General features: G+C 38.7%; 3 protein-coding genes and 1 long non-coding RNA gene across 4 annotated transcripts; 2 read left to right on the forward strand and 2 right to left on the reverse strand.

The window, feature by feature from the left end:
* Nucleotides 1–41,012: 41,012 nt before the first annotated feature.
* Nucleotides 41,013–73,530, forward strand: HK1 (histidine kinase 1). Its single transcript, XM_077390481.1, has 13 exons — nt 41,013–41,394; nt 48,568–48,810; nt 48,897–49,649; nt 49,786–50,033; nt 52,852–53,011; nt 57,759–57,885; nt 59,771–59,860; nt 61,119–61,310; nt 61,422–61,491; nt 61,711–61,753; nt 62,794–62,934; nt 65,557–66,930; nt 73,028–73,530. The coding sequence occupies exons 1-13, from the start codon at nt 41,143–41,145 to the stop codon at nt 73,241–73,243; spliced, it is 3,909 nt and encodes a 1,302-aa protein (XP_077246596.1). The 5' UTR covers nt 41,013–41,142; the 3' UTR covers nt 73,244–73,530.
* LOC143886492 (Peptidase M28 family protein) lies at nt 73,346–78,300 on the reverse strand. Its single transcript, XM_077390482.1, has 13 exons — nt 77,862–78,300; nt 76,256–76,992; nt 76,099–76,166; nt 75,904–75,985; nt 75,733–75,825; nt 75,085–75,237; nt 74,932–75,006; nt 74,736–74,823; nt 74,566–74,649; nt 74,309–74,397; nt 74,099–74,227; nt 73,869–74,015; nt 73,346–73,761 (listed from the first exon to the last, which is right to left on the reverse strand). The coding sequence occupies exons 1-13, from the start codon at nt 78,064–78,066 to the stop codon at nt 73,579–73,581; spliced, it is 2,133 nt and encodes a 710-aa protein (XP_077246597.1). The 5' UTR covers nt 78,067–78,300; the 3' UTR covers nt 73,346–73,578.
* Nucleotides 78,301–98,972: 20,672 nt separating this feature from the next.
* LOC143886493 (uncharacterized) lies at nt 98,973–104,560 on the reverse strand. The gene is made up of 2 exons (XR_013253830.1): nt 104,052–104,560; nt 98,973–100,867 (listed from the first exon to the last, which is right to left on the reverse strand). It is a non-coding gene; the product is annotated as an uncharacterized LOC143886493 (long non-coding RNA).
* Nucleotides 104,561–120,539: 15,979 nt separating this feature from the next.
* PAD2 (proteasome alpha subunit D2) lies at nt 120,540–140,165 on the forward strand. Its single transcript, XM_077390483.1, has 3 exons — nt 120,540–120,857; nt 138,046–138,460; nt 139,807–140,165. The coding sequence occupies exons 1-3, from the start codon at nt 120,685–120,687 to the stop codon at nt 139,966–139,968; spliced, it is 750 nt and encodes a 249-aa protein (XP_077246598.1). The 5' UTR covers nt 120,540–120,684; the 3' UTR covers nt 139,969–140,165.
* Nucleotides 140,166–144,179: the final 4,014 nt, after the last annotated feature.

Raw genomic sequence — 144,179 nt, forward strand, 5'->3', positions numbered from 1 at the left:
AGGAAGCTTTGGAAGAGGAGCGAAGAGCCCGTCGCTAGCGTTGGGAGGAGGTTAAAGCTGTGAAGATTGAGAGACTGGAAAAATTGATGGCTATCCCAGTAGATGAAACCCAAGAGTCAAGGGATTCCCTAGACTGGGAAGTCAGTATGGAGGTTTGGCCCCGGATGGGGTTGGAGGTGGAAGATCAAGAAGAGGGTTCAAAGTTGCTAGAGCCTTTGGAGTCGGAAGAAAGTAAAGTTATTCCTTCTGAGGAAATGGATGAGGTGTGGGCAATAGGGGATGTCTTTGAGATCGGTTTCGATGATGATCTTGAAGCCACTAAGAATCTGTTTCGGTCTATGGCAATCAAATATCTGAAAGAACGAAGGGAGATTTGTTTGGTGATGGATGGTGAAGAGAAGGGGGCCGAGGGTAGTAACCCTAAATGAAAGGCCTTCAGGCCCCGGAAAAAAAAAATAGAGGAGAGAAGAAGAGGAAGGAAAAAGAAAAAGAACAGACACAGAGAAGAAGGAAAAAGAATAATAGAAATAAGAAAGAAGAATAGAAATAAGAAAGAAGAAAAATGAAGAACGGATAATAGTAGGAAATAGATGTTTTTGGGATTGTTTTATTGAAAGTGTCCTCTTTGGTAGAAGTTGATTCCCTTAGACTTGAGAATCCTCAGTGTCTCTCACTTAGGGCCGACTCCTTCCTCGGTCAAATGCCTGATGGTGGTAGTGTTGTTCTCATTTAATCTGGTGCCTCTCGTTTGAGTTTCAAGATTTGGGTTGTAGGTTGTTAGATGGTAAACTCTTTTAATGATTATCCAAGATAGCTATCGTTAAAGTAGCATTGTGAATTGCCTGTCGTTATCCAGAAGTGCTCAATCTTCAATAGCCATGACTTGAGAGATTCGTTCTTTCGCTTAGGCTTTTCTGTCTATATACTCTAGCTTTGCTATACCTTCTAGAGTTCTAGAGTTTCAGAGTGCAAGTTTGGTATTTTCAGGAGAAGTAGTTTATCTATAGTTTCAGAGGTACTTGTTAGGTGAACCAAAATTATGTGCAGTTTCAGAAGGGTACAGATGAAAGCTTTGAAAGAATGCCATGGAAATTGTAAAGAAGGCATGCTACTGAATAGTGAAAGGAATAGTTTAGGCTTTACTTCATCCTTTTTGGTTAATTTTGAATTAGTCGTGGGTATGCCCGTGCCAATATATCTTAATATTTTGTATTGCAGGCTGGGACTCCTGGTCCCGAATGCCATCTGAGTATTAATGAAATATGTCAATTTAAAAAAAAAATGATATCGGGGCAGAGAATCAAAGGGGGGGAATGCTGGACTCTGTTTCTCGTCCTAAGGAGGTATTATGATTCGACGTCCAGGCCCATAGTTGTAGTGTGAGTGGTATCTGATGTGAGCTACCGTACACTGTAGATGGAGGATTGAGGGTGGATCACCTTGTAGATAGAGATAAAACAAAACAAGGACCATAGTTAGCAAAACCTGATTCAGCAAAAAAACAGGACGGCAAAAATTTGAGTTTAAGACGGCACTGGTTCAAAAAAATTGTAGTTAAAAAAAACGGAAACACAAGAAAATTAGTTTAGAATTTTGTCATTTACAAAATATGGTGGGCGTAAAACTATAAAGTTGGCCAAAAAAACGCATTTTAAACATGTTTATTTCTCCAAGATTTAGAGGAAAATAATGTGGTTATGACTATTTAGAGGGATATGGTTATCAGTTGAAGTTCCCTCTGAGTAAAACTTGAACTGCGGTGGTTCAAGGTATTGTTTTTCTTTTCAAATCAAACAATGTCAAAAAAAGAAATTATAAAAAGTAAAAAAAAATCTCCAAACTTTTTCAAACAATTCCTGCAAATTCAAATGAGGCGCAACTCGGGTCAGATTGAGCTTTTACTGAAAAAATGAATTGGAGTCAACCCGAACCCGACCCTTTATAATGGTAGAAGCTCAATCCGAATTCCTAAAAATCGACCCGAGTTGCACCCCAATCCAAACAGGCCCAAAAGGAAAAGACATACCCTTTAAATCTCAACCGTCGGCTTGATCTGAAGTATTTTATGTTCTACAGTAAGTTAACTATAGAAAAGAGCATTTAAACGTGATAACTCTGGCATGGAATCCTTTCAAATTAGTTTGGTCATGCAGGGCCCGCCATCACCTTTACAAATTGGAGGAAGGTAATCCAGTATGTTGATCAGGTGAGCCCCCATGAATCTCCTCTTTTGGTACAATTCTTAATATGATCTTGATCCAAAGGCATCCTTTAACACAGAAGGGTTTATCCCTATTTTTTTTGAATGATGGCAATTGCATTAAAAACAGACCGAGAAGGTCAAAGATAGGGGTGCAACTTGGGTCGGGTTCAACCCGAATTTGGGTTGGGTTGGGTTAAGCTTTTTTGCAAATCGGGTTGGAAAAAATCAACCCGAATTGGAAATCGGATTGGGTCGGGTTGGGGTCAGGCAACCCGACCCGACCCGAAACCCGAATTTGGGTTCCATCTGAAGAAGTTCTGTATGTGTTTTTCTTTTTCAACATTGAAATAGTCTAATAAAGAGAAATAAAAGTGGGTGGAAATATCATCTCCCGAATTTTGCATGCATCTAAAATTGTAAAAGTTTCCTAAATTTATATGCAATAGTTTGGAAATTAATTAACTATGAGGCTTCATTTTAACTGTTTTATCTTTCAAAAAAAAAACATTGAAATAGTCTCCACAGTCCACAATGGACGGTTTGGATAATCCTATGGTGCGGGCCATACCGTACTTTAATAATGCGAGGAGTGTGATCATCAAAATATAGTAGTGTGGATAACATTTCCCTTTGTTAATTGTTAGTCCCTGTTTGATTTGGAATTTGAGAACCGATTCGGAGTCAAAAACTGATTATTGGTGACTCACTATTGGTTCTCAAAATCCAAAACAATCCGGCTTGAGTTGAGGTTGTCAACTATTGGTACCATATCAAATCGGATCAACCCGACCCAACCCGAATTGGAAATCGGGTTGGGTTGGAAAAATGGGTTCCTCGGGTTGGCCTCAACCCAACCCGAGTTGCACCCCTAGTCAAAGAAGAGTACAATGGAAAAAATAACAGGATTACATCACAAACAAGAAAGAAGCTAATAGTCACCGGAGGGAATTAAAATAAAAACTCAATCACAAGCCTCCCAACACCCTCTCTAGCTAATCTATCAGCAAAACTATTAGCCGATCTTCTGGCATGATTGAAGGTCAAAGAGGATCCACCAATCCAGTCCTGGATTTCATCAAAGAAGCTAGCAAAGAACCAGGGCGGTACAAGTGACCCTCTCAACCACCGAATTACATTTAAAGAACCGCCCTCAATGATGGTTCTATCAAGCATGGCTACATTAAGGTGTATAATTCCCTGGTGCACAGCTCTAACCTCCACCTCATTTGCATCCGCGGTCCAAATGGACCCCAAAAAAGCCCACAAAAAAATTCCTCTAGAATTTCTCAACACCCCACCGATGCCAGCGGGGCCCAGATTCCCCATACTAGACCCATCGAAATTCATTTTGAGCATTCCATCAGAGATATCCAATCTTGGACTACTTTAGGCCTTCTTTCCATACTGAAGCATACCTCCCTCCTTTCTTCCCAAGCAATTACAACAACAATAATTTTTATATATAGGAAGTGGGGAGATTTAGCCACTCCCTCAAAAATTCTAGCATTCCTTTCTTTCCATATGATCCACAAAGTAGTATGTAAATATAATTCCCAAAGGACCTTACCTTTCTTTTTCCAAGGCGCTCCTGGCCAACCCTCAATAAGATCAGGGAGAGAGGAACACTAAACCTGAATAGGATATGGCCCCACACTGCCCTTACCACTTTGCAGTGGATAAACATGTGATCAATAGTTTCACGTGCCTCAATGTAGAGAGTGCAATGGTCAATCAGCTACATCCCTCTAACCTGAAGGTAATCAATCGTCTGAATTCTACCTCTGCAAGCCGCCAAACTGAAAATGAATACTCAGGCCGAGCCTATATATTCCACACTTTTGCTTCTGTTGAGGGATTAGATGACAGCACAATATGGTTGTAGAAGGATTTGACGGAGAAAACCCTAGTAGTGTCCCAGATTCATATTCTTTAACCTAGAATAGTCTCCCAAAGATTCCAAATCCCTCTCAAAGAAGGGTTTATCCTTATGCGGGATCTCTATTTAGAATGAGCTTGTTCCATATACGCTCCACTTGGTCATAAGTAGGATTGTAGAGATGGACTCAAACGGTCCGATGGATGCAAAGGATCCGAAGGTTGATGTACAAGATTTGGACACAACAGTTGAATCCGGTCATGTTCTTAAAAAGAAAAAGGGGGAAAGGAGAGCACGGATTCTCAAAAGAAAATGATATTCACACTTATTTGCTTTAGGATATGTTTGCTTGAACAATTTCTAGGGTTTATTAGGTGTTTGCTTATTTTTGGGGTGCCATTTGGGTGCATGTTTTGATTCAAACTACAAGGAGCCTACTTGCCTTGTGTGCTCATGTGTAATGACTTTTGTTCCCTAACAAATAACTTGAAAAAAACTTCTTTTTCTTAGAGTCTTGGAATTTAGCATTCTTCTTACTTTTGTTCCCACACATGCTGACTACTTAAGTTCTAATTCACCAATATACAAGGCTAACAAAGCCTTAGTAAAGGTCGGGGCATCAATTGATTCACTTTTGACCAAATCGACCTATGCCTTGGTCAGTATCCATTCATATCCATTATAGGTCGGATTCTTTTAGAAGTGCTTTTCTGATCTTATGTCTAGGTTACGATCTATTTTGAATCGGACTGTCCTCGATCCTACTTATATTTTACATAGTTAGGGCATAAAGTTGAGGAAAGGGAGAGGAAAAAAACTCAAGAAAAAGGAGAATAGTTATTGAAACGAAACGTGAGAAAAAAAGAAATGTATGAAGTTTTGAGTAGGGTCTTTAAATGTGACAAAAATACCCATCACGAATGGATATCAACCAACAAAAATATGAAGGATATATTTTCATACTTTGGCACCCTTCATTCTGATCTAGGACGCTCCATCCAATTTCTGGCTATGTCTAGGTCACTGTCCAAAAGAATGTCGGATCTTCGATTATGGATCCAATAGACACGGTCGGATCCAATTCATGAGCACGAATCTTGTCCATTAAGGATCCATGGGACTGTCTGGGTCCATTAACACCCCTAAGTAAAGCTGTTCTTCTCTTTAGTTAAAATCTTCCAATTGGCTGTTATAGGTTCTTTCTGTTAAAGATATAAGATCTCTTAGAATATTTCTCTCTCTCCAATGATATTCTTATCAATCTTTAATTCATTGATCAATGTATACTTTTTAATCTTTCCTATATGATCTATCTTATTTTATCTTTCTAACTTTACCTTATTCGATATGATAAGATCTTGTAATCTCAACAAAGCTACTTTACAATTAGGATCTCTCTCTATTAATGAAAGCTCCCTTAGGGACTCTACGAGTCACATGTTTTTAGGTAAATATTTAGGTAAATTTACCTAAATTTTAAAATAACCCCTTAGTGGCAATTTCATCAAATGCGGGTACTTTTTTTTCAGAAGTGATCTCAGAGTTCCCTGTTGTACAAATAAAAACATCAAAAGTCTCGCTCAAATGAGTGGCATTCTTTTCCTCCTTTCATTGCGCATGCATTTACAAACCAAAAAAAAAAATGCTTAATTACTATTTGGATTGCAGGAATTTGTTGGAAAAGTTTGGAAAGCACAATGGTTTTAGGAGCCGTTTGTATACACAGATTTTAGAATCTTAGATTTCCTCCAAATCGTAGTTGGGAGACCAGAGAAGAAGAAGACCGGCTGTCGTTTTCTGTTTTCTCACCCTTCTCTCAAAAAGAGCAGGAGATCATCCCAAGTTTTCAGGTTTTAGAAATCTCAGGATGTGGAAGATATTTCTAAAACCTGGATTTCTCACTTAAAATCCAAGAAACAATGACAGGACAGCATGTGGTAGCTAGATCATGAACACTCTTTGTGGACCCCGATCCGAGAGAGGCGGCGGTGGGGGACGTGCCCCCACGCGCTAACACAGTCTCTATGGATCATCCACGTGAATGGAGAGCTCTACCAAGGAACTCTCGAAAGAAGTGCCCCTCACAGCATGAGTGGCGATACAAAGGTGAGATACCTCTCGATTCGGGGACTAGCCCAGATTCGAGGCGTACCTTAAACAAAGAAGAGTCGCCATCCAAGGAAAATAGGCAAATGGGCCCTGGATCCCATACTATGCTCTGTTGCAACGGATAACCAGAGATATAAAAGAAGGTTCGTGCCTGGTTACGAATTCGGAAGGTCTAAAGAGCACCTCATCCGCCCAAGTGTAAACACCTGGTCTCTTATGCCATTTATTTAATAATTTTGAAGAGTTTTGGGCGAAAGTCATAGGAAATGGGAACGAATATCTCCGAGAAGACGTCTATCTAATCATGCATATCTCAGAGATGAATAATAAGTACACATAAAAGAAATGAAAGAAGTGTCGCCTAAGAAATAACTAGGTTATGAGTGTCATACCTAATTAGTGTCTGAGTTCTGGTGTGCAAACACATGCATGCTACAGCTAAAGGTATAGGATCTGTACATGAAAGTAAGAGAACACAGCAAAGTACACAACACAATTCAATTCTATACATGACTGGACAAAAATGAGTCCTAACTCTAATGCGACCTGACTCGGACCAAGATGGCCGTCCATCCCAGCTGCTCTACGTATCCCGGCCTCGGGAAGATTCGGAGTCAACGTAGTTCGATGCCCTATTCTAACTACGATGTCTAACCATCTAGAACCGCTATCCTAGACTCGATCCACTAGACTCGACTGATTTTTAAAGCTTTTTACACGATAGCTTAAGTTCAGGTGAATTGTAATTTTTAAGACTCTATATGCCTTAACTAATGCAAGTTGATTAGCCTTAAGCTAATGCAGGTGGGCCCTACATCCTATGTGTAACTAGGCTGTGCATCCTAAAGAAAACCATGGGCTGACTATATGCTTTCTAGTCTAGCCATCGGTTCGACTAGATGTCTAACCGATCAACTTGAGGCCTCCTAACTCTAGGGACACTCACACGACTGGACACACCATATCAACAAATCAGGACAGACTCCTAACTCTAAAACACCCTAAATATCTAGGACAGACTCCTAACTCTAGAGGAAGATCTTTTTGAAAAAGGTTTGAATATTTTTGTAATTTTGAAAGATGTGAAATGTTTATTTTTAAAGGTTTGGCTGGACCTGGGATTTGGATCCCAAGCTGCACTACGTACCCTGTTGAAAGGGATCAAGCCAACGTAGTTCGGAAAGAAATTCCTAACTACTCCTAATGACTCAAGATTTTTGAGATTTTTGGTTTTTTAGATGTTTTGAATGTTTTTGAAATTTTTGAATGTTTTTGTTATTTTTGACACAAGAGGACAGAATCCTATCATCATAAGGGGCGGACAGACTCCTGATATCCCGCAAAGGTTGGACAGCATCCTATGCTTTGCGGGGGAAAAAAATAGACAGAAACATGACTCTGCAAGGGTTGGACGGCATCCTATGCCTTGCAAGAGCGGATAGAAAAACACATGATTTGATGAGAGGTTGGATAGAATCATAACCCCTATGATGATAGGACTGACTCCTGAAAGAAAGACTGACTCTCTAGCTAAGGACTGACTCCTATGCTAATGGAAAAGACTTTCTGAAAGATAGACTCTCTAGCTAATGGAGTAGACTCAAAATTAAAAGCTCTATAAAATGAGAGAAAGAAGCTAATGAGACTAAGCTAGTCTCCTAAAAGAGAGATGACAACTGATGCTTATGAGACATGGCCTGTCTCCTATGAAAGAGAAAAACAAATACGGGTGCTAGTGAGACTGGACAAGTCTTCAAAAAGAGAGGGGTTCCAGATATCTCTTTCATTGCCCTTGCAATGAATGAGGACCTAAGATTTAATGAATATACATCTAAAGACTTGGGCAAGTCTTTTAAATGAGAGAGGGGAGTGCTACTTGGACTAAGTGAGTCCCCTAAGGATGGGCTTGGGCTAGCGCCTTCATCGCCCTAGCGATGATAGGATAAATGTCTAAGAATCTTATACTAATCTCTAATAAGAGAGGTAATAACCAACAAGGGTGGTCTACTAATAAGTCTCGATAAGTTTCAAAATAAGAGGCAAGTAAAATATAAAATGCAAACCAGAAGATATCTAAACATATTATACCATGCCTATGCATATTAGAGGAGGAAATACATTTCTTCTCTCAAGGAAGAAAAAAACACAAAACATTACTTTCTGCAGCCCAATCGACCGGCCTAAGTAAAACTTCTAAAAAAACACCTGAAATCTAATTTACATTTTTCTTCCTCAGGAACTCCAAATCTGAAAAAATGGTAAACATAAAAGTTGTTTATTAAACGTATAGGAACAACTTTTTAGTTTACCACTTTGGTCAATTTTCACCGTCAACACCCCGAAATTACCATTTTCTCCTCTGCTGTCAGAAAGTGGGCTTCCACTCACATTAGAAACAAAATTTGAATTTAACGCTTTATACACTTAGAATTGGAAGTTTTACAAAACATAAAAATTATTTTCAAAAACATCCCCTAAAACTTTCATGTTCGGATCCCCAGCCAATTCCGGCAGTATGTGACCGGAAAACAAGAAACCACCCATTTGAACCCACTTTTCAACAAAAAAACTTGAAATGAGCATAACTTACTCAATTCTTATCCAAATTTAGCAAAATTTATATGTATTCCTATCTATGGGAAAAGATCTACAACTTTCTAGTTTGTCTATCTGGATAATTCTGGGCTTAAACACCCCAAAAATATGAAAGTTCAGATTTCCAGCACTATATCCTAAAAACTGGAAACTGAAAATTTAACTTTTGATCTTCTTCCTCTCTTTTTTTTAAATTTATAATCTTAAGTCCCCATTTTAAAATAATTTGGTAACCCATAACTACTAATTACTCAATGAAAATCATTATGCTAAATGTAGATATAATAAAAGTTTCTAAGTGAATATGCTAAAGACTTCGAATAAAACAGATTTAATGAGTTCAGGATCAGTTGGGAACAAGATAAGCTTACTAATGAAATATTCAATGGGCAGCTAACAAAATCATTTTACCTTACAGAATTAATGAGTTTAAAAGCATTCAATTAGCATCCAATAAGAGTGAATCTAAAAGCATTCAATTAACAGCCAGCAAGAGTGATCCTAAAAAATTATCTATTGAGATAAGACTCAATAACGAAATATCTTACAGAATTATACTAACCTGATATCAGATCCTAACTATATAAAATTCTAAAGCTGAAAGGATTCAACCTAAACTCTCAAGAAAAGAATTCCTTCAATGGAAGCTATCCCCATTCATTTTGTAGTCTAATCTATATGATAACCATAAGATATTTTGCACTGATTATGATGCTATATAATTCTAACGAACAGAAATTGGAATTAGAAATTCTACTCTACACTAATCAAATATTAAAAATGAAATAACTAAAGGGTTAAAACACTACCTGTTGAGAAACATTACCAACATTTGAGTGCTCTTCGAATTTTTTATGTCAAATATGATCGCATAGATCCAATTTAGCATCATCACTTTGCTGCCAATGTGTTAAATTGCTAGCAGGAACTGATTCTCAAGATAATGGATTGGTCGGATTGCCGGCGAATCATCTCTGGAGTAATCGGTGGATGAAACTCTGAACTCTTAGGATGGGAAACCCCATTGTCACCCATACTCCCAAACATCAGTGTATACAAACATTCTCCCATGCTCCCTCGTTTCTCTGCTCTCTGATTTTTCACTAGAATCTCTCAAATCTCTTTTAATCCCTATCAACTTCAAATCTCTGTGTTATGCTCCAACGAACATGTAGAAATCTTCATAAAAGATTAGATCTTTTCTACAAACTCTCTCTCTAGCTTTCTTTACTTTCAATTTCTTGGATCTCTCCCTTTAATTTCTAATCAAGGAATCTCTCTTGCTCTTTTGTTTGTCAAATCTCTAACTACTAGTTCAGCTCCCACTCTCTGCAGATTTTTGGGTCATGGAGCTAACTTCAATGGCAGCCAGAAGATGAATTCGACTTTAAAGGTTATGTTGCTGAAAAAGAAACTTGGTCAAATTTGACGAAAGCTGACCGGAATTCGGTAAGTTCTCGTCGGAATTAATGGAGTTTTGCTGGAGTTAGGGTTTGACCTTAAAAAAAATGAAGTAGATTTGAGGCTCTAAGGTGTGGGTCTTGATCTTTGATGAGGGAGAGATGGAAGAGGAGGTAAATGATAACGGCAAGGAAAGATCACGATCGGAGCTCTGGCGGATTGACCGGAGAAAAACTTGAAAATGCTCAGATCTAGAATTTTGTAAGCTTCAAATGAGGAAAATCAAGGTTCTAGTGAAGATAATCTTGGTGTTCAAGGTACAGGAATGAAGAAGATGACTTTAACAAGGTAAAAACAAGGATTTGATTTGCCGGATTCCGGTGAGTATCGTCGGAGAAGATGAAGAGCCGACGAAAATTCCTTTCTTTTCTCTCTCTCTGTTAAAACAAGAAAATGAGATCTCTTTTTTTTTTTTTGTAAAAAATGAACTTAAATCCTTTTTTATAAGAATTTTTCGAAGTGATATTGGCACTACCACCTGATGAGCGCACGGTTTTACTCGAAAAAGTGATGGGCGCACGCCCGAATCATGTCTTATTCGGCCATACACGTCCTTTCAAGGATAAATTCGCCCCCCTAACCGGATAAATTCAACCCCCTTTCTGGTTTACACTACGGACACCTCTTTGGTTCGTTCGCTAGGCAAACGCACTCGGATTTTGACGAAATTTTACAGGGAGCTAGATGGGATCCTACCCTAGCTTAGGGTGAAATTTGGGATCCTAATTCATTCATTTGATGGGGTTTTGATCAAACATGGGAGGGTTTAGGGCACGGTCAAAATGGGGTGTCTACAGATGCCCCTCTTTGGCAGAGCGTGCTTGTCGCGCGAGTGTCAAAGCTGAACAGACAACACATTTTGACTGGCCCAAAAATGATTGGAGAGAAAGAAGAATGAAGGAGATGATTTTGCGAATATTGGACTTTTGGAAGGATCAGATATCTCAGGGGTTTTAAATGGAAGTGATGCCTCAGGGGTTTTAAATGGAAGAGATGCCTCAGGGGTCCTCATTTGGAAAGGTTGCCTCAGGGGTCTTGAAATGGAAGGGTTGCCTCAGGGGTCTTCATTTGGAAAGATTTTGGTATTTCTCAGATTTCTACGCTCAGGGCGGATGCTTTCAAAGAGAAAAATTGGATCTACGCTTGGAGCGGATGTTTTCAAGAAAAAAATTTGGCTTTACACTCGGGGTGAATGCTCTTCAAGAAAATAGTTCCTACGCTCGGGGCGAATGCTCCCAAAGAAGAAACTTTGGTTCTACGCTCGGGGCGAAATGTTTTCAAGGAAATATTAAATTTTACGCTTGGAGCGAAAGCTTTTAAAGATACAAAATGATTTTACGCTTGGAGCGAATGCTTTCAAAGATACAAAATGATTTTACGCTTGGAGCGAAAACTTTTAAAGATACAAAATGATTTTACGCTTGGAGCGAAAGCTTTTAAAGATACAAAATGATTTTACGCTTGGAGCGAAGACTTTTAAAGATACAAAATGATTTTACGCTTGGAGCAAAAACTTTTAAAGATACAAAATGATTTTACACTTGGAGCGAAAGCTTTTAAAGATACAAAATGATTTTACGCTTGGAGCGAATGCTTTTAAAGATACAAAATGATTTTACGCTTGGAGCAAATGCTTTCAGGAAGAATTGATTTTACGCTTGAAGCGAATGCTTTCAACGAGACAAAATTGATTTTACGCTTGGAGCGAACGTTTTCAAGGAAAAACTGGGTTCTACGCTTAGAGCGAATACTTTCAGGAAGAATTTGGATTCTACGCTTGGAGCGAATGATTTCGGGAAGAATTTTGGTTTTACGCTTAGAGCGAATGCTTTTTCAAAATAGACAAATTGATGTTACGCTTAGAGTGAAAGCTTTCAAAGAGAACAATTGATTTTACGCTTGGAGCGAATGCTTTCAGAAAGAATTTGAGTTCTACGCTTGGAGCGAATACTTTCAGGAGACAAGATGATTTTAAGCTTGGAGCGAATGCTTTCTGGGATAATTCGGTTTCTTCACTCGGGGTGAATGCTCTCAGGGAGAATATGGTATTTTCACTCGGGGTGGATGCTCTCAGGGAGAATATTTGGTATTTTCACTCGGGGTGGATGCTCTCAGGGAGAATATTTGGTATTTTCACTCGGGGTGGATGCTCTCAAGGAGAAAATTTGGTATTTTCACTCGGGGTGGATGCTCTCAAGGAGAAAATTTGGTATTTTTACTCGGGGTGGATGCTCTCAGGGAGAATATTTGGTATTGTCACTCGGGGTGGATACTCTCAAGGAGAATATTTGGTAAACGGGAATCGAGGGTCCATGGTAATAAACCACGAAGAGCCTCACGAGAAAGATATTGAGGAGGTTGGTAGGTTAGAAAACTAGGAATCAAGGGTCCATAGCCATAAGCTATGAAGAGCCAAGAAGTAATCGAGGGTCCACGGCAATACTCCGTGAAGAGCCAAGCATTGAATCTGAGGTCCATGACAATAAGCCATGAAGAGCCCATCATTGAATCTGGGGTCCATGGCAATAAGCCACAAAGAGCCCAGCAAGCAGAAACAATGACAAGTAAAAGATATGAATGGAATGATTATGAATAGTGGGTCCATGATATATCTGAAAGGATACATCACGAAGAGCCACCAAGGAGGCAAGGGTCCATAGTGTACCTGAATGGTAGACCATGAAGAGCCAAGAAAGGACAAGGATAGTGGGTCCATGATACAGCGTAGAAGACAGATCACGAAGAACCACTCAGAAAGCAAAAGTCCATGGTATACCTGAATAGTAGACCACGAAGAGCCTTGGAAACCAACGGGTATTGCTGAGAATTGATTGATTTTGAATGAGAATTTTTTTGATTTTGATTTTTTTTTGATTGATTGTCTCTTGCCGAGAAAATTGAGAGTACGAGTTCCTTGCTGAGAATTGGACTCAGATAACTTGTAGGGATTTGGATATTAGCCCTTCTTTGACAGGTGAAAAGCATTATGCTGAGGTTTGAAAATTGTGGGAGTAAATTCTAGACTCCACTGGGGAAATTGATGTTCTTTGAAAATTAACTCTTTTGAAGAGTGGACTCATATGAGGAGTTTAGAGATTTGGCTAAAGACGTGCTCATATCTCTCTTATCTCAACTTGTTATAAACATTGGCACTGATTGCCTTTGCTCCTTGATATCTTTTATGACGCAAGTCATAAAAGATGCCCCTAGTGTATTGTACTTCCATGACAAGAGTTCCAAGGAAAGTAGAACCAGGATAGGTAAGAAAATTTGAGTTTGCATGGGTTCTTTCTTTGGAATGAAAATAAGATAATGGCTGAGCTCGAAAACTTCTCATTTCATTGACCACTATTTGAGGTTCGTTCTTTCCACCACCATCTGCTTGAAACTTGACATATTCAACATTTCTGAACAAGATATTTCTCGCTTTTCTCTGGTACCTAAACCAGGGTCTATTCTAAGACTTTGTATTATTATTTTTTCACTTTGGAAGGTATACACCCATTCTCCCAGTGCCAGACAACTTTGGACCTTGAAAGGAAAATGGATAAGAATGAGGAACAGACTTCCAAGACTCTATCAAAGAAGATGTACATTATTCAAGGGACTTGACTCACTCTTGATTCACCCTTAGACCTGATGTGTATTTTCAAATGGTAAGGCTAGCCGCTTTCAAAATAATTTCGAAAACCATGTCAAGAGGCACTAATTTCCTCCATCAGGATTTTTGTCATGGTTATTACCCCCTTCGGATTGCTCAGTTTCAATGCCCCTAGTTTAGAAAGGTGTCAAAGTAAATCTTACTGACACTAGTCGGATTCCAAGATCCTGCTCTGTGTAGTGATTGCTTCTTCATCTCTTTAAGTTTCCTCTAGTGGGAGCTCATGATTATTGCATTCCAAGTTTCTGGTTTAACAAACCATTTGCCTCAGTTTTTGCCTGGAATTCTCATATTACTCAAACTTCAGAGTTCTCCATAATCGAGGAAACTCCTTCCATGCTTATCAGCTCACTTTTTGGGAAGTCTTCGCCTATGACTGGATTGCCTCTTCAAGTTTTCAATCCAGTGGACCGCTACCCTCACTTTCACATAAGCCAACCCTTTTGGTTGTTGACTTAGCAAACGCATGACTCTAGGCCGCCCTTTCGGGTTTTCAACCTAGTAGGTCTTCAGACTCTCGTTCTTTTCATTTCTTTCTGTTTTTATTTTCAATTACCTTGAACCTTTGCTCATTTCACCAGAAGAATTTTATAGGTAGGCTCGGGTTCAAAAGGGTTGGATATCAAAAGTTCAAACGATTTGGACTGAATCTGGTCTTGCCAGACTACCTACGTACCCCAAAAATGGAGGATCAGATCCGCATAGTTCGCTTTGGGGTTTACAAAGAATGGTTTAGCTTTTTAGCTTCAAAATTTTTGAACGGGAATAATTTTCTTTTTATCCCAAAGGTTTGACCGAACCTGAATTGATCAGGTTGCCTACGTACCCCCGAAGAGTTGGGGATCAGGTCCGCGTAGTTCGGGTGCATAAATGCCCCTGGTTTATAATGTGGTTGAAAGAATGTTTGGTTTTAAAGTGTTGGCTCAAAGGGCTAACAAAAGGATTTTTTTTAAAACGTTGGGATTTTGGCTATAAAGGCTCAAACGTCCAAGGATGGCCTCCTGGTGTTTTGATGTACAAGCTTTTGAAATGTTTAAGGTTCAAGACTTTGAATTTTTTTTTTTTTCGAGAGTCTGGCGGTATTTGCAAGCAAGACTTCAACCACGGTGCTCCACTTAAACTTGCGCTTCTCGAATATCTTGAATTTATGCTCAAGATTATACCGCTCTCGATAGTCTCCAAATGTTGGAGATAATTCTGATATTCAATCTATCTCATAGACTCCATCACTTGGGCCTTTGATTTTTCCAAGATGTTGTCTTAGGGACACATTCCCTTCTCCTTCTTGTATTTCTTTGCTTTTAGACATTAGGAATGTCCCTATTCTTGAAGTATTCCACATCGGAATCTCATTGAAAACATGTAACTCAAGTGTACTTTTCAGGCTCGAATTGATGACTTCATTTTCTGAAAGTCTTCGCTAAATTTCTCATCAGCTCGACTGGATGTTTGATGTTTCACTCTCTTGAATTTTGCTTTACGACTGATATCTAAAGCCGATGGAGTCTTGCTTTGCATAGGGCGTTTACCCGGTTTATCCTTATAGGATCAAGCAAGGCTACCTCGAACCCCTATAAACAGGTTTATCAATTCTTTGCGCTCCTCGGGAGATAAAGTTTTGCCAATCCATCTTTCCCGAGTTTCGGATTTCAATATCACTATCAACAGCTTTGATTTCTTCTTTGAGTGGCTATGCTCGACGCTCTTCCTCTCGTTTGATCATGTTTCAGATTTCGAGGGGAATTTCGTCTGCATTCTCATCCGAGAAGGGTGTCTTTAGTTATTTTAAACATTAGATCTAAGAGTGAATCATAGAATATCAAAGATATGAAATTAACAAATTTATTGAATTGAAAACTGGATGTACAATGGTAACACTCCTTCTTTCTTCTTCTTTTTTTTCGACGCGCCTCAATGGGCTCTACATTGGGCTTGACAAAGGACGGAAACAACAGACTCTGAATGAACACGACTGACAAACGTGACACTTTTTTTTTAACATTGACACAATAAGACTTACCAACTTTGAGAGAAGAAAGTTGGTGTACACTTAACGAAAGAAAAACCTAACAAAACAGGACACTTCTTCGTCAGTAATGCACTGGCACTGAAAGTTTAATGGGTGGCACTCCTCTCTCCATAATGTCCATAATTGGGGGTTCAACCCTGGTATAGGTTCTGTTGACCTGGCTGGGTGAAATGAAAGGAAACTGGTTCAACAAATGGGTGAAGTCAATTAGGTCTGACTCCTGTCATGGAAATGACAAACACTAATTTTAGTGTGAGACAATCTCGTTGAATGTTATACACAAGTTGAAACAAGAGATACTACAAGCACATCTCTCCTTGAGGTAAGAACCAACAGCATAACAATTGTAAGAATGGTTATGGTAAGATAAACACATGATTTTTCAATAACTCCAAAAGATGGCGATCACACTGAAAATGCGTTGGATAAAATTCGGCAGCATGATGGACACACAAAGGGACCCCACAAGTCATCATAAGGGTATATGGATAAACTCGGTAGTATATGACTCCCAGCAAGGATACTTGCACTCAAATGATGGTGGCAAGATGCAAGATAAGCTCACAATCGAGAGGAGGCATATGGTCATCAAAGAGTTGTGACCAAATGAAGGATTGACCATGAATGATGACGCTTGGCCATGGGTCGGATTTGTGACACAAAGACCGAAGGATAGATCACGACAATAAGAATGGTGATGAAAAGCCATCGATCTGATCATAATCTAAAAGAATGAATAGATAGGGATAATTGATTAGATTAGGAAGGAAAACCTAACTAAGAGGTAAACCCTAATCTAATAATATAAATCCACAATGAAAAACATTGATCAATTTTATGAACAATAGATCACGAGATAGATTATGGATAAAGAGCCAATAATCTAATGATTATCCACATAATGGATAAATAGAAAGAATTGATTATATTACGAAGGAGAACCTAACTAAGAGGTAAACCCTAATCTAAATATATGGAATATAGATCAATGATACAAGGTATGAATCAGATCTATGATCAAAAGATCAGAAAAAAGACCATGGTCATAACGATGACAAGTAGAAGTCACCGACCAAATCTAAATCTCAAAGGATATGACTGATTGGATTAGATAGGAAACATTACAAAGGAGTAAGCCCTAATCTAATAATCAATAAAAATATGTATATATACATATATACACCCTAACCAGGGGCACCAGCCTTAATTCTAATCTAGCAGAGTCAAGAAGCTTGACTCAAGACCAACATGTGAGTGTACTAGGACCGCGTTGTAGCCGCATAAGGTGAACTACAATAATCTATAGACAGGACAAGGCTCCTAAATCTAGGCTTCAACATGTGTAAGAAACACATGTTCGTCCTTATATGAATGCAATATATATATAAGCACATGCAGATCCTAATTGGGTTTTACTAAATCAACAAATATATCCATGTACATAATATATGTAAAAATGAAAGTAGAGCTCCGGACTCAATATATCGGGTACTATGCATATGATCCATACTTTAAGTATATAACACAAGTACACCGAGTGTTATATACAGTATGCTTCATTGCTCACCGGCTGCTGTAAACACAAGTACACCGAGTGTTTACGACTGCAGCACTGGCGCATAGCTTGGTAATAGATACAACAACACCATCTGGATAGTGATATCCCATGAGGCACGCATTATATCTATCCCGTGGAGCCAATAATAAGAAAATCAATAAAAGAAAGTAAAGAACAAAATGATGTATGATGTGCAGTGTGTGAATCCCTTGTTTTAAACACCTATCTGGTGCCCCTGGATTCCAAGCGATTAAATTCCCATTTATAATGATTTTAGCCCAAAATTTTTCAAAGTGAATAATAAATGGCATTTTAACAGAGTTAGGCAATGTTCCAAGAAGATCCCCAGCAGAGTCGCCAGCCTGTGGACCCCGATCCGAGAGAGGCGGCGGTGGGGGACGTGCCCCCACGCGCTAACACAGTCTCTATGGATCATCCACGTGAATGGAGAGCTCTACCAAGGAACTCTCGAAAGAAGTGCCCCTCACAACATGAGTGGCGATACAAAGGTGAGATACCTCTCGATTCGGGGACTAGCCCAGATTCGAGGCGTACCTTAAACAAAGAAGAGTCGCCATCCAAGGAAAATAGGCAAATGGGCCCTGGATCCCATACTATGCTCTGTTGCAACGGATAACCAGAGATATAAAAGAAGGTTCGTGCCTGGTTACGAATTCGGAAGGTCTAAAGAGCACCTCATCCGCCCAAGTGTAAACACCTGGTCTCTTATGCCATTTATTTAATAATTTTGAAGAGTTTTGGGCGAAAGTCATAGGAAATGGGAACGAATATCTCCGAGAAGACGTCTATCTAATCATGCATATCTCAGAGATGAATAATAAGCACACATAAAAGAAATGAAAGAAGTGTCGCCTAAGAAATAACTAGGTTATGAGTGTCATACCTAATTAGTGTCTGAGTTCTGGTGTGCAAACACATGCATGCTACAGCTAAAGGTATAGGATCTGTACATGAAAGTAAGAGAACACAGCAAAGTACACAACACAATTCAATTCTATACATGACTGGACAAAAATGAGTCCTAACTCTAATGCGACCTGACTCGGACCAAGATGGCCGTCCATCCCAGCTGCTCTACGTATCCCGGCCTCGGGAAGAATCGGAGTCAACGTAGTTCGATGCCCTATTCTAACTACGATGTCTAACCATCTAGAACCGCTATCCTAGACTCGATCCACTAGACTCGACTGATTTTTAAAGCTTTTTACACGATAGCTTAAGTTCAGGTGAATTGTAATTTTTAAGACTCTATATGCCTTAACTAATGCAAGTTGATTAGCCTTAAGCTAATGCAGGTGGGCCCTACATCCTATGTGTAACTAGGCTGTGCATCCTAAAGAAAACCATGGGCTGACTATATGCTTTCTAGTCTAGCCATCGGTTCGACTAGATGTCTAACCGATCAACTTGAAGCCTCCTAACTCTAGGGACACTCACACGACTGGACACACCATATCAACAAATCAGGACAGACTCCTAACTCTAAAACACCCTAAATATCTAGGACAGACTCCTAACTCTAGAGGAAGATCTTTTTGAAAAAGGTTTGAATATTTTTGTAATTTTGAAAGATGTGAAATGTTTATTTTTAAAGGTTTGGCTGGACCTGGGATTTGGATCCCAAGCTGCACTACGTACCCTGTTGAAAGGGATCAAGCCAACGTAGTTCGGAAAGAAATTCCTAACTACTCCTAATGACTCAAGATTTTTGAGATTTTTGGTTTTTTAGATGTTTTGAATATTTTTGAAATTTTTGAATGTTTTTGTTATTTTTGACACAAGAGGACAGAATCCTATCATCATAAGGGGCGGACAGACTCCTGATATCCCGCAAAGGTTGGACAGCATCCTATGCTTTGCGGGGGAAAAAAATAGACAGAAACATGACTCTGCAAGGGTTGGACGGCATCCTATGCCTTGCAAGAGCTGATAGAAAAACACATGATTTGATGAGAGGTTGGATAGAATCATAACCCCTATGATGATAGGACTGACTCCTGAAAGAAAGACTGACTCTCTAGCTAAGGACTGACTCCTATGCTAATGGAAAAGACTTTCTGAAAGATAGACTCTCTAGCTAATGGAGTAGACTCAAAATTAAAAGCTCTATAAAATGAGAGAAAGAAGCTAATGAGACTAAGCTAGTCTCCTAAAAGAGAGATGACAACTGATGCTTATGAGACATGGCCTGTCTCCTATGAAAGAGAAAAACAAATACGGGTGCTAGTGAGACTGGACAAGTCTTCAAAAAGAGAGGGGTTCCAGATATCTCTTTCATTGCCCTTGCAATGAATGAGGACCTAAGATTTAATGAATATACATCTAAAGACTTGGGCAAGTCTTTTAAATGAGAGAGGGGAGTGCTACTTGGACTAAGTGAGTCCCCTAAGGATGGGCTTGGGCTAGCGCCTTCATCGCCCTAGCGATGATAGGATAAATGTCTAAGAATCTTATACTAATCTCTAATAAGAGAGGTAATAACCAACAAGGGTGGTCTACTAATAAGTCTCGATAAGTTTCAAAATAAGAGGCAAGTAAAATATAAAATGCAAACCAGAAGATATCTAAACATATTATACCATGCCTATGCATATTAGAGGAGGAAATACATTTCTTCTCTCAAGGAAGAAAAAAACACAAAACATTACTTTCTGCAGCCCAATCGACCGGCCTAAGTAAAACTTCTAAAAAAACACCTGAAATCTAATTTACATTTTTCTTCCTCAGGAACTCCAAATCTGAAAAAATGGTAAACATAAAAGTTGTTTATTAAACGTATAGGAACAACTTTTTAGTTTACCACTTTGGTCGATTTTCACCGTCAACACCCCGAAATTACCATTTTCTCCTCTGCTGTCAGAAAGTGGGCTTCCACTCACATTAGAAACAAAATTTGAATTTAACGCTTTATACACTTAGAATTGGAAGTTTTACAAAACATAAAAATTATTTTCAAAAACATCCCCTAAAACTTTCATGTTCGGATCCCCAGCCAATTCCGGCCGTATGTGACCGGAAAACAAGAAACCACCCATTTGAACCCACTTTTCAACAAAAAAACTTGAAATGAGCATAACTTACTCAATTCTTATCCAAATTTAGCAAAATTTATATGTATTCCTATCTATGGGAAAAGATCTACAACTTTCTAATTTGTCTATCTGGATAATTCTGGGCTTAAACACCCCAAAAATATGAAAGTTCAGATTTCCAGCACTATATCCTAAAAACTGGAAACTGAAAATTTAACTTTTGATCTTCTTCCTCTCTTTTTTTTAAATTTATAATCTTAAGTCCCCATTTTAAAATAATTTGGTAACCCATAACTACTAATTACTCAATGAAAATCATTATGCTAAATGTAGATATAATAAAAGTTTCTAAGTGAATATGCTAAAGACTTCGAATAAAACAGATTTAATGAGTTCAGGATCAGTTGGGAACAAGATAAGCTTACTAATGAAATATTCAATGGGCAGCTAACAAAATCATTTTACCTTACAGAATTAATGAGTTTAAAAGCATTCAATTAGCATCCAATAAGAGTGAATCTAAAAGCATTCAATTAACAGCCAGCAAGAGTGATCCTAAAAAATTATCTATTGAGATAAGAATCAATAACGAAATATCTTACAGAATTATACTAACCTGATATCAGATCCTAACTATATAAAATTCTAAAGCTGAAAGGATTCAACCTAACTCTCAAGAAAAGAATTCCTTCAATGGAAGCTATCCCCATTCATTTTGTAGTCTAATCTATATGATAACCATAAGATATTTTGCACTGATTATGATGCTATATAATTCTAACGAACAGAAATTGGAATTAGAAATTCTACTCTACACTAATCAAATATTAAAAATGAAATAACTAAAAGGTTAAAACACTACCTGTTGAGAAACATTACCAACATTTGAGTGCTCTTCGAATTTTTTATGTCAAATATGATCGCATAGATCCAATTTAGCATCATCACTTTGCTGCCAATGTGTTAAATTGCTAGCAGGAACTGATTCTCAAGATAATGGATTGGTCGGATTGCCGGCGAATCATCTCTGGAGTAATCGGTGGATGAAACTCTGAACTCTTAGGATGGGAAACCCCATTGTCACCCATACTCCCAAACATCAGTGTATACAAACATTCTCCCATGCTCCCTCGTTTCTCTGCTCTCTGATTTTTCACTAGAATCTCTCAAATCTCTTTTAATCCCTATCAACTTCAAATCTCTGTGTTATGCTCCAACGAACATGTAGAAATCTTCATAAAAGATTAGATCTTTTCTACAAACTCTCTCTCTAGCTTTCTTTACTTTCAATTTCTTGGATCTCTCCCTTTAATTTCTAATCAAGGAATCTCTCTTGCTCTTTTGTTTGTCAAATCTCTAACTACTAGTTCAGCTCCCACTCTCTGCAGATTTTTGGGTCATGGACCTAACTTCAATGGCAGCCAGAAGATGAATTCGCCTTTAAAGGTTATGTTGCTGAAAAAGAAACTTGGTCAAATTTGACGAAAGCTGACCGGAATCCGGTAAGTTCTCGTCGGAATTAATGGAGTTTTGCTGGAGTTAGGGTTTGACCTTAAAAAAAATGAAGTAGATTTGAGGCTCTAAGGTGTGGATCTTGATCTTTGATGAGGGAGAGATGGAAGAGGAGGTAAATGATAACGGCAAGGAAAGATCACGATCGGAGCTCTGGCGGATTGACCGGAGAAAAACTTGAAAATGCTCAGATCTAGAATTTTGTAAGCTTCAAATGAGGAAAATCAAGGTTCTAGTGAAGATAATCTTGGTGTTCAAGGTACATGAATGAAGAAGATGACTTTAACAAGGTAAAAACAAGGATTTGATTTGCCGGATTCCGGTGAGTATCGTCGGAGAAGATGAAGAGCCGACGAAAATTCCTTTCTTTTCTCTCTCTCTGTTAAAACAAGAAAATGAGATCTCTTTTTTTTTTTTGTAAAAAATGAACTTAAATCCTTTTTTATAAGAATTTTTCGAAGTGATATTGGCACTACCACCTGATGAGCGCACGGTTTTACATGAAAAAGTGATGGGCGCACGCCCGAATCATGTCTTATTCGGCCATACACGTCCTTTCAAGGATAAATTCGCCCCCCTAACCGGATAAATTCAACCCCCTTTCTGGTTTACACTACGGACACCTCTTTGGTTCGTTCGCTAGGCAAACGCACTCGGATTTTGACGAAATTTTACAGGGAGCTAGATGGGATCCTACCCTAGCTTAGGGTGAAATTTGGGATCCTAATTCATTCATTTGATGGGGTTTTGATCAAACATGGGAGGGTTTAGGGCACGGTCAAAATGGGGTGTCTACACTCTTTTACACTGTTTTCAAACTAAAACTTGGATTCTAAAGTCCGCGTATCCAAACGGCCCCTTAGAAATTTCATACTATTGTTACCTAAAAAAAAAAGATAAATCGAACCAACCCTATTCAATTTTTATTTAAAGAGACCTTGAATTTATGATGATGTCCCCCTAATTAAGTTAACAATAATCATATGAGGAATGCTAGATGCCTAGACTGATAGGCGCCCTTCCAAAAAAGGGGTAAAAGAGCACCCCCACTGGTCAAAATCCACTTATGACAGTTATGCTTGTGATTTTCTGTGCCATCCTAAATGATTTAGACCAATGGGGGTGCCCCTTACAAGTTTTTTTTTTTTTTACAAGGGCACCAGTGAGTCGAGCATTCCTGTAATAATGTTATTTCTCTCTCTATAAAGAATTTTTTTTCCCAAGGAATATTTTTCCATCAGAAATGTTTCTTGCAATCCAAACAGGCCACCATTTCCTTGGTTGCACAAAAGCAGGGATGATTTGAGGGTTTTTCTTGGCATTTGGGTGCCATGCGCATCAGCAAACCTCCTTGTTTGATCGTCAATATATCATTGAAATCCCTAGATACTCCTAGGGATGTCTCCTAGCTAGTTAATCATTGCATGTCTGCCAATGTGTCACACTTGTCCCTTCCCTATAATAACCAAGTCTAAAAAATACATCCTTTTTATAGAATTATCTATAGAAGTATGGTTTAATGACTTCCAGTAAAAGTATATTTATCTACCGGTAAATGCTGTGTCAGCAAAAAAAAATTTCTACCATAAATTTGCATCGGTAAAACCAACCTTTCTTGTAGCGGTTATAGCCTAAAAATAATTGGTAATGAATAATTATAATCATCCAATGATGTAAAACCCAGCAATAAGTAACTTTCAAACATCATATCAATTGAGATTGATGCAGGACATTTTTTTGTTGTTTTTTTTATTTGTTTTAAGTTTCTAGCAGGAGTCCTAAAGATTTATCTTACTTGTGTTTAGTTAGATAGAGATAGAGTTGAATTAGATATGGAGTTTATCCTAATCTAGTTAGAGATAGAGTTTGATTACTATAAATGTTTGGTCTTGTGATGTATAGTGGAGATCTTTTCATGGAATAAATTTCAATTTATTTCTTTTCCTTATGGATTCAAGGTTTTTCTCAATTCAAGAGATTTTTTATTAAAGGAGACAGTATTCTTCAACGGGTTGAGGACAGTGCTCTTCGCCTTTTTTCCGCATGCTTCCGCCGCGCCAGAGATAAATATAGTCTATTACATCGAAATCTGTTGTGGAAACATGACGCTGGAATGAAGTTCTAGAAATTAAATGAAGGGAGATCATTGTCTTCTACCTTCAAGAGAACCCACGAATCCACAAAGAGCACCGTAGAATAAACTTTCCTACAATGAAATTCCATTGATAATAATCAAAAGTTCCTTACAATAGCATTACCAAGCCTTAAATGGGCCTAATGACTCCTAAGCAAACTCTCCTTCGTATAATTAAGCAATACTTGCTAAAAATAGTAATTTTCTTAAAATAGTTAAAAATATAAATATTACTAAAACTCATTATCAACCCTGAATTAAGAGATTTCTAATCTAATGGACTCTTGAAACCTTAAAATAGCTAAAAATGGGTAGGATAAAATTACTATAAATAATAAATTTCATCTTTAAACTGAAATTTAAACTCTAAATGTCCTCTTTTTGAGATGCTTTCTTACGGACAATAAACTTTAGTTAACTGGCCTACCAATAGGTCTCACGTTGTCTTTCCAATTATATGCAAATGATTCTGATAGTCGCGGCCAAAATTATACCATTCTATAGATAAATGTAGTCTAAAAACCTAGATTTACCTTGTTGTGTACCACTGGAGGCCAAAAAGATGAAATAAAGAATAAAAGGGCCAGTTCGATCACCATCGTAGGGAATAAAATATTTCAATCACTATCGAAAGGGGTGATATTTACTTCGATCCCATCGAAGTCGACTTTCTAAGAGCGAAACTAAAAAATACTCAAAAGTTCCAAAAGAACTCAAAAGCCTAAAGGCAAAGTTTTCATTTAATAATTCAAATATGTTCATTACAATATTTTCATAATATCTATTTATAAGAAAAAGAAACCCTAAAGGCTAACTTAAGACCTAAGCAACTAATTTAAACCTTCCATCTAAGGCAGCACTAATAAAAGAAACATCACTAAAATAATCAAAAATAGAAACTTCGTAATAAGCATATAGCGCGACCGTAAAACAACCATAAGTTCCTCAAATCACGTCCAAATCGCGTGATCTTGGACTTGGTAGATAGGTAATCGAAAAATCTTTCTAATAATACAAAAATCAAGTCAAACGGAAGAGATTTTATGCCTAAAAAGTAGGCTAAAGATGATGAAAATAGAATTTGAAGAATAAGAAACTTCTTCCATGCCATACGTTCTTGGTGGTTTTCATCCATATCAAATATGCATGCTCGCAATGTTTTGTCCTTCTCGCACCATTTCTTAGGTGCAGGTGTCACATGGAGTCAGTTGTGATTCTTTCTACAGCAAAATATTAATCTAGGGTCAAACAAAAATGCAAAAAAATGGAGGAATACGTTGAGAAAATCTCAAGATGAAGACCGAGATTTTACGTGGTTCGACCAAGATGCCTACGGCCATAAGCGACAACACGATTCACTATGAGAAAACAATATACAAGGATTACAATAAGATTAAAACACGCAACCCTTTCCTTGCATCTTTCAACCAAGACTGTACCCAAGTGAAACCTAAGAAAACCCAAAAGATGAACCCAAGAGAAAAACTTGAAAAGAACATGAGAAATCCAAATAAGAATCTCTCTCTCTCCTCTCTCTCTCTCTCTCTCTCTCTCTCTCTCTCTCTCTCTCTCTCTCTCTCTCTCTCAAATAGGTGCTTTTATATCTATGTTTTCTAAAACCTAGAAGAAAAAACTTTCCCATCTTTTCTTCTCCACAAAATAGGAAACAAGGCAACTTTCCATCAAAATCAAACAAAACACCAATTGAGAACACAAGCGATTTACATCATTTTCTATCACCAATTACATGGGTGAAGGCAATCCAAAATCATAGGGTTCCTTATTTGAAGGGCTGCGATCATCCTGATCTTATTTACATGGGCCAACAAAGCTTCTCACTTTCATTTTGTGAAGTAAGCATTCATCAGAGATTTGGTAAATCAAAAAAATCAAGATTGTCAATCTCATGTCTACTTGGGGTTAGTTGAGTCCTTCGATTCCTGCTTTTAACTCCCTCATGCAATCTTGTCCCTCCAATAGCTACAATGTCAAATTTTCCGAAGAAAATTCCGCAAGGGGGAGATGATGAGGACTCCACTTTTGAAATTGGGAGCGAATCCTCGTTTAAAAAGTGAGAAATGACAAAGCAAAAGAAATTAACAAGCCCATGAATTATAATCGTCAGCCCACTTCTCACTTTTTCTTCTTTCTCCTTTCTTCATATCTTCTCTTCATGAACCTCCCATTGTTTCACAGGCTGAAAGAACCATGGCAAAAAAAATTCCTCCTTCAGTCACTTTTGAATCACCTCCAACCAGACCCGCCATTTCATCTGGCCCGATTCCTGCATCTTCGGTTCCCCGTCAGAGAATTCTTCCCGAAGGGGATGAAGAACAAGAATTTATATTTGCAAATACGCAGTGCCTCTCATCCTACTACAGTGTCTTCGTCACACGCCTTGCCATCATGGTACTTAAATTTTTGAAAACTGATTAATGGGTTTTTTTTAATGAGATTAATTTTGTTTTCTTGATCATATATAGCTTAGATGGAGAAGGAGTTTGATTAGTTACTGGTTTGGGAATTGATTGAAATTTTGACTGTGATATAGTTAGATGAACTATAATAATAAATGGGTTGAGTCTGAGAAAGAACATATAGGAAAATTTTATAAAATAATACTGTAGAACACAAATTATTCTAAATGAGAAGGTTCTTCTTCCTCTTCTTTTTGAATGGCATGAGAAGGTTCTTCCTGTAATAAAAAAAAAGTGACCAAAAAATTTGTTAGATCGAAAGTTTACACACAATCTGCACCCAAATGAAATTTGAGGTGTAAAGCAAATAGATCTTAGGAAGGAGTGGAAGTCTATTAGGAGCTTCTACTGTTGGAGAGGGGGATAAAAAAATTAAAAAATAGTGACAATATCAAGATAAGGGAGTGTAAATATTATCTCCCTCGCTTATATAATCACGAACAGATTTTGGATAGATTCATGGCTAAAATATGTGTTTTTATTAATATTATTTTATTGGGTAAAAATAGAAAAGGAGTCTTGAGTAGGGCTGGCAACGGGGCGGGTCGGGGCCGGATGTTGGGGTCCCCTACCCCTTCCCCTTTGCGGGGAATTTTCCCCCTCCCCTTCCCCTTCCCACTGCGGGGATCATGGGGAATCCCCCTCCCCTCCCCACGGGGAATATCTAATTCCCATCTCCTCCCCTTCCCCGCCCCGCATCCTTCGGGGACAATCACTTTACTTTGTTAAATGTTAGGTTTAAAACTAAAGATTTGCTAGGGACAATCACTTCAGGCATGTTGCGGCTTGGTTGTTGCATGTGAGAGTAGCCACACAACCCACACAGGCTAAGATTTTGTTTTATTCATTTTATTAACCTGGGGACCAAGGTGGTTGCTCTCATATTCATTTAATTGATCAATAGTCCCTAGCAGATCCCTAATAATTCCCAATCTCACTTGCCAAAAAGTACTGTACGTGCCACACCATAGGAAGATCCAAACCGTCCATTTGATGGGCACACCATACTACCATAGGCATAGGATGATCCAAACCTTCCACTTGATGGGCACATTGTAGGATATCCAAACTATCCATTTGATCGGCCATAGCGTAAATAGGTTGTGGCCCAAAAAATCATTTCCATAGGATAATCCCAACCCTCTGATCTATAGAGGAATTGCATATTATGGTACCTTCTATAGCTCGGAGGGTTGCAATCATCCTATGGAAATGATTTTTGGGCCGCAATCTATTTACGTTGTGGCCCAACAAATGGACGGTTTAGATATCTATGGTGTGGCCTGTAAAGTACTTTTAAATTGTAGCCTATCAAATGGACGGTTTGGATCATTCTATGGCGTAGCCCATACATTACTTTTTGAAAAATAATGGACTATATGAGCACACACCATATAAAATCTCATCACTCATCAGAGAGATTTTGCCTTTATTTGGGGGAGGGAGATTTTCAAATGATTTAATGTTGCCTTACAATGATGGTTCGATTGAGAGATTTTAGGGATTTCTAAGGGTAATATACTAATATAATGAGGGACAATGCCCAATGGATTATGGGTAAAAGAAAACATAAAAAGCTATTTCAAGGACAAAACTGTACTGTACTAATGGAAATTATGAAAATTTTGGGGGAATCTTGTAGATATGTTTCGATCCAAGGGGTTTCTAGTAGTTTTCCCAAAAAAAAAAAAACACTTAAAAAAATACAAAAAAAAAATGGCATTAATGCGGTGCGGGGCGGGGCCAACTCCATCCCCTTCTCCTCCCCTTCCCCGCACCGGGGAATTTTTTAAATCCCCTTCACCTTCCCCTTCCCCTTCCCCGCTCAAATCGGGGAATCCCCTCCCCAAGCAGGGCGGGGCGGGGGCGGATCCCCGCTTTCCCGGGTGAAATTGCCAGCCCTAGTCTTGAGTGCTTAAAATTATCAATAGACATTTAGGAGGCTTTAAATAACTTTCGGTACCGTTTCTTTCAATCCAACTAGTTGCAAAGAGGAAAAAATATCACCCAAAAAAAAAAAAAAACGCGTAAAACGCATAAAAAGATGCATTCATAAAACGCTTAAAAAAACCTATAAGGATTTTAATAATGATTTTTAGTTTTCTATTAATTGCGATTTTATTGGAGATTTTGATGGGATTTTAACGATTTTGATGCTTTATATATATATATATATATATATATATATATATATATATAGGGAAAGGTGTGCGTACTCGGTCGAGTAGATAAGCTTATCTACTCGGTCGGGTTAAAAACAGTGGGGGCTCACATTTTTGGGGTGATCCAAACCATTCATTTGAAAGCCCCTTACCTAGATAGGGTGTCCACAAAAAATCAGCCCCATAGGATCATCCTAACCCATCCAACAGCGGAGGGAAAAATGGGCAGATTTGTGGACAAGTTGTGTTTGTCCATTTTTCCTTCCACTGTTGCATGGGTTAGGATGATCCTATGGGGCTGATTTTTTGTGGACACCCTATCTAGGTAAGGGCCTTTCAAATGAATGGTTTGGATCACCCCAAAAATGTGGGCCCCCACTGTTTTTAACCCGACCGAGTAGATAAGCTTATCTACTCGACCGAGTACGCACACCTTTCCCATATATATATATATATATATATATATATATATATATATATATATATGAGAAAACAGTTTCTACACGTGTGTAGATAAGTTATCTACACACTAGCTTAAAATACAATGGGGGCCACATTATTTGGGTGATCCAAACCATTCATTTTTAAGGCCCTTTGATAGATAGGGTGTCCACAAAAAATCAGATCCATAGGATCATCCTAACCATTCGAACTGTGGAGGCAAAAAATGGACTAATTTGTGAAGGTTTAAAGACATACATTTTACCTCCACAAATCGTAGGGTTGGGATGATCCTATGGATCTGATTTTTTGTAGACACCCTATCTATGTGAGGGCCTTTAAAATGGATGGCTTGGATCACCTAAACAATGTGGGCCCCCACTTTATTTTAAGCTAGTGTGTAGAGAACTTTCTACACATGTGTAGGAACCGTTTCCTTTATATATATATATATATATATATATATATATACACTCTGATTTTGATGGCGTTTTCGAAGAATGAAAAATCCATCGTAAATCATCTACAGAAGCTGTACACCCATTTTTCATGGTTCTGAAATCTGAATAAAAAAAGTAAATCATATAAGATACAAATTCCGAACTCTAGCTTCAGAGGTCACAAAAAAAGAAGGAAGGTAATGAAATTCTAAACAGCATCAAACCACAAACCACCAAGAGCTAGAGATTCGTATCCTTACCTCAAGAACTCTAATCTCATAAGCAATCATATAAACTGATCCCATCGGAAACATATTGTATAGAAAAATCGCTGACGCTCTAGAGAAAGATTGATGTAAAACTGTTTGAAAAGGAGATGCATCAAACAAATAATAAAGGTAAATAAAGTTTAATGAAAATGCTGGGCCATTTATTAGTAAAATAATTAAAAATGAGAGATGCATCAAGATTCAAATAATACTACCCACTTGCTAAGCATGATTTTGCCCCTACTTATTTCATTTTTTGCATTTTGGCGTGAAGCTTACTCGGACTTCACCCGATGGATTGACATAAGGAGCTTTTAACTGTCCCGTATATTAGCAAAGATTTATCAAAAAATCTGCCCCGCACCATTTACTTATTCTGTTTTCCCACATACAAAGTCAGTTTGCAAAATTCAAAGCGTTTTAACTTGTCAAGTACAATGAGAAGAAATGGGAGAAGTCCAGGTGTCTGCCATGGGAAGAGAATCGGTTTATGATGGCTAATCCTAAGATGTAACGGGGATCCACTTGAGAGAGAAGATGGGAGTATGATTGAAAAGTGCCAAAAACTTTTACACTAGAGAGGTGGAGTGTGATGTTGGGCCAAACAAAGGCGGTCTATGGCCAGCAGATTTTGGTTTCCACATTCCCTTAATCAACGATCCGTAGTCCCTATGTTTCATTCTCCTTAACTAACTCCATATTGTTGCCATGCTCAGGTTTTCTCAATGAAAATGTATGAAATAAAATTTTGGTTAAGGTTCAGATGTAGTAGGTATTGCTTGCTTCATGAGTATTCACATTTAATTTGAGAGTAGACTTGATCCCCCGTATTGCATTCTCTTTTCTTCACAGGCCTACTATCTATATAACCGTGTGTTGACAATAACAGACAAATTGCTCATGTCTCTCTGTTCGAACTCATTTCTCAAAAAAAAAAAACCTCTCAAAGTATGGTGCTTCGGATAATGGTAGTGCAATTGCCAGAATAGAGCATGGCCTGCACTACTATTCCCATCATGGTTTATCGTTCCTATCCTATTTCATTCAGTGTGGATAAAGGTCATCATGGAATTATTCAGTATGACGTGGAAAGTGACGTGCATTCCTGGCTTCGACCAAATCATTTTAGAGTCTTTGGCTGCAATGATGTTTACGCTAATGTCTTCATTGGACCCTCCTTTAAGGAGAAATGTCATAGGGCTTAGCTTGGCGGGTTTTACATCCTTCATTAATATTTGGACTTCGCATCGAATGTTTCAAATATTCTCCTAGTCGAGGCGATGACGGAATGTTTCTTGAGCCACCCCTTTGCCCTTCATATCTCTTTCGTCAACTCATCACTTCTCATGGGGCTTAGGGGTTTCCTCTTCTTCATGATCATTATCTTTTACAGGGTTCGGGGTTTCTCCTTCGGGTTCACCCTTCTTACGTTCCTCGGGATCCTTTTCGAATTTCGGGATTCCATTGATTTTGGGAATACTTCTCTCGGGTTTAGGCTATGACGGACGGCAACCTCTTGAGCCAAACCCCATTTTTCAATCAAAAGGGATAAAAAACACATAAAAATCAAATAGTAAAAATCCAAAAACAACATAAAAACATCAAAAACACCAAAAATATTTTTCGAAGAAGCTGTTTCGAACTACGTTGGCTTGATCCCTTTCCACAGGGTACGTAGGTAGCTTGGGTCCACCCAAGTTCAGTCAAACCTTTTAATAAATATTTTCAAACATTTCAAAATAAAAACAAAAATGGGCAAGGATGGTGATGGCCAGGTCACTCGGAGCCCCCTTTTCATTCCATTTCCGATTTTGATCGTGGTTTTTCGGTTTAATCGGTTTTCCGACATTTTATCGGGTTTTGGGACGGGCGATGACGTAGCGTGGCCCCTTCACAGGGATTGACCTCGCTGAGCCCAACGATAGGTCATGACGATCGCGAGACTTGTCCGATCTTCAACAGATTAGGATCGCTGGGCTTGATTCCTTTTGAATCGAGCCTATCGTGTGTTCCATTTTCTTTTCCTGACAATTTTTTGTTCTCGCATACCGATGATTTTCTGATTCTTTTCTTTTCTTGCATCTTTTAGCTTGTCGTGTGCTTGTCTCAGATTTCTCATGCGTCGCTTCTAGTTTATTTGCTTCTCAAGCATGTGATTGATTGCTATTTCCTTAACCTTATCTCTCGCATAGGTTTGCATGCTAGTGTGTTTACTTTACTGCTTTGGTTGCTTATCTATAGCATTTATTTATTCGTCTTATCTTGATTATCTGTCTAGATATAGCTCTTTACTGTTTTCCTTATCTCATTATATCTGTCATTACCTGTTTAGTTATAGCCATGCATGCGATCGCCAACTGCTTTCTTAGATGTGATGAGTTAGGATTAGATGCGATGAGTTAAGATTTGGATGTTTATTTTCTTTTGCCCATCCCCGAGTCATGCATGTTTAGATAGACGTTTTCTCGGGGATGCTCATTCCCATTTCACATGATTTTCGCCCAAAACTCTTCAAAGTTAATTAAAAATGGCATAGGAGACCAAGTGCTTGTACTTGGGCGAATTGGGGGTGCTCTTTGGATCTTCCTCATTCGTCACCAGGCACGGACCTTTGCATCTCTGGTTATCCGTTGCGACAGAGTATTTTATGGGGTTCCAGGGCCGACTCCCTGGATGGCGACTCTGAGTTATTTTAGGTATGTCTTGGTTTCGAGGCTTTTGTCTCCGGATCAAGATGTATCTCATACATATACATCGCCCCCCATGCTGTGAGTGGCATCTGTTTCGAGAGTTCCTTGGTAGAGCTCTCCTTCACATCGTGGAGGTCTTAGAGGATTGACGGGGGATCTCACGTCCCTCGCTCACCGTCCTCAGGATCGGGGTCCACACATGGCTACATTAAGGTGTATAATTCCCTGGTGCACAGCTCTAACATCCACCTCATTTGCATCCGCGGTCGGTATGGACCCCAAAAAAGCCCACAAAAAATTTCCTCCAGAATTTCTCAACACCCCACCGATGGCAGCGGTAGACCTGACAAATGGGTAACCCACGCGGGTACGGGTACCAGCGGGTACGGGTAAGAAATATCAGCGCGGGTACATGTCGCCTTTCATGATCCCGGAACCCACCCGGGCGGGTACGGGTATACCCGCGGGTAACCCGGCAAATTTAAAGAAGAAATTATATATATACCCATTATGTGTTCATACACCCATTCATCATATAATTTCTTTTGGTACATATATATATATATATATATATATATATGAACACATAAAGGTGGTACGATGGATGTACAAGCCTTGATATTTAATCCGACAGCAGCTTCTTAACAAGTGAGCTGATGTTGGATCAAATATCAAGGATGGGATGATGAGTACATGTTTATACGCCCATTCATCATACAATTTTTCATTTACTTTAACAAGTGTTTGTTTTGGTACAACCAAAGATACCACTCACATAATCTTATTGCTTTGACTTGTTTTGTTGGCCCACCCACATAGTCTTTTCTTTACTGTTTAGTGTTTCGGCCTTAAAAACAAAAAGTTGAAAACCGAATGGTGGGTAACCCGCGGGCACCAACGCCCGACCTAGACCCACCTGCGGGTCACGGGTACGGGTATTTTTTTTTCGCAGGTAATGAAATTGGTACCCGTACCCCTGCGGGCCGGGTGTACCCGCGGGTACGGGTCCCATTTTGCCAGGTCTAGCCAGCAGGGCCCAGATTCCCCGTACTAGACCCATCGAGATTCATTTTGAGCATTCCATTAGAGATATCCAAGCTTAGACTACTTTAGGCCTTCTTTCCATACTGAAGCATACCTCCCTCCTTTCTTCCCAAGCAATTACAACAATGAAAGTTTTTATATATAGGAAGTGGGGAGATTTAGCCACTCCCTCAAAAATTCTAGCATTCCTTTCTTTCCATATGATCCACAAAGTTGTACGTAAATATAATTCCCAAAGGACCTTACCTTTCTTTTTCCAAGGCACTCCTGGCCAACCCTCAATAAAATCAGGGAGAGAGGAACACTAAACCTGAATAGGATATGGCCCCACACTGCCCTTACCACTTTGCAGTGGATAAACATGTGATCAATAGTTTCACTTGCCTCAATGTAGAGAGTGCAATGGTCAATCAGCTACATCCCTCTAACCTGAAGGTAATCAATATATGAATTCTACCTCTGCAAGCCGCCAAACTGAAAATGCATACTCAGGCCGAGCCTATATATTCCACACTTTTGCTTCTGTGGAGGGATTAGATGACAGCACAATATGGTTGTAGAAGGATTTGACGGAGAAAACCCCAGTAGTGTCCCAGATCCATATTCTTTTGTCCATGTCACTACTCTTGATGTAGCATGCCTCTAGAACCTGGAATAGTCTCCCAAAGATTCCATATCCCTCTCAAAGAAGGGTTTATCCTTATGCGGGATCTCTATTTAGAATGAGCTTGTTCCATATACCCTCCACTTGGTCATATGTAGGATTGTAGAGATGGACTCAAACGGCCAGATGGATCCAAAGGATCCGAATGTTGATGTACAAGATTTGGACACAACAACTGAATCTGGTCATGTTTGATCTTAAAAAGAAAAGCGGGGAAAGGAGAGCACGGATTCTCAAAAGAAAATGATATTCACACTTATTTGCTTTAGGGTATGTTTGCTTGAACAATTTCTAGGGTTTATTAGGTGTTTGCTTATTTTTGGGGTGCCATATCATCTATATTGGCATTTGGGTGCATGTTTTGATTCAAACTACAAGGAGCCTACTTGCCTTGTGTGCTCATGTGTAATGACTTTTGTTCCCTAACAAATAACTTGAAAAAAACTTCTTTTTCTTAGAGTCTTGGAATTTAGCATTCTTCTGACTTTTTCTCTCCTCTCTATATATTAGTGATGACACCCCACTGCCCCTTATTTTGGTAATGACACCCCACACCAAAAAACTACTTTAGTTGCCAACCAAACTCTACTTACCATTACCCTACGTGGAGACTACTTCGCTGCTATTACACACGCTGACTACTTAAGTTCTAATTCACCAATATACAAGGCTAACAAAGCCTTAGTAAAGGTCGGGGCATCAATTGATTCACTTTTGACCAAATCGACCTATGACTTGGTCAGTATCCATTATAGGTCGGATTCTTTTAGAAGTGCTTTTCTGATCTTATGTCTGGGTTACGATCTATTTTGAATCGGACCGTTCATCAGACTGTCCTCGATCCTACTTATATTTTACATAGTTAGGGCATAAAGTTGAGGAAAGGGAGAGGAAAAAAAACTCAAGAAAAAGGAGAATAGTCATTGAAACAAAACATGAGAAAAAAAGAAATGTATGAAGTTTGGAGTAGGGTCTTTAAATGTTACAAAAATACCAATCACGAATAGATATCAACCAACAAAAATATGAAGGATATATTTTCATACTTTGGCACCCTTCATTCTGATCTAGGACGCTTCATCCGATTTCTGGCTATGTGTAGGTCACTGTCCAAAAGAATGTCGGATCTTAGGATATGGATCCAATTCATGAGCACGAATCTTGTCCATTAAGGATCCATGATATTCTTATCAATCTTTAATTCATTGATAAGATGTATACTTTTTAATCTTTCCTATATGATCTATCTTATTTTATCTTTCTAACTTTATCTTATTCGATATGATAGGATCTTGTAATCTCAACAAAGCTACTTTACAATTAGGGTTCATTTGGATTGCCGGAATCGGGAATCAATATGTATATATGATACAGACTTAAGCAATTCCAGCGTTTGGCTGCATTTTGCAAATGGAATGGGAATGGAAATTTGAGTTCGAACGGAATTAGCGTGGGAATGTTTGGCGCATTTTGATACCCACCTAAGCGGGGTGGTATTCTGATTCCCAGAAACAAGAGAGAAAAAAAAAAGTGTGAAATCTCTGGTCGATTTTAGCTTCTAATAATATTAGGTTTTCCTCACAAACATACCTCTCATCTCCTCTCCTTTTCTCTCCGGATCTGCAACTCAAAATAGGTTTCTCCTCTCCAGCTCTATAAATCGAAACCAAGTCAGAACGTATGCGTCTCCCCCCCCCCCCCCCCTCTCTCTCTCTCTCTCTCTCTCTCTCTCTCTCTCTCTCTCTCCCACTGTTTTTGTCGAAGCCTACAGATGGGTCTCTCTCTCTCTGTTTTTTACAAAACCTAAAGATGGGTCTCTCTCTCTCTCTTTGTTTTTTTACAAAACCCAGATCTCTTTCTCTCTCTTTCTTTTGAAAGTTTATCTAATTACATATTTTCCTTTCATCTGTTTTGGGCATTTCTTTGTGGATGCTTCTTTGATCCACTTGTATACAGGAAATGAGTTTAGGGGCCGATGCTTGAGAAGTGTTTGAGGAAATGCCAGTTAGAGATTTGGGTTCTTGGAATGCCATGATTTTCGGGGTTTGCCCAATGTTAAGTGGCTGAGACATTGAGGAGATGATGTTGCAGGGATGAGGATGGATTGGGTTACTATCTCAAGTATTTTCCCTTTTTGTGCGCCCTTGATGAACATCTTTTGATGGGGTGGTTGATCCATGTCCACATGGTGAATAGTGGGTTAGATTTTAACATTTTTGTGCCATTTGCGGAAAGCCATTCGACAACTGAATTTTGCAATAGAGAACAGCCTCCTCAAATGAATCGAATGAATAAGACAAAATTTGATGTCAATTGAGCATGTGTGGTTCTCTCGTGCAAAGGTCAGCCGCGAAATGGCTTTCCACGAAATTGCCTAGGAAATCCCATTTGGATAATATGAAAAAAAGAGAAGTGATATTTACACCCCTTTTGATCACTAGGGACACCCAATGTCAGTGTATCAATGGCAAAAAGAAGGCTAATGTACTTTCTGTTAGAAAAATCCAGTGGCTTTTGATTGCAAAGTACACTGGCAAATGGGTGTCCCGGTTGATAAAAGGGGCGTAAATATCATTTCCCAAAAACAATTACTGAAAGTTTATTCCATTCTTACGCAGGATGGTACTAAACACTAGAATTGGAATCATGACTGATTCCTTCGTTGAATTCTGATCCTTACCCAAACAATAGAATTGGAATGAACATTCCGTTTACCGGGGGAATTGGAATGGGATTGGAATTTGTTACCCATACCAATTCTTGATTCCTGTTTCCAAACGCACCCTTAGGATCTCTCTCTATCAATGAAAGCCCTCTTAGGGACTCTATGAGCCACGTATTAACACGGCATGCGTTTTTAGGTAAATTTTAAAATAACCCCTTAGTGGCAATTTCATCAAATGCGGGTACTTTTTTTTTTTTCAGAAGTGATCTCAGAGTTCCCTGTTGTACAAATAAAAACATCAAAAGTCTCGCTCAAATTAGTGGTATTCTTTTCCTCCTTTCATTGCGCATGCGTATACAAACCAGAAAAAAAATGTTTAATTACTGTTTGGATTGCAGGAATTTGTTGAAAAGTTTGGAAAGCACAATTGTTTTAGGGATCGTTTGTATATGCGGATTTCAGAATCTTAGATTTCCTCCAAATCGTAGTTGGGAGACGAGAGCAAAAGAAGACCAGCTGTCGTTTTCTGTTTTCTCACCCTTCTCTCAAAAAGAGCAGGAGATCATCCCATGTTTTCAGGTTTTAGAAATCTCAGGATGTGGAAGAGATTTCTAAAACCTGGATTTCTCACTTAAAATCGAAGAAACGCTGTCAAGACAGCATGTGGTAGCTTGATCATGAACCCTCTTTTACACTGTTTTCAAACTAAAACTTGGATTCTAAAATCCACGTATCCAAACGGTCCCTTAGAAATTTCATACTATTGTTACCTAAAAAAAAAAGATAAATCGAACCAACCCTATTCAATTTTTATTTAAAGAGACCTTCAATTTATGATGATGTCCCCCTAATTAAGTTAACATTAATCATATGAGGAATGCTAGACGCCTAGACTGATAGGCACCCTTCCAAAAAATGAGTAAAAGAGCGCCCCCACTGATCAAAATCCACTTACGACAGTTATGCTTGTGATTTTCTGTGCCATCCTAAATGATTTAGACCAATGAGGGTGCCCTTACAAGTTTTTTTTTTTTTTTTTTTCCAAGGGCACCAATGAGTCTCGCATTCCTGTAATAATATTATTTCTCTCTATATAAAAGAATTTTTTTCCCAAGGAATTTTTTTCCATCACAAATGTTTTCTTGCAACCAAACAGGCCACCATTTCCCTGGTTGCACAAAAGCCGGGATGATTTGAGGGTTTTTCTTGGCATCTGGGTGCCATGCGCATCAGCAAAACTCCTTGTTTGATTGTCAATACATCATTGAAATCCCTAGAGACTCCTAGGGATGTCTCCTAGCTAGTTAATCATTGCATGTCTGCCAATGTGTCACACTTGTCCCTTCCCAATAATATCCAAGTCTAAAATCTACATCCTTTTATAGAATTATCTATAGAAGTATGGTTTAATGACTTCCAGTAAAAGTATATTTATCTGCCAATCATGTAAAATCAAGCAATAAGTAACGTTCAAACATTCATATCAATTGAGATTGATGTAGGACGTTTTTTTTTTTTTATTTGTTTTAAGTTTCTAGCAGGAGTCCTAGAGATATATCTTACTTGTGTTTAGTTAATAGAGATAGAGTTGAATTAGATATGGAGTTTATCCTAATCTAGTTAGAGATAAAGTTTGATTTCTATAAATGTTTGGTCTTGTGATGTATAGTGGAGATTTTTTCATGGAATAAATTTCAATTTATTTCTTTTCCTTGTGGATTCAAGGTTTTTCTCAATTCAAGAGTTTTTTTATTAAAGGAGACAGTATTGATCTTCGCATTTTTTCCGCATGCTTCCGCCACGCTAGAGATAAATATAGTCTATTACATCGAAATCTGTTATGGAAACATGATGCTGGAATGAAGTTCTAGAAATTAAATGAAGGGAGATCATTGTCTTCTACCTTCGAGAGAACCCACGAATCCACAAAGAGCACCGTAGAATAAACTTTCCTAAAATGAAATTCCATTGATAATAATCGAAAGTTCCTCACAATAGAATTGCCAAGCCTTAAATGGGCCTAATGACTCCTAAGCAAACGCTCCTTCGTATAATTAAGCAATACTTGCTAAAAATAGTAATTTCTTAAAATAGTTAAAAATATAAATATTACTAAAACTCATTATCAACCCTTAATTAAGAGAATTCTAATCTAATGGACTCTTGAAATCTTAAAATAGCTAGAAATGGGTAGGATAAAATTACTATAAATAATAAATTTTAGCTTTAAACTGAAATTTAAACTCTAAATGTCCTCTTTTTGAGATGCTTTCTTACGGACAATAAGCTTTAGTTAATTGGCCTACCAGTAGGTCTCACGTTGTCTTTCCAATTATATGCAAATGATTCTGATAGTCGCGGCCAAAATTATACCATTCTATAGATAAATGTAGTCTAAAAACCTAGATTTACCTTGTTGTGTACCACTGGAGGCCAAAAAGATGAAATAAAGAATAAAAGGGCCGTTCGATCACCATCGCAGGGAATAAAATACTTCAATCACTATCGAAGGGGGTGATATTTACTTCGATCCCATCGAAGTCGACTTTCTAAGAGCGAAACTAAAAAATACTCAAAAGTTCTAAAAGAACTCAAAAGCCTAAAGGCAAAGTTTTCATTTAATAATTCAAATATGTTCATTACAATATTTTCATAATATCTATTTATAAGAAAAAGAAACCCTAAAGGCTAAGTTAAGACCTAAGCAACTAATCTAAACCTTCCATCTAAGGCGGCACTAATAAAAAAACATAACTAAAATAATCAAAAATAGAAATTTCGTAATAAGCATATAGCGCGACCGTAAAACAACCATAAGTTCCTCAAATCACGTCCAAATCGCGTGATCTTGGACTTGATAGATAGGTAATCGAAAAATCTTTCTAATAATATCAAAATTAAGTCAAACGGATGAGATTTGATGCCTAAAAAGTAGGCTAAAGATGATGAAAATAGACTTTGAAGAATAAGAAACTTCTTCCATGCCATACTTTCTTGGTTTGGTTTTTGTCCATATCAAATATGCATGCTCGCAATGTTTTGTCCTTCTAGCACTATTTCTTATGTGCAGGTGTCACATGGAGTCATTTGTGATTCTTTCTACAGCAAAATATTAATCTAGGGTCCAACAAAAATGCTAAAAAATGGAGGAATATGTTGAGAAAATCTCAAGATGAAGACTGAGATTTTACGTGGTTCGACCAAGATGCCTACATCCATAAGCGAGAACATGATTCACTATGAGAAAACAATATACAAGGATTACAATAGGATTAACATGAAAACACACAACCCTTTCCTTGCATCTTTCAACCAAGACTGCACCCAAGTGAAACCTAAGAAAACCCAAAAGATGAACCCAAGAGAATAACCTGTCAAGAACATGAGAAACCCAAATAAGAATCTCTCTCTCTCTCTCTCTCTCTCTCTCTCTCTCTCTCTCTCTAGCTGCCTCTTGCCGGCACCAACACTTGGTCGTGCAAATAGGTGCTTTTATATCTATGTTTTCTAAAACCTAAAAGAAAAAACTTTCCCATCTTTTCTTCTCCACAAAATAGGAAACAAGGCAACTTTCCATCAGAATCAAACAAAACACTAATTGAGAACACAAGCGATTTACATCATTTTCTATCACCAATTACATGGGTGAAGGCAATCCAAAATCATAGGGTTCCTTATTTGAAGGACCGCGATCATCCTGATCTTATTTACATGGGCTAACAAAGCTTCTCACTTTCATTTTGTGAAGTAAGCATTCATCAGAGATTTGGTAATTCAAAAAAAGCAAGATTGTCAATCTCATGTCTACTTGGGGTTAGTTGAGTCCTTCCATTCCTGCTTTTAACTCCCTCATGCAATCTTGTCCCTCCCATAGCTACAATGTCAAATTTTCCGAAGAAAATTTGGCAAAGGGGGAGATGATGAGGACTCCACTTTTGAAATTGGGATTGAATCCTCGTTTAAAAAGTGGGAAATGACAAAGCAAAAGAAATAAACAACCCCATGAATTATAATCGTCAGCCCACTTCTCACTTTTTCTTCTTTCTCCTTCATATCTTCTCTTCATGAACCTCCCATTGTTTCACAGGCTGAAAGAACCATGGCCAAAAAAATTCCTCCTTCAGTCACTTTTGAATCACCTCCAACCAGACCCGAGATGGCTATCGCCCCATGGAAGAGATTTTTCAACAGATTACGTGGCTCCGCCATTTCATCGGGCCCGATTCCTGCATCTTCGGTTCCCCGTCAGAGAATTCTTCCCGAAGAGGATGAAGAACAAGAATTTATATTTGCAAATACGCGGTGCCTCTCATCCTACTACAGTGTCTTCGTCGCACGCCTTGCCATCATGGTACTTAAATTTTTGAAAACTGATTAATGGGTTTTTATGAGATTAATTTTGTTTTCTTGATCATATATAGCTTAGATGGAGAAGGAGTTTGATTAGTTTCTGGTTTGGGAATTGATTGAAATTTTGACTGTGATATAGTTAGATGAACTATAATAATAATGGGTTGTGTATGAGAAATAACATATAGGAAAATTTTATAAAATAATACTGTAGAACACAAATTATTCCAAATGAGAAGGTTCTTCTTCCTCTTCTTTTTGAATGGCAAGAGAAGGTTCTTCCTGTAATAAAAAGAAAGTGTCCCAAAAATTTGTTTGATCGAAAGTTTACACACAAGCTGCACCCTAATGAAATCTGGGGTGTAAAGCAAATAGATCTTAGGAAGGAGTGGAAGTCTATTAGGAGCTTCTACTGTTGGAGAGGGGGAGAAAAAAAATTAAAAAATAGTGACAACATCAAATTAAGGGAGTGTAAATATTATCTCCCTTGCTTATATACAATGGGCGAATTGGATTCATGGCTAAAATATGTGTTTTTATTAATATTATTTTAATGGGTAAAAATACAAAAGGAGTCTTGAGTGCTTAAAATTATTAATATACATTTAGGACGCTTTAAATAACTTTCGGTACCATTTCTTTCAATCCAATTGGCACCCCGAATTTTAAATAATTTGGGGAGTGCACAAGGCAACCGAATTTTTTCATTGTATATGATATATATTACTTGGGAATTGCTAGCGTCCATCGCAAAAGGCTTTTCACGGCTGGTGTGTCGTGCGTCAGACTAGCCACCACGTGAATGAAGACAAAAGTTGTTGTCTCCATTCACGACGTGGCTGGTCTAAAGTGTGACGGACCAGCTACGAAAGCCTTTTGCGATGGACCTTAGCAAATCCCATATTACTTTTATATCTATCTTAGTTAATGGTTTTCAAAGTGGTCTTAATTTCTTATTTAAAAATCGAGGAATTCTAGACTGAAGGGAGCCCTTGCAAAAAAGAGGTGAAAGGGCTCTCCGATTGGCTACACATCACCATCATGCATTAATAACGGCTGAAAAGTCAAACATGATGGTGATGTGCAGCCAATGGGGGAGCCCTTTCACCTCTTTTTTGCAAGGGCTCCCTTCAGTCTAGACTTCCTCTTAAAAATAATATTAAATTAATTTAATCTTTTTTACAAATAAGGGGCCAAATGGGTGGCATCCAACTAGGCCCTTAACCATATGTTATGAAGTTATTTTACTTGATCTCAGTTTCTTTAAATGTAAAATGGTTGTAAAACAAACTTTATGGTCATTTTTCACATAAAATGGGTGTAAATTTTGTTTTACACCATTTTACTTACAAAGAAACACAACCTCCGGCTGCACATTTGGCCAAATACCATTGATAATACCTTCATCGAATGATCCTTGATCCATTAAGCCTCCTTTAGGGTTCCACAAATGAAAGCTAAACCATTGGATTTTGTAGTTTTTTTCTTAAGCATGGGATGTCCATTTTGTGTAGGACCAAGACCATATGAGATATCCAAGAAGATCTAACAGTAATGAAGTTTCTTTCTTTTCTGTTTTTCTCTATACAGAATCCTTTTCATGTTATCATCAACCTTAGAACATCATGAGCTGACCGTTGATAATATGAGGGCATATATGTGACATCAAGACCGTTGATAATCTAGAACGTCATGAGCTGACCCACATGATCTTGGTCCCATCAGGGGGACGTACATCCCTCGAATAAGATAAAGGATATCAAAAATTAATGGTTTATCCTTTCTCGACAAAAAATAATCAAGTCTTGATGGAAGGTGTTCTCAACGGTTTGGATCATCCTATGAAGTAGGCCCACTGCACTTTTTGAAAAATACTGGACTACACGTGCACATATCATATAAAGTCTCTAATACAGGCATGGTTTTAAATTTCGACAGAAATCCGAAATTTAGGATTTCAGTGGGGACCAAAACCGAAATTTCCAGAAATTTGATATTTCGCGAAATACCAAATTTTGGCCGAAATTTCAGAATTTCAGTCCCAAATTTTGAAGCTTAATACGAAATTTCGGATTTCAGTAGGATCCGAAATAGGTACCGAAATCGAAATTTAAAACCTTGAATACAGGAATACACATAGAATAGTTATCTAAAATGGTGAAAAAAAAAGTCACATAGCAAGAGAAGAAAATACTGGACTTCACACGAATATAAAATCTCCATGAAGTTTAATATTTTTCGAAAAGTACAGTGGGCCTACTTCATAGGATGATCCAAACCTTTCATTTGTTGGGTCGCAACGTAAATGGGCTGCACCCTTAGATCATATCCATAGGATGATCCTAACCCTCCAATCTGTAGAGGCACTGCAAATTATAGAGAACTCTGTAGATCGGAGGGTTAGGATCATCCTATGGAAATGATCTGAGGGGTACAGCCTGTTTACCTTATGGTCCAACAAATGAACGGTTTTGACCATCCTGTTAAGTGGGTCCGACCATACTTTCTGAAAAATACTGGACTTCATGAGCACACGGCATATAAAATCTCCCTGTATTATGTATAGACTGTATAGTCAACTTTAATACTTTTTGCACTTCAGGATTAAGATTGAGTTTCTTGATGGATCTTTTATATTTCAAAGAGAAAACAAGCTTGATGCTTCAAGAACTTAAATGGGATTTCATCTAGATAACAATTAACTATTGTATAGTTATTCTTTCTTAGAGTTCTCCATAACTAAAATGATTTTTTAGATCAATTTTTCAGTGTTTTATTCTTTATTGTGGTTTTATACAACTGATTAGTAAAGAATTTGGAGAGATTATTGGTAAGGATTGTTAGATTGATCTTAGTTAGATTAATAAAAACAATTGTAATCATCTTGTTTCTAGTGATTTTTCATTGCCATACCCAAGGATAGGTACCATTGTCCATGCAAAAAAGTTTTTGGTGTTCTTGTGTGTGCCATATTTCTTCTTTATTGCACGCAAGGTGTGAGTGTGGACTTTATCGTAAAATTACAACAATTGGTATCAGAGCCGCCTGGTTGGTGGCTTAAATTGAGGAAGAGGAAGAAGCATGTATCTTTTTCAGAGATTTGTATACGTAGGTGGACTCTGATTGCATGTTGAGTGTGCTTCTCTTCATTTTGGTATTTAGAGTAGGTGATTTGATAGAGTTTCCAATTTATTAGAGGTAGTTTGTAACTTTGTATTCAGTTTTGCTCGATCAAATCATGCTTCCATGCTGTTTTAAAAAATCAGCAGGTGAAGAACATCGATTTTGATCAAAATTGATGGGGTTCTAAGTGTCACTCTTAGGTTTTGGCTGGGCTTTTTTAAAATCAATAGGTGATTTTTGTGATCAATATTTGAACTAACTTGCCGAAATTTCAGAGAGCCAACACACGTGCATTGGTTTTGTTGACAAAGTCAAATATAGTCAGAACTAGGATGATTAAATAAAAGTGTGTAGTTAGTACTTCAAAGAGCCATTAGATGTTTGTGATGATAGCTGACAGGTAAAGAGGCCATCAATAAATCTTCAAGGTGGCTAAAAAGCAAGCCAATAATATGGAGATTGTTTGGTTTTAGTAACTTGTTTCATAGTCATAGATCTATCTCTAGTTTCCTTGATCGACTAAGAGTAGATTTATGTTTTAGTTTTTGGATATCTAAGCATATAATATTAGGAACAATTACCAATGGGGGATAAAAATTAGGCAGAATTATCAACAGGACCCATGCTTTTCAGAAATTATCAACGAGGGACAAAAGAGGTCTTGTCAGTAAAAGCTGGACGAAAATGCCCTTTTCTTAAGCAACACGTTTTGTTTTTCCACTTTTCCCTCTCCTCTCTTCTTTCCCTCTTTTTTCTTTTACTTTTCCATTTTCAACTTTGTGTTTTACCCTACCAGTCGTCTTCTTCGTCATTTAGCCACCATTGGCAGGCGGGAAAGCTCGAAAACTTGAAACGTGAGTTCATTCCCATCTATCTCTCTGTAGGTTTTGTTTTTCATTTGTTTTAGGGTTTTGCATTTCTCCTTCTCCCTTTTAATGGAGGATGAGGGAGATGAATTGTAGGGTAGAAAGAAAAAAAACGGTGAAAATGAACAAGTGAAAAAACAGAAAGTAAAAACGTGTTCATAAGGGACTTGATACAGAAAGTAAAAACGTGTTCATAAGGGACTTTGATATGCCCATTCGGAATTTGGTAACCCCATTTTGATACTGGATAACCCCAACCCCAAAGACTTGAAAACCCCCTTCCAAAACTCCAGTACCCTCGGCAATTTTAAGGGACTTGATAAGCCCATTCGTAAATTGGTAACCCCATTTTGATAATAGATAACCCCAATCCCAAATACTTGAAAACCCCCTTTCAAAACTTTAGTACCTTCGACCAATTTTCAGGGACTTGACAAACCTATTCATAAATTGGTAACCTTATTTTGATACTAGATAACTCCAATCCTAGAAAATTGAAAACCCCCTTCCAAAACTCCAGTACCCTCAACCAATTTTCAAAGATTTGATAAGCCCATTCGGAAATTGGTAACCCCATTTTTTATACTAAATAACCCCAATCCCAAAGACTTGAAAAACCCCTTCCAAAACTCCAGTACCCTTGGCCAATTTTCAAGGACTTGATAACCCCATTCAAAAATTGGTAACCCCATTTTTTATACTAGATAACCCCAATCCTAGAGACTTGAAAAACCCCCTTCCAAAACTCCAGTACCATCGGCCAATTTTCAAGCACTTGATAAGCCCATTCGAAAATTGATAACCCTACTTTTGAGAGTTGTTAACCCCCTTCCAAAGAGTTGATAAACCCCTTCTGCTACAAAACCCCCTGCCTATAGCAACTCTTCTAATGACATTACAATTCTGCTCATGATAGAAATAACAAAAGAAATTGATGTTGTTTTCATTAAATGTGCTTCATGTATTACATCCCAATTTGTGTATTACAAAAAAAATTAAGTAAATCAAAAAATGTGTAGCCATCCATTCATGTATTACATCAACTTTTTCTGATACAACCACTTGTCTTCCAAAAACTAAATGAAGTCATCCATGCATTATCTCCAGAACACACCCTAAAATACAAACCGCTTAAACCCTAAACAAGATAAATCAGAACCAGAAGAATGAAAAATAGTGCAAAACCATAAAAAAAATAAAAAATAAAATAAAACCTAGATACAGACAAATAGATGGTAAGAAGTCAACATTCAAGTTTTTAAGATTTGCCAACAACAATGGAGGCTGAACAAGGGGGAAGATGACCAGTGTTGTGAAAAATAAAAAAATGTGATAATGGAAAAGTAAAAGAAGAGGGAAGAAGGAAAAAACAAGGTCAAAACGTGTTATAAATGCCAAAGGGCATTTTCGTCCAACTTTTACTGACAAGACCTCTTTTGTCCCTCGTTGATAATTTCTGAAAAGCATGGGTCCTGTTGATAATTTCACCTAATGTTTGTCCCCCATTGGTAATTGTTCCATAATGTTATTAGAAACCTTACAAGAATGGCGCGGTGTGTGACTGTTGAGAGAGGGAGTAAAAGGTTTTGTAAAGATCATGAAGAAGGATTGTAAGGTTAATCTGGGTTTAGATAATCAGAAAAATCATTGTCTTTTTTTCTGGGTATAGTCAATTTCTTGTTGACTCGCGTTTGGACGTAGGTACCCTTGCCAAATCACAAAAAATCTTGGTATTTATGTCTGCCTTTTTTGTTCTTTATTCTTTGCTATGTGGCTGTGGATTTTTCAATAAAATCACAACATGCAGTATGTTTAGCTCAAGTTAATGGTCCATGAAACTTCCAAGTCACCAAGATCTTGAATTGTCTGGATCAGTGTTAACTGCTTTAAGTTACTAATAAGATAGGCTCAATTCATCACATTCACTCACATTTCTCATGAGGGGCTTCTTTATAATTCAAAATCTGATAAAGTTTAAACCAGTTCATGCCAAATTATATCTGGAACAAAATCTAGAATCGTTATTTTTTAGGCTTCCACTCAACAAACATGAGGCTGGATGTTTAAATGATATTAGATTTTCTGATACAGGATCCTGGTGTAGGATCGATTAGATTATTCATCCAGGCTTCTGATACATCACAACTGCACAGTTTGTTTCGTTCTTTTTCTTTTCTTTTTTTGAAATGGGGGAGTTTTATTGATGAGAAAAAAGCTCACAACGATAACATACAGAAAACAATCACCAAGAAATCAAAGATAGTCAAGGAGGCAAGAAGTTGAAGACCTCCAATGTTGGGCGATTGACCCTGACCCGGGCAAGCCTATTTGCCTCGCTATTTGCCAATCTCTAAACATTCTGAAATCGAACCAAGAGCCCCTCCACAGTATCTAATATCTCATCTATAATCTCGGAGAAGCTCCAAGAGGGAGTGTCATCAAGCCATCTGATTACGTTACGTGAATCACCCTCCACGATAATATTATCCAAGCCTTCTTTAGCAATCAGTCTAATTCCTTGGAGCGCAGCCCTCAATTCCTCTTCGTTAGAGTCTTTGATTCCAATAGGCCAAGAAAAGGCCCACTTGGTATTACCAGCATTGGCTCTGATAAGACCCTCGCTGCTCTTCAGGCATGGGTTGCCAAGACCAAAACCGTCGAAATTTGGCTTGACCCGCCCAGGCTCAGGGGAACTCCACCTGGGAGCCCTCACCACCCTCATGATCCCTCCTCACACAGATCTCCCGCTACGATCGTCTGATATCGAGGTAGAGTACAATATGAAGCAAGGAAGAATTCTAGCCCACAATATTACTAACAATACAATCCTCTCAAAGGAGAAAGTGACGCTGCTGGTTCCATTTTTGAACGTGCGAGCATTTCATTCTTTCCATGATACCCAAATGGAGGCCAACAGAACGAGCTTCCATAGGATCATGCCTTTTCTAGGCAAGGGCACAAAAAACCAAGAGTCCAGGAGATCAGCAATGTGAGCTGGGAACACCCAAGAGATTCCGAAAATGCCTTTTCTGATGAAAAATGATGAAAAATCAAATTGAATGCTATTGGGAACAAACTGAGGGCACTACACTGTGATGGATTATATACATCTTCATACTGTCTAAAAATTACAGAGTTGTGTATAGATCCTCTGTTTAGCTTCTCATTTCTTCTTGTTTCTGCAGGTAATGCTAGCCATTTTAATTGGGATGCTGACCATACTGACATGGCATTTTACAAAGGTTTACACAACAAAATCAATAAATACCTTAGCATACGGACTCCGTTATGAACTTCTTCAGAGACCCATATTGAGGATGTGGAACATTTTGAATTCCACTGTAGAAATCACAATGGCCCAGGTTAAGCTTTCTGAATATGTGATTGGTCAGTATGGAAACCCAGTAACCCATACGCAACAATTCGAGGTCTGTCTTACTTCTATGCTACATCTGTAATTCCTTCCTTGCAAATAATTCATTACTAAGATATTATTTACTTTGATTCATGGCAGTTGTACAAAGAAATGCGAGACATAACGTGGGCTCTCTTTGCAAGTCGAAAAGCTCTCAATGCAATAACTATAAGTTACAGAAATGGTTTTGTTCAGGCATTTCACAGAGATCATAGGAGTAACAGCACATTTTTCATCTATTCTGACCTCGTAAATTCTTCATATAATGGCTGGCACGACAAATCCGTAGATCATAATTCCTCTGCAATATGGTATAGAGAACCACTTGATCCCATTACTGGTGTGAAGACCGGGATTCAAAGACAAATCCCACCAGATGATCTAATCAACATTGCAGGTTTATCAGAAGTACGCGATGGTGCAGCGTCGTGGCATGTAGCAGTGAGCAAATTTACAGATTCGCCAATGCTTTCAGCAGCATTACCAGCTCGCGATTCGAATGGAAGCATAGTGGCGGTTGTTGGTGTTACTGCCGCCCTTTATAGTGTGGGTCAGCTGATGAGAGAACTGGTAGAATCTAATAGTGGGTACATGTATTTGACTTCTCAGGAGGGTTATGTACTAGCAACTTCAACAGATGCTCCTCTTTTGAGGAATTCAACAGAGGGACCAGAGCTTATGATGGCCGTTGATTCACAAGATCGCATAATAAGATCAGGAGCTGAGTGGTTGCAGAATGCATATGGCAATAAGGTTTCTCTCAATCATGAGGTTCATGCTGAGAATGTAATGCTTGGACACCAGAGATATTACATTGATAGCTTTTCCCTAAATTTAAAGAGACTTCCTTCGGTAAGATTTATGGGTATGCATTTTGATCTTAATTCTCATTTGGGCCATATTGCATTGTTCTTATTTTTTACTATTTTGAAATATATTGTAATTTACAGAGTTTTATAAGATATTGTGATCATTAAACTTCCTGCAGGTTGGGGTTATCATCATTCCAAGAAAATACATAATGGGAAAAGTCGATGAAAGAGCTCTCACGACATTGATCATACTGATATCTGCATCTCTTTGTATTCTTGTCATTGGGTGTGTTTGCATTATGATATTGACGAGTGGTGTTTCAAAGGAAATGAAACTGAGAGCAGAACTGATAAGTCATCTTGATGCAAGAAGGCGGGCAGAGGCATCAAGCAATTACAAAAGCCAGTTTCTAGCAAATATGAGGTAACCAATCATTTTCAGACTATTCAATTTATAAACAAGTGTATGAAAGATTTTTATTCAAGCATATTCCATGTTAGAATTGAAATTTATTCAACACCTAAGCTTGCAAGTGAAATTTCTTCTACACCTAAGCAGGTAGATTTTTAGAAAGGTTACATAGTGACGGTGTCACAAGGGTAGTAAATGCATGTTTTTAATAAACAACCATCCCATGGAAAAATAAAACATACAGAAGCAACCATGCCATCAGCCATCCATGACATGGAAAAATGTAAACAAGCAATGGAAACAAACACAAACATATCCATGAACCCAATTTGGTATCTTTGATTATAGAGATTCTCGCACTGACCTTACTTGAATAAGGGAATCCCTACAACGCCATATTACCAAATTGAGGGTGAGAATTAGGTTGTGAGATAGCTTTCTTAAGAAAAAGAAAGTTGCTACATAAAGAACTGAGATATTTAACTCAGATATGTCTTGTTTTTGGAAAAGAAGAGGGCCCAAGTAGCTTAGCAAAATACCAAAAAAAAAAAAAAAAATTGTATAGAGTTTTCCAAAACTCAGTCGAAGCCAAATGAGAAAAAAGGTGGCGCCCAGAACAGATTTCGCAATAATAAATGATTAGGGTACTCTTAATTATACTCCCCTTAATTATAGGGTTATCATGTACATGAGAACATTTGTTATTGGAAATTTTATCCATGTTGAATGTCTGTTTTTACCATAGAATCCCAGCTAGGTTAACCCCTTATGTTGGGTTTGTGCTCCCTAATCAAAGCTAACATGGTATCAAAGCAGAAACTCAGGATTTCAATGTATAGGGATTGGTGCAAAGTTCAAACATCCACGATTCTTTAACTAATAAGGTTGTTGAGGATCAGATCCACTTGGTGATAGGCTGTGTTGCATGGATTCTGATTTGCGTGTCGGGATTTGACACAAATTTGAGGTGTCAGATTAGGCAAACCGCAAAAAGACTCGTGGGATTGGTAATTTTTATTAAATAAAATAGAAAACTTAAAATTGGAAGGGCCTTCCAAATGAATGCTTTGGATCCCCCAAAAAATGTGGGGCCACATGTGTTTTTGAGCTATAGCTTAGATATGCTTATCTAAGCTATAGCTTAGGAACACTTTCCTCATATATATATATATATATATATATATATATATATATATATATATATATATATATATATATATATATATATATATATATAATTTGAGGGTGGAGGGTGGAGGCATTAGGGATTTTATTAAGAGAGGACAAGCTGTGCTTTTATAAAAATAAAAAAAATAAGAAGAAAATATGTTTAAAGGGAAAATATGCAGGATTCAAATTTTAAAAGAGACAACAATGTGTCGGATTTGCCCAAAAAAATAAGATTCGTGTGGGACACGGCTACGAGAAGATTACGGTGTGTCCCACGTGAATCCATGTACGAAACGTGTGTCGACACGGATTCAACATACGCAGGCAAAGAATCCATGCAACACAGATGGGAGAAGATCTATGATGGGTCCTTATTTTCCCTCATCATATCTATTGGGTGATAACTTTACTAAGGCTTTAGGACCTTCTCTCACCTCAGGAGTGTTGTCTTGTGTTATAGGTACATTTTTATGTGTGAATTATGTGCGCAGGTTATTCTTTTTATTGTTTCCCCTTCATTAAGGGTACTTTAGTCATTGTAATAAAATATATCTCTTGGATGTTGATATATGGGAAAGGGGACTCTCTCCTTACACTTTTCATCACAATATTTCTATCTTCTCTATCATCTCTTTCCTATCTTCTTCTTCTTTGTTTGTTTCTCCACTGCCACTCTTGATTCCATCAAGCATCACTACTAGTCTCAGCTTGAGAAACTAAACTGATGTACGCCACGGAAGAGAAATAGAAGAATAAGAGGAGAAAGAATAGAGAAAGAGAAGAAGAAAGGGAAAGGGGAAAAAGAGAGGAGATTAGAGGGGAGAATCTCAATCAATGTTATTGCATCCAAGGTTTTAAATTTCGACCGAAATCCGAAATTTTGGATTTCGACCGAAATCCGAAATTTTGGATTTCGGTCAACAACGAAACCGAAACGTTCCGAAACCAAAATTATCGAAACGTACCAAATTTCGATCGAAATTTCCAAAATTTCAGAAATTTCGGTCTAAATTTGAATATAATATTAATATTTTATTTCTTTACAGAATTTTAGGTGAAATTACCGAAATTTCGGGAGAAAAATCAGCCGTTTCGATAACCTTTACCCAATTTCGATCAAAATTTCGGGATTTCAGCTGAAATTTCAGTTTCGGTGAATTCTAAAATTATAGCCGAAACCGAAATTCAAAACCTTAATTGCATCAAAAGCTAAAATCTCTAATACATGAGGGCTTTATATAGGTAATTGAAATAGCATGGAAAATAAAAGCCCTAAAAACTAAAACATAGAAATAAAATTCTTAGAAACTAAATACGATGGAAATAAATCCCTAAAAGTCCTAATGGGAAAATATGCCTCTTATTTGGGCCTACAATTCGCATCATAAACTAAATCCAAAATACATTTTTAACGAGTTTCCCAGTTAAATCCTAGGTCATTACTAGTGCATTTTCATTATCAGTCTTGAGAACTTAGTTACCTAATACCATGGCATCACACACTTTGCAGAGATTGAATGACTCCTTATTTGGCAGAAAATGCAACACTTAGTTGCACCGTTTCATTCTAGAAAGTAGATACCAAAGGTCTGATGCATTTTATATTGATCTTTTAATCCATAATGTGGTAAAATATATTTTCTTTTTTGTTACATTACAGTCATGAGTTGCGAACACCTATGGCTGCAGTAATAGGATTGTTGGACATTCTTTTATGTGATGACTGTCTTACAAATGAGCAATTCGCCATGGTTACACAGATTCGTATATGTTCAACTGCTTTACTCCGGCTTCTCAATAACATCTTGGACATTAGTAAGGTGAGATTGAAATATAAGTTAATTTATGATTGATAAGGACATGCACAATTAAATTAGAATTATGTGTCAATAAATTGCATGGCCATATTCTGGAGCTCAACTTGCAATTCAGGTCGTCAACAAGGAAGCTTCGATGAAATTTGATTTAAATTATCATATACATTCAATACTTCACCACTAATTCTATCAGGAAAAGGAATATATGTTATAATTACAACTCTGCGGCAAAGATATGCATAAAAATGTGATCTATCATATGGAAGCTAGTTACTTGCTTGGTTACATTATGTCAACCATGTCTGCTCAGTTTTTACAGCATCCATGTAATAAAATTCCAGAAGACAATGGGTCATATCAGGACTCACTTTTCAGCCTATTTTTACCAATTATTGTTCTCATATAGCATCAATATCATTCAATGGATCTAACTTCTGCACTATGCCTTGGATGAGTTCAATGGATCTAACTTCTGCACTATGCCTTGGATGGTGTCTCAGTACCAAGGTTTTAAATTTCGGTTTCGGCTATAATTTCGGGATTCACCGAAACTGAAATTTCAGCCGAAATCCCGAAATTTCGGTCGAAATTGGGTAGAAACTGCTGATTTTTCTCCCGAAATTTCGGTAATTTCGCCTGAAATTCCGTAAAGAAATAAAATATTAATATTATATTCAAATTTCGACCGATTGAAATTTGGTACGTTTCGATAATTTCGGTTTCGGTTTCGTTGTTGACCGAAATTTCGGATTTCGGTCAAAATTTAAAACCTTGCTCAGTACTAGACATTCTGTAGGTACAGAATCTAATGGATCCATCAAAGTAGGATATGGAAATAGATAGATAAAACTAGATTCATAAAAGATACAGTTGTGGTGGAGAGAGAGAGAGAGAGAGAGGCAACGATACAAAGTGACGCTCACACACACACACACACACATATATATATATATATATATATATATCGGTTAGTCCATGGATTTTCCTTCCTTTTGCCACATTATATTGGTTAGTCCATGGATTTTCCTTCCTTTTGCCACATTTCACCCAAGGGTTGAAGGGAGATATTGCATCATGCTATTCGCGAGGGGTAAATTGAGCTGGCAAAACCCTCGAAGCATACGAGCAGCTAGTGAGATGTTCTTGTCTAGGCCACAAGGTTGGAGAAGACAGAGGTGCTTTTGACTAGCCCACAAGATGTCTCGCTCGTCTAGGCCGCGAAGCTAAGGCACTCGGCAGGTCCGCAAGGCCAGACGCTCTCGACTAGGCCGCGATGCTGTAGAAACTCTTGACGCTTTCGACTAGCCCGCGAGATGTTCCTCTCGCCTAGGCCGCGAAGATGAAGCACTCCGCAGGCTCACGAGGCTAGACGCTCTCGACTAGGCCGCGATGCTGGAAAAACCAAAGGCGCTTTCGACTAGCCCGCGAGATGTTCTCGTCTAGGCCGCGAAGCTGAAGCACTCGGCAGGCTCGCGAGGCTAGACACCCTCGACTAGGCCGCGATGCTGGAGAAACTAACTCTTGACGCTTTCGACTAGCCTGCGAGATGTTCCCCTCATCTAGGCCGTGAAGCTGAAGCACTCGGCTGGCTCACAGGCTAGACGCTCTTGACTACGATACTAGAGAAACCCTTGACGCTTTCGACTAGCCCGCGAGATGTTCCGCTCGTCTAGGCCGCAAAGATGAAGCACTCTGCGGGCCCTCGAGGCTAGACGCTCTCGACTAGGCTGCGATGCTGGAGAAACCCTTGACACTTTCGAATAGATCGCAAGATGTTCCACTCGTCTAGGCTGCGAAGCTTAAGCACTCGGCGGGCCTGTGAGGCTAGACGCTCTCGACTAGACCGCGATGCTGGAGAAACCCTTGACGCTTTCATCTAGATTGTGAGATGTTCTGCCCGTCTAGGCCGCAAAGCTGAAGCACTCGGCGGTCCTGCGAGGCTATACGCTCTCGACTAGGCTGCGATGCTGGAGAAAACGTGACGCTTTCGACTAGCCCAGGGGATGTTCGGCCTCGAAGCTGAAGCACTCGACGGGCCTGCGAGGCTAGACGCTCTCGACTAGGCTGCGATGCTGGAGAAACACTTGACACTTTCGACTAGACCGCGTGATGTTCCGCCCGTCTAGGCCGTGAAGCCGAAGCACTCGGCGGGCCCGCGAGGCTAGACGCTCTCGATTAGACAGCGACGCTGGAGAAACCCTTGATGCTTTCAGCTAGCCCGCGAGATGTTTCGGTCATCTAGGCCGCGAAGCTGACGCACTCGGCGGGCCCACGAGGCTAAATGCTCTCGAGTAGACTGCGAGGCTGTTTGCCGGAGAAATCTCTAATCCGATGAATTGACAGGGCTGAGAAGGCTGGGCGCATGCTAGGTTTTGCCTGCCTTGGCAAAGTCATGACCAAGAGAGGGGTTAATGTGGCCGGCGAAGTGGCAATGTGTTGAGAACGTGTTGAGCCCCCCTCGACGTGGGGAGGATATAGCCGAAGAATGGGCTCGACTTAGCCGGCGAGATGGTGATGCGTTGAGGGCGGTTGAGCCCCCTCGACGTGGGGAAGATATAGTCGAAGAACGGAATCGACTAACCGGCAAGGTGGTGACACATTGAGTGTGTGTTGAGCCCCCTCGATGCGGCGAGGATGTAGCCGAAGAAAGGAATCGACTCAGTCGGCGAGGTGGCGATGTGCTGAGCACTTGTTGAGCCCCCCTTGGCATGGCGAGGATGTAGCCGAAGAATGGAATCGACTCAGTCGGCGAGGTGGCGACACGTTGAGCCCGTGTTGAGCCCCCCTTGATGCGGCGAGGATGTTGCCGAAGAATGGAATCAACTCAGCCAGCGAGGCGACGATGTGTTGAGCGCGTGTTGAGCCCCCCTCGACGTGGATGATGTTCTTTTCATAGGAGGGGACCAGTATCAGGGAGAAGGGTCCGACGATCATGGTCGTAGCAGAGACCTGCGCGGATCCTCGCACGAGGAGAGAGCTGCTAGCTACCGTAGTGGCAGGTCTTTCTGGATGAACTCACAGAGGAAGCCTTGCTAAATGAGCTCCTCAATCTGGTTCTGCAAGAGGCGGGAGGTTTCATTGTCATGTCCATATCCTCGGTGGAATTAGCAGAACTTAGTTTTGTCGACTCTCGCACCGTCAGAGCATAGTCTTGCAGGCCACCAAAGAAGGCTTCCGCTCTCATGGGATATGTACGAAAGGATGACCTTCAAGGAGGTGTTAAGCGAGGCATGCTCCCCAGGCCTCGAAGGCGGATTATTAGCTCGTTCAGGTGGTCTTTCTTGACGAGGCAGCCTACTCTGCTCTCTTCCAAGTGAACCAGTGCTACGCCCTCCATGCTGATGGAGGGATGAATTTCGCCAAACTCCTTTGGGGCTTCGGGCGCGGATGCGCTCTCTGCATAGCCGATGAAGGTGTTGACCTGGGAAGCATTGCAAATTGTAGGGGACAAGAATGCGGATGATCTCCTCCATGAAGGGGAGGTCATTATCAGAGCGATGATTATAAGCCATCTCCGTCGTCATAAGAGAAGACGGGAAGCTGAAAGCGGTCCGTACCTACCAACGGGGCCAGCTTTCAATGAAAGCACTAACCTGATGCTGCTTGAATCTGTACTTGGATGTGAACAGTCCGGATGTTGGGGTATTGCCTCTTGTTGGGCTCTGCAGCGTGGGTTGGCTCAACCTGTGACCTGCGTACATGGAACCCAGAGTCAGAACTCTGGGGGAACCCTTTGACACTCAAGTCAGATCGAGGCACCAGGAGATAGGAGAGCTGAACGGAGCAGATGTGAGAAGATCACTGTGGATTGGGGCGGAAACGCGCACAAGAGAGTATGATCACCATAGGGTGGAGGAGATGGACTAGGCTCAACTGATTGCTTGATGCCTCGATGTGCATCACTCTGGTAAGGATGCCAAAGGTCTCTTCTCTTGGGTGAGGCGAATCGATTGCCTCCTCTTTGAGTGGAAGGTTCCCATTTATAGGCGGGAGTTTCGGTTTCCTAGGCGCGATGTGGCGGTGACTTAGACCGCATATATCATTGGAGATGTCGGCGTGGCAGGGCATGCGTGTACGATCATGGAAGATGTGATACAACGGAGCAAAAGATTTGGTTCTTCTGATGGTGACGATTGGCGACTGGTTGATGCAAAGCCTTGTATGGCAGAGGCAGGATTTGCCCCAGATACTAGCGATGACAGCGCGTGGTAGTGATTAGACACCGGGGAGCTTTTCTTGGAGGTGACGCTAGGTGATTCAGGAGGCATCCGCTCGGGGAGGGGGGCAGGGCGGAGGTCACTTGGAGCTGGAGGTGCTCCAGGGCAAGATGTCTCTCACCAAGGTCGCCTACTATCCTGGCCGAGAGGCCTCGCCGTGACGAGTCTGATGCTATGTGTCATCGTCGTAACATAGTTTAACTTTTTTACCCCCAACAACTTGCAAATCTAGTAGTGTAATTTCAATTACTAGTTCTTTCCTTATGATCAATTTTTATATCATTATTAGTATTCGATATTCATGCACATAAAATTGTTATTAATTTTCACTCTGGTGTGATTCATCTGGTTTCCTTATCATATATTTATTTATTTTTATTTGGTGCAACTAGTCCAACTATATTTTTCTTCATTAACAAATATTTTTCCTGGAGTATTCATTTCTAGCATATAAGTTTACCATACTTATACATTTGAATGTAATAACTACCATATAGAATCAACTTATGGTTGATGTTCACACAATTTTGTAGGTTGAATCTGGAAAACTAGTAATGGAAGAAGCTGAGTTTGACTTGGGGAGAGAACTCGAAGGGCTAGTGGATATGTTCTCTGTTCAATGCATTAACCATAATGTAGAGATTGTTCTAGATCTCTCTGGTATGTTATCAAATTTTTCATTTGAAAGGCTCGTTAGTCTGAACACTATAGGAAAGAAAGTGAGTAAAGAAATTAGCAATCCATATTTTGTGTAGACAGAAAAACCGAAACCATAATTTAGAACCTTGGCTAGGGCATCCCTCAAGAATCTAGCCATCCGCACAAAGCATCAAACAAATTCCCTTTGATAGCATGTTGGTCTGCAACTAGGAAGAGTACAAATTCTACGAATTCAGACATTCACATGATGAAAAGGGAATGCCCCCACATCAATCAATGAGCTTCTTGGGTTCTGCCCCTAGTTCAAACCTAATTATCAACTCATTGCACTTTCAGTCTCTAAAAAACATTCTTTTTTTTTTAAAGGGCAAATAGATAATATTAAAAAACGTGACCGAGGAAGTCCCGAGGGAAGTACAAGATAAAATAAAACAAAACAAAAACAGAAAGAGTACAGTAATCAATAAACCGGGAAGTCAAGGAGGAAGATGGTCAAACTGTTCCAAGCCCTCCCTGAAAACTCCTTCTCTGGCTAATTTATCTGCAATCCCGTTTGCCGATCTTTTCACATGATATGCATGAAGATGAAAGACTCCAATTATGTCTTGAATCTCATCCAACTTATGACATTTTTTGAATCACCTTCAATTTTCACCCTATTTAAGACATTGATAAGAAGCTTTATACCATGATGTGCGGCTCAAACCTCTGCCTCGTTCGCGTCCGAAATCCCGATTGGACCCAAGAAGGCCCATTTAACCTTCCCTTGATCATCTCTTAACACCCCACCAATACCAGATGGACCAGGATTCCCCATGCTAGATCCATCAAAGTTAAATTTCAAGAAACCTTGTAAAGGTGGTTCCCATACTTGATCCACCCTCAGTTTTTCCCTAACTCCATTACATATCACCCGCCAACCATGCCACAAATCGAAGGCCGATACAAAAGCAAAGCTGGGTATGAGTTTCACCCAGGAAATGATAAGTGCTACAACTTTGTTGAAGAGGAAAGAGGGACGCCTAGAGATACCTTTGAAGACCCTAGCATTTCTTTCCTTCCATAACACCCATATTATAGCTAGAACGGAAATACTCCACAGAATTTTACCCTTGCCTTTCCATGGACACCACTCCCAATGTTCAAAGAATTGTGATAATTTTTCTGGGAAGATCCATGGGACACCAAATCTAGATAACAATCTATTCCACACCTTTCTAGCTATCTTGCAATGCAGGAGCACAATGATCAACAATTATAATATTCCTCTTTCGAAGGAAATCCACTATCTGGATTCTCTCCAAAATAGCCGTCCATGCAAAAGCTTGTACGCTGGGTGGTGCCTGGATGCTCCATACCTTGGCGACTTTGGAGTTTGTTTGACATTCTTAAACTCTAAACATATCCATATTGGTTTGTTTGACACTAGAGACACTAATAATGTTAAGTAAATCAAGGTAATCATAGTAATCTCAAATGCCGTTGTATGATAATAACAAGTGATGAAATAGCTCTATCCATTGAACACATGGCACACATACTTTCAAAGTTCAAACCATTATGGGAAGATGACAATTCACAATCTATTTCTCACAAATATTATTTTGTAGTCCCCAAAACGTGATTGTGATGAAGGATTGCTATCAGGCAAGGAAATGAATAAGGACAACAATATGGATAACTAAACAAGAATGAAATAAAACAAATCTAGAGTTTCTCAACTACCTGGTTTGAAAGTACAAGAATATAAGTCTAAACTTCAAGTAGTGCAAGAACACATCCAAGCTTCCTTTTTTACTTTTATATTAGTTATGGCTAAAAATCATATGCTTCTACCATTCAAAAAAATATCATATGCTTCTAATTTTATGCTATATTGTTGTAGATGATATGCCAAAACTGATTCGTGGGGACTCCGCTAGAGTGGTTCAAATATTTGCAAATCTCATAAGCAATTCTATCAAGTTTACACCGTGTAAGTGCCACTTCATCCTTGATATCTTTAATTTTACAAGTCAATGCTTAACAAATCAGTACTTTATATCCATGTGCCTTGGAACCCTTTTCGCAATTTCTTTTATATGCTCTCTAATCGACTAATAAAAGGAATACATCTGCCTACTCTTTTATATGCTCTCTAATAGACTAAAAATAGAAATGCCTCTGCCCACTAGATTGTGATGTATACTTCCTCTAGTTAAAAAGGAAATCATGACATATCACTTTATGGGTGTTTAAAAGACTAAACAATTTCTGAACAGCTTGCAAGGGTTATAAAAAAATTTGCTAAAGAAACTAAAAAAAAAACGAAAAACTATGGAAGCTTATGTTGGATGTAAACGAATGCCTAGGCATCATTTTAAGGATATGATATTAAAGATAATAAATAAATAGGATAGCAAAACTAAACCAAATTGCCTTCAAGAGTAGAAATATAAAATGGTAAATATGTTATTGCTAAGATTCTCATCAAAATCATTTTTTTCAGTTCAAAACACTTGCAGATGCTATATGAGGATATACAATATCATAGTAGACAATGCCATTATTCTCAAAGTTCACTTCCAAATGAAGGGGTTTTAGCAAAAACATAGAAAAACAGTGACGAATGTTGAACATACATACGATGAAAGTAAGTGTGATGTTACAGACATGCAACACCAAAGGTGCCTATTGAAGATTAGGAAGACATAAATAAGGCTATTTTACAAGTCATAGAATAGCTTATCTAATTTTAGTGGCTGGCTTGATGCTTCTCTTTCTAGAACTTCTAGTGTAACCCAGAGCATAGACATCTGGACTTGATATTTCAAGCAGGAAAAGGAAAAAAGAAAAAAGAAATGTCCTCTAAGAATAAATACCACCTTAGCACTAATATAGGAACAAAATATAGAAATTCAAAAATAGTCCAAATAGATATTAGCACTTAACATGAAGAACTCTAACAAAAACTGATGTTATTAGAACAGCTCTTCATTCTTCTAATTAGTTTTCTCACTAGGCATACCATGAAGAATTATCTGTAGTTTAAGCATAGGAATGTCAAGAGATTATTAACGTTGGTTTCTTGTAATTTTGGTCAAAAATCACCATCATTTATATGAGAGTTTAGAGATAAAAATTTGATCCAAGAAATAACTGGAGATAGTATTTGTGCACATGTGGTTCTTTTGGTTCTTTTTTAGAATAAATTCGGAGTATGATTAAGGGTTTCAGTTGTGAATGGATAACAGCGGGCCACGTTACCTTGCGAGGATGGTGTGAAAGCTCCAATACTTTTAATAAGACAGAGTTGTATCTTGATCAAAACAAACCAAGGCCTGCACTAAAGACAAAGTCAAAGCAACATGGAAAACTTGTGCAAGGAACCTCCAAGAAAGATAACAGAATTACTCTTTGGTTTGAAGTCGATGACACAGGCTGTGGTATGCTATTTTTCTTCTACCCATATCCTAAGCTATTATAACCTTTTTGCCAACACATTCTATATTTTTTTCTAGATATATCAGCATTAATCCATTCATATTATCTCATAGGAATTGATCCAAGCAAATGGGAATCTGTATTTGAAAGCTTTGAGCAGGCTGACCCATCAACTACCAGAACGTATGCGCTTTACCATAAATTCCAATGTGTCCATAAAATTTATTAATCAATCTATCCATTTGATTGGATTTATTCCACTAGTCGTAAGCTTATTACAAAATTCTAAAAGGATATAGTATCACACATTTTTGTTCAACTTGAAGTCTGTCAGTAGAGATACTTTATATATAGAATATGGAAATTTCATGTGCTTATTCAGATTTTTTTCATTATTTTCAGGCATGGAGGAACTGGTCTTGGCCTATGCATTGTGCGCACCTTGGTGAGTTAAGATGTTTTTATAATTTTTATGTCATCTTTATGGAACCTATGCACATGAAATATTTAACAAGGATCCACTCAATATTCCAGAATGATTTAGTCTCTTGGAAAACCATATATTCAAATTTCAAAGTGTTGTCAAATTCCATATTGGAGTAAAATTGGAGCAATACTTTGAAGTTCACACCACTTACACTACTTACACTACACAAACTAAAATATAGTATCTTTTCCAGATTTATCGTGTAAACACCATGTAATTATTATGTTTCATCTGGATCCAGGCAGGAATTAAAAAAACTATATTACGTAAACAGTTACCCACTTACCCATATCACCAAACAGTAAAATATCTATAAGAGTGAATGCTAACTAGGAAACCCAAGTCAGTTTCATTAGAAACAAAAGATCAAAAGAGAAACCCACATTTTGATAATGATCTAGTTTGAAGCAGGCCTTTCTGATGCTCAAGAGCTGAATCAGTTCAGTGGGTGAAGAAATTTATAAATAAACAATGTACTCTTTCCATAGTTTTAAATTTAGACCGAAAATCAAAATTTCGGCTGGAATATTTCGGTTTCGTTCCAAACCGACACCGAAAGTACATTGAATCGGTTTTATACAGAATTTCTGGGTTATTTACAAGATTTCCACCGAAATTTTGTAAATTTCCACTGAAATATTTTACCAAATTTTACATTATTTCAGTCGAAATTTTCACCAAAACCAAAATATTTCGATTTCGGTGGTGGCCGAAACCTACACCGAAGCCGAAATTTAAATCCTTGACTCTTTCCCATTTGGAACACAAGTACCATCCTCTAAGCTGCTAATGTAGTGCCACATACATTTTTTAAGATGCATCACAAGGAGCATTGGTCGCTGGTTTTTTGTGTCTCTGCTTCCATCACATGATCTGAACTGCTACTAGGCCAATTAGAAAACTATCTCCCGTAATTGACTTCTGTTCCTTTCATCATAGCATACTCTTCTTCACTTTTTTCCAGTATGCTCACATTGGGTTATGATAAATATCACTAGGTTAACAAGATGGGTGGAGAAATCAAAGTTGTGAAGAAAGATGGTCCTGGGACATTGATGCAACTATATTTGGTACTAAGTTCACCTGCGGATGGCACTGGACAGCACTGTCAAATAGAATTTGGTGAACATGGCTTACTGGTGAGTAACCATATGGACCATATCAATATCCTCAATAATATTCCACTGTTATTGTGTTTTCTTTATTTCAATGTCCATTAATGAAAACGTGAAGCTTTTATGTTTGGCTGTGGTATGGGCATAGCTACCCTAGTATCTGTATCATAGGCAAACAACAAGGAATTCCCTCATACAAAATACTGAAATTCCTTGAAATCTCTGCCTGATATCTGTAAGTGGCTAAAAACAATTTGAGAGAAGCAGAAGGAAAGCAAAACATATACTAAGGTCACCTCCACTTTTTTGTGTGGAAATTGGGAAATTTCTCAAATTCAGAAAATTTTCATCCTTCCATTCGTATGTACTAGTAAAGAGGCATTCGGGGATGAAAGCACATGAGAGGAGGAGAGAAAGAACCCATTACTTACAGAAAAAATAGGAAGAAAATGTCTAATTTATGGAGTTCGCACCTCCTAAAAGTTATATTAAAGATAGAAAGCTATAATAGTGATGATTAAGCTTCCCTTTCTTAAATATGCAATCTTCTAATTTTAGAGGCACTTTTTTCCTCTTTGCCTATATTTTGATTGTTGCATTCAATACTATGTTTGAACCACACAAATCCACTTTGTATTGTCCAATGTGACGATGTTCAGCAGATTGCTCAAGTGCCTGCTCAGACAATTGTGGAGAGCAGAAAAGATCAACGGACCAACAGTACGTACCAGGTTCCCCTGCAAGGCTTCAGATCTTTACCAGGTTGTGAAGATTTTTGTTGTGAAAACTTCTTTGGCCGACAGCTGACATAAACAGAGGAAGGAAAAGGAAAACATGGAGAGAGTGAGTGAGATGAATGGAGGGTTCATTATGGGTGGAGCTTTTATGGTAGTGGGAAAGAGAGAGAATGGAGGGTTCATTATGAATGGAGGGTTCATTATGTTTGCAGGTGAATTTCTTTGGAAAGTAGATGATGTGTGTGTCTATATATAGATGTATATATACACAGACAGAGAGAGAGTGTGTATTTTGGAGTAAATGAGAGAGAATCTTGTGGTAATGAGAGGAATATTACTATATTAGGCTAGCCACATTTTTTAGGGCATGGAGCAGTTGGACCGCTCCCTAGTTAGAAAATTGGTTAAATCAATTTTTAATAAGCCCTTAAAACTAAGAGGAGGGCTTTTCTTTATATAAAGTATAGATAAGCTGTTGGAAACTAAGATTATATGCCATTTTGTTGAATGAAAAATTTCTTTTTATATCAAACCTCCTAAAATTCTACCATATGATTGTACCAGCCATACCAAAATTACACAAATCCATCAGAGATTATCTCACATGTCTACCCTTCTACCACTCCTCCATTAGCCAACCCATTATAATATGCATTGTAATCCAAACAAGCAATATATTTTGTTAATCCACCTGAAAATGCTGATGTTTTTAGCTATTTTACTGAACTCTCCATGGAAGAATAGTACCAGTGTTGTCTACAGCAAAATCCAAAATGCCCCACATCAGCCATTTACTTTTTTCTTACCATGATCCTAAGATTTGATCTGTGGCATCTTTCCCAACTAAATAAGACTTATATTTCTCCTGTGCATACCACCTCCATGTGGTCATCAGTTCATCCACTAGATCTTTATTCAGAGACAGTAGCTTTGACAGGCAATGATAGCTCCTTTGATTTACAATTGGCACATCACTTTAAATTTGCAAATTTAACCTTTACTAAAAGCTGAGTCAGGTAACACCAGGATACTTCAACATATTCATTACAATAATTTTCCAAGTATGGAAGTTGAAGAATCTTTTCCTAGAAAATCCAGAAACGTAGTCATGCACTTTTACGCCTGGAAATAAGCATGAAGTTTCATGTTTTCAGAATCTCTACCTCAAACAAGCCCTAAAACATAAAGTAAGATCCACAAAATAGAGGAACTCCAATGAAAATTGGATGGGAGTAATGTTTCCTATATGACAAGACCATTCCATTTCTAAGAAAATTTGTTGTGTCACACACACATTTGTAATGTTGTAATGTGCCAGACTTGTTCACAAATCAACACAATTAATAGGAAAAATCTTGAATTATCTTTTCTCTTGTTTTTTGGTATTACATGCACACTATACATGCATACATGTATATGTTATTTTATTGCATTTCCTTCTATCTAGATAACCATTTCTATATCTTATGCTTGTGTTGGGAGTACACAGGCGGCTCACCCTTAAGGTGAACATGCCGCGGCAGTCAGGATGTAACCCATAGCAACAACAATGACAAGCTGGGGTAATTGCAAAGCCTCTTCATTTGTTTTGCAAAATGACAAACGAACTAAAGCCATGATAGAAGACATGGTCATGCAAATTTTCCTATAAAACGGTCTTACCCACCATACAGGTGCACATTATCATATCTATTTATTTAGTGGGTCACCCCTATTCAGCCAATTGGCTTTGGTCCTCAATGATTGGATGATTCTAAGCCGTAGATCAACACGTTGGTCAACAGATAGGATGACATACTACTTATATTTGGCTACAGTACTGCTCGTGGCATTCTACTGTCTGAACATAAAACTCTACTTACTCTGGTATTGAAATATAGGTAATGACACTCTTAAAATGTATATGCAGGTCTTACTCGCACTTAATGGCAGCACAGGGAGATGTACCATGTCCGAGTGGTTAAGGAAAAATGGGATCTCTACATGGGAAGCATCTGAGTGGAATGAACTAACACAAATTCTTCAGGAAGTTGTTCAAGGAAGTAGAATTACTGAGTCTGGCTTTGCTACAGAGTGCTCAACAAGTGAACCTTTGAGACAGAGTAGAATAAGAACCTTTCCCAAGGAATCAAATATCCAAAACATGATGACTTCAGATCTTGTCATTGTAGTGGACATAGGGCTACTAGATCTAAGCACAGATATATGGAAGGAGCAGCTAAATTTTCTAGATAACTATCACGGGAAGGCAAATTTTGCATGGATATTGAACCATGATACCTCGAATGACATTAAGATGGAGCTGAGGAGGAGAGGACATTTATTGATGGTTAACCGTCCACTCTACAAAGCAAAAATGATCCATATTCTGGGAGCTGTTGTAAGAGGAAGAAATGTGGAACTTCAAAGAAAAAGTAACACTTCGGGAACATCAACAAATCAAGATTTCCATGAATGCCTTGAAATAGACCAGATCAATTTTGATGATGCCAACTCAGATGATTCAGATGAATCTGACGGTGGAAAAGAAAGGCCTCCGAGATCTCGTCCTCCACATTACAAGACAAGTAATTCAAGAAATGAGTCTCCCACTTACACAACCTACCCAGATAAAATCCTAAGGACCCCCAACGGTTTGCGGAGACCCGAATATGTTAGAAAATCTTCTGATACTTTCGGTTCTGAAAAATGCGTCCATGGGTACACCAATATGGATTTTTACGGAAATGATAGACACGAAAAAGCAATCAAAGGAACTAGAACGCGTAAATTGGAAGAGTTATCAGAAGATTCAGAGTCACATTTGCAAGAAAGTTCTTCAAAGGAATATAATCGAAATGTAAGTTACCAAATGACCAAAAAGCATCAGTTTCAGGTATTACATGTGGAGAAAATAGCAACACAATCTACAACCCACAGGTTAACAGAACTTGCGTGTAAAAGTTTGCAAGCTAGTGAACATCAAGTCCTCAATGGTAGTCCTAATGAACAAGATTGTGTAGTTTCAACTAAGGCCCAACCCTGCCAAAACTCTCTTGAAGGATTGTGTATACTACTTGTGGAAGATACACCGGTGCTACAGAGAGTTGCGACCATAATGCTGGAGAAAATGGGGGCCACAGTTACTGTCGTAGGAGATGGACTGCAAGCAGTAGAGGTTCTGAAAGGTGCACTCAGTGCTGATTGTAAAAGACAAATCACATCTCAGAAAGACGGTGAAACCAGATATCAAACACAATTTGAGAAAATTCCACCATTTGATCTGATACTCATGGATTGTCAGGTAATTAAACATAAGATAAGGAATATATTATAACTATGTTTTAACCGTTCTATAGAACTGCATCACATTATTGCAAATAAATCCCTGTTTCTTATCGTTTATGGAATCTGTTTCTAATCATCCTGAGTTTTATCATATTATAGTTTTGCTTTTATGTGCCTTTGGATTGTGATATTGATCAACTATGCTCATTTATATCTAAGAGTTAGGAAATGAAAATAAAATAATCTTCATGCACCAACAATATGATATGAAATTCTTTGCCAATGGAAATTGTATTTTAATTTCCATTAGCCACTAATCCAGTCTTTCAAGAGAGAACAAAGCATATCGAGGTGGAATGTCATTACATACCTCAATGTTACTCTAAAGGGTGGATCTCACTTCCAACCACATGAACAACTCTTTCCAACAATATCTCCAATTGTGGGGAAGTGTTGAAGAACTAAGAATCCACTAGAGAATGCATACTGAAATTTTAGTCTATCTATTTTTTCTTATGTATTTTTCTCTTTATTTTGTTAACATTCTTTTCAAATGCCCGAAAGGAGGTTGGATGTAAATATGTACATTAGTGGTTTTCTCCCCTTCCTCCATCCATTCTACGGCATAATGCCATAAGCAATCACCCAGGACTCCACCTATGTGAAAACCTCTATCTCCATTCTATTAAGAAAATAATGCAGCAGGACAATATAAAATCTTTTACTTCAGAGCAAAAGTCTCAAAAGTATATCATCTTTGTTGGAGAGAAAATGAAGAGGATAAAAAGTGAGTTGGAGAGTCCTCCCCTTCACTTATGTATTTATATACAAAGAGAGAAAAGTTATATATGACCACTATGCTCTTAGGCATATACATACATCTAACACTCTCCCTCAAGCTGGAATGTAAATGTCAAACATTCCTAGCTTGCTACAAAAGTCACTCAATTTCTCTTTGTTCAGTGGCTTTGTTAACATATCAGCTAATTGGTCCACAGATCTAGTGAGCACTGTGCATATCTCCCCTTTCTGAATCCTATGCCTGATAAAGTGACAATTGACCTCAATATGTTTGGTCATCTCATGGAAGACCGGATTTGTGGCAATATGAATCGTTGTCTTATTGTCACAATATAACTGAGAAGGAGAAGATGGAGGAAAACCGATCTCTGGCAAAAGAGAGCGTAACCAAATAAGTTCTCCACTTGTGTGGGCCATGGCTCTATATTCAGCCTTTGCACTAGATTTAGAGATAACATCCAACTTCTTACTCGCCATGACACAAGGTTGCCACCCACAAATGTGCAATACCCTGTGGTAGATCTCCTGTCAGCTGAAGATCCTGCCCAATCTGCATCTGTATACCCTTCTATCTTCTGATGTCCAAACTTCTTGAATAACAAACCTCTACCTGGAGCACTTTTCAAATATCGAAGAATCTGAAGAACTGCTACCCAGTGTGAAGTACGAGGTGAACTCATATGTTGGCTAACAGCGCCAACAACAAAGGAGATGTCTCGGCAATGACTGTAAGATATATAAGTTTACCAACCAACCTCCTATATCTGACAGGGTCATCTAATAAGTCTCCCTCTTCATGAAGTAATCTTACATTTGGGTCCATTGGGAATTGAGGCAGGTTTCACCCCAAGATAACTTGTCTCCTCAAGTAAGTCCAAGACGTATTTCCTCTGTGAGAGGGAGATCCCCCTGGTAGAATACGCTACCTCAATGCCAAAGAAGTATCTAAGACGGCCCAAATCTTTGGTAGAAAATTCTTTTTGCAAGAAGATCATCAATTTCTGGATCCCCACTGAATCACTGCCGGTAATGATGACGTCATCAACGTAGACTATCAATAGCACACAACCAACTGTAGATTGATGGCTGAAGACAGAGTGATCAACTGCACATTGCTTCATGCCAAAACGCATGATAGCATCACTAAACCTCCCAAACCATGCTCTAGGGGACTGCTTGAAGCCGTAGATGGATTTCTTCAATCGCCATACGGAGGAGGACATCTCCCCCTGAGCAACATACCCAGGAGGCTGCTTCATGTACACCTCCTCCGTGAGCTCACCATGAAGGAATGCATTTTTGACATCTAACTGATGTAGAGGCCATCCATGGTTGACAATAAGAGAGAGAACATGGACAGAGGGTATCTTTGCAACAGGAGAAAAGGTCTCACCATAGTCCACGTCAAAGGTTTGAGTATAGCCTTTGGCAACCAAGCACGCCTTAAGGTGCTCGACAGACCCATCAGGTAAATATTTAACTGTGTAAACCCAACGACAGCCAACAGAACGAGCACCAGGAGGAAGAGGTACCAAGTCGCAAGTCTGATTGGCTTGAAGGGCCTCCATCTCAAGATCCATAGCTACCCGCTACCCTAGGTGATCAAGTGCTATAGGCAATGACTATGGCAAGGAAATAGAAGACAAAGAAGACACAAAACTATGGAAAACAGGTGTGAGAGAATCATAAGAAAGAACAGAAGAGATAGGATGAGCGGTACTATGAGAACGAGTACAAGAAGCAACAAGAGAGTTGACATGTACCTCTGAAATAGAAGGAGGGATCTCCTGCTAAGCTGACGATAGCGGCACCGGAGAGGGAAGAGATGCAGATTTGAGGCGACGTTGATAGGTTTTCTTAGTTACAGGTGGTGGACGAGCAGTTAGGGGAGCAGAAGTATCGCAAACAGGAACAACCTCAACCGTCGATAAGGGAGGAGATGGAGAAGGAGTGACTACCGAGTCAGGAAGAAGTGGAATAGGTAGAGGAATGTCCGAATAAGGGGAGAGGGGTGTGGCATCCTGAGGGATGAGAAAGTAAGACTCAGTCTCAAAGAAGGTAACATCGGCCGAGACAAGGACTGACGTAAGCGTGGGCTGTAACAACGATAACCTTTCTTGGTCCGTGAGTAACCCAGTAAAATACATCGTTCAAATCTAGGATCCAACTTATCCAAACCAGGACCAAGATTGTGGACAAAACACACACAACCAAAGATCCGAGGAGTAATAGGGAACGGGTCATGATGAGGACGTAAAATGGAAAATGGTGATGAACTGCCAAGAACCGATGAAGGATATCGATTGGCAAGATAGTTTGCAGTAAGAACTGCATCACCCCAATAAGTCTTTGGAACCCGCATTTGGAGAAGAAGAGTGTGGGCCCCATCCAGTAGAGATCTCATCTTTTGTTCGGCTACATCATTTTGTTGAGGTGTGAGCACAGGAAGATTGATGAAGAATATCACGAGTTGAAAGTAACTCATCAAAACCATTAGATTTGGAGAAATATTCATGTGTATTATCAGTGCGAAAATATTTGAGAGTACAATTAAATTGATTGGTAACTTCTGCATGAAAAGTACTACAAACAGAGAAAAGGTGGCAATGGAAAAATCAGTGGTGAGGAGCATAAGAGCATCTAACTACTGGCAATGGGAAACAAACTGACTATAATAGGTAGAGAGAGGGGTGTCACCACGCCGAAGGTGCATCTACTGAGAATAGGTGGCACAGATGCGGGCGAGGTTTCCCAACCCAGAGAAGGTAACAGCAGTGTGATCCCAGACCTGTCGAGAAGTCGGAAGATGTATCATGGTCCCGGCAATCTGAGTCATACTCTGGCAAAGGAGAGTACAGAGAAGGGCATCATCCTGTTCCCACTTCTCATAAGTGGGATCGGTGGAAGGAAGGGAATCACGACGAATAATGGACAGCTTCCCCCTAGCAATGAGGTAAGTCTCCACAGCCACTCTCCAATTCAGGTAATTGGACCCATCAAGCTTGACTGTGGTCATGGGTGGGAATGAACTATCCATCGAAGAAGAGGGGGTATACGAGGAGGAGGGTGAGCGAGACGGAGGGGCAGGAGCCACAGAAGGCTGCCAAGAGAGGGATCCTCAATAATGGGGGAATCCATGTGAAGAGAATCGAAGATAAGAGGCCCACTGACGAGAAGGAGCGACTCCGATAATGGAGAGCTGAGAGGTCAATAATGGAGATCGCGGTACCGAAAAGAGGAAACTAAGGAAAAGGGCATGTGAGAGAGAGCCTCTAAGACATGAAGAAAAGAAAAAAAAAAAAAAGGTAAGACGTCGGAGACGCGAAGAGATGAGAAGAAGAGTCAAATGTATTTAAAACATGAGGAAAGAAAAGGGGATTAGGGTTGAAGGGTAGGGAAAGAAGAGAGAAAAGGGAATTAGCGTAGCAAAATTAGGGTTTGGATGGGAGAGGAATAGGAGAGAGAGAGAGAGAGAGAATGAGAGAGAGAAAGAGAGGAAAAAATAGAGTGAGAGAAATCGAGAGAGAGAGAGAGGGGGTGCTGTTACGGAAAAGGATGGGGGTGGGGGGGGTTAGGCTTACGGGGGGGGTTTAGGGTTACGGCGAGGGGAGAGGGGTTTAGGATAATGACGAGGGGAGGGGGGAGTTTGGCGTTTACGGCGAGGAGAGGGTGGGGTGGATGGATTACGGAAAGGGAGAGGGGTTACGGTGGGGTGGGGAATGGATACGGGATGGATGGGATTACGGAAAGGGGAGTGGGAGAGAGAGGGTTTGCATAAAGAGGGGAGAGTTACGGGAGGGAGAGGGTTTACGGTGGGTAAGGGGTTATGGTGTGGGGTTACTGTGGGTGAGGAGAGGGAGATGGCTGAGAGATGGGAGAGGGAGGGAGAGAGGTTGAGGAGGAGGGTGATGATGGTGGTCTACCGTGGGTGAGGAGAGGGAGATGGCTGAGAGATGGGAGAGGGATGGAGAGAGGTTGGGGAGGAGGGTGACGATGGTGGTCCCTAGGGATCAAAACCCTAGGGCTCTGATACCATGTTGGAGAGAAAATGAAGAGGAGAAAAGTGAGTTGGAGAGTCCTCCCCCTCACTTATGTATTTATATATAAAGAGAGAAAAGTTACATATGACCACTATGCCCTTAGGCATATACATACATCTAACAATCGTGAACACAACAAAGACCAAATATTGAAGTTGTATTAAATAGAAAATGTAACATTTCAGGTAGATAGAAGATCAGATGTTTGTATTTACATAACAATATCTTTTTTGGCCTATGTTGAGGTTGTCCAGGAACAATCTGAGGATTTATGGGGTTTTTCCTTTCTTCTGGATATTCATTTATTGTTTGAAATTGCTTAGTGCATCTTTCAGTGTATGAAGTGGATTTTTCAGTCATTCAAAAATTTGATTTCAATCATGTTTTCTTTACAAACTCGACCCATATGTAAGTAAATCATGCCATGTTACCACTTGAATTAGGGAAACTCTGCACACTCCATTACAGATTGGTCACATTTGTAACATACGAAGTTGATAGATAATCATATTCACTGAATATTCTTCAGAACACCACCATTCCATCTATGACATTCCAACAAAATAAGTATTGGCTCTTCTCTGATGTGTGATCCCCTCAATTTCAGAAAATGTGTTGAGACTTGAAAGTAAGAGCCTTCACTATTATTTGCCATGCCTCAAGAAGTTACCAACGATACTTGACATTATTTTTTTATAATCGGGAATTTATCGAGGAACCCGGGCTGGCACCTTAAATTTTATTGATAAAAGAAAAAGGTATGCGAGGGGCATACCACCTTACCTCTGAACTCAAAAAAAAAAAAAAAAAAGACTACCAACTTACTTACATCGAATACTTGGTATACCCAAAGCACCACATTTAGCTGTACCTCTTGCTCTATTAGGAACTCTCTAAAATCTGAAGATATTATTACATTTATTGTCGCAAGCATGAATGGCTGAAGAATCGGCAACTTGATTTACCTCTTGGAGGCAAGAGACATCCATGGTTTCAGCTCATCTATAAGCGTTATAAGGTCATGCTAGTAATATTTTATGGCCCAAGGAGGGTCCTTTTTGTCCTTAAGTAAATCAACTAACACCTTGCTATCAGACTGGATCCGCATCTTATCAAATTCCAATGCTTACCATAGGGACATTATTTCAAATAATGTCCATGACACTTTTTCCACCAAAATATGCATAGAATGTTTAATCATCTTCAATACTATGATGAATGCTATTATAAATTACAGCTTTTGAACCTCAATTTTCTGAGTGAGAACTGCAGATGCCGAAAATGGATGGTTACGAGGCAACGAAAGCAATTAGAAGGTCTGAGGCGAGAACTGGTTCACATATTCCCATCGTTGCACTGACTGCACATGCCATGTCATCTGATGAAGCCAAATGCTTGGGAGTCGGAATGGACGCATACCTAACAAAACCAATTGACTGCAACCTGATGGTTTCCACCATTCTTTCCCTAACTAAGAGGATGATCTAAGCACTTTTAAACCATGAAGAGTAAGTCTTATCAGAAGGCCAACAAGCCCAATGACATAACTTTGAGTTTCTAGACAGTATGTAGATGCAATACATATTGATATGGCTGTAATTGTTAAGAATTTTTAAAATTATAAATTGGCCAATTGTACATCCCAATACATGAGCCAAGGTTACATGCCCAGAGTACAAGCTTTTTGTAATGCAAATCTCAATTATCTATCCAATGCTCGGGGTTAAAAAAAATTAAATACCCAGAACCTGAAAATTCTTCAGCTGCCGCTTAATGAGTTGGAATAACTTTTGGATCCCCAAGTGAGCCACATTGGGGGCATTTTAGGTGAGCTCACCATTGAGAACTAGAGCAACCCTCATGATGGCTCTCGACACTCTCCAAATCTCATGATTAACATCAGACCAGGCTTCCGTACTATTGCGCATAACTGCTATGGTTAGGGCATCAGAAATTCCAGGAAGTGGCGTTGACCGATAATCATCATGAGTCATGGGGGCATAAATCTGCACATAATAAATCACCCATAACCAAAAACAAAAAAGAAATTACATAGAAACATGTGGATTAATAAATAAATGCATATTTGTCAAATTGTCAATGTATACTATACCAGATGTTTGTACCAGGGCTTATTGGGAAGCCCATCGACATCTGTAAATGAACGCTCTGCTAACATGAGTCGATCATTCAAATCCTTCCTTGAAATAATGGTCAAGGTGTTGTAGCCAGCAAAAACAGATTTTCCTCCTTCCAGTGCCTGCATGTAGAGTCTGTGAGAGTAAATTCAGGGCGAAAAGAAAATCATATCCAGTGATTATTATGGGCCATGAAATTCAGAACCTTCTGTGATTTTCGAAAGGATTCAATGGCATTCGTTAAACATCCAAGTGCGAAAAACAAAGGAGCAGTCACCGTAGGAGGATAAGAAGCAACAGATTTCAGCCTTGAGTCCAAAGACCTAACATAAGACTGCAAAGAATAATTGCAGCAGAAAGATTAATAATTTAATACAGATATTATGACTTTTCTAAGAAGAAAGAGAAAATGTACCTCTAGCTCTTGTGCATAACCTGCATAACTAAAAGGGAGAATCTCTGCATCTGCAAGTTTCAGTGATACCAACCCCCAAATTTGCCCAACTGTTCACAGAAACTCAACTATATAAAAAAAGAAAGATAAAACACCCAGTAATTTTAAGGGACACGGTATATAAAATAAAAAAGAAAGGATTGAGTAAAATATTTTGTTTTATCTTTCTTTTTTCAAATAAGGATCCACTACAATATCTCCACCAACTTCCAGAAAACCTGCTAAATGCCTCTGAAATTCAGGGTCCCCGTACTTTGTCATCCACAAGAAATCGTCAAAGATAGAATGATAGACAGGATAATCTGCCAAAAATAATGAAAAATTAATCTTGCTCATTATCTACAACATGCAATGTAGTTAGGAGAATAATCTATAATTGTGACTGCACCTTTTCCAAAGTATATGTCCATACAAGGAATCCCTACATGATGCAAGAATGCTGAATAATCCGATCCACCTCTGCCCAATCTACCAATCTGTATCATCCCCGTTGTGCAAAACCAGACAAATCTGGTGAATTTCTAACCAATAGCTTACAAGTTTCACACGCATGGCATAAAAGGATAAGTTAAGAAACATAGTACCACTTCATCTGCTGCTGCACTTGAGGCCATCCAGGACTGGTAAACTGTCTTAGAATGATCATCAGGGTCCTTTATCTGCAAGGAAAATTAATTGAATAACAAATGAACACGTAACTTGTAAAAGTAGTTGTAGCAGAGCTTAACCAGTCTAACCTGCTTTGTTGCGTCCACCAAAAGTTGATCAAGTTGAGGTGTGGCAGAAGCATGAAAACCAGGACCGGCAACTGCACAATCTACATTGATGTAGGCAACTACTCGTGAAGACAACAAGGCAGAGTTCTCTTCCACCCACTCTGTGGACCCTACCTGGACCAAACCATCTAAGGGTGTCATGATGGAGATTAAGGTTTGGCAAAAGTATAGATGAATGAGCAAAAAACTTCGATCAAGGGTTCGATGAAAACTCAAACCAAAACAGAGAATTAGACAAAAAAAATCGTCGAACACAAGAAATTTATGTGGATTGTGGTTTATCATGTTGTGTGAGTACATCCACAGGCGAAGAGGATCCAAGAGCTTCCACTACAAGCAAAGAATGAAGATTAAAAATAAAAAGATACCCAAAAGGTCTACAACCAAGACCAGAATCTAAAACTATATGATTTTCACATGATGAGAATAATCCTATTCTGTGCTTTGAAGTATGCAGTGCATAGGAGTATGTATGCGATCGGATTCGAGCAAGAAAATAGAAGGATGCAAACTGGCAGACACAATGGTAAAAATTACAATCAAACAAATACTCAATAAATCTATGGATTTTGCATTTTCGCCCACAAAATGTGGTGCTATATCACAGACCAGCCCATACTCTTCGGCATCCCAGCTACACAAGATTATGCTCCTTCGAGGTCGCCACCCTTGCTTCATCATCTTCCCAAACCTGTGAGCTATCTACAACAAAAAATTGCAAAATCAGAAGCTTCTCACCATACAAAGTAGAATATAAAAATGTCATTAATTGAACATTACCTCTAGGAGTACTGAAGTGCCACTATTCGGATCAACTGCTCCAAATGACCAAGCATCCCTATGGTTACCCATCAGAACATACCTAATAAGAGGAAAACAATAGGCCTCTAAACTGATATATCCAACAACTGGAAGGTAAGATTAAAAACCAGTATTTTTTTGTATTATAAAGTGATGTCGAGAGAACCCACTTACCTGTCGGGCTCTTCCCACCCTTTGATGACCCCAAATACATTCCTGATGGGCTGAATCGTTTGGTTAGCCTAAAATCCAAAACCAAATGGACAAGTTCTTGAATCTTGAACTGCATCTAAAGGAATATAAAGTTCACAAATTTATATGCTGTCCTTACCACATAGGAGACACTTAGAACACCAGGTCCGGGACCAACTCTGTATGAAGTCATCTGGAGCTTCCCTTGCCAATGTGGAGGTGCGACCGGACCAGTAAGAAATGACATTATGTGTAGCGCATCAAATGCAGATATTGGCAGTGATGGAATCTTAGGTAGAACAGATGTTAACTCTTGATAACTCAATCTCTCAGAGCTAGAACTGCTCGGCCAACCCGGGCTAAGTGGGTCCCCAATGCCTCGAAAAACCGTTCCACTCTGAGCTCCATTCTTTGGCAACCATTTTGAATTCGGGTATCCTTCGTCATTGGAATCACCACTGAATTGCTGAGGATCAGGGTAGATTAAGACTGCCAAGGCACCAGCATTTGCACAATTCTCAACCATGTCTCCTCTAAACACCAATCCTTGTCTCGCAATTGCAATCCTACCCTGGACACTTAATTTCATTCTCTTAAGCTCCTCCAAATCCTCTGCACTTCCATAATTCACATAAATGGCCTCTGCTCGAATGTGTCCTGATGGAGAGTACGCATGGAAGGGGGGGAAGGGACTTGAAGCTCTATCTCCAACCTCGTTCTCGAAGAGCTTAAGCTTGCGGTCAGCAAGACTCATAGACACACTAGACCTCACAGGGTAACTCAATAGAACAAGGTAATCCCTGTAATGCACTCTCAATCCATACCTTCTAAACATGTCCAAAACATAATCTGCAGTCTCGAAATTCTCAGGGGTGCCTGTTAAAGTATAAATGATTAGATAACACGAACTCTAACAGCTTCAGCTTTTGGAGTGATTGGATGTTTCACATGGTATTAAAGCCATTGCCTCACGACAAGTCTTGGGTTCAAAACCCAACTACTCTTTGATATTAAAAAATCCGTGTATACGACCAACCCAAAAAAACGAGGGGCCGCACGTGAGGAAAGCATTAAAGTATAAATGATTAAATAACACCAACTCTAACCGCTCAAGCTTTTGGACCAATTGGTTGTTTCACATGGTATCAGAGCTATTGCCTCACGGCGGTCTTGGGTTCAAAACCCAACAACTCCTTGATATTAAAAATCCACATCCCTGGTACAAAACCGAACAACTCCTTGATATTTAAAATCTGCATCCTGGATTCAAAGCCCAACAACTCCTTGATATTAAAGATCCACGGGCCAACCCAAAAAAGAGGGGCCACACTTGAGGGGAGTATTAAAAGCAGTGTTTAAAAACGCGGATGTGACGTGGAACGCGGACAAGAAAAATCCTTGTCAACTCGGCGCGGACGCGGTGAAGAACGCAGTCGACGAGGTCAACACGGTCATAACTCGGGGGGAGTCAAAGGAGTTTTATTGACTCTACGGGCAAAACACGGAATGCGGATGTGTGGGACACGGAATGCGGCCAAGAAAAATCCTTGTTGACTCGGGCGAGTGCCTTGTCGTGTCAAGGAGTTTTTAAATAACACCAACTCTAACAGCTTAACGTTTTGGAAAAATTGGTTGTTTCACAGTGCCTAACTTTTTTTTATAAATACATCAATAAATTTAAAATATCCAAGAGCCCAGTAGACCCAAAATAAAAAATCAAATAAAATAACAATAAAAGCACATACCTGCAACATGGGTTTTGGAAGTGAGCTTCTTCAAGTGAATGGAGACAGTGGTGTTGCTACCAATTTTGAGAAAGAAATCATGGAATGTTTGGATTCTATCTGTTGGGGTTTGTAAGGAGCAAAAGAAGAGGAGAAAGATGAGGCAAAAGGCCATGAACATCAAGTGTGAGGATCTAAGAACAGGAAAATAACTTCTTATTTCCATTTCTACTTCTCTTTGGCTCCTTGCCAGTTCTTGAAGAAGAAGATTACGAGAGAAATGAATAGAGAGAGAGAGAATTTACAGAAGCGTTTTTGTTTATAACAAGCCCACGTTTATGGTGCTCCACATTTGACAGGGCAACATGAAATGGGCGCCATTTAACTAACGTAAACTACCCACCATTTTTTGTAACGCACGCAGAAGAAAAGGGGGAGCTTATATTCAGAATCTCTCCACATTCTGTTCTGAACAAAATTTCATGGCTTAGGAAAAGGCCAAAAAACAAATAAAGGGGTGTATCTATCAAAATAGTGCCATGTGAAAATGAAATGAAAAGTCGCACTCGCCTTCCTTGAAAGAAAGTGAAGTGCGTGTCCTTATTAAAAACCGGGTTCTAGAATTTTAGAAGGTTGGTTGAAGTGGAAGCTTCCCTCGGGAGTTCTGTCCGACCGTAAAATCCCTGCCAAGTTGAAGTGAAAGTTTATATAACAGTTGTAAGGCCAGCCATGTTGTACGGCTCAGAATTTTTGGTCACCAAGAAGCAGCATGTGCATAAAATGAGTGTAGCGGAGATGTGAATGCTTAGATGGATGTGCGGCCACACAAAGTTAGATAGAATTAAAAATGAAGACATTCGTAAAAAGGTAGGAGTGGCACTAATTGAGGAGAAGATGAGAGAGCTCCGCTTAAGATGGTTTGGACATATCCAATGTAGGGATACTCCAGTGAGAAGAGGGGTGACTCGTGCCAAATTGATGGAGTAATAAAAAGATAAGGGGCAGACCGAAAACAACTTGGATAGAAACAGTAAGGAAAGACTTGATTGCTAGGAACTTAACAGATAACATGACCTTGGTTAGGATAGAATGGAAGAAAATGATCCACATATAAGAACCCAACTATAGCTAGGATTAGAGCCGAGAAGATTCCTTTCACCTCCTTCATGAAATTTTTCTAAAAGCTTCGTTTAGCCGACCCCAACTAGTTTGGGACAAAGGCTTTGTTGAGTTGAGTTAAGTCATTATCAAAACAAGGTTTTAGAGAGGCTATTATTTTGCGAGGAATGCTAAACTGAAGGGTGCCCTTGCAAAACTCATCTACAAGGGCGCCCCAATTGGCCCATCTCACTAAAGTGCATTTATAATGCACAGAAAATTCAGTTTAAAAGAATAATAAATGCATTTAGGTGAGATGGTCCAATAGGGACGCCCTTGGAGAATAAAAAAAGGAGATATTTTGTGCCATGAAACAAGGAGAAAAAGACAATCTTTCTATTCTAATTCTCACTTTCCATGCAACAAGATATTTGAAAATCTGTTTGGATGCACGTTGAGGAAGAGTATGAGTAAGATTAGAAGCAAAGTAAACTGACATCATTTTTCAAGTAAAAACAAATTCGAAGTACAAAAATCTTGTTTACTTTCCCTTTTCTCTTGATTTTAGGAAATCAAAAGGCTACTATTTGGAAAATTTCTTGCAGACCACGAAAGTAGAAAAGTAGTGCATAGCAACCAAACGTACTAGGTAAAGTAAAAGTTGTGTCTTTTAGGGGCCTATTTAGTTACATTCCTTGTGTTGAAATTAGGGGTGCAACTTGGGTCAAACCCGCATCAACCCGACAAAACCTGACCCGCATCAACCCGACCCGAAAATAACATGGGTTGGGTTTAGAAATCATGGGTCTTGGGTAGCATCGGGTTTTAAATTGGAAAACCCAATTCAATCTTAGGTAGGGCCTGGTTTAAAGAAGAAAAAAACCTGAAACCCAACCCGACTCATATGGGTGTACTATGACTTTCTTAAATATCTCTTGGATATCATAGAAAATTATTTTCCAATATATTGATACAATTGTTTTCATTGAGATGATCATGTCTGTTATGTGAAAATATAGTGTCCATTTTATATTTATATACTTGATGACATAAATTAGATTTTTGGTGTGAAGATTTTTTTTTTCTACAATCTTTAAAATTAGTCACTATCGATCCCACGCTATAATATAAAGACCCGACCCAACCCGAGAAACTATCTTGGGTAGGGTCAGGTTTACGAATCTCGGGTTTTCCGGTAAAAAATTATAACCGGCTTGAGCCAAGATAATTCTCGGGTAGGGTAGGGTTTTGGAAAACCCGGCCCGCCCGACCCGAGTTGCAGCCCTAGTAGGAATCCTTCGGAAAATGACGTGACATAAAAAAATTAGAAAATGAATAAAAAACAGTTGTTTTGAAAAGTTATTGAAAACGAAAATGAATAAAAATACGATCATTTTGTTGTCAAGAAAAGAAAAAAAAAGAATTCAAGCCCAAAAGTTGTTTTCCTTTTCCAATGCCCAGAATCCTCTCTTAACAGCCAGATTTTGAAAGCAAAAAATTATGTTTGACAAAGAATCACTTGGGCCAACATTGTTGCCATGTTATTTTCTCACTCCAGTGAAGGGGCTCAACAAAACACCTGGATCTGTCTTTTAGAAAAAAAAATGTGCTTTCCTTTTATTTTCATGCCAAAGTTAGACAACAGTTGCAATCAAATGGAAGGATGTAGAAAATATATTCTCATTGTTTACTTTCGTTTTCCTCTAGATTTGAAAAAAAAGTCAAACAATGAAAAATAATCTGCTTTTGGAAAAATTGCAGCCCAACACATTCATAAAGTGAATAATAAATGGCAATCTAACAAAACTATGAAAAGGAAAATATGTCTTTTTACTTTATTTTTTTCATAAGACATGATTTTTGTGCAACCAAATGGACCCAAGCTTTTCCTAAGGGGAAAGGCAACCAAATAGGACCTAAGAGATCCACCCATTTTCTTTGTCTTTTCTTGAAATGACAGTTTTTCAATCCCTCGTTTTTTGTCATCTCTTGAAAGTAGTCACTTTTAAGAAAATACAAACCAATAAAGTGGAAAGGCTGAAAGAGGGTGGAGACATCATTTTCCAAAAAGGTAAATATATGCTAAAGGGGCTCAATATGGGATTTGTATTTTGTATCAAATAACTCCTTCTCTTTATCAAGTTTTTTATGGGTTAGAAAGACCCATCTGGATCCTAAAGTGGAAACCAGGCAACCCACATGTAATCATACATGTGGGATCTACCTTGATATTAATATCAATATAAAATCCATAGAGAATGCTAGCTTGGCATCTTGTATCTAAGATTTTATAATTTAGAAAAGTAGATTTGCAAAGAGCATATTTCTTTAACATATGGAAATGATATCTGCACTCCCTTATTTTGATAAAGAGATCCACTTTATTAAAATATTTTCCCTCAAATAGAATGAGAAAAAATAAAAATAAAAAATTTAATTATAAATTCCTAATAAAAATTTCATTCCGACCAGGGCAAAATCAGAATACCACTTCTTGTGGCAAGAAAACAGATTACAGTATTTTCCCCTTTAATTCTGCCATGGTGTCAATTCAGCACACTAGATTCTTTCTTCTTTTTTTTGGAACCAAACATTGGAAATAGGGTGGAATCGGAATCATATGCAAATTCCAGTGCATGATTCTAGCAATCCAAACTCACCGTATAAGAAATTATGGAATATTGTGGTAACTTGAATAGATTTTATAATTGATCTATGTAAATGGGTATTTAGGGTTTTAGGATTAGGGTAATATTAAAAGTTTTTAGGAAATCCCAACTGGAAGACTTTAGAAGAGAATCAGGGCATATTTGTATGTACATGCATTGCTCTCTAAAACTCTATTGTAATAGAGAGTAAATAATATAAAGGTGTGTAGAAACATCCCTAAAATTTATATGATATCAATTAGAAAGACAAACTCATCTTGATGAATGAAAATAACATTTAGTGCACATGTGGCATATGTGATTGGTGATCAGGACCATTGATCTGATGAGTTGTTACATGAAAACTCAGTGGGTTCCAAGTAAGATGATGAATACATATCACATTTGCAAGATTGTGGCTAGAAAAATTAGTAGCTTAAAGACATCTTAAAGGACCTTTTTTATCATACTTTTTGGTAGGTAATTAAGCTGGGTTTGAACCTCCTACTTAATCATTCAAAAAGTTTTTCTCAATTTATATATCCTATTAAGTTTTTTTGTACAAGGGATAAATTGAGTTCCAATATTGCATTTTTTAAGTTGAATAAAGTTTCTTTTGTTAGCTTTTTCTCCATTATGTACTCATATTCTTTCTCTTTTGAGGCGTGGGCCTTCCTCTTTCTACGGTCTTGAGCGCGTAGTCTAACATGTTTGGCTACACATGAAGAGTTTGGATCACTTTACATGATATTGGACTTGTTTTGGGTAGCTCAATGTGATTTTTAGAAAAGACCCAAGAAGAGAAGGTTGTGCATATTATACTTGCCAAATTAAGGGGCATGAGTCATTTCGGCGTATGAAGCTCAGTAACAACTGAAAATGTGAGAATTTATGTATCTTATCTTCAAGGTCAAGATCAATAAAAGATCTGTCTTATCTCCCAGGTCAAGATCAATAGAAGATAGTAGCTGGAGATAACACAAATATGCTGATTGATGCACTTGAGAATACCAAAGCAACGAAAAAAAATAAAGAATACAATGTGATAAGTTTAACAAATATGGAATAAAAACAAGAGTGGAAGAAGAAGAAAGAAGCAAGGGGGAAAGATTCTCTTTATTTAATCTTTGATATAATGCCCATCAATTTGTTTCTACATGCATACTCCAAGTAAAAAAAAAATAGCTAAAAGACGAAATCAGCTTTCCTACTTTTTCTCAACTACTAAATGGATAAGATATGCTAACTTATCTCTCCTAATTCTTTTCAACAGCTAATAAACTTAAGGGAAAATTATAGATAGACCCCATGTGGTTTGGCCATTTTCCGCTTTAAACCCTGTGGTTTGGAAGTTACCAAAGACACCCCCTCAACTTTCTGACATTTTTAAGTAGATCCCCTCCGTTGACGGTCCGTTAGTTTAACCTGACGGAATGACTAAAACTAACCATGGTTAATATTTTGAGGACAAAAATACCCTTTATCACTAGTTTTAAGCCATTTGCAAAAGGGATTAGGGATACGCCATTTCCCATCGCCGCCGTCGCTATCTCCGGCCACCGCGGTCACCTCCCCCACAGACAATGAAACCCCACCCTATGGGTACATCAAACCCACATTTTAAGAAAAAAAATATTGATAAAAACAAAAAAAATCCCTAAAATATTAGGGTTTATGCGCAAATCATGATAATGATGTGAATGAAAGTAGATTGGCGTAGCACCGTCTGGGTTAAAGGCCACCTCTCCCGTCAAGCTCTCACAAAGTGGAAGGCAATGCAGAACAAGCTCCCTACTTTAGACCATCAATACATTGCCCACTCTATTCATGACAGAAGTTGTGCACTCTGCAAATCAACCACAGATTCAGTTAACCACCTGTTCTTCAAATGTGGTTTCTCATCTTGGCTTTGGAGGTCAGTGTAACAACCCGGATTTTTAGAAATACATAACTCGAAGCATAGGAGAATATTAAATACTAAATTACGTCATTTTTCTCAAAGACTTTCATTATTCCCAAGATCTCAAATACAAGAACCACGTTTAGAGGATTTACAGAAATTAGGTCTAACTTATTTCATCTTAATTCAAGACATAATTAAGACATATTTGTCCTTTCGAACAATTCTGGATTCAACTCTAGCGTTCCTCATCTTTCATATTTACTTCACCTGGGGGTTGGAACAATAAAACAAGGAAACAGAGTGAGCTCAAATAGCCCAGTAGGGTATAAACAACAAATGATGTAGAATTGTCAAGCTCATAAGAATATGATATTTTGTAGATAAAACATCTCACATTATAAACATGGAAAGAAAGAATAAGCACAACATACTTTCCAAATGTATAGAGAAACCTTACAGAACATGATATCAAGAAATATATATATATATATATATATATATATGAGGAATAAGATTGTACGCTCGACCGTACTTAAAGTTAGGTACGGTAGAGTGCCAAATCACATGGGTCCCCCATTTTTGGTGGGCATCTAAACCATTCATTTGCAAGGCCACATCATAGATAGGGTGCATACCAAAAATCAGCACCATTGAATCATCCTAACCCCTCCAAAACTGGAGGCCAAAATGGGCAGATTTGTGGACAAACACTGTCTGTCCATTTTGGCCTCCACAAATGGATGGGTTAGGATCATCCTATGGAGCCGATTTTTGGTATGCACCCTATCTATGATGGGGCCTTGCAAATGAATAGTTTAGATGCTCACCACAAATGTGAGACCCATGTGATTTGGCACTCTACCGTACCTAACTTTAGGTACGGTCGAGCGTACAATCCTTTTCCTCTATATATATATATATGGACTTCATTAAGATAAATGCTTTCACTCATAACCATATCTCAGCCCATTCATAGCCGTAACTCCGGTCATAATCCTCTAGATTTACACTCTCTAGAGTCGTCATTACCCGCGTGCATATGGAGGACTATAACGCGTCCACCCGTCATCATATCATAACTCAGTCCATATTCAGAATTAGGGTATCACAAGATAAACCCTAAACATAAACATATCTTACGAAAACAAATTTCGATGATACAAATATAATTATAGCTTTATCAGTAAAATCATTTATCTGAAAGGAATTGAGTCTGAAAGAAAGGATCCCCCTTAGATTCTCATCAGTTGTGGATCTCAGAAGCATAGACGTAAAAATCCAATAAAATTCCCAAATTCCGAGTCCCAAAATATTCCGAAATTAATCTCAAAAATTCCTGAGGGACTGGGCCCAAAATGAGAAGAAGGCTCGGGTTTTGGGCATCTTGTTGTGCACGGTTGTGGGTACAAATTCCCCAAGAGGTTATTAGTATTCTCAGGGATACCCCTGCAAAATTGCATGGCAATCGGGCGAAAAATATAAAGAAAGACAGGCGAAGTTTGTGCAATAATCAAAACTGGGTTGTGATAGGGTATGAATTATCAAAGATTGGTTGTGTAGATATCACCCTCCTTTTTCATAACAGGCAAGATATTTTGTTTGGTAAAATGGTGATTTGCCATCTTTAGAAGGGTGATGTTGTAATTCTGATATTACTTAAGGTGTAAGCAAGCTTTATTGGCCATTGGATCAAATCAAGGGGTCAAGATCATTTGAAAAGAAGAAAATTCCTGCCCTGTTTTCTACCTGGACCACTCCTTTACAAATTAAAAAGAGTAGTCGTAAGTCACTGTGGGGGTGTCCAGGAGGTATAAAAAGGGGGTTTTTTTTTATCATTTTCCCTTTATAAGCTTCGATTAGGGCTCGAATGGGAGGGGGAGCTCGATTTTTTTTAGAAGAGAGGAGGTTGCAGAGAGAAGAAAAAAGAGAAAAAACTGAGAGGGAGAGAAAGGGAGCCCAAGCTCCACCCATTTCCACCTTCTTCTCCACCTCGCCACCACCTTCCCACCGGCAAGCCACCATCTCCATCATCTACATCATCTCCATCCAAGCCTCTCTCAGCCACCCTCAAAACCCACCTCATTTTCTCCATTCTTTACTTCCACCTCCGGTCACTCCTCCGGCCAGTCCACCCTCGCCACCACCTTCCCACCACCAAGCCACCATCTTCCCCTTTCATCCAACCTCTGCAACTACACAGCCACCCATCTTCTCCGGCGAAGACCACCGGAATCCGACCATCTCAACCACCTTCTCTACCACCCAAAACCCATTTTTAAGACCAAACCCACTTCGAAAAAACCTAAATCCACCTCCATTAAACCCTTATTCCCCATCAAACCCATTTCTACCCAAACTAAACCCAAGCCCTTCATTTTCTTCGGGCATTCCGTCGTATTCCGGTCACGCCCTTATCACCTCCGACCACCTTGGTTTGCAAGGAATTGCAGATTTTAAAATAAATAAAAAATACAAAAAGGAAGAATTACAGAGAGAGATAGAGAGAGAGCTAAAGAGAGAGGGTCGAACCCCACCTTCGTCTTCTCCGGCAACCTTGCCGGAGACCCCATTTTTCTTTTTTTCTTTCTTTTTTTCCACCACCGTTTGTACCCTCACCGAATCTCCTCCATTAAAACCGCCCACCACACCTCCATTAAAAAAACTCCATTAAACCCTTTCTCTCCATCCATCTCCCCATCCCTTAACTCCTCTGCCACCAAACCCATCCCTCATCGTCTTCTGTTTTCCTTTCTTTCTTTTTTCTTTTTTTTCTTTTTCCTCTTTCTTTTTAAAAGAAAAAATAGAAAAAGCTAAAAACAGAGAAGGGGTTCTCATTTTTTGTTCGAAAGATCAAAGAAGGTGAGGGAGGGAGGAAAGCAGAAAAATTCAAACCCTAGCTCAGCCCCTTCATCTGTTCTGGTAATTTGACCGGAATCCTGCAATTTCAACAAAGGGAAAGGAAGGTAATCCTTAGCTTCTTCTTAGCATTTGTGTTTCCATGGCCAAATTGTGTTAGCTGTGTGTTATATTTACTGATTGTTGAGTTAAGTATACCTTGTTTGTTTTATAAAGGGTAGAATAGAGGATGGGGTTTGCTCTTTAAAATCTTATGGCTTGGTTTCTCTTTGACAATGGCATGAATAGTTTCAATGGATATAAGGATTTTCTGTCAATGTCTATTTTAACTTGAGTATACTCAGATGTGTGTATGATTTTTATTCCTTAGAGGAATATCAATTTAAAGTTATCATGGTTTATGGAGTCAAGGTTTTTTGTTAAGTCTTGTAGTTCTTGTTGAAATCAATACTTGAGCTGGTTGCGTATGGCTCGCATGCATTTTGCCATACAAATTTCTGTGGAATTCTCTTTGTGATGTTGCAGAATTTAATTTGCTTTGGTCTGTAACCCGCCTTGAGTATGGAATGGCAGTAAAGAAATTATTTATTCTTTAATCTTAAAAAGGAAGTAGCTTTACTTGAGAGCTTCAAAGTTATCGTTCTTGTAATATCATTCCTTGTAAATAATTTCTTTGTCATATAGTTACGTTTAGTGTCGGATCCTCCCTTCGTTTTCCTTAGGACCCCATTAGGACTTTATGTGGCCATTGCTGTTCCATTCTCGAATACCAGAATTTCCTCTTTCTCAGGTTAAGGCTATGATGGAATGCTTCTTGAGCCAACCCCTTCCCTTCCTGCCTTAGAGTCTTCGCAGGTTAAGGGATTTCTTCCTCTTTAGAGTCAGTCATAGAGAGTTTAGGAGTCTGTCCTACCATCCTAGGGTTTAGGAGTCTGTCCTACCCTTGTAGAGTTTAAGATTCTGTCCTATCCCTTCATAAAGTTTAGGATTCCGTCCTTCCATCTTTCAGAGTCAGTCCTTTAGTATAGGAGTCTGTCCTTACTTAGAGAGTCAATCTTTCAGGAGTCTGTCCTATCATCATAGGGTTTAGGATTCTGTCGAACCCCTCATCAAGTCATGTGATTTTATCCGCTCCTGCAAGGTATAGGATGCTGTCCAACCCTTGCAGAGTCGTGATTCTGTTCATTTCCCCCGCAGAGTATAGGATGATGTCCAACCTTTGCGGGATATCAGGAGTCTGTCCTACCCTTATTATGATAGGATTCTGTCCTCTTGTGTTAAAAATTCCAAAAAAACATCAAAAACATCTGAAATTTCTAAAAAAATCTCAAAAATCTTGAGTCATTAAGAGTGTAGTTAGAAAAATCTTGTCCGAACTACGGATGGCTTGATCCCTAGCTGAGGGGTACATAGGCAGATCGGGCTTGCAGCTGGTATCCCGAGTTCAGTCACAACTTTCATAACTTCAAAAACTTCCATAAGCTTCAAAACCTTTCAAATCTTCCCAAAATACAAAAATCTTCAAAATAACCTTGCAAACCATTTTCAAAAGATCTTCTCATAGAGTTAGGAGTCTGTCCTAGGCGTTTGGGGTGTCTTAGAGTTAGGAGTCTATCCTGTTTGTGTTGATATGCTGAGTCTTGTCGTGTGAGTGTCCTCAGAGTTAGGAAGCCTCGAGTCGTGGTCGGCTGGACACTTAATCGATCCGATGGCTAGACTAGAACGCACTTAGATAGCCCATGGTTTTTCTTAGGACGCACAGCTTAGTCACACATAGGGTGTAGGGTCCACTTGCATTAGTTAGGGCATATAGGGAGTCCTAAAAATTACCATTCACTTGAACTTAAGTAATGGCGCAAGAAGCTTTAAAAACTAGTCAGGTCTAGTTGATCGAGTTTAGGATAGCGGTCCAAGAGGGTTAGGCATTGTAGTTTAGCATAGGTGCAGAACTTCGTTGACTCTGATTCTTCCCGAGGCCGGGATACGTAGTTGTGGACCCCGATCCGAGGAAGGTGAGGGAACGAGTCCCTACATCCTCTAGATCTCCACATGAAAGGAGAGCTCTGCCAAGGAACTCTCGAAACGGGTGTCACCTTCATAGCATAGCACGAGTGGCGATATAAAAAAAAAGAGATACATCCTGATCGGGAGCCAAGGCTCGAAACCGAGATGTACCTAAAAATAACTCAGAGTCGCCATCCATGGATATGCCATGGAACCCTAAAATCAAATCCTCTGTGCAATGGATAACCAGAAATATATATGGGTTCGTGCCTGGTTACGAATTGAGAAGGTCTAAAGAGCACCCCCAATTCGTACAAGTGCAAGCACTTGGTCTCTTATGCCATTTTCATTAACTCCAAAGAAGTTTGGGTAAAAATCATGTGAAATGGGAACAATCCTCGGGAGTCGTCTACCTAAGCATGTATTTCCTGAGGATAAAGATAATAAGCACACATAAAATAAAATGAAAGATGTATCACCTAAGCATAGCTAGGTTATGAGTGACATGCCTAATGGGTGTCTAAGTTTTGATGTGCAAACACATGCAAGTTATAGCTAAAGGTATAGGATCAATACAAAAAGTAAGAAAATACATCAAAAAATACAATAACTACACAACAAATCCTAAGACTCTAAATGATTAGCCCGAGTCTTCGGATGGTCTGATATTCATCCAAAGAAGCCTACGTATCCCCGCCTCCACGAGAATCAAGGCAACGTAGTTCTTCGCGCCTATTCTAAGCTATGATGCCTAAGACACCTAGACTTCTATCCTAGACTCGATCTAAAAGACCAGACCAGTTATTAAAATTTCTTGTACGATTATTTAAATTCCAGTGAATTGTGGATTTTAGGACACCCTATATGCCCTAACTAAATGCAGATTAGCCCTAAGCTAATGCAGCTGGTTCTTACAACCTATGTGTAACTAGGCTGTGTTTCCTAAGGAAAACAAAGGGTGGACTAGCGTATCTTACTCTAGTCATCACTCGGCGATGTGGATCGCCGACTGACCGGACGGAGGCGCTCCTATAACTCTAGGACAGACCCCTAACTCTAAAACAAGCACACAACAAACAAACAACCTATCAAAAGAAACTCTTAACTCTGAAACTCTCTATCTAGGAGAAACTCCTAACTCTAGAGGAAGATCTTTTGAAAACAAGGTTTTAAAGGCTGCTTATTCAGAAAGATTTAAAATACTATTTACAAAAAGTTTGGCTGGACTTGGGATATGGATCTCAAGCTGCACTACGTACCTCGTGGAAGAGGATCAAGCCAACGTAATTCGAAACGAACTCTCCTAATTGCTAATTCTAAAACACTCAACACTTTAGGCTTTCTTAGGATTTTTCAAATGTTTTTGATGTTTTGAATTTCTAATATTTTTGGATTTTAAAATATTCCAATGCTTTTGGATTCTTAAATGTTTTCACCCTTCAAGGGAATATGCAAGCATAACCATAAACTAGGGCAAAGCCCTAAATCAAAAGGGGAAACCCTGAACAAACAACAAGCGTCTCAAAGAGACGAACCACAACACCTAAAGAAGTGCCCCAAGAATAGAGAAAACAAATCTAAGATCTCAAACAAGCAAAGCTCTAATAAGACTGAGTTAGTCTCTAATCAAAGTGGAATAATGACAACTCTAAAGGAGAAACTCCTAACTAATAACACTAAATAGGGGTGCAAATGAGTCAGGGACTCTTTAATAATACCACGAAAAGATGAATGAGTCAAAGACTCTCCGATAAAACTGCTAAGCAAGATAACCGAGTCAAAGACTCCCTACTAAAGACAAATGAGTCAGAGACTCTCTAATAACCACCTAAAGACAACTGAGTCAAAGACTCTCTAATAATACCGTCGAAAGAACTAACGAGTCAAAGACTCCCTAGTAATACCACAAAAGAACAAATGAGTCAAAGACTCCCTAATAAAAGTGCTAAAAGGACAAATGAGTCAAGGACTCTCTAATAATACCACCTAAAAGACGAATGAGTCAAAGACTCTCTAATAAAGCCACTAAAAAGACAAACGAGTCAAAGACTCTCTAATGAAACTACTAAAAGGATGAACGAGTCAAAGACTCGCTCCAAAAGAAGGGGGACCTTTAACATGAGGCTGAATAAGCCTCCTAAAAGATAAACTCACTATCGAGACAAAGCCTGTCCCCCTAAGAAGGTACGACTTTCCAGCGAGACAGAGCTTGTCTCCTCAAAGATGCACCTAAATTCTAGTGAGACAGTGTGTGTCTCCTATGGGTTAATTTTCTATAAAACTAAAAAGGAGCTCCCTAAGGGATAGATTCTAAAAATGACAAGGCATGTCTCCGAAGGAGAATCACCTTAATGAGACCGAGGGTGTCTCCTAATGGGGGGCCAGATAACTCTTCTCATTGCCCTTGCAATGAGGAAGAGATGAAATACCATTCTAATGGTGTCTAAAAGACTAAGTAAGTCTACTTAGCAAAGGAGGGGTATGCTGCTTAGACTGAGCAAGTCCCCTAAGGATGGGCTTGGGCTAGCGCCTTCATCGCCCCAATGAAAGAGAAGGAATCCCAAAAAATTACTGGAGTCTAAAACCTCCCAGCAAGGCACACCTACTATAATCCTGAAGACACATCTATCAAAAGATCACGGTGAACTCGAGAACCCTAAGGAATCAGAGTGAGCGAGGATCAAAGGAATCCTGCAAAAACCCTAACATGTACCAAAGGAGGGTCATGCTACAAGAACTAGTCATAGAGACCAAGATGAATTTCAGAGTTGAGATGAAAATCTGCTAGAGGCCCCACTCTACCTATGATACTACATGCAAAACTACTCTTCCTGAGCCTGAATAGAGCTGATAATCAAACAATGGAATGTAAAAAGAATATCTCAACCAATGAATATTGTTAACTCGATGAAAGTAACAAAGCTAGACTCATATAAAAGTCAAAGAGTGACTGAATCACTTTCAAGACAGTGCGATATTAGGGTATTCTTTCATCTGAACTTTGTATTGTCGATTTAATGCATCATCTTATCAATAATTTCAACATGCTTGATTGCATCATCGAATTCTCAGTAAGATCCACCAGCCCATAACGACTATCAAAATTGAAATGACCATCACATACAATTTTGGTATTTCAAACAAAACCAATTCTACATCACTGTTAAGAACAAATATCATGGATATCGAAGTGAATAATAGCACAAGTGAACCAAGCGTTATTACTAAGATTATAATGGGATATCAACTAATGCATTGCAGACGTTTCAGGTGTTCTTAACAAGGCAAATTTCACATTTCTGACAATAACCAATATCCAGAACATCCAAATGAATAATACCCGAACCCTTTTTTTGATAAAACAAGAATGCAACCAATATTCCACTAGTAAATTCAATATTAAAGCCCTTCTCCTATACCACTCGAAAGTATAGATTCAGGCCAAAACAATGCGGACTTAGGGGCAAGACCAAAGCATTATTGACTGATTTTACTTGTAAGCACAAATCATTGCTCAATAAGATTTCGCCAATGCACAGAGGAAAAAATCACTGTTATTTTGCAAATGCACTCCATCTCATAAAATTTATCTTGGAATCACCATTGACCATCCAACATCAATCCATATGAACATAAATCGTAAATGCTTACTGAAACCCAAATAAAAATCCATTGCTGGTATAGAAATAGGCAGCGACGTAAAATTAAATGATAAGTGAAGACCGTATCACCCTGAAAGTAGAGAGTAAACACAAAATTAAGGGCAACAAGGTTCGCTTACCATGAATATTGGTGCTCGCCGATGTCGACAATGGATGATGGGGCTTACACTAGCGCTGGTAACAGAGGTCACAGATTTTGACGATGGACAATTCCTGCAAACCCTCTTCGGAGAAAAATGGGGGTCAATGCTAGGTAGAAATTGGTGGCGTTGATTGATGTGGGAATTGAGACTATGAACTGGGTTTCTCTAATTGAAAGTAGAATTGAAATGGGTTTGGGCTTTGATAAAAGTGAGAATCGGTGGGGGAAATCAAGGGAGAGATGGTGATGTGAAGATGATGGAGGTCTTTAATGGAAGTGTGGGTGATGGAATGAAGATGATGGATGGTATCGGATTCCGGCGGGGTGACCGGAGATGATGATCTGAATGGGGAGAGATAAAAATAAGGTAGAGATGAGAGGTGGCTGAGCGATGGTGATGGTACGGTGAGTTGCAGAGATGGTGGAAGATGGAGATGGCGGTTCCTCCTCTCCCCCTTTCTCGATTTCTCCTTCTCTCTGTTTCTCACGAAAATGGGGATTTTGAAGTGGGTTTAGTGGTGAAAGAAATGGCAGAGGAGGTGGAACTGGGTAGGAGTAGTGGTAGAGAGGGTCGGTCGGGTTTTGGAGGTGGGTAAAGGTGGTGGCTGGCCGGTGGGTGGCTTGCCGGAGATGAGGCCGGATTTAATGGCGGTTGGGGTTAGATCTAGGGTTTTGTAGAGAAGAAGAAGAAGGTGGGGTTCCTGGTGGTCGTAGGTGGTGGTAGGTTTGGGGAAGAAGAAGAAGATGGGGTTGCTGGTCTCGGAGAAGGTGGACAGCCGATCGGCTCCTTTTCTCTGCAATCTCTCTCCTTCTCCCTCTGTTTTTTTTTTCAGAAAATGAAAATGAGATCCTCCCTTTCTTCCTTAATCTCTGAAAATCTCAGATCCAAATATGAGATTTCCCCTTCAAATCTCCTCCTTCTCCCCTCTCCCTCTCGAAATTTCCTTCACAAAAATGAATCCTCCTTTTCTACGAAAAAATGATATATTTGTGTGGTACCCGATCCCGCGAGAGGGGTGTGGGGCGCGAGCCGCCGCGCTCTCTCTCTTGGTCTCCTGTATCCACGCGATTGGCGTGTGCATTTAATTATTGATTTGAATTCGTCTTTCATGTGAACTTGGGATCACTAAGGCAATCCGAATTCCACACGAAAGAGACTGACAGAGTCGCCACCTAGATGTGGGATCTAGGACCCGAAATTAACCAGAAATCTAGACTCGCTACCTGGTTACGAGAATGGAAGGTATGGGGAGTTATCCGCCACATGCACCATTCCTGCCCGATAATCGGTCTTCGATTCCAAAAGCTAACTCTTTTAAATTTATTTTAAATGGCTCATTCAACTCTATGTTAATGTGCGAACTAAGTGACATGCATCCTATGATCTAATTTCAATGTGAATCCTAGATGTGTATCTTGATTTATTAATTTGTCTGGATTCATTCTAAGTGAAAGTTCTCCTAGAATTCTAATTTCATGGAAAGCCCTAAATGATTTGATTAAGCATTTACAAGAAAATTAATATCCAAAACACCACAATTTGTTGTGGTGCCGACTCGCGGGTGGTATGCCGTCAGACATCCAAGCTGCCTACGTACCCAAGCCTCACTGGGATCAGAGTCGACGTAGTTCGGTGCACCTAAGCTAAGCTACTTATGCCTAACTCAACTAGGACACCGACCTAGACGGGATTGACTGTTTCAACAGTTTTAGGAGAAGTTATTTAATTCAAGTTGAGGATTTTATTATCTTAGGATTTCATCTAAGATGCTATATGATTCTCATCTAAATGCAAATGGTCCCTTAGACTAATGCAGGTTTGCCTACATCCTTGTTTACTAGGCTTGTCCTAGGGAAAGATTGGGTGACTAGTGTAACTAGACCTATGGCACGGTTGCTATACATAGCAAACGTCCGTGATGAGGCTGGACTCCTAACTCTAGGACTCCCTAAAACCTAAGACTCCCTAAAACTTAGGACACGACACCAGTGTTCCTAAATTGGGCTCTAAGGGTTCCTAAAGGAATTTTGAATCCACCGGCTCTTGGGAATCTCGAATTCTTTTGGGCTTGTGGAAACTTTTAGAGTTTTCTTGAAGCTTTTATTATCTGAAGGTATTTAGTGTGTTTGGTAGCTTTTAAAGTTGTTTATTTAGAAGGTTTTAGTTTCATTTGAAATTTTTAGTGGTCTTTTGGTTAATGGCTTTTAACGGATTTTTATCAGTGGATTTTAAATGGGTGAATTTTAGTTTTGTTAATTTTAGGTTGGATGTACTTTAGATTAATGTCTTTCGATTTTGGTTTGGAAAATGACGTTAACACAACCAAGTTTTGACAATTGCACAAATTCGACAAACCATTGACCATTAAAAGATCTGACAAATGCAGCCCACTAAAACTGTCGTAACTCTTTAACCGCTTGGCCAAATTCAACGTACAAACATGCGTTGGAAAGATCTTTTATAGGGCTACAACTTTGTAGTTCTCCATTGTTTGTAAATCTGTGATTTAGAGGTTCGAATTTGTGTTGCAAACAAAAGGACAGCAACATTAAACTGGAAATGCCTAAAGGTGTGCCGCAACCATTTTGGACTTAACTTTTTAACCACTCGCTGTCTGATCTAGCACGAATACTCGTTGGAAACGGCACGAAAATATCTACTACTTTGTAGTTAACCATTTCCCACGATTCTGTTGTTTAGAGGTCGAAAAATCTGTTTAAAGTCTAACAGCTAGCACTATGACGGGAATGATATTGGCACCCCCATGTTTTCTTTTGATAGTTCTTATTTTTTTAGTGATTAAAAGACGGTGAATATGAAAAATGGCTTGAATGGGCCTGAGATTAGATTCAAATGGGATGTTTGAAAAAGGGGTTGTTTTTATCTACTTGGCAAGGTGGGGTATGGATATTGGGTTCTTGAGATTGAGTGGGGGCTGTTGTTATCAAATTGGAGTGGGGGCTGTTGTTATCAATTGAAAGATGGAGGTTTTGTAAGCCAAATTAAATGGGTTTTGATAATTCATGTAAAATTCAAGTTTTCTTTCTTGTAAATGTTCAAAATTTTTAATGAATTGTTTTCCCAAAAGAAATCTAAATTCCCTAACAAGCCAATGATTTCAACATCCCATCGCAAATAGGTTCTAATGACCCTAACACATTAATTATATTTAGCATAAGTGAGAACATGACCAAGGCCAAACTAGTACAAAATTAAACATGACATCAACCAAAATATACGCAAAACAACACTCAATCCTACAAATATAGAAAAGAAAATAAAATTCCAAAAGACATACCTTTTTGTAGACGATATTCCATGCAAACTTATGGAGAAGAGGGATTTGGTCTAGAGAGAGGGCTTGAATTTTCTAAGAGAGGGGTTCTCTCCTCTTTTCTTTTTTTTTTTCCTTTTCTTTGGTGAGATGAGAGGGTATTTATAGGAGAATGGGATAGGAGGTTAGGTGAGGTTAGGTGAGGTTAGGTAAGGTTAGGTGAGGTTAGGTGATGTTAGGTGAGGTTAGGTGAGGTTAGGTGAGGTTTGGATGGTTATGATGGGAGGAGAGGTTAGGTGAGGTTAGGTGAGGTTTGAATGGTTAGGATGAGAGGAGAGGTTAGGTGGTTTTGGATGGTTAGACCCAGGTCATGATCTGCCATTGATCTAACGATTTACGGAAATCGGGTCTCGGAATGGAATCAGGGTCCGGGCTATGAAGTGACCCTAGCTTATTTTGTCCCGATTGATGATCCGTAAAGTCAGATCAAGATATTAATGACCTAAAACATATAAATCAATGATAGAGGGGGTTCTCACATGGATTTAACACACTAATTTATTTGTTGATTAAAACAAAACAAAATGGGGTGTCTACAGATGCCCCTCTTTGGTAGAGATGACGTAGTCATTGAATACCAAAGTTAAAAATGACAGAACCATTTTGCGTAGTTTTAATCGACAAAGGACTCTCTAGATACAACGCACCTTAACATAATGCAAAACCTTAGATGAAACCCTAGAACTTGAATAATAATAAAAACTCGATGCGGCGCCGTTCACAAACGGGCAATTAGAGAATGAGATATCATTTTCGAATGGATTCTGAAGGGAAAGGACAAAGATCGCTCTCAAACAGTTTTTAGAAGGAGATGAGACGCCGCTCACAAGCGGGTTCAACGAGGATAAGAAGCATTCCCAAATGGACTTGGATAATGAGGCACCGTTCACAAACGGCCTCAAGGAGGATAGAAAACCATTCACAGATGGACTCGAGAAATGAGGCACCGTTCACAAACGGGCTCAAGGAGAAGACAAGACCATTCACAAATGGACTCAAGAAATGAGGCACCGTTCACAAACGGGCTCAAGGAGAAGACAAGACCATTCACAAATGGACTCGAGAAATGAGGCACCGTTCACAAACGGGCTCAAGGAGGACGATACCATTCACAAATGGATTCGAGAAAAGAGGCACCATTCACAAACGGACTCAAGGATAAGACAAGACCATTCACAAATGGACTCGAGAAATGGGGCACCATTCACAAACGGGCTCAAGGAGAAGACGAGACCATTCACAAATGGACTCGAGAAATGAGGCACCGTTCACAAACGGGCTCAAGGAGAAGACGAGACCATTCACAAATGGATTCGAGAAATGAGGCACCGTTCACAAACGGGTTCAAGGAGAAGACGAGACCATTCACAAATGGACTCGAGAAATGAGGCACCTTTCACAAGAGGGCTCAAAGAGGACATGAGACCATTCACAAATGGACTCAGAAAATGAGACACCGTTCACAAACGGGTTCAAGGAGAAGACGAGACCATTCACCAATGGACAAGAGAAATGAGGCACCATTCACAAACGGGCTCAAGGAGGACATGAGACCATTCACAAATGGACTCAAAAAATGAGACACCGTTCACAAACGGGTTCAAGAAGAAGACGAGACCATTCACAAATGGACTCGAGAAAAGAGGCACCGTTCACAAACGGGCTCAAAGAGGGCATGAGATTTTTCATGAACTTGAATTTGACGTAAGATTGGGTTTGTTTGAATCGGGGATTGGTTTTGATGAATTTTTTATTTTTGGGAAATGAGGTACCGTCCGCAAACGGGCTCAAGGAGAAGACGAGACCATTCACAAACGGCCTCGAGAAATGAGGCACCTTTCACAGAAGGGCTCAAAGAGGACATGAGATTTTTCATGAACTTGAATTTGACGTAAGATTGGATTTGTTTGAATCGGGGATTGGATTTGATGAATTTTTATTTTTGGGAAATGAGGTACCGTCCGCAAACGGGCTCAAGGAGAAGACGAGACCATTCACAAATGGGCTCGAGAAATGAGGCACCGTTCACAAACGGGCTCGACGACACAAGATAGCTTTGATTGATGAATTCAACAATGAAAAATTTAGAGATTTTTATGAATTTGAATTTGACGTAGGATTGGATTTTTTGAATTGGGGATTGGATTTGATGAATTTTTGATTTTTTGAGAAATGAGGCACCGTCCACAAACGGGCTCAAGGAGGACATGAGACCATTCATAAATGAACTCAGAAAATGAGGCACCGTTCACAAATGGGCTCAAGGAGAAGACGAAACCATTCACAAATGGACTCGAGAGATGAGGCACCGTTCACAAACGGGCTCAAGGAGAAGACGAGGCCATTTGCAAATGGGCTCGAGAAAAGAGGTACCGTTCACAAACGGGCTCGAAGAATTTAGAGATTTTCCATGAACTTGAATTTGACGTAAGATTGGATTTGATGAATTTTTTATTTTTTTGAACTCAATGAAATCGGGGATATTATGGATCGTGCCCGACAAAGATGTTGGAAACTAGGACTTTGACGAATGATGAAACGGCAAACCTTTGGAACGAAGAACCATTACTAGCAAGAATGGATTAGGAACATTTTTATGAAACTTCAACAAGATTTTTCTCAAAGAGACTGCTGGTCTTGTCTTCTGGGGATTTTGATAACTGAAACCTTGAACAAGACATTTGAGATTGGTAATTTAGAACAACGACTCTCTTGGATATTAACATGGAAAAGCGGGATCTGCTTCTTGACAGGTGTTTAGATAAACATTTCTTGACCAGGATAACTAACCGGAAGGGAATTATGAATTTGAATGGTTCATCTTTCTGAGAAATTGGCTCAACCACCATTGCATCTGAGGTTCTTCCAAGCTTAAGGTGCCTTCCTGGGGTATGATCTTTTTACGGAAGCTGGGCTTTCTGATGTTTCTACTTCTGAATTTTTCTGAGCTGATCTTCTTTGAAATGAAGTTGTTTGACTAAATTCTCGAGCTCTTTCAGGTATAATTGCAGGGAGCTGCCTAGGCCTGGCCTCCTTCACCAAGACAGTTACATCATTTGGACATAGGAACGACGATTGACTCTTTCTAAAGAGAAAACTTAGATGAAAGGCACTACTCAAAGGATTGAGCAGCCCTGAAGGAGTGAACTTAGAATAACAAAGATTGACTGACTATACTGACAAACACAGTGATGCTTCTGACTTAGTTAACGTTTTATTTGGTAAATCTATCATTTCAAGGAATTTTTTTTTTTTTTTTTTTTTGAAATCGTAAACACTGGACTTCTTCCTCGAAACAGTAATGCCTCAAGAATTTAATTACGACCCCTAAGATTGCTTAGCTTCAATGCCCCCAGTTTTGAGGATATCACTTGAATTTGCTTGAACTTCAGTTGATCTTCAGTCTTGATACCGGCTGTTGCCTTCTTATACTGATTCTCTTACCGTGACCAAGTCACCTCTTCAGGGTTTTTAACTTGGCGGACCGCGCTAGCCTTAACTTTTGCCTGAACCACCTTTCTAGGTTTTCGATCCAGCAGGCTATCCCCTTAGCTTTTGCCTAAGCCGCCCTTTCGGGTTTTCAACTTAGCAGGGAAATGATCTTAAATTTTGCCTAGACCGCCCTTTCAGGTTTTCAGTCTAGCAGATCTTCAAACTCCGTTCTTTTTTTTCTTTTTGTGTTTCGGGACCTAGATTATTAAATCTGAACACCGGAGGGACTTTATAGGTAGGATAGGGCTTTACAAAGAATGGCTTAAGGCTCAACAAAGATTTCGACCAAACCTGTGAACAGGTTGCCTCCATATCCCCATGTAGGAATTAGGACGTGTGTAGTTCAGGGCAAATGCCCCTAGTTTGAAAATAAATTGTTTGAAGGTTAATTGATTTTTCTTTTTTTCTTTTCTTTCTGGAATAATTATCTTCTCTTCTTTTGGAACTTGTCCCTCTTTTTTTTTTGGAACGATTGATTTTTCTTTTTCTTTTTCTTTTGAATCGACCGAACTCGGTTTAACCGAGCTGCCTACGTACCCCAGTGTAGGGATCAGGTCTCGTGTAGTTCGGGGGAATGCCCCAAGTTTGAAGGGTTTTCAAGAAAATTTGATTTAGGCTCGAAGGGTTTGCAAATCGGTATTCTTTTGACATTGGGTTTTGATTTTGGGATTTAATCGGCCAAATGAGGCCTTTCGATGTTCAGATTGGGAATCGATCTAGGTTACTAGAGTCCCTCTGGTACTGATTTTTTTTTTTTTTCTTTTGTTTTTTTTTTTTTTTCGCGGAGTTTGACGGCATTTCCAGGTAAGAGATAATGGATCTTCTTCTTTCAAGATTCTAATACGTGCTTTTGACTTTCATAGAGCGAAACTTGTTCTTTGACATCCTCCATCTATGGATTCGTACTCTCGATATCTGATGATCACTTTTCATTGTTTGCTTTTGAACTTTTCATCTTGAATTTGTTGGCTTTATGAATTTGAGAACCAAGGTCATTGATTGGAAATATGAAAGTTGTTTCCACTCTATGCCCCTTGTATAGCATATATCTTCTCACTTTCTTCATTTTCTTTGAGCTTTCCATCTATGTCTTGCCCCTGGTATCGGTTGTAGCTTTTCTAGACAATCTTCTTATTCTTGAAATAATTTTATCAATTCTTCACACTCTTTAGAGGGTAATGTATTTTCAATCGGCATTCACTGAATCAAAGTTTCAGTGCCAGTGTTTATCATTTCAATTTCATCTTTGAAAGGTTGGGATTGGCGCTCCTCCTCTCGTTCAAGTAATTGCTGTGACTCAAGTGGAGTTTCGTCAATTTTGTCCTCATTTGAGGAGGGAGTCTTATTTTAAGATCAGAAGCACACTTAAGAACAGACACAAGTGAACTTTTTGGAACTGACTGAAATTTTATTTAAAGAAAAGCTATTACATCAGACGACCTATCCTGAACATGCTCACGATTCACAACTCTAAATAAGAAAGAGAAACAGAAGATAACTTGCCTGGACTAGGCATTGACCTTTAACTGTAAGACCGGACTCAACAATTATACTGACCATGATGACTGACTCAACATAAAATAGTAAGTGACTAAAACTTTAACTGCTGCAACTGTTTGGCGTTGAAGGCTCGGCGAAGGCTGGTTCGTTCTGAACATCATCATGGCTGATACTTTCAATTTTGGACAATGATGACTGATTCGCATAGGGAAATGCCCCTAGCTCAATGATTCTGAGAGTGAACTCTGAAGGACTTAGCAAAATAATCTTGAAAAAGGTAGCCCCTAGAGGAGGAACAGACCCGGGGTACAAGCTAGATTGGATTATCTGGACCAGGCATGATCAGATCATGAGAACGCATAATCGAAAGATTGTGAGATTCTGCATCTGCCAGTTAGGGGATGGCATGAAGATACGATCGAATCGTATGACAGAAGAACGAAAGACGCACGATCAAAAGATTAGATGAGATAGCATAAGATTGCTTTCAACGGATAGATCATGAATGACTAATCCTATGAGATCTTTGAAAATTATGGGATTTATATCCTAACCCAAAGGGAAATTTTTTTTTTTTTTTTTTTTTTCACATTTTATCAGTGTTACCTGAAGGCATCAACCCTAATCCTAATCTATCGGAGTGGAGAGAGAATCTCGACTCATGACTTTGTTCGTGTATCTAAGGACCGATCGTGACCATTGGAAGATGGACCACGGCCTAATCTAGACACCAATGGGTAGGATATCCTAAACTAGGCTCACACACATGATGCACATGTGTTCGTATACTACATGCATGTGTGGGTTAATCTAGGGGTAAGGCCAAGAGTTCCCTTAGCGCGAATCCCTGTTCGATATACTGTACCAGTGTCCGGCGTATCAGTACGTGAACAAGAGATCCGTTTACGTACCATAAAGGTACTAGGCTAAGGGTGGAATGCTTCTCTAGCACAGAGGCACCAGGTGATGAAATCCCAGTCAACCATGCTAGATAACACTCCGGGTTCCTAAAATAGGACGTGTGTGCACGTGAGATGCAAGAGTTTAGATGCAAGTGATGTAAGTGTGTGCAATATGTTTGCGCAATCTATGATGCCCTCAGGTTTTGTTAGGTTAAGTTCGAGTAAAATGTGATGAGAAAATAAAACAAGACAAACTAATCTAACAAGTATAGAGTTTTTATGAGCCAGTTAAATTAAATTCAAATGAATTATCTTTTGAAATTTTAATGAAGTTAGGTGGTCCCCAGCAGAGTCGCCAAACTGTGGTACCCGATCCCGCGAGAGGGGTGTGGTGCGCGAGCCGCCGCGCTCTCTCTCTTGGTCTCCTGTATCCACGCGATTGGCGTGTGCATTTAATTATTGATTTGAATTCGTCTTTCATGTGAACTTGGGATCACTAAGGCAATCCGAATTCCACACGAAAGAGACTGACAGAGTCGCCACCTAGATGTGGGATCTAGGACCCGAAATTAACCAGAAATCTAGACTCGCTACCTGGTTACGAGAATGGAAGGTATGGGGAGTTATCCGCCACATGCACCATTCCTGCCCGATAATCGGTCTTCGATTCCAAAAGCTAACTCTTTTAAATTTATTTTAAATGGCTCATTCAACTCTATGTTAATGTGCGAACTAAGTGACATGCATCCTATGATCTAATTTCAATGTGAATCCTAGATGTGTATCTTGATTTATTAATTTGTCTGGATTCATTCTAAGTGAAAGTTCTCCTAGAATTCTAATTTCATGGAAAGCCCTAAATGATTTGATTAAGCATTTACAAGAAAATTAATATCCAAAACACCACAATTTGTTGTGGTGCCGACTCGCGGGTGGTATGCCGTCAGACATCCAAGCTGCCTACGTACCCAAGCCTCACTGGGATCAGAGTCGACGTAGTTCGGTGCACCTAAGCTAAGCTACTTATGCCTAACTCAACTAGGACACCGACCTAGACGGGATTGACTGTTTCAACAGTTTTAGGAGAAGTTATTTAATTCAAGTTGAGGATTTTATTATCTTAGGATTTCATCTAAGATGCTATATGATTCTCATCTAAATGCAAATGGTCCCTTAGACTAATGCAGGTTTGCCTACATCCTTGTTTACTAGGCTTGTCCTAGGGAAAGATTGGGTGACTAGTGTAACTAGACCTATGGCACGGTTGCTATACATAGCAAACGTCCGTGATGAGGCTGGACTCCTAACTCTAGGACTCCCTAAAACCTAAGACTCCCTAAAACTTAGGACACGACACCAGTGTTCCTAAATTGGGCTCTAAGGGTTCCTAAAGGAATTTTGAATCCACCGGCTCTTGGGAATCTCGAATTCTTTTGGGCTTGTGGAAACTTTTAGAGTTTTCTTGAAGCTTTTATTATCTGAAGGTATTTAGTGTGTTTGGTAGCTTTTAAAGTTGTTTATTTAGAAGGTTTTAGTTTCATTTGAAATTTTTAGTGGTCTTTTGGTTAATGGCTTTTAACGGATTTTTATCAGTGGATTTTAAATGGGTGAATTTTAGTTTTGTTAATTTTAGGTTGGATGTACTTTAGATTAATGTCTTTCGATTTTGGTTTGGAAAATGACGTTAACACAACCAAGTTTTGACAATTGCACAAATTCGACAAACCATTGACCATTAAAAGATCTGACAAATGCAGCCCACTAAAACTGTCGTAACTCTTTAACCGCTTGGCCAAATTCAACGTACAAACATGCGTTGGAAAGATCTTTTATAGGGCTACAACTTTGTAGTTCTCCATTGTTTGTAAATCTGTGATTTAGAGGTTCGAATTTGTGTTGCAAACAAAAGGACAGCAACATTAAACTGGAAATGCCTAAAGGTGTGCCGCAACCATTTTGGACTTAACTTTTTAACCGCTCGCTGTCTGATCTAGCACGAATACTCGTTGGAAACGGCACGAAAATATCTACTACTTTGTAGTTAACCATTTCCCACGATTCTGTTGTTTAGAGGTCGAAAAATCTGTTTAAAGTCTAACAGCTAGCACTATGACGGGAATGATATTGGCACCCCCATGTTTTCTTTTGATAGTTCTTATTTTTTTAGTGATTAAAAGACGGTGAATATGAAAAATGGCTTGAATGGGCCTGAGATTAGATTCAAATGGGATGTTTGAAAAAGGGGTTGTTTTTATCTACTTGGCAAGGTGGGGTATGGATATTGGGTTCTTGAGATTGAGTGGGGGCTGTTGTTATCAAATTGGAGTGGGGGCTGTTGTTATCAATTGAAAGATGGAGGTTTTGTAAGCCAAATTAAATGGGTTTTGATAATTCATGTAAAATTCAAGTTTTCTTTCTTGTAAATGTTCAAAATTTTTAATGAATTGTTTTCCCAAAAGAAATCTAAATTCCCTAACAAGCCAATGATTTCAACATCCCATCGCAAATAGGTTCTAATGACCCTAACACATTAATTATATTTAGCATAAGTGAGAACATGACCAAGGCCAAACTAGTACAAAATTAAACATGACATCAACCAAAATATACGCAAAACAACACTCAATCCTACAAATATAGAAAAGAAAATAAAATTCCAAAAGACATACCTTTTTGTAGACGATATTCCATGCAAACTTATGGAGAAGAGGGATTTGGTCTAGAGAGAGGGCTTGAATTTTCTAAGAGAGGGGTTCTCTCCTCTTTTCTTTTTTTTTTTCCTTTTCTTTGGTGAGATGAGAGGGTATTTATAGGAGAATGGGATAGGAGGTTAGGTGAGGTTAGGTGAGGTTAGGTAAGGTTAGGTGAGGTTAGGTGATGTTAGGTGAGGTTAGGTGAGGTTAGGTGAGGTTTGGATGGTTATGATGGGAGGAGAGGTTAGGTGAGGTTAGGTGAGGTTTGAATGGTTAGGATGAGAGGAGAGGTTAGGTGGTTTTGGATGGTTAGACCCAGGTCATGATCTGCCATTGATCTAACGATTTACGGAAATCGGGTCTCGGAATGGAATCAGGGTCCGGGCTATGAAGTGACCCTAGCTTATTTTGTCCCGATTGATGATCCGTAAAGTCAGATCAAGATATTAATGACCTAAAACATATAAATCAATGATAGAGGGGGTTCTCACATGGATTTAACACACTAATTTATTTGTTGATTAAAACAAAACAAAATGGGGTGTCTACAATTTGCCTCCCTTTTTCCGTGGACAAACCCCTTTTCAGATGCTTCACCCTCCTTCTGGTCTGCATTGCGCTCACTCCCTTGGGTCGTTCACTGAGTAAACACGCTCGGATCTCGACAAAATTTTACTGAGACCTATGGGAGACCTTAAGCTACCCTAGGGTTCAATTTGGGACCCAAGCTCACTGATTTGACGAGGCTTCACACAAACGCTACGAATTTGGGTCCGGTCAAAATGGGGTGTCTAGAGTAGTGCAGCCAGGATGGATGACCATCTTGGTCCGAGTCAAGTATCGCATTAGAGTCTAGGGTTTGTCATATTGTACGTTTTGCTGTGTTTTCTTACTTTCATGTACAGACCCTATACCTTTAGCTTTAGCATGCATGTGTTTGCCCATCAGAACTTAGACACCAATTAGGCATGACACTCATAACCTAGCTATTCTTAGGTGACATGTCTTTCATTTCTTTTGTGTGTGCTTCTTATTCATCTCCGAGACATGCATGATTAGCTAGACGTTATCTCGGGGATATTCGTTCCCATTTCGCATGATTTTCGCCCAAAACTCTTCGAAGTTAATAATAAATGGCATAAGAGAGCAGGTGCTTGCACTTGGGCGAATTGGGGGCGCCTAACCCCTTCCCCATTCAACATCAGGCACGGACCTTTTATATCTCTGGTTATCTGTTGCAACAGAGCACAGCATTGGATCCAGGGCCTACTTCTCTGGATGGCGACTCTTTCTTTGTTTAAGGTACGCCTCGAATCCGGGCTAGTCCCCGAATCGAGAGGTATCTCTCTTTGCATCGCCACTCATGCTGTAAGGGGCACTCTTTCAAGAGTTCCTTGGTGGAGCTCTCCTTCACGTGGATGATCTAGAGACTTCCATGGGGGCACGTCCCCCCGCCTCTCTCGGATCGGGGTCCACACTTACATAAAAGGGAATCAGAAGATATGGAACTGTAAGCCCAATGGTTTCCACCTTGGCATTCCCATCTTATTTTGATGATTCCAATACACAAGTGATTTATGATCACTAATGTGTTTGATTGTCTAAGTTGTAGATCACATTGGTGCTAAGACAACATTGCTTGGATTGAGGCCAAGAAGCACTCATTGGACCACTTCAGGAAGGCCAAAGACATCAAAATCCAAGCAAATGAAGACTTGAAGAATCCATTGAAGATCAAGTTATATTAGATTGTATTAAGATCCAATCTTAGTTTTAGATTTGAAAGGCATAATTAAGTAAATAAACACACACCCTAAAAATATAAGTGATTGTATTTGTGGAGTTCCAACACCTTGGAACCCTCATAGCAATCCCATCTTGGTGTTAAGTTGGAAGCCCAAAAACAGAAATGAAAATCTGCTCAGACATAGGCTTCTTGGAACTCCGAGAGTTTTTCTTGGAACTCCGAGAATTCTCGGAACTCCAAGAATTATTCTCGGAACTCCGAGAAATGGTCCAGTAGACATTTTTTCATCTTCTGTTTGAATTCCCGGAACTCCGAGATTTTTTCTCGGAACGCCGAGAAATATTCTCGGAACTCCGAGAACACTGTAACGGTCATATTTTGAGCCGTTGGGAATTTTGCAATCCCATCTTGGTGTTAAGTTGGAAGCCCAAAAACAAAAATGAAAATCTGCTCAGACATAGGCTTCTCGGAACTCCGAGAGTTTTTCTCGGAACTCCGAGAATTCTCAGAACTCCGAGAAATGGTCCAGTAGACATTTTTTCATCTTCTGTTTGAATTCCCGGAACTCCGAGATTTTTTCTCGGAACTCCGAGAACACTGTAACGGTCATATTTTGAGCCGTTGGGAATTTTGCTGGAATTACCACAATGCCATTGAACGGTCATATTTTGGTTTTCCTATATATATGGGCATTCTAAACTTCAAGACCATCAATCCTAACACTCTAAAAACCTTCTTGAACATCAATAGAGTGAATCAAACTTGTTTATGCCTCTCATCATCTAAAGATTAGGATTTGGATCATAGGCTCAATTTGTACATCTTCTACCATCTTGTAAACCCTTGTGAGGGATTGTTTTTGTTCTTTCTTTCGTTTCAAGAACTTGTATTGGGCGAGTGTTCGGAGAAGTGTAGCCCACTCTCCGTGGTGAAGATCGCCACCAAGGTTAAAGGCGGTTGGAATTTGTAATCGGCTTCGCCGAAGTTAAGAAGATCACATAGTGAAGCCATCAACGGGTTTTTGTTGGTGGAGTGGAGTAGGCCTCGCGTTTTGAGGACCGAACCACTTTAAATCTCGGGTGCATTCTCTCTTATCTCTTGCTCTTTATTTTGCAAATGCACTAAGGATTTAACTTATATGCTTGAATTTCTTTTTGATCCCTTAATCTTCTAAAATTGGGTTTAAGTTTTCAAAAGTCTAAAACTTGTTAGTAACCTAATTTTACCTCCTCATAAGTTGCCATACTCGGGACCACCCTTGGATTTTCACTTGGTATCAGAGCTAAGGCTCTTAAAAGATTTTCTTTTCTATAAATCTTTGGAAAATTTTTCTTTAAAAATTTCAACAAGGGAAAGATCATAAGATCTTTGGCAACTTTCTAATTGTGAAATGGCGGATAGAAATGGAACCGGACTTCCGGAGGGCCATTCCACAACTAGACCTCCCTTCTTTAATGGGTCCAACTATGGACATTGGAAGACAAGGATGCGCATCTATCTTCTTTCGATAGATGTGGAACTTTGGCATATTGTTGAAAATGGATACATTTTGCCTTCCACACCATTTGAAGAATGGAATACGGTAGAAAAAAGGCATGCAAATTTAAATTACAAAGCTATAAATTCTTTGTTTTGCGCCTTATCTACGGAGGAGTTTAATCGAGTTGCACTTTTTGATTCCGCCAAGATTATTTGGGATACACTTGCCGTTACCCATGAGGGAACTTCTCAAGTTAAGGATTCCAAAATAATCTTGTTAAAGAGCAAATATGAAATGTTTAGAATGGATCAAAACGAAAGCATTTCCGAAATGTATACTCGTTTTTCTAAAATTTCTAACGAATTAGCTAATCTTGGTAAATCTTATCCTACTGATGAGCTTGTGAGTAAGTTGCTTAGGTCTCTTCCTCCACATTGGGATCCAAAGGTAACCGCCATACAAGAATCAAAGAATCTCAAGACGCTAACCATGGAGGAGCTTGTAGGATTTTTCATCACCCATGAGATGCTCATCACTAGCCGACAAGAGGAGAAGAAGCCGAAAGAGAAAGAGAAAGAGAGTCGTTCTCTAGCTCTAAAAGCCTTCAAAGCAATCTCATCATCCTCTAGCGAGGCGGATAGCGATGAAGAAGAAGCTTTGAGAAAATTTAAAAGCTTATGGAGAAAGAAGCATAAAAAGGAGAAAACGAAGAAGAAAGAAGAAAGTGAAGTAGAAGGAGGAATAAGGTGCTACAATTGCAAGAAGACCGGACACAAAAGACCGGATTGTCCTCTTCTCAAGACATCTTCCTCTAAATACAAGGGAAAGAAGGAATGGAAGAAACATAAAGCTCTTGCCGCCAGATGTGATGCTACTAGCACCTCGGGAAAGAGTTCAAGCGAAGGGGAAGAAAAGAAAGACGATCTTTGCTTCATGGCACTCACCCATGAAGACGAGGTAAACTCTAATCCTTCATGTTATTCATCTAGTAGTGATAGTGAAAAAATGTCATATGATGAATTGTGCTCAACCTTGCACTCTCAAATTTCTAAAAATAAAGTTCAAAAGAAATCCATTTCAAAATTAGAAAATGAAATTAATTTTTTGAAAAATGAATTTTCTTCCAAATCTCAAGCACAACTTGAAAATTTTAAACTTGAGATTGAAACCCTTAAGGGTTGTTTGGATGAGAAAACTTGCCAAATTCAAAATATGGCAAGCTCTTCCAAATCTTATGAAGATGAATTTAATGATTCCTTAAATCAAATAACACATCTTCAAAATGAAAATGAAAGATTAAGATTATGTCTCCATGGTTTCCTAAATGGTGATAAAATTATTGACATAATCTTGAGGAAGACGAGTCAAAGACCTAAACATGCATATGATAGGACTAGCTTGTCTAACCCTCATGTTAGATGCCATTTTTGTGGAATAAATGGTCATTACCAATTCCAATGTGCATCTAAGATTAGGGATTATGGTGGAACCAAGAAATCTTGGGTTCCCAAAGCCCCCATATGATCATCTTCATATGTGCTTAGATTAGGGGTTTTTGCTTAAAATTGAATATCTTTTTATAGTTATCCCCTCTTGTATTGAAATTGTTTTTTCAATAGGGTGAGTTCTAGGTTTGTCTTTTTCCTTGAAAAAGGGGGAGCTTTAAAATTGAATATTTCATCCCTTTGTTTCTCTTTTACCCCAATCTTTTTGATTGATGCCAAAGGGGGAGAGAATTCTTGAGTAAGGAAAATATATGTGCTTTTTATTGGAAAATCTCTTGTGCTTGTCATCATAAAAAAGGGGGAGATTGTAAGCCCAATGGTTTCCACCTTGGCATTCCCATCTTATTTTGATGATTCCAATACACAAGTGATTTATGATCACTAATGTGTTTGATTGTCTAAGTTGTAGATCACATTGGTGCTAAGACAACATTGCTTTGATTGAGGCCAAGAAGCACTCATTGGACCACTTCAGGAAGGCCAAAGACATCAAAATCCAAGACAAATGAAGACTTGAAGAATCCATTGAAGATCAAGTTATATTAGATTGTATTAAGATCCAATCTTAGTTTTAGATTTGAAAGGCAAAATTAAGTAAATAAACACACACCCTAAAAATATAAGTGATTGTATTTGTGGAGTTCCAACACCTTGGAACCCTCATAGCAATCTCATCTTGGTGTTAAGTTGAAAGCCCAAAAACAGAAATGAAAATCTGCTCAGACATAGGCTTCTCGGAACTCCGAGAGTTCTCGGAACTCCGAGAATTATTCTCGGAACTCCGAGAAATGGTCCAGTAGACATTTTTTCATCTTCTGTTTGAATTCCCGGAACTCCGAGATTTTTTCTCGGAACTCCGAGAACACTGTAACGGTCATATTTTGAGCTGTTGGGAATTTTGCTGGAATTACCACAATGCCATTGAACGGTCATATTTTGGTTTTCCTATATATATGGGCATTCTAAACTTCAAGACCATCAATCCTAACACTCTAAAAACCTTCTTGAACATCAATAGAGTGAATCAAACTTGTTTATGCCTCTCATCATCTAAAGATTAGGATTTGGATCATAGGCTCAATTTGTACATCTTCTACCATCTTGTAAACCCTTGTGAGGGATTGTTTTTGTTCTTTCTTTCGTTTCAAGAACTTGTATTGGGCGAGTGTTCGGAGAAGCGTAGCCCACTCTCCGTGGTGAAGATCGCCACCAAGGTTAAAGGCGGTTGGAATTTGTAATCGGCACTGATCTTCGCCGAAGTTAAGAAGATCACATAGTGAAGCCATCAACGGGTTTTTGTTGGTGGAGTGGAGTAGGCCTCGCGTTTTGAGGACCGAACCACTTTAAATCTCGGGTGCATTCTCTCTTATCTCTTGCTCTTTATTTTGCAAATGCACTAAGGATTTAACTTATATGCTTGAATTTCTTTTTGATCCCTTAATCTTCTAAAATTGGGTTTAAGTTTTCAAAAATCTAAAACTTATTAGTAACCTAATTTTACCTCCTCATAAGTTGCCGTACTCGGGACCACCCTTGGATTTTCAGGAACCCTTACATCAAATATAGCAAAAATGAATCAAAGGAAAGGACAACCCTTACTTGAAAATTTTTCGATCACAGGTTTTTCGAGCTTACACCTTGGAGTGGATTGAACTGCAAATATCCTGTAAAAATTTAATATATTCTAATTTTAATATATTCTAATCTCAAAACAGTGTCCTTGTTGTCCAGATAGTGTCATTTCTGTCTAATTTATGCTTCAGGGCAGTGTCCTTTCTGTCCAATTTATTTTATGGTTACTATGCTTAGCAGTTCACCATTCTTTGATTTAGTTTACTTCTTGGCTACTTTGCTTAGCACTTCTCCTTTAAGTTTATTTCACGGCTACTATGCTAGCAGTTCACCGTTCAAATATTTTTAAGGCTTGCATCGTGCGGCATTATTAATCCACCTGGCTAAGTCAATTTTATAAATTAAACCTCCATTGTAAATAAAAACTTCTCACGGGAGTTTCTAAATATAATGATAAATCTTGCATAATCCATAGCGAGTTATTGCCTTTTATGCATGCTTCATCCCAATATTTTGGAAATAAAATCTAACATAGGTGGTAGAACCGATCCATATTAGTAATAGCCATGACAAATAACTTTAAAACTATCTATTATGATGCATATTAAAGACTTACTTTGGTGGTGATGAACAGGGAAAAGTAATTTTCTCAAGTCATTTTATTTTTCTTTTCTCCTTTTCTCTCTCTCTCTACTTTTTCTTAACACTCTTTCTTTTTATTTCTTTTCTCTCTCTTTCTTTCTGTTTTTCTTCTTCTTCTCTTCCTCTATTTATAGGGAAAGCTGAAGTGAATAGTGACATAAATAGTGTTTGAATAGTGACATTTGAATAGTGAATGGATAGTGACACTGAATAGGGAACAACAACTTTCGTCAACTTTTTCAACTACTGTCTTAAATGCATTTACGAAATAATATAAATAGTAAAGGTATAAATAAATGAATAGTAAAGGCTGCTTGAATAGTAACCGAATGATTAATATTATTTAATTATTATTTCGTCGGTAAAGCGCAACTACTCATTAATGATAGTGGTCGTGGAGTTCACCCCGCTTAGTTAGTAAGTTAATGAAAGTGGTTGCAGTGTGTCCTTCTGGTAGTGGTTCTCACTAGTGATGGGTCCCGCTGGTGGTGGGTCCCACTGGTGGTAGGACCCGCTTGGGTGGGGACCCGCTTGTGGTGGGACTCGCTTGTGGTGGGGCCCGCTGGTGAATAGTACTTGGTGGGTCCTACTGTAAATAGTAAATATGAATAGTATTGTAAATTGTGTCAATGCATAGTAAATTTTGAATAGTGACTATTGGTAATAATCAATATATGTAAGTATATCTACTTATTTCTAATTGACATCTGGGGCGGTGGTTTAGTGGTAGGAAGTCGTTCAATCCACGCTCAGCGTCGGGTTCGAATCGCATAAGCCCCATCATGCCAGATGTCCTAATGCCTGATTAACTCGGAAAAAATGAGTAATGGCCAATGATTACCCACTTATGAGGTCATTTTTTTACCGGTTATTACAGTCAGTGCTATGGCGTGGTGGAATTAGAAGAAAAATGAAGGATAGTCTCCAAGAAGAGGAAAGGAATCTCCAAGAAAACTTTAAAGGCAATGGACAAAGATCTCTCGCTGTTCACTTGGGATTCCAATCCACCATATACCATATATGGAGGGAGAGAAATTCCAAGATTTTCGAAAACATAAAGACCCATAAAACTGTCATTCTAAATGACATTCTCAATGGCATCAAAATCATGGTCAATGTTTCTAACAGCAAGGATAACCCCTGTTTATCAAATTCAAAAGCAGCAAACCTCTTTGGTTATAGGTTCCAACCGTTTGAGTTAGCTACAAAATTCTGTTCATGGGAAAAACCTGCCAGGGGAGAAGTCAAGATAAACACAGATGCCTCTTTAGATGAGGAGGGGGCTAGTGTTGGTGGCATTTTCCGGAATGAGGAGGGCAGGGTGATTCAAATGTTCTCCATGGAAACACAAAAAAACCACATCTTTATCCTGGAGATGCAGGCTATTCTGACTGCACTGAATTTTGCAATATCAAACAAAACTGACATCATCTGAATAGAGTCGGATTCCTCTACAGTAGTAAACATCATTCGGGAGAAATGTAAAACACCATGGAAATGCATTAATCTATTTATGACATTAAGAAGAAGGCTTGGAAAATCTCTCACATTTGGAGAGAAGCAAACTCGACTGCAGATTTCTTATAAAAAAGGCTATGTCCTCTGAAAGGTGAAAACATTCAAGCCTCCTCTCCATTCTTCAAAATGATAGGGATGGCATGCTCGACCCCCGATTGTAATATGTCTCTGAGCATTCCCCTCTCCTCTTTGCTCTTCTATCGTTTGATCTGCCTGTGTAGCCTTCAAGGCCCCCCTTATGTATTTTGACTCTATATTTTATCAATATTTCTGGTTGGGGTCCTGCCTAACCCCTGCTTACCCATCCAAAAAAAAAAAGAAGACAAATAAGACTCCTAAATCGAGGGTTTATGTTGATAAATAAACAAGGGTTTAAATCAAACCCTAGTTTTCAGTTTTAAAGTTTGAAAATCCTAATTTCAGTTGGGGAAGACGAGGGCATAACAATCATTTCCCCCTTTCCGTCCACTCCGTCACGTTAAAAAAACCCACAGAAAGTTGAGGGGGTGTCGTTGGTAACTTCCAAATCACAAGTTTTAAAGCTGAAAATGGCCAAACCACAGGGGGTGTATATGTAATTTTCCCTAAACTTAAATCATACTATGTACCAACAAATAGATAAAATAACTGGTTAAGATAGCAATGATTTTAACACTCTCCCTCATTGCTTAGTTATGCCGGCATCCTTCATTCTTAAGCTTGCCTTGAAGGTTTTAAAATTTTCCAAGCTCAAGGGTTTGGTGAAGATATCTGCTATTTCATCATCAGTTGAAATATATATCAAATCAAGCTCATTGTTTCGGACTTTCTCACGGACAAATCAATAATGAATTTCTATATGTTTCGTGCGTGCATGAAACATTGGATTAGACGCTAGCATTATGGAACTGATGCATGTTGCCACTTTGATAGGAATGATATAATCAATCTTTAGTAATCGAGTTAATTGCACTCTTTTACATGTGGCTAGCATTACAGCCATATATTCAGCTTCTATAGAAGATAATGCCACGGTGGATTGCTTCGTACTTGCCCAAGACACACTTCCTAATCCCAAATTGAAACAAAATCCTAACGTAGAACGACATGAGATGGATCTTCGGCTCAATCTGTGTCACAATATCCCGATAGATTGATTGGAATTCCATATTTGTAGAGTACCCCTTCATTAGTTGTTCCTTTTACATACCTTAAGATGCGCTTCGTTGCGTCCATGTGTGATTTCTTTCAATTCTACATAAATTGCCACACAATGCCTACAGGATATGCCAAATATGGATTAGAATTGTTAAATAAATAAGACTTCCATCTATCTCACGATAAGATCAGGGGCCATCTATGAGAGTTTCTTCGTCATTTGACAACCTATGGTTCACCTCTAATGATGTTGTCATTGGCTTTGAATTTAGCATGCCAAATTTCACAAGTAGGTTTAAGGTGAACTTCTTCATAATTAGTATACCATGATCACCTCTTATAACTTCAATTCTAAGAAATAAATGTAATTCTCCCAATTTCCTCATCTCAAACTTTTGGAAAGGAGCATTTTTAAGTCTTTCAATATTTTCAGGATTACTCCCCCTAATAATAAGATCATCAACACCTATTGCATATAGAGTAAATGTATTAGTAGAGGAATTGGGGTTCATATCATATATAAGTGAATCTTGAAAGGACCAAATCATACATAAATGAATCTTGAAAGGAAAAGTAATGTATTAATAGAGGACTTGGATTCACGTGTGTATTATTGAATTTCTTTAGACTGTTCATTTTTCATTTAACAAATTCATTGAATTAGGACTTGCAAAGTAGGAGACTCTTCATTTTGCCCCCGCAATCGAGTTATATTTTTCAGGTAGTAAGGGTCTTAGTAACCTCGAGAAATACAATAAAGCATATCAAGTACAACTAAAGCAATGGCAGTGCCTGAGGTCCCGAGTACAACCCCATTGAGTTGGTCATTCGGTGGGCCTAAACATTTTGTGTAACATACCGAAGGCGATTAAAAATAGTCAAAGCATTCATTGAGCCCAAGTGTTAAAGTATAAAAGAATAAATAACACCTTCTCCAACAACTTAAGCTCTTGAAGTTAGTTGTTGTTTCACCTGTTATCAGAGCAAAGGTCCTGAGTTCAAACCTTCTTGATAGCAAGAATCCACACGTAATGGCCAAATCCAAAAGAGGGCCACATGTGCCACGTGTAGGCCAACCCTAGAAAGAGGGGCCACATGTGTGTGTGGGGGGGGGGGGATAAAGTATAAAATAATAAAGAACGCCTTCTCCATTAGCTTACGGCGTGTTTGGCAACCATTCCAAAAGTAGCTTCCGTCTATTTTGTATTGTTAGGGTTTTCACCCCGGGCGAAATAGCTACGCACGGCGGAATTAGAAATCACGTAAAACAAAAAATTTCTCGCTGATTTTGCCCGTTAACCCAGGATCTTATGGTCTAGATGATCTGATGGTAATTCAAATAAAAATATAAGACATAAAATTACCTTTGTGACTGACCGCCTCTTTTTTATCTACTCCTCAAACGGCCAAGAACGATCCGATCGCAGCGGGTCTGCAAGTTGAACCGATGGATTCCTTCAAATTACATTGAGGGAAATTAAACAACTCTTGTTCAATCACTTTTGCTGATCATATCAGCGCTCTTGGATGGGAGAAACTAAATTACATGATGGAGCTTTAATGGTTTTTCTCAAAAACCATCAACTAGAACTGAGAAAAAAGCAAGAGAGAGAAAATAAAACTTTTTGGGCATTTCCCTAAAAATGTTATGGAGTAAATTCCATCGTGAATAGTGATGCTCTCTGTAGAAAATGTCCATAAAGGTTTTTATGTTGTATATTTAAATTTCCTATTTAGTTTCGAACAATTTCTCCACAAATCTAGCCATTGAGAAAACTTGTTTTTAAATAGGAAACAAATCTTTTGAGGAAACTTCAAGAAACATTGGTGGATGTTTTTCCTTGCCCATGTTGGGCATAAATCTATTCTTTAAAAAAGAGAATTGCCTTTTAAAAATTGAGTTGTTTATATGACTCCCATAAAGTCTCTAGGTTTCTCTCTCTTTACTACTTTTCCTATCTTTCTCTTAAATAGGAGTATAACATTTGTAATACTATTTTGATATGTTCATTCAAAGTGGAAACATGTAACCATTCCAAGAGTTGGGCGTTTTGAAAGGGGGCCCGCCCTAATATAAAAAACCAAAATGTTTTTCCATTTTGATATTGAATTCCCGTAACTAAACTGCCAGCCAATTTTCGACTTCAATTTTGGACTACTATATGGTCGAATCTTGTAGCCCTTTCACAGTTGTTCGAATCAAGTACTTACATGCTCATTTTGGCCAAGAGATGAGAGAGTTATGACTGTTTTAGTAAAACGAGACTATAAGGTTGTTATTTAATTTTTTCTAATTAAATAAACTTATTTCCTCCCATCCAATGGGATAAAAGATCCATCCATAATTTTTTATAATTCCCAAAATACCCTTAAGTTAACAATTAACTCTTTGGGTATTCCAAATGCGTCCTACGGTAAGTATACACCAAAGGAACTACGTAAATATTTTCCCTCGCATCAAATGCGACGAATCTAGTTCGTCCATGTGATCTACTAAATGCGGGACTCTTATCCAAAGGATATAAATGGGTCATCCGAGTTATGAGTGGGATCGTTGCAGGATCCAACGGTCGATTCTGCAGAACCCAATCATGGGCTTCACTGCGATTTTGCTCCGTAGTCAATAACTACAATCACATTGGATCAGCGGCCTCTATCGAGAAATAACCCTGAGGATGACCGTCAATCATGGTACCACTAATCACATCTAATATGTGCAAGTCCTTTCTCCATTCTTCATATACTGAGTTGGGTCCTACTGGGGGTGGACAACTACTACCCTCTGGACCCACTCGTGGTATACCTTCCAGTCAAGCAGTTAGGGCCCGCAAATGCATTTGCAAAATCATTTCAAAAACATGTTTTAGTAAAATATTTGATAAGTCATTTATCAAACTTGCTTGGCCAAGTTATTTTATGGGCCTACTACTCTGACTGAAACTGTAGATGATATCCCCTTAAATAGGGGCAGAGAATTCCATGTCGGTATCCCTATTAGCCTCGTGGGTTTGTCCAAGACTCCAGTATTCCCTTCTGATGACTCATAGAAGGACTATGGTTAGATAGACCAAGAATCTAGGTCGGGCCCATAGACCAATATGACCGACCCCTCAAGTCTAAGGACATGTAAAGGGTCATGTCTGGTAGAGTAGCGTTACCAACTCATGTCCACAGGTTATTCTAGTTTGATCACGTTCAGTGCGTGATCCTATTGACGTACTCACTCTTCTTGCTTAGGGTCCACTACCCCAGTGATTGAGATAAGCCACTCCATAACACATGCATGTAGGCAAGACTGGTGCTGGGTGTGTACATGACGAGATGTTCAGTCTTACTCCCAACCAAGAACATTTAAAGTCTTCAAAGAATTGGAATCCCATATCTCCCTGCTCCCTAGGATCTTTTAATTCTTGAGCATGGTATTCCTACTTTGCTAGCTAAGGACGAATATGTGACGCATAACAAGCATATCAAACATATTCAATCATATATTATCCATTACATGTCATGAAATTAAACCCTTATTAATATTAATGTGACATGATATACAAAATGTACTGGCTTTTAGGGCACTAATTCTAACATTTTGTAGGCGTAAGAATGAGAAAAAATAGGAAAATTCCAAAAATCTTGTTCAGTTCACTGACCCACCACAAAAGCGTTTACAACCTGAAAAGATGGGATTCTGCGGAGCGACATGGAGTTGCTCCCAAGATCTCATCAATCCGTTTCTTGTGTGGTTATTGGGCAAAAAATGAGAAGCTTTGCCGAACACTGTAGACACCCCATTTTGACCGGACCTAGATTATCTCTAGATTTATCCATTGCACAGAGTTTTATTTTTGGTTCCATGGCCTATCCATTGATGGCGACTCTGAGTTATTTTAGGTATGTCTTGGTTTCGAGGCTTTTGTCTCCGGATCAAGAGGTATCTCATCATATATCGCCACTCGTGCTATGCTATGAGGATGGCACCTGTTTCGAGAGTTCCTTGGTAGAGCTCTCCTTCACATGTGGAGATCTTAGAGGCCGCTGGGGGCTCGTCCCTCACCGATCTCGGGATCGGGGTCCATAAACACACCCTTAAGCTTTTGGAGTAACAGGTTGTTTCACATGGTATCAATCTATCATAGCAAATGTCCTGAGTTCAAACCTTCTTGATAGCAAAAATCCACATGCAATGGCCAAACCCAAAAGAGGGGCCACATGTGACACGTGTAGGCAAACCCTATAAAAATGGGCCATACATGAGGGGTAGGGGTGTTAATGTATAAAAGAATAAATAACGCATTCTCCAACAGATTAGGGTGAGTTCGAAAACTATTCTTTTACTGGATTTTCCCCTCTTTTAGGGGTGGAGGATGACGAAAGCCAAAAAAATCTCAAAAATCTTGTTCTGCTGCATGACCTGCTAATGTCCGTTTCCAAAATTGCTTCTACTTTTTCGACTAAAAAATAGGATTCCTCGAAGCGATAAATAACCGTTTCTAAAATTTCTCATCACTCTGTTTCCGCCCGATTCTTTAGGCGAGAATGAGAAGTGTTGCCGAACATGCCCTTATGCTTTTGGAGCTACTGGTTGTTTCATAAACATAGCATATCAGACACCCATTCATGGTCGATCAATTATATTCTCAGCGAAATTAAGAGAAATAACTTAAATTGACTAATTATTTTGCTATACCAATTTTATCAACATTAGACCGAATTTCATAATCATGTGCTAAACACCTACATATAATCATGTTAGAATTTCAAAGACCCTTGCTCGCAAACCTGTGGAAATTTTTTAACATTATATAGCCTAGAATTAGGAGATGAAGGAATAATTAATGGAGCTAAACAAAAGTAATATATACAATATTCCCTTGCACAAAGAAATATAAACGAGTAAGAACTTTGTGAGGAAAAGTGAGATGATAATTCCAGCACTAACAAACATCCATAGCTTAGAGCAGCTAAGTTTTTGGTAGAAAGTGATTCCCTTGTCACCATTCAATAACTTAGTAGGAAGTAGTCCTCCTCTCCCTGTAGATTCAGTTGCAAGACTCTGTTTGGTTGCAGGTAGTTACGTCGTAGAGTAGTAGTGTAAGTAGTGAACAGGGAGGAGACAAACCTTGTAGATCCTTGGAACTAATCTCGTAGAATAGTGGTAAGTAGTGTTTAGTTGTTAATGGATTAGAGTAGTGGTGGGGGTGTCATTTATTATTATTATTATTATTATTTTAAATGACGTGGTAGGGGTGCCATTACCAATATGGAGAGGGAAGATGAGAGAAAAGAGAGAAAGAGCATCATTCCCAAGAAATCCAAGCAAAAACGTCATTTTTGTGGTTTTTTGGTTGGATTTTGTTGAGAGGAGAAAAGCATGACACATCATCAACCAGACAAGGGTTTTGTTAATGTAAAAGCCAGGCAAAACTTATAAGCCATCCTTGATTTTGAGCAACCAAACAGAGCAATGACATTTTGGGGGATATCGATTGTTCCTTTTTCTCATACTCAGAAGGAAACACTACTATTTATTTATTGACTAGTTTTAGTGTTTCTAGCTCAAGTTTGATGGTTTGGCATGAGGTGCCTAGATTATTTATTTTTTTATATTTTTATTTTTTCTCGCTGCATTGTGACATTAGCTTAGACTAGTCAGTTTTTTCTTAAATAAAATTTCATTTGTTAAAGAAGTTGCCAATATTGGGTTGCATCTCTATGCTGCTACACATGGCCTCCTGTATGTTCCCAACTTGCGGACCCCAACACAAATGAATCATATAGGGCACTTTTGGCCTCCATTTTTTTTTTCATGGTAAATTGGTGTGTCCAAGTGGTGAGAGAGGCGTAGGGCAGGTGAAGTGGATAAAAATTAGGAGACAAAAATCAAGAAACTAGTGTCTTCAAGTGGTAAGAAGTGGCTGAAAATCAGGGAACTAAAAACTTTACTCAAAATAGGATTGGACTTTTTCCTGATTTTTAGCCACTTTTTACCCTCATCTCAATTGTGCCCTCTCAAATCTCTCTCCTTCTCCCACTCGCCTTTTCCCTCTCTCATCACTTGGAGACGCTAATTTATCATGAAAAAAAAAATAAAAAATTCTGGGTGACAGACATGACCATTGTGAATAAAAGAGACCTACATAGAAGAAGTAAAAATCTATTGATCAAGTGGTTAGGATAGTTCAATTTGTGCAATTTTTCTTCCATGGGCTATGTAGGCCCCACAATTTGGATTGCATCCATGTGTATGGTCTGGCTGCATCTACCCAATGTTAAATCTTGCCTATAATCCAAGAAGTTTAGAATGTGCAAAGTTGAACAACTATAACAGCCATGGAAATTAGGGGTGCAACTCGGGTCGGTTTGGATCAGGCCCATGCCAATCCTAGCCCAACCCAAGATAGCATTCCCTCAAGCTTAACACAACCCACCTACAAATCTCTCAACCCTAACTCAACCCATCTAACCTGAAATCGGGTCAGGTTGGGCTCAAGTTCACCTAAGGCCAAATAGAAAACTACAAGAAAAAACCAAGACACAAAGAAAACCAGGATAAAATTAGAGGATGGAGGTCGGGTTCGTGTCAAGTAGGGTCTCTAAGGCCTCAACCCTAACCCAACTTGAAATTAAATCGGGTTGGCTTTTTCCAACCCTAACCCGTGCCAAAATCGGGTTGAACCTGTCGGGTTCGTGTTGAGCCCGACCCAAGTTGCACCCCTGTAAATATGCATGTAAATATGCATATTATGTGTTCAATCCATGGACATTTTCGTCACTTAGAAAGATGGGGCACTTTAGTCAATAAAGAAAAGAGTACGGAGGCTTTGGTAATTTCATAAAGAAGCAGACTCTTTTTTGTACCTTGCACCCCAAGCGTTCTAAATACTAATTTCATTTCCTTCTCCATTCTCAGCTGCAGAATACTGAATAGAAAACCCCTTCAGCAAAAGAGAAGAAAGAGAAACCCAAACTCAAACCCAAACCCTAACCCTAACCCTAGCTGAGGAAGAAGGAATGGCTCGATACGATCGTGCGATCACTGTTTTTTCTCCCGACGGTCATCTTTTTCAGGTGGAATACGCGCTCGAAGCCGTTCGGAAGGGTAATGCTGCTGTTGGTGTTCGAGGCACAGACACAATTGTTCTCGGCGTAGAGAAGAAATCCACTGCAAAACTTCAAGACTCTAGGTTATATACCTTCTCTCTCTTGTTTTCATTGTTTGTTGGATTTGTTCTTATGGATCTGGAATTAGGGCTTGTGATGAGAGGATTTTGACTCCTTGATGCGTAGTATAGAAATTGTAAAAATTAGGATGAAGAATGTAATGATTGGGGCTACTTTTGAGAGTTTTTATTAGTTTTAGCATAAAATCTTATATATTTTTGTTGTTTTTGTTCGAAATTGTATGTTTTATTGTTTTTGATTGCTTTTTTAAATTGGAATTAGGGTTTGTGATTAGACGATTTTGACTCCTTGATGCATAGTATAGAAATTGAAAGAAAATTAGGATGGAGTGATTGGGGCTACTCTTGAGAGTTATTCTTAGTTTTAGAATAGAATATTATAGACCTTTTGTTGTTTTCGCTTGAAAGTCTGCATTTTAATGTTTTTGATTGCTTTCTTAAATTGGAATTAGGGCTTGCGATGAGAGGATCTTGACTACTTGATGCGTAGTATAGAAATTGTAAAAATTAAGATGGTGGGCGTAATGATTGGGGCTACTTTTGAGAGTTTTATTAGTTTTAGAATAAAGTCTTATAGATTTTTTGTTGTTTTATTTTGCAATTTGTGCATTTTGTTCTTAGTTTTAGCATAAAATCTTAATAATTTTTGTTTTGTTTTTGTTTTATTCCGAATATGTGCATTTTAATGTTTTTGGTTGCTTTTTTAAATTGGAATTAGGGCTCACGATGAGAGGATCTTTACTCCTTGATGCGTATTACAGAAATTGAAAAAATTAGAATGCTGAACGTAATGATGGGGGCTACTTTTGAGAGTTTTTATTAGTTTTAGCATAAAATCTTATGGATCTTTTTAGCATAAAATCTTATGGATTTTTTGCTCTTTTCTTTCGAAAGTGTGCATTTTCATGTTTTAGGTTGCTTTCTTAAATTGGAATTAGGGTGATCTTGACTCCTTGATGCTTAGTATAGAAATTGAAAAAGTTAGGATGCTAAACGTAATGATTGGGGCTACTCTTGAGAGTTGTTATTAGTTTTAGCATAAAATCTTAATAGAATTTTTGTTGTTTTCATTCGAAATTGTGCCTTTTTATGTTTTTGATTGCTTTCTTACATGTGTAATATTGGGAATTGGAAATAGATTCGTTCTAATTCATGCTTTTGTTAATGGGGTTATCTTTGAAGTTCATGAAGCTTGATGTATGGAAGTATGTAGAGTCATAGTGCCTCGGAGCCTGTCCTATGGAAGGGGGTTGAGTATTTTGCCCTAGTGGTGGTGACCTTATGTACGCCTACTTTGAGTTCCTGGTTTCAAATTTTCAATCCCCAGTAGTAATAACCAAAGGGAAAATTTCTGTGATCCCCAACAGGTAAAGTTTTTTTTTTTTTTTTGTATGCTGGTATCAATCGAAGAGAGTTTTTGGCGACGTGATCGCGCTCCCATTACAAAGGATATTCCATTCATAAGATAAAGGACTACAAAAAATCAATGATTTAGCTTTTCTCGCACAACACTAATGAACAATCATATTATCAGCACTGCACATCCTAGGGTGTTCACAGTGTTCTCCCTTGAATAGGATCCAAGCCAAGAGAAATTGGAGTTGGATTTTGGATACAAAAAATACCAAACATTCAATAGGAAAAGATTATGCACAGGAACAGAACATTTTTCAAGGTAACAGTGAAAATGTAAAACAAAAATGCGAGTTCCAGATCGATAACTAATTTACTGTGTCCAAAAAACATCATTGAGAAACTAAACCTTCTGTGACATAAAGTTTAACTGCACCCTCTCACTCTACTCCTTATATCTGGTCTTGGAGAAAACAACATAAAATTTCCGAGATTGGAAAGGTTTTAAAATTGTGAAGATGGAAAGGGTCACACACACTTTTAAGTCTCCTCATCTGTACCACTGTTTGCATGTATTTCATAGTTATTTTTTTAATGATGCATTTTTTCTCTTAGTGTTTCTTTGGAAATCTTCATTTCTCAAAGACTGCTCACTCACATTCTTGTCTAGTTTACGAATAAAAGAGCCTAGGTAGACCATCAATTTAGCTACGGCTGAATTTGTTGTCTTGATGATATTTCTTCCATTGCAGTTGAAATATCTCCTGCATTTTGAATAGAAACTTTGTACTCATGTTTCATTCATGGTTTTAAATTTCCATCGAAACTGACAAGAAACAACGGAAATGTTTCCGTTTCCCTCCCCACCAAAATGATATTGAAATTGAAACGCATACCGAAACCAAATTTGTAAGTGCATTAGTGGAGTACTATATATGTATGTTTTATATACTTATATTTATATGAATTGCATGCGAAATGCAATGTATTTATTATGTATAAATATTTATATGAATTTTATGTGAAATGTGGTATGTACTGAATTATCAAACATGCGTGAACGCGCATGTCACTAAGTGTTCGATGTTATTATATGGATGGTTGTCTTGCTTATTGGATGGTTTCTTTTTCTTTTTATTTTTTTATTTTTTTTGGTTGATTGGTAAGCTGGGATCGAACTTGAGACCTCAAGGTTGAGAAACCAAGCCTCAACCATTGAGCTGCAGGCCCAACCCCACTTATGTGATGGTTTCTAAGTGTGTAGTTGAGCTTATTCTAGTATTTGCGGGAGTTTCAACTTAAATTTCTATCATTTGCATATGTTTCCATACATTTCTGTGATTTCACAAGATTTTTACGAAAAATTCCATGCAAAAACCAAAATGTTTCGGTTTTTGTGGTGACCAAAATGGAAACTGAAACTAAAATTTAAAACCTTGGTTTCACTGGGAACAATCTTTGGTCAATGCGATGAAAACATGGCCCACTTCCTCACAAAAATTGCAGTCCTGGACTTGTGCCTTGCCAAAAAGATTTGAAATGCTCTGCATTTCAGAGGATTGATACCATGCAAATCCATAGGTCCTTGAAACGAGATATTGGAGAAGGAATGATGACTTTTGAAGAAAATTGTTTTTATGAATTTGGCAATTTTTTTTGAATTTTTTATAATTTTTGGATTTGAGAAAGTCCATGTTTCTGGAGAAGGGGTTGTTTGAAGCCTCTAGAGTTTTTATTTTGAATTGAAGTGGTTGAAGTTGTAGTAATAAAGTTGAATCTGGGCTGGTTCATCATTGAAACAATCTAGTATATTACTAGATTGTTTCAATTTGGGAGCAGATTTGGGATGGTTTTCTTTGCAAAACTTCTACTTTGGATATGAAATAATTTGAACTTGTTTGGAACTGTTTTTTCAATGGATAAGTTGTTTTGTTTTGTTTTGTTTTTCCCGGGGAAAGGAGAGTTGTGTGTTGTTGGAGATTGATCCTTGGTCAACTTTTGTTTATTTGGAACTGTTTTTGGAAGTGTTTGAATTAGAAAGTGTGTAGGACAGTTCTATAATGTTTGTGTCCAGGAAGGAAAGCATTTTGGAGGTGAAAAAGTCTTGTATGATGTGAAACAATCTATTTGGGGATTTTTTAATTAATTTTGGTTTTGAATTTTATGTACTTTTACCCTTTTGTTTGCTGCTTTATATTTGATGAGAACCATGTCTTGCTCTCTTTTTTTTTTATTGAAGTATTTCTTGGTTTCATTTTGTGTTTGAATTTAAGTTTGAAAGTTGCTATTATTATTCTATTTTTTTTTGCACCATAGTTGGTATCATAGCAAGGGCAATCTTTGGACGTGTATTTGGTAACATGATTGCAAAGAATTGTAATTGTGATAATTTTGTTGGAGGTTGAGAGAATATCAATCAATGTTTTGAAACTGTTAATTTCTTTTTTTTTTCCTTTTTTGATTGGTGAGCTGGGATCGAACCTGAGAGAAACTGTTAATTTCTTGAAAAGACAAGCATCCTTTGTGTAGCCAAATGAATATAGTTATGTATGAGATTCAACTTTCTAGGATTGGTCGGATGCTACAGCTATGTATGAGATTCAACTTTTACAACTAGGATTGGTCGGATGCTACGCCTTTTGCAGGCCCCATAGGAGTAGCGGAAGCGGCGGTGCATGCAGTGCATCATGGTTTGAAGCTCTTAGCAAGAGATGGCATTGATAAGATTGCGGTGGAAGGGGACTCATTGAATGTGATTAGATGGCTCAGTGGTCCTCACATTTGACAAGAATGCCACCGTGGAGATTTGACAGTTTATTTGATGAAATGCTTGATTTGGTGAGATCCTATACAATAGCTTCTCAGCATGTGTGCTGCTCCGCCAATGCTGTGGCGGATGGTCTTGCTAAAGCGGGAGCCTCCTTGGAGTCTTTGGCGCTTTATGACTCTCTTCCTCCCTGATTACTCTTGCTTTCATTTAGCTTTTGTATCTTGTAGTTTCTCTCTGTGTATGGACCATCTCGGTCTTTGTTTCTGCTATTAATAAATTTGGCTACCTCTTTCAAAAAAAGAAGATGACTAGTTTGGTCAGGGCTACACCAGCAGAGGACAACAATCATTAAAAAAAAAACACTGATCAATTGGAGGGTGTCCACGATGGAACTCAATCCCAATCCACTCAGGAGGTGGTGTGTTTCAATTTGGTGGAAATCACCATGCGGGGATCTTGAGGAATCTAACTCAAAATGTCAAAATAGAGGATGAAGCCTTCGACAAAGAAGAGTTCGATTTTTGTCCAGCTTGCTTGTTGACATAAATGATGAAGAATTGTTGGAAGAATTTCATGAGTAGGAATAAGATGAGTACCTAGAAGAGGAGGCAAATGATACAAAGGTTAAAGGTGAGCATGATCCGGTCGATATTACAATGACCATGAGGATTTACAAGAAAATTTCAATGACTGGATTTATGACGAAAACATTGATGAATACATGAAAAGTATGAAAACTATTATTTGAGAATGTTGTCTTATCATTAATTTTGTGGGTTATGCCCAATTGCAATATTTTAGTGTTGCAAGAATCGAAGTTTCTGATAAATTCTCTAATAAGAGGGGCTATTAAACTCATTGTTCACAATGACTGTGAACTTCCCTCATGAAGATGATGTGCTCTTTTGGAAAATATGTGAACAATAATTTCAAAATTATATTTATGAAGGATTTGTGAAGAAAGAGATGGGGCTCTACTCCAAATACCTAATTCGGTGGAAGCGATATCCACAATATTTCATTCAAAACTTGAATACATCTAATAGGTTATCAATTCAATGGGTCAAATTTTTTCCAACAAATGATGTAGTGCAATCCCATAGGTCTTTTCAACCAATAGAATAGAAGTGGGATAGCCTTTAAAGAATTTTTTTTATGAATTTTGTAATTTAATTTGAATTTTTGAATATTTTCTTGGGTTTTAGAAAGTCTATATTTTAGGAGAAGCTGAGGTTGCTTGAAGCTTCTAGAGTTTCTGTTTGAATTTTGGAGGTTGAAGTTGAAGTATGAAGGTTGAATTATTGCTGTTTTTGAAGTATACATAGTTTATGATAAAAAAATATTTTGAGACGGGGCCTTTTTTTTCCTTTGGAAAGTTTCTATTTTTATTATGAAAGAGCTCTCACTTGTTTGGGATTCATTTGGAAGTTTTTTATTTGATAGCTTGTAGGAAATGGCTAGAATGTGTGTCCAGAAAGGAAAATGTTTTGGTGGTGAAAAAAGTTTGTCTGATGTAGAACACTTTTTTTGGGAAGTTTTTGATTAATTACAATTTTGAAGTTTATTTTAGGAGATTTATGCTTTTCTCTATTGTTTTCTCTTTTGCGGCAACACCATATTCTGTTCCCGTTTTGTCTTTATTTTGAGTTATGTGCTTGGTTTTGTTTTGGGTTTGAATCAACTATCCTTTATGTCATATGTGGATAATTATCATGTCATATGTGGATAATTTTCTTAAGAGAATCCTAATTAGTAAGTTTTTGTCAAATAGACGTAGGTTTAAATATATTAAAAACCTTGGTTTTAAATTTCCATTGAAATCGGCTAGAAACGATCAAAATGTTCCCATTTCCATTTCCACTGAAACACATACCGAAATTGAAACACATAACAAAACCAAAACCAAAAGTGTAATAGTGGTTTACTATACCCCAGTATGTGCTACATAATTATATTTATATGAATTGAATGTGAACTATATATATTATATATACACATTTATATGAATTATGTATGAGATCTAATCTGTACTAGGGATGCAACTTGGGTTGGGTCGGGTTGAGCTTTTGCTGAAAAATAAATTGGAATCAACCCGAACCCAAACTTAGGTAAATGCTCAACCTGAATTCCCCAAATCGACCCGAGCACCCCTAATCTGTATGGAATTATCAGACAACACATGTCAATAGGTGTTCGATGTTGTTAAACCAATATGAGTAGCACGTATGTCACTGTGTGTTCGATGTTTTTAAACCAATGTTTTTTTTTGCTTATTTTATGGGTTTTGAGTATATTTATGCTTATTTTAGCACTTCCTGAAGTTTCATCTTAAGTGTCCATCGTTTGAATATGTTTTCATTCGTTTCCATGATTTTATATGATTTTCACTGAAACTTCGATAGGAAGCAGACATGTTTGCACTTCTGTCACGTCCAAAATGCATACCGAAACCAAAACCAAAACCTGAAACCTTGTTAAAACCAATAGTTGTCTTTTCAAGGAGAATAGGTTTGATCTTGCTCTATTAGCTTTGGAGGAGGTTGCTTCTTATCTTGCTTCTAGGGGAGCCTTGCTTCTGTGGACTATATAGGTAGTCACATTGTTTTAAATTTTAACCCAAACTGAGGCAAAACAGTCGAAATGTTTCTGTTTCCAATCCACCAAAATGCATACTGAAACCAAAACTGTAAGTATATACCATATCAGTATGTGTTACATAATTATATTTTTATGAATTGTATTTGAAATGAGATGTATGTATTATGTATAAATACGCTTATGAATTACATGTGAATTGTGATATATGCTGAATTATCAAACATGGGCAACATCGCATGTCAGTAGGTGTTCGATGTTGTTAAACCGTAATATATGGATGTCTTGCTTATGTGATGGTTTCGAAGTATGTATTTGTGCTTATTCTAACATTTCCAGAAGTTTCATCCTAAAATTCTATCATTTGCATATGTGTCCATACATTTTCGTGATTTTATAGGATTTTCACTGAAATTTTCAATCGAAACTGAAACGTTTCCATTTTCGTGGTGATCGAAACTGAAATTTAAAACATTGGGTAGTCAAATGATCAGCGTTAAAAGGAATCTCCAACCCCTAAATGGATTATGGGGTTTTGAAATGTTGGACCTATACTATATTCTAGTTATTGGCGTACAATTCAGCTGATGAAGATCAACCTGTTCTCCAAGTTGCTCCAAAGGCTTTTAGTAGGTAAGCGTGGAGATGAAGGTGAATCAGTTGCCATCCACAGAAGTGACAGCTTTCTTTAAGGCCATGTTCGGTTGTTGCCCTTCATAATGGATTCCACTGGGAAGTAGTGCTTTTAGGCTAAAAGACAGAAATCCGGACATTCGGTTGCTGCACTTTAGTAGCATGAGAATATGGCGTGGAGGAAAAGTTGGCTGATGTGGAGTAAACTAGATGGAATCCAAACAGTTTATTTAGGAATTTGATATCAAAATTAATCAAGGACTGCCGTGGGGTGATTAGTAGTCTTTAGAGAAGATTTGGATACCCAAGAATTTATCAATCTAGATTTGTTAACAAAATTTTCCGGCAGGACTACTAACACACACAAGAGATAAAGAAAGGATTTAATAGAAAGTTCAACAATAGATTTGTTTGTACTTAAACCAGGCTCGGGTAGGACATGGGATGGAAAATGCCCTTGAGAACAATTCGCTATTATTTTGGAATAGAGCAAGAAATCAATGGGAGTTCAAGAATGAAATCGAAGGAAGAAGATGAACTGAAAATTTAGCAAGAACTTAAATACCTGTTAGATTGAAGAAAGTAGGGGATAGTAAGAAGTCATATCGCTCACCATTGCCTGGTCGTGAAGATCCTTCCTTTCTTTAGGTTTATCTCGAGCTTCGATCTCAAGCGTTGCTGGAGAGAGTTTTGCTCCTGTGATGAAAAGGAGGTCCCAACCCCGCAGTGGTCCCCTCTTGATACAGGGACGTTGAAGTTCAACTTCGATGATTCGAGTTTAGACAAACTGGGGGGGGCCTGCAGGTGTTGGTGGAATTCTCAGGTATGAAAGGGGTATAGCTAGATGGGCTTTCTCTGGCCCCATTGGGACCATGGATTCCAATGAAGCAGAAGTGAGGGCAGTTCTTTAGGGCATCAAGATTACCGATAGCAGAGAATTGGCCAAGTTGATTCTTTAAATGTCATATGGTAATTAGTCGGGAGTCACCATCACACCCAGAGATTCGCTCATATGTCTGTTGAGATTCAGGATAGAGTGGCAAATTTCATTGTTCGCTTCCGGCATGTCAGAGATTAGCTAATAGTGATGCAGGTCGGTGAGCCTGGATGAGTGTTGGTAGGGAGGCTTGGGGGACTTTTGATTTCCTCCTCCCTTGGGATCCTCTGTTTCTTGTTGATCTTTTGTTTCTTGTTGTTATCGTCTTTGTTCTATGCTGTTCTCCTCTTTGTATTGACCATCTCGGTGCGGGGTTTCCTTCCCTTTCCTCTCATAATAAAATTATTTCAAAAAGAAGAGTAACAGGATAGTTCACCAAGGCAATCACACTTTGGTCTTCCTAAGGCAATCACATCTCAAAGTGTCAAGGACTCAAGGCAATCACACCATGATGTTCGAGGATGTCACTCACGACCTATTCACAAATATCTCCGATATTTTCAAAATATAGCGTTTTTATCACGAGATTTTGATAAAACGACAAAATCCCGAACTAATCCCGAGATTTTAAAAATATAGCGATATTTTCGTTTTTATCATAAAATATCCCGATAATATCGTGATATTATCCCGATATTTTTACGATATTTTTATTTTATATTTTTTCATAAATTTAATATTTTTATATAATTTTAATTTTACCGTTTATTTTCCGATATAAACCCGAAAAAATTAATAAAAATTAATATATCCCGAGATTTTCCCTTACATAGAAATTCCCGAGAACGACATTTGTGACATAGCTCACGACCATAAGGATTCCAACAGCTAGCATAAACTTTATTCAATTCATCATCATCTCATGTGCCAAGAGGCTTACAAGATTTATAGATAAAACCTACAACTTGCACAACCAGTCCCTTAAGCAGCTTTAGAAACTTAAATCCTAGTCCAATCCAATTAATTCTTCTAACAATCCTAACTTAGCTCCCTTTCCTAAACAAACAGTCGTAACTTAAAAGTTAAAACTTCTCCTAATTAACTTCAAGCAACTAAAAAAAGAAGCAATCTCAAATTGGAAACTAACTCTAAAGTCTAAAACAGTTACTTTCTTTAAATGGAATCTAGGATTCTTTATTCAAAATAGAAACTATCCTAAGAACTAAATACACACCATGTGGGCTCTATGCCTCTATGTGGTATGAAACCCAAAGGGTGGGTATCTTACATCCATGACTGTTTGATCATAATCAAATCAGTTCAAAGGGTCAAAATTATCCCTCCCTTCTTGGCACTGCCTTATCTTCAACAAGGTGTAGGAGGTCCACTTGCACCTCATTTAAGAACACTCTTCAAAACAATTTCTCTCACTTCTCTTTCTTGTTTTGCTTTGAAACGGGATTTCACCAGGTTGGAATTGGTTATGGTGATTTACTGGAAACTTTCTCATCTCCTAGGATGCCTGTAGTTTGATCATAATGTTGGGCTTGATGGTAAGATTGGCGGCGATATCTTTGTTGTCAAGAGGCTTGGTGGTGATCAAGAGGCTTATTTTATAATTCTCTTTGGCCTGACATATTTTGGCCCTAATAGGAAATAAAGGGACGGCCCAGTGCATGAGGCTCCCGCCATTGCGGGGGAGGGCTAGATGTACGCAGCCTTACCCCCCTGCTTTGCAGAGGCTGTTTCCATGACCACCAGGTCACAATAGAGCAACCTTACCGCTGCGCCAAGTCTCGCCCATAATTTTGGCCCTAATAGGAAAGAAGCAAAAATATCTTGGCAGGAGATTTGTTTTGTTATAGGACGATGAGAGGATGGCATCCGACATTGCAGAAATGGGGACTGCTGTGTGTCAGGAATTAAAATCTGAAGAAAAGTCCTGTGTCTGAAGTAGAAACAAAAAGAGAGTGCAGCCTTTAGAGAAGCCAGCTTCTAACACAGGAATGAAAAGAAAAGTTTATTAAGGGACACCTACAACTTGTGGTTTTCCTATTGTTGATGACTAACAGGTTGATTGACAAATGGGGTCTAAAAAATCAGGATACTTTGATGCTTGCCTATAGGTTGACATTTAACAGTGGTCTTGTGCCCAGTTTTAAGAGCCCAGTTCCATAGCATAGTGGGTGTTCTAATTCCATATGTCAATCTTTCTAGTGGAGATTGGAAAAGAGGAATGATCTTTTGTTTCTTCTGAGAGGCTAACTCAGGGCTCATAAGCCACTGGGAGCAGTGTGGAAATTGTGAATATCATTGTTAGCCTTGATGTGTATCCTTATCAAAGATCAGTTACCTGTTGCCTATTTGTCATTTGGAAAGAGTTATCCTTCTAACTTACACTTTAATAAAGGGGTGGTGGGGGCACAGGCTGAGTATGAGGTGGTGAGGATAAAGCAGTAAGTGATGGAGAATACATTCCAAAGTCCAAACACCACCTAATGAATAGCAATCCCCACAAGAAATTTGACAAGAGCAAGAAAACGAACGAAAGATAAGAGTTTGGTGCTGTTTTCAAAGGTAAACAGAGTGCACAAACTGAATGTCTATCCGTTATAATAATAAAAAAGATCAATCTCAGCTTACCTATCAAAAACTAAAAATAAAAAAGGCAACGTGTATGTACTTATATTACCTTGAAAAAAAGCCTAATTATCTACAACTCTTGAGCAACTGCAATAGTTCTCTAATCTCATTTCCAGGAACTCACAGAAAACAATTAATCATTGATCTCCAATTTTATAAAGTTCACTTCAATTAAAAAAAACCTCTCGACTTTTCTTAAACTTCCAAAACACTACCTCCCTCTTTAAGACTTATGTATGCAGGGAAAACTTTCTTAAAAAATTTTCAACCTTCCCAGACCCTAGAATTATTTTCCCGTTGAATACTTTTTCCATGAAAAATGTTGTTGATGTAGGACCGGGGAAGAGAAATAGAAGAAGAGGAAGGAGAAGAATAGGAGAAGAAAAGAAGAGGAATAGAGAAAAGAGAAGAAACTTGTAGAGGAGAGAAGCCAATCAATATTTATTCATCAAAAACTAATTAAAGTTCCATACATGAGGCCTATATATAGGCAATTGAAATAAAATTCTATGAAAAATAAAATCCCAAAAACTAAAAACATGGAAATAAAATACTAGAAATAACATGGAAATAAATCCTAATGGACCATATGCCGCTTATTGGGCCTACTATCTGCATCATTCTCCTCCCTTTGAAAAGAACTCGCCCTCAGGTTCTAGTCTGCCTAGATCAAATATGTGGACGACCCACGTCAGCAGTAGGAGTTGTAATCCGTCGGAGACAATCCTGATGTCTAAAGCTTGTGACAACCGTGAGAGTAGTCGAAAATGTCGGCAGAGTAATAGGGATGAAATCTCCCATGTAGAATCATACAAACACATCCACTATGAAGAAATAAATTGCCTGGGAAGATAGCAATGTACTCCTTCTGGATCGGTGGGATCGGCATGACAGCTACGGGCAATACCAATCCATGACCATCCTCCAAAATGTCAATACCAATAAGCTTATCGATGGGCATCTTAGTGACGTCAAACTGATAATCCTCCTGATGATCGTCATGTGCACTGAAATCCTTGGTCTCAACCTGCACAATCATCTCAATCGGAGCATCTACCGTGGAATCAATACTGTCACTGTGCCTGTGTAATGATTTGGAGTCGGCATCCTCAATGAACTGCTCGTGCTCTGCATGCTCTGGCAATGCCTCATCAGGCATTGGACACTGGCTCTATATATGCCATCTCTGACTTTGTATCTGCCATCTTGGTCTCTGTATTTGACATAATCATGGGCTCAACATCTATAATGGTCTCGTCAACACTAGCATCTGGCTCCTCAATAGTGTCAGCAGACTCCTTCTCATGCATGTGATGCTTGGGATTTCTATTGCATGCTTCAATTTCGGCTTCTCGTGCACGTCGAGTTGCGACTTTTCGTTCACAGCGAGCTGCCTCCTCACGTACCAACCTTTTCTCATACCGATAAAGAGCCACTCGCGCATAAGCTCCCATAAACTCATAACAGACCTCCTCCCATCGACAGAATGTGATCGGGCTTGTCCTCTCCCAGTTTCTCTGGCTCCCATATTGCCGCACGGTAATCATAGCCGTAAAACTCATAATATGCATCCAAAGCACATGCATCCTCATAATAGCTATAGTGAGTGTAGTCTTTCAAATATCGACCGTCGTACCCATCAAATATGGAACAAATGGTGGAGCCATTGGGATCGGTGTCGAAAAGAGAAATCAGCCGTATGATCTTATGCCTGTTGCGGATCTCAAATCGGACTCCTCGATAGTTCGGATAAGTGGTCGGACCAAAATGGACAGACGGCCAAAGTTGCTCGAAGTAGTGCTTGTGCTCACGCCTGGCTGCTGAAAGTAGGCTGGATAGACTCTTCAAGTTGGCACGAACAACTTCTATGTTTACGGCATGGTCAAATTCTGAGCAGAAATGGCCCGGTGAGGAGAGAGAAAAAAAGAGAGGAGAGAGAAAGTAGGACTAGAGAGAGAAAGTTCTGTTTTTTTTTCTTTTTTTTCCTTTTGTTACTTATGACAACAACTCTCTTGCGCAGATTCATAACATATTTAACTAATTTGGCGAGGGGGGGGGTTTTTTGGGGGGGGGGGGTGTGGTGGTCTACGAAGAAAAGAAGCTTGAAATTGCGTGGTCCAAGGGAAAAAAGTGTGGGGAATGCTTACCTTCTACAAAGAATTAAAGAGAGTGGAGGTGTAATGGGGAGGAAAAGGGGAAGGAAGGGGGCGGGGGTGATAAACACTTTAATATGAGGGGATAAAAGAAAGGGGTGTCCAAAAGGGTGATCTCTGCTATTGCCTTTTCTTCATGTGGTCGCGCGGAGTGACCCACTTAAACCAGAAAAGGAAGGGGCTACCTGTTACCACTCTAATTACCTACAACTGTAGGTTGCCAATAAATATCAACTATGGCAATAGGTAACTAGTAACCTACCTTTCTCTTACTTTATTTGAATGGTACGCACAACACTATGTATCTCCAGAAATAGCAAACAGAAAGGGGACTTTCCACTCTTCTTAGCAAAAAGTAACTTGCCTCTTTAAAGATATTTCCACAAATATCTCATGGATTTCCTTCAATCACAAGAAACATCAATGAGGGACGGTGGTGGCACACGGCAATTTTGGGGGAAAACAATGGTGGAGTAGGATCTCCGGTGAGATTGTGGGTGGATGGCAGCGAGAGATCGGATTGGGGCTGCAGATCTCAGGTTTGGTGGCAGAAAGCTTCCCTTGCGAGGGCGACAGATTTGGACGAGGATCAGTGATGGGAAAAATTTAGCGAGAGGTTTGTGTTAGGGTTAGGGTTACTGATTTGGGGTTTTCTTTTAGGTTAGGGTTTTTAGGGGTTTGAGGTGGAAGGAGTGGTTTATATATTTGCAGATTTTGGGTGGAGGAGATGGGAGATGGGAGATGGAGATTTGTAAAGCGTTTGTAGGAAAATAGCATTCGATTGAAGCTAGGTAGTGGGCTGTTTTGGGTGTAAAGAAGGCTTAGAACAAGGGTTTGTGCTACAGGCCTTTGGGCTGCTAACAAAGGGGTTCTCACTTATGCAGAAATTGGATGATTTTCTGCAAGGTTCTGTGCGAAAGGGTTTGGGTATGGAGAGAATATTAGGGGTGCACAAGGATGGGGTTTATGGTTTAGGGTTGGCTATTCAAAAGGATTAAGGTGGCTGTGATCGGTTGCAATTTCTTTGGGAAGGTTAGCAGGATATTAGGTTGCTCTAGGGGGTATTTCTGGGTAGGAAGACTGGAGGGTGCTGCTGCTGATAATTGAAGGGTGTGACAGGCTTGTAAGTGGCTGAAAGTAGTAGTTTCAGCTTAGGTGTAATATGAGTGTTCTCCGGTTGTTGCTGTTGGGGAAGAACCTTCGTGATCAAAACTAGGTGGAGATGGGGGCATTTTTCGGCAAGATCACGGCTCCATTGAGCGAATTCCAACAGCTTCTTCGACTCTTGGGTCTTTTGCTTTGATACCAAATTGATGTAGGATCGGGGATGAGAAATAGAAGAATAAGAGGAGAAGGAGGAGAAGGAGAAGAATAGAAGAAGAATAGGAGGAGAAAAGAAGTGGAATGAAGGAAGGAGAAGAAACCTGTAGAGGGGAAAGCCAATCAATCTTTATTCATAAAAAATTAATTAAAGTTCAATACATGGGCAATGGAAATAAAATTCCATGAAAAATAAAATCCCTAAAACTAAAAATACTAGAAATAACATGAAAATAAATCCTAATGGGCCAATATGCCTCTTATTGGGCCTACTATCTGGGCATCAATTGTTTTCCATAAAAATCTTCTCCCAAGTCGATTTCCTTTTACCATGGCAGAGTCCTTGTCCGCGGCCAAAATTTTCCCTACCACGTCAATGAAAACTTCTTTGACTTGCCCGAGTTAGTGAAAATTTAATCTCGTCAACTACTTACTTGCCCAAGTTGTCTCCCTTTTACCTTGGTTGAGTGGTCCAAGTTTTGTAACACTAATCCAAACAGCCTGTAAGCACTGTGACCTCAAATTAAAAGCAAACCCCCTAAAATTTCTAAAGTTACTTAATGAGGCTACCAAAAATTTAATCCCAGGTTCAAATAAAAATCCCTGACACACTATATCCATAGATATAAATCACTTCAAGAATCATTAGCAATAATAATAATCCACACGAAAATGATATGAGCATCAACAAATAATGGGTCTGGTTACCATATGAAAATAGAGAAAAGGAGAACTCTAGGGGCCAAAATAACCACCGGTTGAGTGAAAAACAGTCTCTATTTAAAAATAGGTGCAAAGGAGGTAGGCCAAAAGGGTATCGGTGAACCAAATCAGGGCTAATAGAGCTGAAAATTAAAAGGGTCAGATCTCAAGTGAGCACATCACCTTTAATCTCGTATACCAGAGGCCTAAGAGAGCGGTGTAGGAACCCGGAAGGTCTAAACAGTCACAAAGTGGCGACCGTCAGTGGTATGATGTTTTCAAAGCAAGAATATGTAGATATGGAAGCATGCAACCCCAGGAAGCAGGTAACCTAGAAGGAATGAAAATCTGCAGTAAAGTGATGCACTTGCAGCGGAAATCAACAAGAAACTGTCCCGGACAGCAAGTTACGTAGCACGAGCTGTGGAGGATCAAAAAGGGCAAAGGAGACAAGAGGTGACTGTTTTGGGATGTACAGATCTCTAAAACAGTTCCAACAGTCCTAAGGATGTACGGACTGTAAGAAATCGAAACGATAGAAAAAGGGAAGTGACAAAGTGGAGAAAGGTGGAGAGGAATGGGTAAGAGGTGGAGGGGATTCGGAAAATAGGGAATGTTGCAGTCAAGATTGCTAGAAACGATCGAGGGACTGTTTTAGAGGGGGAAATCGTAGAGATTGGGAGGGAATGAAGGAAAGAAGAAAGGAAGGAGGATTGAAGAAAGAAGAGGAAGAGGAGGAGAAGAAAATAGGAGAAAAGGGAGGGGGGAGGTTACCCTGCGCAAAGGAATGCTATCATTTCAAAAATTGCGGCTGCTCCTTTTCCAATTGCGGCTGCTCCTTAGGGGCTGCATGAAAATCATTTAAAAAATTAGGGTTTATTTCCTCCTTAGGCCTTCTTTTATACTGTTTTAAGTGAAGGGCTATTGGACTCTCCCTACTAGTCAATAGGATGTAATATAACTTTAGTGAGTGAGTCTACCCTATGGACCAATAAGGGTATAAGATAACTTAAGTCATTAGTGAATGACTTAAATGCCCCTATTTAATGGACAAAAGAATAAGCACACTTAAGGCTAATAAGGCCAAGGTTTGAGATGAGGTGGTGTTGGCCCTTGGTGATGTGGACAACCCCTCATATCTAGGCTCCAAAAAATAGCAGCTAAAATAGAAAGTATGCAAAAAAAAAAAAAAAACTAGCCTAAATAACCACGATGGAAACCAATCAAAATAAAAAGTCTCTGAAAGTGGCTGATGATCAACGATGGATTACCATTAAAAATAAAATAAAATCAAAGAGGGATCACATCAAAGGGTGATTCTCCCACTAAACTCACTGGACCCCACTACGAATTTAAAGGAATACCCAAGCCAAGTGGAAGTTCAAGTAAGCAAAGGGAGCCTATCTGCCTTACAACCATAATCCTCCGCAAGGATCAGTACTTTACTCTCCTCCATATTGGTGCCTTCGAAGACCCTCCATTCATCTTCTAACCTGACATCTCCTCATACTACGATAGCGGAGACCCTAATTGCTTGCTTCGGAGAGACACCATAAAAGATTAATGCATCATATGCGAACTGCAAATGGGTGATGACCAGGTTAAGCCTCCCTGTGGAGAAACCCTCGATCAACCCTTACTTCTTCAGTCAAGAAATGAGTGTACTAAGAACTCCCCCAGTAAGTAGAACGGCTGGTTTATTGTCACCAGTTTTTAAACAAACCTTTTGCAAGGCATTTTGGTTGTTGTTTCCCGAGTCTTTGGTCCCATTAGTCATTGAATTTGACAACCCTTAATTGATTTGGTTGCTTCATTCCGTCATAAATAAGGATGCTAACAATGAAGATTCACTTTCTAAACTAGCTGTTTTTAGATTAGGTTTACCATAAGGATTTGGGATCAAATTCCCTTAAAATTTTTGCTTTAATGGCTTTTTGATAGGTTGCTTCCTTAATGATCTAGTCTGTGCCTTTGTTTTATATGTTTTTTTTTCTAACAAAATTTGAATATCTGTCCTCTCAATCTATTTTCTGGCTTTAGCTTATATATCACAACATGTTTATTTTCGGTGTAGGTTTACGTTTTCTTTTTCTTCTGTTTATGTCTGCCTATGCCCTGACTTCTTTAGTCACTTCTATTCTGCAGATCAGTTAGAAAGATCGTAAATTTGGATGATCACATTGCATTGGCCTGTGCTGGTCTAAAAGCAGATGCACGGGTTTTGATAAACAAGGCACGGATTGAATGTCAGAGCCACAGGCTTACTGTTGAAGATCCTGTAACTGTTGAATATATTACAAGGTACATAGCTGGTCTTCAACAGAAGTATACACAAAGTGGAGGTGTGAGACCATTTGGCCTTTCGACTTTGATTGTGGGTTTCGATCCATACACCGGTGTTCCTTCACTTTACCAGACAGATCCATCTGGGACATTTTCAGCCTGGAAAGCTAATGCAACTGGGAGGAACTCCAATTCTATGAGAGAATTTTTGGAGAAAAATTATAAAGAAACTTCTGGGCAAGAAACTGTAAAGCTTGCCATTCGTGCATTGCTTGAAGTAAGTTAATTTTTTCTTATTTCTGAAGTTATGTTGACTTATTTTACTTGTTTGTTTTTTTGAGCAAGAAACTGTAAAGCTTGCCATCCTTGAGGATACTTATCCTCATCTCATGCTTGGAAGTGGGTTTCAGGCCAACCATTTGCAAAGACAGATCTCCTTATCTTCTTAAAAATTCAACTATTTCTTCTTCTTCTTCCACCTAGAGTTTAGGTAGTTTGTCCACCATGTATCATTGAATCTATCAATAGGACCCCTCAACGTAGGTGTTTGTGAAGAACCACCACCAACAGGAGTCTCACTGTGAACCTCCTCACCACTTGGACTATCTTCACTCCCAAACCCTCTTCTAATGCCCCTAGAAGCTCATTTCTTCTCTCCATTTCAAATTTGAAATTCTTGTAAGTATTTGCACATTCTTGATTAGTGTGGACACTTGGTGCGTAGTTTTTTTTCATGGTATATCCTCACTAATATTGCTTGAGGAGGCTAACACCTCCCGTGCGACGGTTCTCGCAAAATAAATATTTAAAATACCCGTCTATGTCTTTGTCATATTTCCATGCAAAATCTTTCGTCTATGGCTTTTGCACATCTCCATGCAAAATCTTTCTTATCACCCATGTTACACCTCAATAGATCAAAATCACTCCAATAGCCCATAATATTTGTAAAAATAACATTGAATGGATGTGTATAGAAAAATCCTCAATCAATTAGAGATTTCTACTTACAAAGTGAGGGAGTGCACTATTACAAATGAAACTAACACCAATAGATTTTTTTTCATTCGAGAAGACCACTTGAACAACAACTTTTGAGTCCGCTGAATGGTTGGGGAGAAATCACCCAAACAAGCTCTAGGTAAAAAAATTCCCTGAAACCTCAACACTATCTCAAATCATCAATTACATGATTTTACATTGTGAAATGGGCTTTAGAATGCACCCCTCAACTAAACTTAAACATTAGGATGTGTTTAAGAAAAACAAAAATTCCAATTTTAGGGCTTATGGTTCACAAAAATGGTACCTGCCTGTGATTTTCCAGAGGCTAATGCCTTTCGACAGATGCACACATTTTGTGAAAGGCATACACATTAGGGCGCTTTACCCCTAGAGGCTGTGCCTCCGAGTTATGACTCATTTTTAGCTTTGCACTCTATGGCATCTTCCATGCACCTCACCCTGAGGCTCGCCTTAAGGCACATGCCTCAGACTGCCTTTAAAAACACTGATTGCATCTATGTAGGCATGCAGATGCATTTGTAACTCACTCATAGAGATTACCTTTGTGCAATCTGGATTGTTTTGTCTTGTAAAATTTAATTACATCTTTATTCTTAGGTTGTTGAGAGTGGGGGAAAGAACATAGAGATTGCAGTGATGACAAAAGAGCACGGACTGCGTCAACTCGATGAATCTGAAATTGATTCTATTGTTGCTGAGATTGAAGCAGAGAAAGCAGCAGCTGAAGCTGCAAAGAAGGGTCCTCCTAGAGAAACCTGATCTTGGTTTTTCTTATATGCCTCTCCACCAGTTCTTGAAGGACCTTGAATTAAAGATTAGGTATATTTCTATTTTGGATGCATTGTCTCTCTTCTCAAGGATTTTATTTTCTTTCCCAAGCAGGATACTGAGATTCAATGATACATGCACAATATAATCGCCCGTTGCTGTTTATGTATGAGCTATTTCTTGGGTTATTTTTTACTTGTGAAATTCGTATATACTATATTTCCTGCTTTTTTCTTCTTCGCAAACTATTATTCAACTGCTCTTTGCATTGCCATATGGTTGTTTCCCATTGCCATTGGTTTTAAGTTTTTAACCATTGTTTCAAAACTTCCTCGGGGCATCATTGACTTCCTTTTACACTGGTCTTGTTCGAGTTTGTGTTTCCCCTACAAAGTCAATCAAAACTCCTTTTGACTCTCCTTAGTTATGACCAAGGTTTTAAATTTCGGTTTCGGTACCGATTTCGGACCCCACCGAAATCCAAAATTTTGGCAAAATCCAAAATTTCTGGCCGAAATCTCGTAATAATTAAAAAAGATTATTTAACTAATTTCGAAATTTCGGGCTGAAATTTTGTAACATTTATTTTTTTCTTTTTCTTAAAAAAAAAAAAAAACATTTTCTCAAAATTTCGGCCGAAATTCTCAAAATTCCGAAATTTCTGATTTCGGCCGAAATTTCAAACCATGGTTATGACTGCATCAACTGAGTACTCGATCACGCCACACCGAATCGACAAGGATTTGCTTTGGCCTCGTTTTGACCCTTGTCTGCTTTTTGAACCACCGGTTTTGAGTTGCTGGTCTCTTTCACTTTTTATGCAGTTTCTTATCTAACCAAAGCCATCAGAACTCACAAGAAACTTCTCAGCTTTTGGTTTTGTAGATTTGTGTATCCACCTGAAAGCTGAAACATTCAATTCACTGCTTTTTTAGTGCTTGAGCCTCCAATGATTCCAAATTCATAACACACCATTCATAGAGGCCATTACTTACCATGTGCTAGAGCAGGTCATACTATGTCCTGCAATCATTAACTTAGGGGCCGCTTGGATACGTGGATTTTAGAATCCTGAATTTTTTCAAAATTGTAGATGAGAGATAAGAGAAGAAGCGGACCAGCCGTCATTTTCTGATTTCTTGCCCTTCTTTCCGTCAGCGAGAGAGCAGCAGATCATCCCATTTTTCCAGGTTTTAGAAATCGCAGTAAGCGGGAGAGATTTCTAAAACCAGGATTTCTTACTTAAAATTGAAGAAACTCCGTCTCGACAGCACACACAGTAGCTTGATCATCAACCCTCATTTACACTGTTTTCAAGCTAAAACCTGGATTCTAAAATCCGCATATCCAAAAACGGCCCCTTAATAACTGTGTTTTCAATTGAAAACAGGCCTGTGCCAAATTATGAATTGATTGAGGGAATCTGGTTTTATACAAACTAGATAATTATCTTTATAACCATTTTTAACTTGCTGTATATATGTATCTATAATATAGAGAATTTTATCTGATGAGTGGGCGGTACCGGTACCGGTACCGCCCTTAATATTTGATCCAACAGCTGCTATTGGATCAAATATCAGGCGTGGACTTCCATTGTACCACCTTTACGTGTTTGTATGGGGTTTTTGCGGATAAGTCCCTAATTTGCAAAATAATTGGTAAATAGTCCCTAAGAATCCCATAATATCCAATGAGTCCTGGTTGTTAAAAAGCCCCTAAAATAAATTAACGTTAATTTCCTCAGTTAAAATTTATAAAATGCCAATTTTTAGGCTCCAATCATTAACTCGTTTTTAATGCATTCTTCAAGACTTTCCCTGCCAATGTTTTCGACAAAAATTCTGATGATAATCCAAAAAGTTTGAAATAGTAAAATATGCTAAAATTACCCTCTCGTTTTCAGCCCATGTTTGATTACTTTCTTTCTACCTCTTCTCCTATGATTAGAAACTAAACCCTAAATACTCTTTTTTATTCCAAAACAAAACTAAAACCCTAGTACCCATATTCATATAATTTCCCTCTAAAATGTGAAAAGAGAATAATTTACAAGAAAATTATTTTTATCAGAGTTAACTTTGGAGTTATTTCTAAGAGATTTTTTCTATCATAATTATTTCCAAGAAAATTATTTCTATTTAAAGTTAACTAAGGCCATGTTTGGGTTGCTGTAATTTTGTGAAAAGTTTGGAAAGGAAAAATATTTGTAAAATTGCCTACTTTTTTTACCCATTAAAAAGTAACTTGAACCAGCCCTAATCGATTTTTTTAGAGGGACCTTCAATTAAAAATGATATTAGTGGAAAGAAAAATTGTGGAAAGAAAAAAAAAATTCGGAGAGAAAAATATTCCACCAGAAATGTTTTTCTTGCACATGGCCTAAAGGGAAAAAAAAAAAAAAATCTGTCAAAGTTTTTTTTCTTCCAATAAAAACTGAGCCGTAACGTTAAATACTTAGAAATGGTGGGAGCGTAAAATTGGTATTTTATAAATTTTAACTGAAAAATTTAACTTCCGCTTGTTTTAGGGACTTTTTAGCAACTATTTGAAAAACCAGGGCTCTTTGGATATTACGAGACTCTTAGAGACTATTTACCAATTATTTTGCAAACTACTGACTTATCGGCAAAAATCCCTGTATGGAAAAAGTGTTTCTTTCCTTTGTGATTCGTTTTCTTTCCATGGAGATGTTTTTACCAGAACTTAGTGTATGGTTTTTTATACCTTATGCATTAACACGGGCTGGGGGCATCATTTCCACAACACATGTTCTGATAAGGTGAGACCCACCATTTTGCACCCAAGTAGTGCCTCCACCATTTTGCACCCTAAGTTTTGATATGGTAAGGTCCACCATATCTACCAAAACCCATTCATATGGTGGGGCCCACCATTTCACATAATTGCATGAGCCCAACAACAACACCCAAATCTTTGCATAGGGTGGGACCCACCAATCTACACCTCATGTTTTAAAAGGTTGTGGAGTTTGGCAAGCAACAGTTCATTTTGATTTGGTGACTGTTGATCTGGGTAGCTTGGGTTGCCTACTATAAATTCTCTTTGAATTTTTATTTGATGAATGGGACGTTGATAATTCATGCCGTGAAGAGTTATGTCTTGCCAACCTACTTTTTCATGCAAGATGATAAATGGTGTACACAACCCTCTTCTGTTTTTTGACCAAACAAGCTAAGTTTATGGGACTATGCTCTCATAAATTATCTTCATGAATTGAAAAGACTGTCATATCTGATCACTAGCTAAAAAGTGTAAAAGGGAACTGATATATTCTCCCTTTTTTCTTCCCAGGGCCACCCCTCTCTAGTATATTTATGACTACTCTTTTTGGCTTATAAGGGTTGGCCCGTGTAGGGTTTGGTTATTGAAGAGGAGAGGGCTACATGTGTTGTAATTGAAGGGGTGTGGGTATTGAAAGGGATACTGATATCTGCACGACCCTGTTTTGGTAACAGGAAATCACCCTAGTTTTACATTGTTTAATCGGCTGTCAAAAGGCTATTGCAATTCCCCAAAAGCTCCCAGCAGCCAATTAAACAACTTAAAACCAGTTATCAAAACATGGTTCTGTGGGTGTCACTAGCTCTTTTATGTAAGCGTGTACACCATATAATTTCTCATAATATACGTATGCTACTGATATTGGCACTATCATGTTTCGATAATTGCACCGACCTTTTGATGTGTTTGAACGGTTTTGTGTAAACCTCGCGTGCACACCATCTTTTGCGTATAGGTACAATTTTGGCCAAAAATGTAGGCCACTCTCTCTGTCTCTCTCACTCTCTCTCTCTCTCCATCTTTTGCGTATACGTACGGCCAAAAATGTAGGCCACACAAACTCTCTCTCTCTCTACTGCTGCTCCTCCTCTACTAGGTAACTATGTGCAACCAAATTGATCCTTAGTGTTAAGTCTTATCAAGAAAGGCTCTACAAATTAGAAGCTTAGTATCATTGAATGAGAGTGGGTTTTGATGCATAATTTTTTTTTAACATGTTAATTGGAATGGACCTAGTAGATAAATGATTTGGATTATTAAACAAATAGGGCTGGTAGATTATTAAAAAAATGGGCCTTACATATACACCTCTACCTGCTCTTTTAAAAAAAAAAAATTTTTTTTTAGTAATATTATATATTAGAAAAGCAAGCCCATGACCGAGAAATTCGAGGCAG

This window comes from Tasmannia lanceolata, unplaced genomic scaffold (assembly GCF_043159265.1).
Source record: "Tasmannia lanceolata isolate RefF3 unplaced genomic scaffold, GAP_Taslan_0.1 ptg000011l, whole genome shotgun sequence".
In the NCBI taxonomy this organism is placed as follows: domain Eukaryota; kingdom Viridiplantae; phylum Streptophyta; class Magnoliopsida; order Canellales; family Winteraceae; genus Tasmannia; species Tasmannia lanceolata.

Coding starts and splice junctions, on each gene's coding strand:
- LOC143886492 (XM_077390482.1), bottom strand. CDS start 78,066: ATGGAAATAAGAAGTTATTTTCCTGTTCTTAGATCCTCACACTTGATG. Junction 76,167..76,255: donor TTCTAAGTGTCTCCTATGTG/GTAAGGACAGCA, acceptor TTTGGATTTTAG/GCTAACCAAACGATTCAGCC. Junction 75,007..75,084: donor TGGTGGACGCAACAAAGCAG/GTTAGACTGGTT, acceptor TTTTCCTTGCAG/ATAAAGGACCCTGATGATCA.
- PAD2 (XM_077390483.1), top strand. CDS start 120,685: ATGGCTCGATACGATCGTGCGATCACTGTTTTTTCTCCCGACGGTCAT. Junction 120,858..138,045: donor GCAAAACTTCAAGACTCTAG/GTTATATACCTT, acceptor TCTATTCTGCAG/ATCAGTTAGAAAGATCGTAA. Junction 138,461..139,806: donor CCATTCGTGCATTGCTTGAA/GTAAGTTAATTT, acceptor CTTTATTCTTAG/GTTGTTGAGAGTGGGGGAAA.
- HK1 (XM_077390481.1), top strand. CDS start 41,143: ATGGCCAAAAAAATTCCTCCTTCAGTCACTTTTGAATCACCTCCAACC. Junction 41,395..48,567: donor TCGCACGCCTTGCCATCATG/GTACTTAAATTT, acceptor TTGTTTCTGCAG/GTAATGCTAGCCATTTTAAT. Junction 57,886..59,770: donor GATTGTTCTAGATCTCTCTG/GTATGTTATCAA, acceptor ATATTGTTGTAG/ATGATATGCCAAAACTGATT.